Raw genomic sequence first — 141,769 nt, forward strand, 5'->3', positions numbered from 1 at the left:
ATGCTTCGATCACATTCGATTGTTTTGACAATATTTTATCGCTTCGATCTCATTCTGCTCTTCTGATCTTTTTCTAACACTGTGATAACATTTTATTTCTATGTCACCCTTTGAACTGTTTACATCTGTATTTTTGGTTGTCTCGTTAAATTTATTACTTAAAACAAAAATAAAAAAAAACTTTGCTTTTAAATTTCTGATCAGTAAAGTTTAATCTAAAAAGAAAATAACCGTTTGTTGCAAACTCCCCAACCAACAGCTCTTTCTCTGATGAGTAGATCACTCCTGACCTCTAGTGGTGATAAGAGGAACAGTTTTCCAGTGATTCATGATGAGTGACTGCTTCTACCACAGTATTAGATTCAGAGCAGGGCTACAGCTATCGAATATTTTAGTATTCGAGTATTCTACTGAACATTACATCGAGTACTCGAGTACTCGGATAAAACGCATTTTTGCGTACTTAAACAGCAATTATTTTACAAATGGAAATTTGTTTCAATCAAGTGTAAAATCAAGTCACTTTGGGTGATAAATTTTAAATTCTGACACATATAGCTCCATTACTACTTGATATTTGTACGCTTCATTGACCTGTGATCTAAATTTGACATCTGCTCAGTGAGCTCAATTATGTTTTTGTTTTTTAATCATCTTCACTCTTCAGTGCTGTGTTTTGTAGATTATCTACAACACTAAATCAGTAATCAACCAATTTGCATAACAAGTCATTTGTGTGTAACGGTTGTGGACACTGAAGGAGAGAGGGATAACATCATATGAGGGACAGAAAGAGAATAATATCACACCAGTGTGGCATCTTCATGGAGAAAGCGTTGGAGATGTTTCTTGTTATCTGAGCGCTGGCAGATAGCTCAGTGCACTGCAAAAAACTGAGATCTTATCAATTGTTTTTGTCTCATTTTAAGAAAAAATTGTCTAATCATTTCATTTATTCATTTATTTGATTAGGACAGTGCACATCAATCAACAATTTCGCTAAACACATCATTGTAAATATGCTGGAATTAGCACAATAGCTAGATTTCATCCGTTGTCCTAATCATACTTGATATGAGCCACATTCAATTGATCAGCCCAGAAAAATGTTTTGTTTCAAGTTTTTTAAAGAGAAAAATGAGGTCTGAATCGCTTGTAACAAGTTAAAAAAGTCTGCCAATGGAACAAGAATAATTTGCTCGGAAATTTGCCTAAAACTAGAATAATGTCTTAATACAAGTAACTTTTCTCTTATTCCATTGGCAGATTTTTTTCTACTAGTTGTAAGTAATTTAAACTTCATTTTTGTCTTTAAATAACTTGAAATGAGACATTTTTTCTGGACTGGTCAGGTGAAAGTGGCTCATATTAAGTCTAAAAAGGAATTTTGTTCTGAAAATAAGACAAAAACACTTGATAAGATTTCATTTTTTTCCAGTGTGGTATTGTCTGTGTGTGTATATATATATATATATATATATATATATATATATTAGGGGTGTCTCGATGTTACATTTTCACTTCCGATACGATACCGATACTGCAGCATTGAGTATTGGCTGATACCGATATTAATCCGATACGATATCAGCATTAAACATGCATACTTTTATTACTTATTTTGTAGTATGTCTGTCATGTTAGAAAAGGCTTGATTAAGTGATTTTATTCAAACAAAGAACAGTAGCCAGCAACAGAAGGTATGAGGAAAAACTGACCCATTTATTATTAACCAACGGGTAACAGAAATTTTAACATTAAACATAAAAAATACTAGTAATTGAATAAAAAAAAGAATAAATTAGAAGACCCAGAAAATAACCTAAATAAATCAAATAAAAACAGCAGGAGCGGAGTCTGGAATGGACTGATTATATCGGAGATTTTAGATGCATTCCGATACGAAACTGATATTTGGTTTTTTTTGCTGATATCGGACCGATATCCGATATTAACATCGGACTGGGACACCTCTAATATATATATATATATATATATATATACATATATATATATATACTGAATCTGAATCTTGTGGTGGTGTGGTTTATTTGTCCTCTTTAGGGAATGAACGTGTCTGTGTGTGTAAATGCGCGCATGTGTTTGTGTGTCTGTGAACACGTTGGAGCAGAACTTAGCCGTGTGCTAAAGATCACGCGCTCTTTCACGCACTGTGAAGTTCCACGAGGAGAAATATGAACCCAATGATGTAGAAACGACATCCCGTCATGAAATTAGATTAGTAACATAAGGTTTTTTTATCTGAAAGATTAAAAAACAAGGTATGGACCTGATTCATGAGAGAGGGAACTCTAAATCACTTCTGCTGTGATCTGGTGCTGTATGGGAAAAAAAATTAACTCGACATTCAGGGAGGCGGAAAGTAGGGGAAACTCTGCAACCTGATAATATGTTTAGAACTTCAAATGAACTTTGTTTGGTTGGCTCTTTTTGAGATGTTAAAATATCGATCCTCCTCCACCATTCATTCATACGCAGTCTCCTGCGGAGTCACACTAGCCAAGGTTACATGAGGAGTTTTTCGTCTTTCCGAATGACTTTTTCGAAAACACTAGTATATATGGAAAGGAATATTCCAATCTCTGGTCTACATGCGCCGCTGTAATCAAACAGAATAGTCAATGAGGCATGCGCTGAAAAACATAAACATCACATGATTTATCAAAGCTGGAGGACGACAGTTTGTTTATCATGGTGTTGCAATACTCCGTATTGCGAGTTTGTCGTCCGTCCAGTCTTGAAATTATGTTCATTTCTTTCAAAGTTTGGATCAAAAACAAACTTTCCTCCAGTGCTGATTGCTAGCTGCCATTTTTAAAGTTGAGGAACGTCTCTAGTTGTGTCTTATGTCATATCTGAGCATGCACTGAAAGAACACACCCTGACAACTTTCCGTTTGAGTGGATACATGATACCTCAATCGGTTTGGGGAAAGGAATATTCCACCCTGTGAAACCGATTAAATGTCCATTCAGATTGGCATGTTTCTTTTGGAATGAGGTGTATACAAAGGTTAAATTCTTTCCATTTGAGCAAATAAACCGAATGCAAGCGGAATATTTGGTCCATGTATACATGGCTACTGGCCAATCTAAGCCGTGCCATACTCTACACGCCTGCACAATGAGGCGCAGAGAACACTACTACAACTTCAGTGACTTTTAGGCTCATATTAAGTCGTTTAGGTGTGACACAGCCCTCTGACACCCCGGCTATTGTTTAAAATGACTGTTGAGAGAAGCGGTCGCAGCGATCGTCTGTCATTGATCATATGGAGTGTCTGCGTTTGTGCGCGCATATGAAGTGGACCGCCTGAAGCTCACCTCTCCTAAGGTGCCAAAGAGAAGTGAGTCACACTGGTCAAACAAAATGTGATGTGAAGAGTGTATGAAAACAGTTCAGCTAGCCAGTGTGACCGTGATGAGAGACTGCTGCGAGCCAGACGTCCGTCTGTGATGTGTTAGTGATTTTGGGTAGGGGAGGGGCTCAGCACGACCGGCTCGTTGACAAGCAGCTGATGCAGATTAATATATGCTTTCATATCAGTCTCCAAACTCCAGAAAAGAAGCTAGATTTGTTGTCAGTCGCTATTTGGAAAAAGAGGTAACTTGAGGAGTCTGAAAACTCTCTAAATACAGCGTCAGCTTTATTCGAAGTACCACTCTTTGATCTTTTTTAAAATTAAACGATTCCTCGAGGCGGAGAAAATCCCTCGACTATTGTTTTGTAATCGAGTACCTCAAATTATTCGAGGAATTGTTTCAGCTCTGATTCAGAGTGATGAGGAAAATCCTTTCAAAGCGTTAATTAAGGGGCTGCAGCTCACCAATGCCCGTGTTGGCGCTCACCACCAGCATGGCGAAGTCGGGGCAGTAGCTGGTGAGGCCGAAGATGGTCGTCTTCAGGTACTTGTGGTGTCCAGCCAGGTCGATGAAGGTGATCATCTTGGAGGAGCTCTCACAGATCTCCTCGGCTGTCCTGGACTCGCTGTAGTTCACCACCTGAAGACACATCATCAGTTTCTATTACAGTCTGCAAACACATTTACTTTATTTTGGAATATTCACTCAAACGGCCACTAGGGGCACTGTGCTAATCTTCCTGTATCCTCTCACCTCTCCTTTGCTGTTGAAACCCAAGATCTCGAAGCTGATGCTGGAGGTCCGTCCCGTTTGGATCTCGTGGAGATGTCTGAAGAGGTTGAGTCTGGCCCGGCCTCGACCGTTGTCCAGCTCTCCCTGCGTCAGGACGCCCAGCAGGGTCGACTTCCCAGAGTCCACATTCCCAAGAACGGCCACCCTAAGATCCAGGAACTGCCCCAAACAACAGGAAAGAGAAGTTTGATCTTTACGCTGAGGTAAACGCTGAGACGTCAGAGTTTCAGGGCGAGCAGTGTGGGTTAAAGACTGACGCTGCTTCACCTGCTGATCATCAGGAACCTTTCGAACCAGGACCTCTGCGATTTTCCGGGGGATCCTGTCCGAGTCGTGGTCGACCTCCCTCTCTCTGAGGAGCGTGATGTCAGCGCCGACTCTGAGGTGGAAGAAAAACCTGATCAGACAGGACTCACCACACGGAGCTGTCACTGCTCTCTGATCATGTGACCTACTTCTCCGCCATCCTCTTTAAGGTCTTGAGCGAGGCCCTCATGTCGGCCTCGGTCAGACCCACCAGCAGGCCGTTGTCCTCCACGCCAATCTGGTAGACGGCCTCGCCGCGGCCCTCCTGCAGACGCCACTTCAGCTGCGTGGCCAGGTGCTCGAATCGGTACTGGGTGGGGTTCACCAGCTTCAACTGCAGGGCAACAGCAGGCGAGGATGCTCGAGTTTAAACACAGAACTATCAACACAGGTTAAGGTTACGAGGAAAAATCACACTCATGTAGCTATCCCGACTGTCCCTGAAATGACAGTATTGATATTTATCTTTTTTTGATCACAGTGTGTTTCAGTGCAGCGCATATATTTACCTTATACTCAATGTTTCCTTCTTCAGCCTGAGAGGAAAGAAAAAGAAGTGGACACTTAAAGACACACCAGAGACAAAAGACTGGACTATGACTTAAAAAAAAAAAAACAAAAAAAAACAACCCAAAAACCAAAAAAAAAAAAAACAGTATTTTGTGTGTTTTTTAATGAAAAAATACAAATACTGCTAATTATAGTCAGAGTTTCTTTGAAGTATGGTGTTAAACTTCCTTATTCCTGTTTAAGGACCAACAATGCAGCTAATCAAACTGATCTCTAGCATCAAAATGCGAAATAATATTCAAACGGAAATAAATACTTTTAAAATTTTAAAAGTGATGAAATATAATATTAGACATCTCAGTGAAGGCCAAAAGGAAAAAAATCTCCAATTTTAACAAACCGGAAGCCTCTTGTCCCGCCCACTTCTCGTATAGGAAGAACACTAACCGTACCTCATTTACTATTCCTGTGATTTAAACTCCATTTTAATAAATGAAGGCATTCACCTCTATATAATGCCTTTTTTTGTCATATTTATGAATAACACCAAAATACTCCTTAACTCGGCTTTGCTTTGAAGCCCTTCACTGATATTTTCATGTCATTACTTTTGCTGTTTTCCATAGACTGTATACTTTTCACGTTAGGTCACACTTCCGGTTGTAAAGAGAGCCTGTTTATGGAAGCCAAAATAACAATATAATATACATGTTAATTAAGAGGCATATGCCGAATTATTAAGTGGACCTTCTTAATTCTGAAACGTGTCAATACAACCTTTAATTACAGTTGCTGTTCATAATTAGGACTGAATTAGTCTAAATTGTTGATTATTTGAGTGCGGTTTGGTGTGACGTATGTCCAGATGAGAGAGAGCAGAGGTTTTGGCGGTAGGGGCATAAAGAGTGTAACTCATAATGTTTCTAAATGAAGGCTAGTTTCTTAATGATTTATTAATGAGGAGTAAATTTAGTGTAGAAACGACCAAACTGGCTTAGTTTCCCTGCAGCGGCACAGCTAACTGAGCCGGCTAGTTCAGCGGGCTTGAGTGCGGTTAATCCCCGGGCTAAAGGAAGCTACCTCCGGTGGGAAATACGGCGGTGGTGTTTTGTTGCTCCGGTTGTTCTTCTTGTTCCGTCTTCTCCGGCCTCGTTTGCCTCGTTTTGTTCGGGACTTTTTCGACGCTTTCCTCCCGTTACTGCCGGAGCCCTGTCCGTGTCTGGTGTGTCCGGGGGACACTGCACCACTCCCGGATAAATCCACCATGGCTGAGCCCGGGGGGAGTCACCAGCAGCCTGAGACGGGAGATTGAACTCACGGTACCGGAATCACCTGAGGCACCGATAACGCTCTTATTCCTAACATCACATCGACCCAAACACACGGCCTAACGGGGGAGGAACCTGCCGCGGAGGATGCTCTCTCCTCAGCAACATCAGCACCGTCAGGTTACTACACACCTCAACACTTCCGGTACGATCCTTCAAAATAATTTCCCTCCGCAGGCTCCTTAACGGAAACTAAACATATATAAATTTAAAAGTCACTAACAGCACTTCAAATACAATTTTTACCACATTTATATATTTACCTGATTGTACCAGTCACGTCTTTTCGCCAGAAGGCAGTGGTGCTCATGGGAAATGGAGTCTTCATCCTGAGACACTAGTTTTTCTGGAAAGTCCTTTGCTAACACTAGCTAGCCCAAGCTTGAAGCCTTGTTTTGGTGTTTAAAGTTCTGACCCATCCTGCTTCAGGCTGATCATTCTTTAAAATCAGTTTAATCGTGTGTTTTTACCTCTTGCTTCATGTGTTTGTACTTTTATTAAAGGACCAGGTAAAAACAGAGCTACGCATGAGATCTCTGTGAGAGCCCACTGACACGTTACTCTGTCACAAGAGATTTCTATTCCATCCATTTAACATGTTACACATCTCCTAATGGACCAAAATCAACACAGAACACCTAGCTTGATGCTACATACTTGGGGAGCTGCATTAATATGCTAGCTGCTAGCATACGTCGCTATAACTTTGCCTTTACAGCACCAGGAGATTCATTTTCAGTCATTTCAACGTATTATCATGAAGTTATCATAAAGTATTTGGCCAAAATTGAAAACGTCAACATGAATATTAACATATACATACAAATATGGAAAGAATCAGAGCAAAAGTCAACAAAACAAATTGAAAGAAAATATCTAAATTAATAAAACAGGTGTTTAAAGATTCTTCGAGGTATTTTTAGATGATTTAAAGCTCAAATAAATCTCTGTTTTTCTCAAACTGGTGTTTTGGTAAACTCTTATTTCAGCCTCTGTCTGAAACACTTCGTTTTAGCTGCTGTCTCTTTAAGGCTCCTCCTTCCCTCCTGATTGGCTAGCCTCCTGGAGATTTGTAGAGGGTGGGGCTACAGGGTAGCCCTTGGTGTTTGAGGCCCTGATATTCAAACATGTAATTTTTGAAAAATAGACAAACCAAATTTTAATAATTTGAAATTTTGTGGTTTATTATTAGAAAATAAAATCTTCACAAGAACGCAGAATCAAAATGGGTCATAAGAAAATAACAAAAAAATTCTAAATAATTTCACAAAATATAAAGAATAAATTTTTAATGATTAAGTAATTGCATGAAATTTTTTTAAAAAATAAAATCTTTTCTTACCTTTTTCAAGATTTTTTTCATGATTTCTATCTTATATTCTCATTAGCTTAAACACTTTTTTAAGCTATACATTACACGGCAAATACTACATGTAGATTTAATAAGATAGGTTTTCATAAGTTCAATCAGCAGGCTAAACAGCATGGAGGATCCTTTAATACAATGCCCTGTCCTGCAATCCGGACAACAACAGCAGAGCTGGTGAAAGCATCTTTAAGCAGCTGGAACAGGAAGAGCTCTGACAGACACAGTAAAGGACACAGAAAAGCCTTTTAGAGATATGACGTAATTCATTTCTTTACGCCGGCAGCACAGATTGTCCGAGGTGATGGGACAGAGTCATGATGACCTGAGGTTTTCTCACTGTGACTCTTTTCTTTGATCACGTGTTTGAAAAAGAAACAAACTCACAGCTGACTCTGGCAGTTTAAAACTTTATTATAAAGTTATTTGTTTTTTTAAGCTAACATTTTACAGATTTCTTTGACTCTTAATGAAAAGAAAATATTTCTTTTAAACAGAAAATCAGTGTCTTTGTTTAAAAGAGGCTAAAGTAAAAACCAGTCAGCCCACACCCTGTCAGTGGATCAAATAAATGTGTTTATGATTCATTTCAGAGCAGAGAAATTGAAACAGATCAACATAAATCAATCAACATCAAACACTTTCAGAGGATTGAAAAACAACTATTTCACCTTGACAGGAGAGATGATCAGAGGAGCAGAGTTTTCACCTCCTTCGTTCAAATAGGGACAGAAGTAAGGGTGGAGTTTCTCCTTGAAGGAGCAGCCAGTGAAGGAGTAGATAAGATCTGCAGAGTCTACGTCATAGAAGGAGACCAGACCCTCCTCATAATCTACAAACACCCCCACCTTCTCAGGCTGAGACCTCAGAGACAGACAGACTCGAGGTTCATCAAGAGCTTTGTACTCATTTCCATTTCTCAACCAAATACCCCAGAGTCCAAACTTAGGACTTGCTGTGATCTCTCCCTTCCTGTTGATGGACTCTCTGGCCACTCCCAAAGTCCATTTAGTTTTTCCTTTAACCAGAACCTCGTAGTAAAATCTGCCTGAAGACAAACTCTGATTTCCTAAAACAGAGACACAAGTAGAAAACCTCTCTGGGTTGTCTGGAAGATTCTTCCTCACATCACAGTGATGAACTTGTTTACCATCATCAGACAGGATGAGACGGGGATGTGCTGTATCAGGATCCAGAGTAACGTCGGTTGCGTACTGCTGAACTCTCCTAAGCTCAGATTCTTGAAGCAGCTTCTTGGTCTCCTCTCTGAGCGTCTCCTCCAGCTGAGCAGCAGCTCTCCTCACAGCCCCCTCATATGAAGGTGGACGGACAGTAACCCCTGTCCAGTCTTTGGTTGGTGGAGGCTGCTGGATGTTCAGGGACTGGACTCTGTGGAGAAGATGGAGGTGGTCTTCGGAGCGTGAGAGCTGCTCCAGCTCAGAGCTTCTCTTCATCAGCTCAGAGATTTCCTCTTCCAGCTGCTTGATGAAGTCTTGGGCCTGTTCCTCTGAACTTTTCTGCTTCTCTTGGATGGTGTGGATGAGCTGGGCCAGGCCTCTGTCCACAGACTCCTTCAGAGCGCTGAAGACTCCAACACCTTCTGCCATCTCTCTGTCTGCGTTTGTCTGACTGAGCTGGACTGAGGCTTTGATCTGCTGGATCTTCACTCGTCTTTTCTGGATCATCTGCTGGATCTCAGCCTCTGTCTCCTCCAGCTCGGCCTTCTTTTCCCCGTATGCTTCTGTCAGAGGAACAAACTCGTGTGTCTTGTGGTCTAAGACAGAGCAGAGCACACAGACACAGGTCTGATCGCTCTTACAGAACAGCTCCAGAGGTTTATGGTGCTTGGGACACATCCTGTCCTCCAGGTTGTCCACAGGCTCCATCAGCTGATGTCTTCTCAGACGTGGAGCTGTCAGGTGAGGCTCCAGGTGAGTCTCACAGTAGGAGACCAGACAGTCCAAGCAGGACTTCAGGGCCTTCAGTCTGGTCCCAGTGCAGGCGTCACAGAGGACTTCTCCTGGTTTGGACTCTTGCTGCTGAGAGCTGCTGCTGCTGGCTTCCTGCTGAGCTTTGTCTCTGAGCTGAGACACCATCTCAGAAAGCAAAGTGTTGACCCTCAGATCTGGTCTTGAGGTAAAAACCTCTTTACACATGGGACACTGGCTCCTGTCACTGGTGTCCCAGTGCTCAGTGATGCAGGCTTTGCAGAAGTTGTGTCCACACGGTGTGCTGACAGGATGAGTGAACACATCCAGACAGATGGAGCAGAGGAACTGGTCCTCAGCACGTTGGGAGTTAGCAGCAGACATATCTGCACACACACAAGACACAGACTGAAACAGGAAGTCAACAGTCAAGTTTTTGTCACAGATGATTTTTGATTTGGTCATTCAGATCCATCTATATAGAGTTTAAACTGAGACCACCCAGAACTGTTGGTAACAGACCGTTTTAACGATAATAATAAAGAAACTAATGAAGCACTTTTAAAAACATGGGTTTAAGAAGCTTTTAGCAAGAAATAAAAAAAAAACTCTTTCAAGAAGAAAAAAGGAACCAAAGACTCAGGGGAACAGCAAAAGAAATCAGCAATGATATCCCACTCAGGACTCAAGATAAGGACTCAACAGCAGAATAACAGCAACAACAAGAAAACAACAACAACACAACAGCATAGGAACCACACAACAAAGGAACCTAACATCCAAGGAACAAAGCAACATGCTTACCAAACATACAAGGGCTGTTTCCCAAAGCCCAGGTACCTTGCCTTGCCTTGGAAGGCAGTGCCTCCGAAGCCACTTCCTAATGGACCAGCCTACAAAGGCATATTTTTTACCATCAGATTCCTTTCACAAATGTTTATGTAATTGGAGTTACATTGTCTCACATAACATGTGTTGCACTGTGGACAGTGCTTGGAAAGTTAAATACAAACCTGGGAGTAGACCATATGCTCAAGCGGCAACAAATATTGTCATGGCTTGCCACTTTTCTACGCTTTTTGCTTTTTTATTGTCACATCATTGACACTCTGCAGGGGCGGCTTCTCAGTAATTATAGTTACGTGAGTGACACACAAAAGAGTCACGTGTTGGACATGATATAAATTGTTATTTTCAGAGGTGTATTTTGTTGCTTACATTTGAATTGGAATTTACGATGCACCTCCACTGGAGCGTCTCTCTGGTGCGTCTTTTCCTTCCATTTTTTCCTTTTTTGTAGATTCACGCGTTGCATGTTGGGTATTTACAGCCATGGCAAGGCAACCAAGGATACACCAGTGTATCTTTGGTCAATTAGCCACATGCTAACCAAACGGAGGACATATGCCTCTGGAGGACATGAACATTGGAACAGCACTTAGGCAGCATCTGATGATGTGGATGCCTGCCCACGCCCACATCAGACCAAGGCAAGGCAAGGTACCTGGGCTTTGGGAAACATACAAGGCCTACACATTCAAGGAAGTACACATCAAAGCAAACCACCAAAACACAGGAACCAGTTATCAAAGGAGCCAAAAATCAAAGAAACTCAACTACATGGGAATCCAACGACAAAGCAACCAACCAGCAAACTAACATAACAACCTAGTAACCAACTATTGAAGGAACCCAACGAAAGGGGGAACCAAAATTTGAAAGAACCCAACAAAACGTGAATAAAACATAAAAGGGACCAAACATAGCGGAAGAAAATGGATGGATTGATGGGAACTAAACATGAGAACAATCAACTACTTTCTTATCAAAATTTAAAGAAATTAAGATCAAAGTAAACTGATATCAAAGAAAACAAAGACAAGAGGAACTCAGCCATATGGTTACCATACATCAAATCAAAGGTACCAAACATTAAAGAAAACCAACATCAAAGAAAACCATCTACAAGACAACTAAACTTTAAAGGAACCAAACAAATTCTAACATAAAAACACATTTCTCCCTGCTTTTTTCAAAATAAAAGCCCTGTGCTGACTTCCTCATTACAAAGCTTTTATTTTGAAACAGTCAGAGGAAGAAGAATCCACAGTGTCTGCAGAAAGTTTCCAGTCAGAGTGAAACCAGCAAACTTTCCCAGTAGAGCTGTAGTTCAGTGTGGATCTGATCAGGAGGACTCACCTCTGTTTGGCAGAGGAAATCAGAGAAATGGGACCGGCTCAGTTTGGATCTTCTTCAGAGGAAATCAGAGAAATGTCTGCTCTGCTGTGTGCCTGCTGCTGCTGCTGCTGCTGACTGTCAGACCTTTAGTTTCGTTTCTTCAGAGTGACGTAGGAGCTCCTCTCCCGCCTCACATGTTGCTCCGCCTCTGACTGACTGAACTATTGTGAAACATGCTTTTTCTCTCTGAGCTGATCTGAGCTGAGAAGAGTCTCCTCAACACCTCCAAACCAGCTCCTTCACAGGGTTTCCCAGTTTGTGTCCTAACTTTGATTTTCTGTGAGTTTCAATGTGAGGAAAGATAAACTCAGTCCAGTCCATGTGGGTCAGGAGGGTTAGCTTCCTTCTCCCCTCTTTCTGGAGCCATCTAGTGGTGACTGTGTGTCATAGCCAAGTGTCTACAGGCTATTATACAGACTTCTTAGCAACTTTTAACCTGGATCTTAAATCTTTTAATGAAACAAAGGAGCCACTTCTGTCTGAGTTTTATCCCCTGTGAAAAGAACACAGCAGGAAACCACAGATGAAAACAGTTTGTTTTGTTTTTGCTGCTTTATCACTCATAAAACTAAACCAGACCAAAAAAACAGGTTCAGCGCAATGAAGAGATAAGGGCCAAAATATATAACTGCTGAAATGTGATATATAAAAAAAATAAAATAAAATAAAATAAATAAATACATAATAATAATAATAATAATAATAATAATAATAATAATAATAATAATACATTTTATTTAAAAGCGCCTTTCAAAACACCCAAGGACACTGTACAGGATAAAACAACAATAACATCAATCGAATCATCAACAGAAAAATAATAAATATATAAATAATATCTATAATATCTTTAATGTAAATAAAATCAGCAAAATAGAACAGAATGTGATAGATAAGTGGATTATATTTTAAACATGCCTTGTTTATTTTTGCAGTGAGTATCTGCTTTTTGAATTGGTGTGTATGTGGTTCTCAATGCTTTTGCAGCCAGCCTCAAGTGGACACTGGAGGAACTGCAGTTTTTAACACTTCCTTATGGACTTCAAATATTGAAGACTGGAGGTTGCCTCTTAAATTGTGTAGCTATGACAATTTTCATGTAAACACAATATATATATATATATATATATATATATATATATATATATATATATATATATATATATATATATATATATATATATATATATATATTTTACATGTGCATCTGAAATAATATATCTTTTCAGTAAGATAGCATAAGAAACGTCAAGGTATTTCCTTCGTGATTTGTTCTTTTCGGCGCTCTTGAAAAATCTCGCCTGGTCTTGCTTTGAGTGTTGTTTTATTTTATTTTGAAATTCCAAACCGGACATTGTTATATATCGTGTCCTCTGAACTTCTGGCTGAAGGGAGATGCAAGTGACCACAAACTTCCCCAGTTATGTGCAGCTGTAAACGATGACTCTGGTTCTTTTAGGGGAGTTGGAGGTGTAGATGTCCGCGTGAGGGTGTCTGTGTGCCGGCCCTCTCGGTCAGCTTCTCCGCGCGGATCTTTACAGCCTCCGTTAGCCTGCGGATGCTAACTGGAGCTACCGTGTCTCCGCCGCTGAGGTGACAGAAGTCCTGCTGTTTCTTGGCTAATTTTAATCTGTTAGCGGTGGAGACTCCTCACATTGAGTGATGTGGAAAGTAACTCTACAAGCCTTCGCTGTTTTGCTGCTGGCCTGGCTCTTGGGGAACTTAGTCCTGGACTGGTTTCGACAAGATAACGTGAAAACTCAAACACAACACACAGAGCATCCGAGCGGAGCCTCAGACAGCCAGGACCAGAGCTGCTTCTGCCATGTAAGTCACCTCACCTCAGAGCTGGGTTAAAGACAATAAGACGATTATATGAGGAGGTTTATTATTAGTTTATTTAGATGCGTTGATTTTACATTCATACACGATTCGGGAGATCTTCTAGCACTTTCTGCTGCCTTCTTAAATTGACGTCACGACCTGTAAGTGATGCAAGTTATCAGCAACATGTTAGTTTTTTACTCTAAATTAAAAAAATATATACAACTATTTAAATTATTTCACACTTCAGGACTAAACAAATCAAAATTTTGCCTTTTATATTTGTATGGGTGTTTTATCGAATAGCGCTACCGAGTGAGTTCCTCCACGCATGCGCAGAGCCAGAACGGCGCTAGTTTCCCTATTTGAGAACGTTGCTGCTTTAAAATCCACTTTTTATCGCGTATTTTCACACCTAAACACGCTGATATTTGTGTTTCCCCGTTTTAAAATCAACAGTTATTCTACGTTCTTAATAACTAATCTAACGTGTTGCGTCATGCCATACTAGTCGATATAAAGTTGTCAATACGTCTTGCTAGGGGATGTGGGAGCATTTTCGAGAGGCAGCACAACTTGACAGAACACCATACACGGAAAAAGTGTCTTCACTTCTTGTTTTCCTGTTTCTTTCCATTCTTTTCAAATTGTTTACTGTTTTGATCATCAAGACAGGGACAGAAATTGTTGAACACACGTATTCAGGACGCATGATCCGTTTGTAACGTTGGTAAACGACTTATTAAGCACTTTTCAGCTGTTTCCTCGTTCGTGTCCGCCGTTACTTGTTGAAAATATCTCATAGTTCAAAACTTTTATTTTCCCCACGTTAAGACCTCGACTCTAAGTGAATTTGAGGTGAATAAGTAAGTTTCCACGTCTTTAAATCGGCTCCAGTCGCATGTTTTTAACCTCAAACTCCTGCTGCTTCCATTACCGGGAAGAAAAGCGTGGTGTAATCTGATTGGCTGTGACAAAGCTCCCACGCCCCTCCCACCTGTGGGATTTGTAGTCCTTTGCGCAGCAGCTGCTAACTGCTCGTCCTGGCTTCTGCTTGTGGATAAAGACTACAGAGGCGTCAGAGGGGCGGGGTTTGGGTTGACAGCAGGTTGTTTTGGGGGCGGGGCCTCGGCCAGGCATGGGACAGGAGGTCTGTATTGACAGCTCAGCCTCAGACAGAGCAGCTGTTTGGACTCATGAGCATCAAAGTCCCAGAGGAAGAGTTTTAATGTGAATTAATCAGCATGCTGAGAGGAGTCTACCTTTTCTTTCCTGTCGTGGTGCTCGGGGGACTCCTGCATTCAGAGGTCAGCTGTGGTTCAGAGTGTGTGATGAGTGTTTTTACCTGGCTGAGACCTTACAGGCGTTTCTGTTTAACAAAGAAAAAGTTGAATTAATGTAAAATATTTAACGATAGCAGAGAGGATCATGGGTTGTTTTCATGTTTTGACTCTATCTGCTCGTTTAGCATCTGGAGCTGTTACCATATGCTAGGTCATATCTCACTCTCACCTTGTTTTTTCAGCCTTGTTTAAGGTGTATTCATTATTAAAAAAAGGAAGTGCTTCATTTATTAGTTTAAAGTCTTCTTTTTATGCTGCCACAGGTAAGACTTTAACTGAGAGAGAAGTTCAGCTTGACTCAGTGTTTCTTTAACTGTCACGTAAAGTATGAGACAAAATGAAGAAGCGTTAGCGATATTAGCTTCAGCTTTACATCAGTTTAAAAAATAACATGGCGCACTAAACTGACTTTACATCCACTGCACTGGGAATCCTCGAGGTCGTGCTAATGGTCGGTGTGTGACAACACACTCAGGTATGAGAAAGAGGCCATGTTTTAACGTCGAGGTGGCAGATGTTTGTGTTTCAGGTGTGTTCATCAGACTGATAATTTGAAACTTTCAGTCAAACTCTAATATAAGACTTTTTTTGAATGCCTTCAGCATTTTTTAATTGAAACTGAAACTTTAAACATAAAAAATAAATGAAATAAATACATTTTATGGTTGGTTTGTGAAAGAAAATACTGATACAAAAACAATCCCTTTGCTGCCAGGGTTGTGAGCGACGGCCGGACTCAGCCACTTCCTCTGATATATTTTAAGAAACCAAAATTTGAGATTAATTAGCCATTAGTGAGGAGCCAAGTTAACGCATCGATTCTTTTACGATTCTTGTACGATTTGATTTAAATTGCCTGTCTTCGATTTTTGTGATTCTTAGTTTGCTCCTTTAACACCAGACCATGAGAAAAAGTCGGATGATGACGTGTTTTTTCCAAAAATGCTTGTCACACGTGAGTCACTTTTTAGAATCTATTCGGGGGATCTGACATCACGTTACAAGAGAATCAATAAAAACATTTCGCCCTCTGCTGGAGAAACGCGGTAACTTTTTTTCCAGCCCAGCTTGTAAACAAAGACTAAAATAAATGATTTAAATTTGAAAAATAAAAATGTTTATGACAAAAAATGATTTAAAAAACAAAGATCTGAATACTTTATGAATCTTTTTGTTTTGACAGCTAACACGTCATAACAACATAATAACTGATTTCATCCAATCGTGTGTGAGCGCCATGAAAACACCTGAGTAGTGTGAAGGCTTATTGAGCGTGCGCAGCTAACATTTGGCTCTGGCTTGAATCCAGCTGAAGCAGGTGTGCTCAGGTAGGTGATTACCTCCTCACTACAAACAGGCGGTGTGAGGAGCTCCACCTTTAACGCCTCCCTGTGTTTACCCAGCTCTGTGCCGCTCTCAGATTTACTCTGCAGTGGTTTATTTGCTGAGCAGGTCAAACTGATTTGTCTCGGTCTGCCGCTCAGCGCACACGGAGGATGACCTGCTGGGATCAGGTGACCACACAGGTGGATGTATTATTATTTTAGCTTCTCCTGTAAAAATCTGCTTTTTGACAGCAATAATCCAGCGTCTCCTGGGAATATTGAAATTATCGTCTGATATTAAACCATGAATTACCAAAAGGTGAGACCCTGAGTCTGAAACTCTGTGTTTCTGCTTCAGCTGACCGGAGTCCTGGACGACTGCTTCTGCGACGTCGAGAGCATCGACGTCTTCAACAACTTCAAGATTTACCCTCGCATCAAGAAGCTGACGGAGAAAGACTACTTCAGATACTACAAAGTAAGATCTGCTGCTCCTCACAAACACTACGACACTCACTGAACCTGAACCCACACTGACCTGATCCTGAGGTTTGAAAAGGTGGCAGGAGAAGCTTTCAAAAGAGACGGCATCAAGACATGCCCTCTTTGAAATATCTCTGCTTAGAAACAGCTATAAGTGTTATTTCTACCTCTGTGTTTGAAACGCTGTTCATTTTTTAAATCAGCTAACCAGGTCCAGCTTCTCCCGCCAACATCTTCATCCAAATAGCATTTTTTTCAGCCTCTCCTGCAAAGATCTTGGGCTCTAATTTCGTGGCACAGTGTTAATGTCGTGCTGCTCACCGCCGTGCGCTGCCGATTTGACAATTTGGTAGACCGTCTGCGCAGAGATGGGTGTGATGGAGCACCAGGGGGAGGTGTCGGCAGATTCATGTTGGCGCAGTGACAATTTCGTGCTAAAAACAGTGCAGAAAGTGCGCTGAAAGCTCACCAGCTCCAACCTGGTCTATTCTCGACGCAAAGCGGAGTGCACCCTCCGCAGCTGTAATTTGGTGACAGGTGCACCTGTCATCAAAGCCTCAGAGGCAGGTTTCCAGAGTGTCAGGTACATTTTAATGCAATAAACAATCACAGCAATCGCTATTTAATATAACCGTCTGAACCAGCATATACATCTATATCTATATTAACTGTCCCGTCACATCTGATGTCAGATTAAAGCCGTTTGTCATAATGGAAAGTTAACCTGACGGCAGCTGGAAGTTTGATGCACATCTTACAATTAAACAATAAACAGCCTTAACATCTGATACTGAGTATATATCTGGTTGTCTCATTTCTTTTAATTCAAAGAAAAGAGGGAGAGAAAAGACGAATAAAAAAGAGACAAAATAAATGTTTGTCACTCAGGATTTACCTGTGATTTCCCATATTTCTCTGTTTTAGTCTTTATTTTTATCCTGATCTAAAAAGATGGAGTACATTATTGTAAGGAGGATGCGGTGGAGACACCAGGAGAGTATACAGTATATCACCAAAGGTTCTGCTATTTGGCGATGACAAACCAGGAGTGCAGGTGGATCAAAAGTATTCTAAATGGATAAGCCAGCTGTGTAACTGTCCCTTCATTTTGTTCTCCTATTAATGACAAAGGAACAGATTAAATCTGTCCCGGGAGCTGGCCCACACAGTGACGCGCTTCATGTCCTCCGATGTGCCCCACTGTCCATTGACCTGCTGCAGGCACAGCGGCTCTGACCGTCTCCGCTACCAGCACTCTCTCCGTGGTGCTGTGGAGTCAGTCAGACCAATCAGACGCTGCGCCTCGGCCGCAGGGCATTTAAAGGCGAGGAGAGGCGCTCATTTGATTAGTGAAAACAGCGCTCGGCTGTGTTAAACCCACTCACGGCTTTTCTCCTTCCTCTCTGCCATTTGTGTGGAGGGAGGCGTGGACGCGCACCTCTGCGCCCCTCTGCGCCCCTCTGCGCCTTGACTGCGCCTCTCTTGGCACTGCAGGAAACTTGCAAAGTGCGCTGGTCACGCCCTGTCCGCAGGGCAGGTGCGCCTGCGCTTGCGCCTGGTCTACGAAATTAGAGCCCCTTTTCTCAAATGGTGTAACTCAAAGCTTCTCCTACAAACATCTGCGCTAAATCAACATTATTTTATGCTTCTCCCGCCAAGATCTTCCCTCAAACTGCATAATTTCTTCAGCTTCTCCTACTAAGATCTTCAAAACAGCATTTATTTTGGCTTCTCCTGCCAAGATCTATATTTAAGCGTCTTTATTTTAGCTTCTCTGACAGAGATCTCATGTTGGACAGGAAATTGTAGCTTCTCCTGTAAAAGTCTATTCCCAAACATAAAGCTCTTCTTTCATACACTAATATTTTTTCCTTTCCCACAGAGGTGTCCTTTGGAAGGACTTTTGTTTTTAGCTGTTCTGAAAAGATCTCCTCTGAGGTGGCGCTATTGCAGCTATCATTTTGAATGTGGTCTTTTTTTTGTGCTCCTCCTGCAAACACCTCCTCTTAGATGAAATGTTGTCCTCTCAGAGAGAATCATTTTCAGCTCGTCCTGCATTGGTGTCCTCAAAAATGGCAGTTTTTCCGACTTCTCCTGCCTCTTAACTTTAATTTTCCTCAACATAAGCTATAGACCGTAAATGGAACACAGTGTCAATTCAGGAGGACCACAGGGGTCTTTGCTGATGCTCCTCCTGCTTTTAGGGATGCATTATTTAAAATATTTGAATTTCACATGCAGCTTTATTTTGTATAAGGTAAGGTGTCGGAGCTCACTGCTTGTCCCAAGAGAAGGGGTGTGCTCTCTCTGCCTTGCTTTTTGTGTTTGCATATTAGAGTGAGGAGGTGTGCTCACCCAGCTTTTCTGTCTGTTTGCATATTAACATGAGCTTTGATTTTTATATTTGCATATAAGAGTGAGGTGAGCTCTCCCAGCTTTGCTTTTTATCTTTGCAAATTAGATTGAGGAGGTGTGCTCTCTCTGCCTTGTTTTTTATGTTTTCACATTGGAGTGAGGAGGTGTACTCTCCCAGCTTTGCTTTTTATCTTTGCATATTAGAGTGAGGAGGTGTGCTCACCCAGCTTTGCTTTTTGAATTTTCATATTAGAGTGAGGAGCTGTGCTCTTCCATCCTTGCTTTTTGTGTTGGTATATTAGAGTGAGAAGGTGTGCTCTCCCTGCCACATTAGTTCAGCAAAGCTGGGTGTGCTCTACCTGCCTTGCATTTATGTTTTCATATTCGAGTGAGGAGGTGTGCTCTCCCTGCCTTGCTTTTTATATTTGTATGTTAGAGTGAGGAGGTGTGCTCTCCCAGCCTTGCTTTTTAAGTTTGCATATTAGAGTGAGGAGGTGTGCTCTTCCATCCTTGCTTTTTGTGTTTGTATATTCGAGTGAGGAGGTGTGCTCCCCCAGCTCTTTCTGGTGAGGAGGTGTGCTCTGCCTTCCATATGTTTTTATGTTTTATAATGGATGAAAGGAGAGGTGTGCTCTCCTAGTCTTTCCTTTTAAAGTGTACGTGAAAGCAAAGAAAGTTGTGCTCCACCATCCTTGGATTTGCATGTGTACATCAAAGAAAGTAAATGTGCTTTCTGTGGTCTGGATTTTCACATTTGCTACCTGAGAGAGGAGAGTTGTGCTCTACCCCACTCTGTTTATTAAATGTACAAGGAAAGAGCAGGTAGAAAAGGTAGAAAAGAGACCAGATGTTTCATGTTCTGTTTTACTTTTCCAGCTTCTGTCAAACTTATATCCTCAACATCAATTTTTGTAGCTTCTTTTACAGAACTTTTTTTTTGTAGTGACATGCTTCTCCTGCACAGCCGTCCTCCAAACTTGCATTATTGTTGTAAACAGCTGTGTTTACAACTTCTCCTTCAAAACTCTTCTGTCAAACCTGATAATTTTCAGTTTCTCCTGCAATGATCTCCTCTTAAATCACAACTTTGCAGCTTCTCCTGCTAACCTTTGCTTCTGAATGTCATTTTTTGCAGTTTCTCCTCCTGAAATATCAAAGACGTCACTTTTTCTAAAATTATTTGTTAATCTTTACTGGTATCTGAAAATGGTCTCTTCCCCTCAGCCTTGTCTTTCCTAACGTCAGTTTAGAGATGTGTAACTGTCGCTGGATGTTTCTGGGTGTCGCTTCTTTCACTTTGAGGAACTCTGGTCGCGCCTGTTGGTGTTTTCTTCCTCTTTCTGTGTCTTTGGTTTTTGCACTGATCCGTTTTTCACTGTAGCAGAGACATTTCAGGAAACATCAGCTGGAGGTGGAGACTGGTCGATCAGGAAACCTCTGTGTTTCCTCTCCGGGTGCTGACACAGAGCGTCACCGCGGCAGCCTGCTGTGGGGCGGACACGCCCTGATATTACCGCTCATGCTAATTTTAAACTGAGAACCGGTCTGTGCAGATGCTTGGCTGAGCACGCTGCGTCCACCTGCTGCACCTGCTGCACCTGCAGAGAGCAGACGTCACGCTGAAGCACACACAGGTCTCATGAGCTGATCCAGTGTTTCATGTTTCCCTTCAGGTGAACTTAAAGCGGCCGTGTCCCTTCTGGCCTGACGACGGACACTGTGCCATCAAAGACTGCCATGTGGAGCCCTGTCCAGAGGTCAGAGGTCACACACACACACACACACACACACACACACACACACACACACACACACACACACACACACACACACACACACACACACACACACACCTGCTCCATGATTTATGATGAACCTTTATATTAATTGAACTCATTTCCTGACGGGAGAGTGGACTCACTCTCTTCAAAGGGATAGTTCAGTGTTTTACGTCAGTTGTTTACAGTTTACTGCACATGGTCGACCTCATCGTGGACTAATCGTTGCGGCCCTGACCTGAAGCTGAAACATGTTGTTTAATCGTGTGTCTCATGTTTGTTGTGTCCACAGAGTAAGATCCCCGTGGGCATCAAGTCTGGAAACTACAACAAGGTGAGAAATGTGAAGCTGACTCCCTTGATGCTTCAGAACTGACTTTAAGGCGGTTTGAGTTTTTGGTTCAGCTCTTGTCACAGTGTGAGGCGTGTCTTCTTCACAAAGTTGATGCAAATTTAAACTTTGGTTGTCAGAACCTCGACGAACGAATATGCAAATGTGTCATCTGACTGTTTGACGTTTGTAGGTTTCCAGAACATTCACGGCCCACTCCTCTCCCTCTCTGTTTCTCCGTCCACAGTACTCGCAGGCAGCCAACGCCATGTCGGACATGACGGAGTGCGAACAGGCCAATGAACTGGGCGCCATCAACAGCACCCTGAGGTAACGCCGCCGCCCCCGCCTCCCCTCCTCTCTTCTTTATCTGCTCATTTTCCAAATGCAAAGCAGCTCCAGAGGCTGACAGTGCCCAGGTCAAACATTTACAAACGTCTGGTTGTTTCCCAGCGTTGGGCGTCTGACCTTCACTGCAGAGCATTCTGGGAAACAGGTTTACACGGCGAGAAATCTCCAACCGTGGACCAGCTGCTCTGAGCCATGAGTCGTTTAAACGAAGATTACTTCACGTTTTAACCTCCTCAGGCTGTCATGGCTCAGTCGGCTCTCTGATGAATTTATTTCATGACGCTGTTTGTCTGTCAGTCCCTGTCCGTGATCTCTGAGCGGTTTCTCTATTTCCTGTTTCAGTAACCAGAGTAAAGAGGCCTTCGCTGATTGGGCGAGACACGACGACGCTCAGGATCACTTCTGTGAGCTGGACGGTGAGCCAGTTTTGATCCTGTTTTTCTTCACCGTTAACTTCAGACCAGAGATTTAGCACAGTGTTCAATCAGGGGGACCACAAGGGTCTTTGTTGATGCTCCTCCTGCCTTTTGGGGATGCATGGTTTATAATATTTGTATTTCACATGCAGCTTTACTTTGTATAAGGTCAGCTGTCAGAGCTCACTGCTTATCCTGAGAGAGAAGATGTGCTCTCCCAGCCTTGCTTTTTATGTTTGCATGTTAGAGTGAGAAGGTGTGTTCTCCCTGCCATATGTTTTCATGTTTGTTCATGGATGATAGAAAAGGAGTGCTGTCCTGGCTTTGGCTTTCAAAGTGTACATGTAAACAAGGAGAGGTGTGCTCCTCCATCCTTGGATTTTCACATGTGTTTTAAAAAGAGTAAAGGTGCATCCCATTCCCTGAATTTTCATGTTTGCTTGATATTAAAGTGGAAAGCTGTGCTCGCCCCACCCTGGCTTTTCTAAGATCTATATGGAAAAAGAACCAGTGTCCTCTCCCTGCCTTTTGTTTTCATGTTTGCTCACACATCAATTTGTATGTGTTAGACAGGAGAGGTGTGCCCTTCCCACCTTAGATTTTCTTGTTTGCTTAAGTTTTAGAGGAAAAGTGTGCTCTACCTGCCCTGGCTTTTCTGTATAAGTACATGAAAAGAGAGGAGGTGCATTATCCTGTCACATGTTTTCATGTTCGTTCATGAATGATAGAAGAGATGTGCTCTCCCCGCCATATGTTTTCACGTTTTTTCATGATTGATTAAAGAGGTGTGCTCTTCCTCCCTTGACTTTCAATGTGTATGAGTAAGATGGGAGAGGTGTGCTCTCCCTACCTTAGAGTTTCTTGTTTGCTTAGGTTTTAGAGGTAAAGTGTGCTCTTCCTGCCTCAGCTTTTCTATGTATTTACTTCAAAAGAGAAGAGGTGCGTTTTCTTGCCGCATGTTTTTATGTTTGTTCATGAATAATAGAAGAGATGTGCTCTCCCTGCCTACTGTTTTCATGTTTGCTCATAAATGATAAAAGAGGTGTGCTCTCCCTCCTTTGACTTTCAATGTGTCTGTGTAAGAAAGGAGAGGTGTGCCCGTCCCGCCTTAGATTTTCTTGTTTGCCTAAGTTTTAGAGGAGAGGTGTGCTCTCCCTGCCCTGGCTTTTCTGTTTATGTACATTAAAAGAGTGGAGGTGCATTATCCTGTGACATGTTTTTATGTTCGTTCATGAATGATAGAAGAGATGTGCTCTCCCTGCCCTGGCTTTTAGTGTATGTACATTTTAACGTGTGTGTGTGTGTGTGTGTGTGTGTGTGTTTGTGTAGATGAAACCTCCCCTGATGCTGAGTACGTGGATCTGCTGCTAAACCCGGAGCGTTTCACCGGCTACAAGGGTCCTTCAGCCTGGAGAGTCTGGAACAGCATCTACGAGGAAAACTGCTTCAAGTGAGACAAACACACACAGAATCAGTTTCAGCTTCATGGATCTAACTGTTGACAGTGAAACTGAGACCTACCACAGACTCATGAGCAGGGGCTGATCTGGGTTGTGATGGACTCTGTTTGTTTTTGTGGACAGGCCCAGGTCTGTGTACCGACCCCTGAACCCTCTGGCTCCCAGCAGAGGTGAGTCAGACCGAAAACCAACAAGTTCTCCGTTTACTTTCTGTTGAGACATTTCTGCTCCTGAACAGACGAACCTTTAAAGCTCTGATACTGAAACTCTTATCATCGACACAAAACAGTTTTTTTTGTCATGGGGGTCGCTTCAGGCAGAAATTTGCTCCCAGACATAAAGTCCCAGGCCTATGTTTGACAATTTAAAAATTATTCAAACTTAAGAGATCTAACCAAGCTTCTTCTCTTTCTGTTTTTCTTCTCAGGAGATGATGACGGTGAGTAAAACTGAATCCTCTTGTCATGGCTTTAATCCTGGTTTTAATAAATCTGATCCACTCTCTCATTTTATTCTTGTGTTTCTGGTTTTGTAGGAGAAGGTTTCTACAACTGGCTGGAAGGTGAGAAGCTCCCTCTGCTCTGGACAGGAAGCAGAGTCGTCTCAGAGGTTAAGAGTAGAGTTCGAGCTCGGAGCTTTCTCGCAGTGATGAAATGTTTCTGTTGAATCTCTGCAGGTCTGTGTTTGGAGAAGAGAGTCTTCTACAGGCTCATCTCAGGCCTCCACAGCAGCATCAACATCCACCTGTGTGCCGAGTACCTGCTGGATGGTAGGGCAGACTCCTCCTCTTACAGCTAGCTTAAAGTCAAGTCTGGGAAACACAAAACCTAGAGTCCTTATGACCTGACAGGACATGACATGAGATGAAAGCAATGACCAAAAATGCATTTATCTTATTTTTTAATTAATACAACAGAAAGATCACTTCCTTCCAACCAACATGACCTCCATTAGCATTAACAACGATCCACACAACAGGAAGTAGGAGTTGTTGGTCTACAGCTACACCAAAAGTTTGTTCTTTATTTGTAAATGCTACACCACGAGCTAAAGGCTAAAATACAAGCTAAATGCTAAGAAACTGGAAAAAAAACTCAAGCCAGGGCTAAAACTACAGCTCAGGGTTAATACATGAGCTAGGCACTAGAAAAGAAGCAAAGCATGGGTCAAATGCTAAAAAGGAGCTAAACATAGGCTAAAGGCTAAAAAAACAGGCTATAGGATAAAACAGGAGCTAAACATAGGGTAAGTGCTACAACTAAAACTAAACACTAAAACTTGACCTAAAGGCTCAAACATAGGCAAAAGGTCACACTAGAGATAAACACAAGCTAAATGCTAAAACGTATGCTAAAGGCTTAAACACAGGCTAAAGGCTAAAACTAGAGATAAACACAAGCTAAATGCTAAAACGTAACCTAAAGGCTTAAACACAGGCTAAAGGCTAAAACAGGAGCTAAACACAAGTTAAATGCTACAACTTGGGCTAAAGGCTTTAACTGAAGCTAAAGGCTTGAACACAGGCTAAAGGCTATAACAGGAGCTAAACACAGGCTGAAGGCTAATACTTGAGCTAAAGGCTTAAACTGGAGCTAAAGGCTAAAACAGTAGCTTAACACAAGCTAAAGGCCAAAACTTAACCTTAAGGCTAAAACTTGAGCTTAAGGCTTAAACTTGAGCTAAAGGCTAAAACACAGGCTAAGGGCAAAAATAGAAACTACACATAAGCTAAGTGCTACAACTTGAGCTAAATGCTTAAACTTGAGCTTAAGGCTTTAACACAGGCCAAAGGCTAAAACAGGGGCTAAACATGGGCTTAGTGCTACAACTTGAGCTGAATGCTAAAACATAGGCTAAAGGCTTAAACAGGAGCTTAACAGAAGCTAAAGGCTAAAACTTGAGCTAAAGGCTTAAACACAGGCCAAAGGCTTAAACAGAAGCTAAAAATAGGCTTAGTGCTACTGTTTGAGCTAAACGCTAAAACTTAAGCTAAATGTTTAAACACAGGCTAGAGGCTTTAACAGGATATAAACACAAGCTTAATGCTAAAACTTGAGGTTAAGGCCTTAACTTGAGCTAAAGGCTTTAACACGGGCTAAAGGACAAAACAGGGACTAAACATAAGCAAAAGGCTAAAACTCTAGCTAAGGGCTAAAACACAGACTAAGGGCTAATACAGGAGCTAAACATAAGGCTTAAGGCTTAAACACAGACTAAAGGCTAAAACTTGAGCTAAAGGCTTGAACACAAGCTAAAAGCTAAAACTTGAGCTTAAGGCTTAAAGAGAAGCTAAAGGCTAAAACACAGTCTAAAGGCTAAAAGAGGAGCTAAACACAAGCTAAAGGCTAAAACTTGAGGTAAAGGCTACAACATCGGGTCAAAGGCTGAAACACTGGCTAGAGGCTAAAACATGAGCTAGGTACTATGAAAAGGTGAAAATAAAAGCTAATTGCTAAAAAAACAACAAAAAGCTCAAACTTCAATTTCATCCTCCTCAGACCAGATTGTTTGATAAAGTATGAAGCAAGCAAGTCTTTGGGCTGATGAGAGTTGTTGTTCTGTCTTGGTTCCCTCAGAGGGTTGGGGTCGCTCAGTCTGGGGTCCAAACGTTCAGGAGTTTCGGCAGCGTTTCGACACAGCAGAGACGAAGGGAGAGGGCACGCGGCGGCTGAAGAACCTCTACTTCCTGTACCTGATCGAGCTGCGGGCGCTCTACAAAGTGGCGCCGTACTTTGAGCGAGCCTTCGTCAACCTGTACACGGGAAACGCCCAGGAGGACAGCGCCACCAAGGAGCTGCTGCTGCAGATCTTCAACGAGCTCAAGTAAGAGGATCTGAAGGTAGATGCCAACAATCAGGAGGTGGTAGGTTTCAGACTGACTCCTCCTCTTGTCTTCCAGAGCGTTCCCCATGCACTTTGACGAGAAGTCCATGTTCGCCGGACACAAACTGGAAGCTAAAACACTAAAGGTGAGACGTCAGAGCTCTCACTGACACACACTGATAGATTCAAACATCCAGGGAGGAAAACATCAGATCTGCTCTGGTCACAAACTTTGTGTTTTAAATGTTTCAGGAGGAATTCAGGCTTCACTTCAAAAACATCTCCAGGATCATGGACTGTGTCGGCTGCAGCAAGTGTCGCCTGTGGGGAAAACTGCAGGTGAGACGTACCAGGAACTTAAAGTTCTGAAAGGTTCTGAAAGGTTCCGAAAGTCCAGGGAAGATTCAATCATTCAAGCCTGACAACAAAGATGACGCCGTAGGATGTGATGTGCAGTAACAGCTGAGTTCAGTTTTTAAAAACATTGAGTCCCCAAATATTTCCAAAACACACTGTTCCCTCCCTTTTATTCAGGACTAAGGAGGTAGGAGTTGATGGTCTACGGCTACAACCTGAAGTTAGTTAGAAACTGAAATTCAGAGGATTTGTGTTTCCAAAGAAAATCTTACCACAAAACATAATTTTGGTGTAACTAAAATAAAAACAAATACAAACATCTTAAAGCTAGAGGTTCAAACAACAACTATTTCTATGAGGTTTAACTTCTGTTTCCTTTTGGGTTCTCGTTTTTTTTTTGGTTGAGAAGCTAAAGGCTAAAACACAGGCTAAGTGATAAAACACAAGCTAAAAGCTAAAACTTAAAGCTAAAGGCTTTAACACAGTTAAAGTCTAAAACAGGAGGTAAACACAAGTTAAGCCTAAAACACAGGCTAAAAGCTAAAACAAAAGCTAAAGGCTAAAACACCAGCTAAAGGCTGAAATACAGGCGAGGCTAAAACATAAGCTTAAGGCCAAAACAGGCTAAAGGCTAAAACACAAGCTGTAGGCTAAAACATGGGTAAAAGGCTATAACAGGAGCTCAACACAAGCTAAAGCCTTGAAACACAGGCTAAAGGCAAAAAATTAAGCTTAAGGCTAAAACACAAGCTAAAGCCTAAAACATCAGTGAAAGACTAAAACACAAGCTAAAGGCTTAAACACAGGCTAAAGGCTAAAACATGGGTAAAATGTTAAAACACAAGCTAAGGGCTTTAACACAGGCTAAAGGCCAAAACAGGAGCTAAACACAAGCTAAAGGCTAAAACACAAGCTAAGAGCTTAAACACAGGCAAAAGGTTAAGATGGGACCTAAACACAAGCTAAAGGCCAAAACATAGGCTAAAGGCTAGAACATGGGTGAAAGGCTTAAACACAAGCTGAAGGCTAAAACATAAGCTAAGGGCTCTAACACAGGGGAACGGCTAAAAAAAACATGGATGACAGGCTTTTACACAAGCTAGGGCCTAAGTCTATGCCTGCTAAAACAGAGGCTAAATGCTAAAACACAGGCTAAAGATGAGTTTTCATCCTACGGTCCTCTTTCTCGTCTGTTTGCAGACTCAGGGTCTGGGCACGGCTCTGAAGATCCTCTTCTCTGAGAAGGAGATCCAGAACCTCCCGGAGCACAGCCCGTCTAAAGGTTTCCAGCTGACGCGGCAGGAGATTGTGGCCTTACTGAACGGCTTCGGCAGGTACGCTCGCCGCTCTGTGAGCCGCTCACAGACGCCTTTGAGAGCAGCTGTCTGACCGTCTGTCTCCTCCTCAGGTTGTCCACCAGCATCCAACAGCTGCACAACTTCCGCCTGCTGCTCAAGGACAACAGGTAACAGGAAGTGATGCTTCACCTGGCCAGAAGGCGGGGCCAGCCCAGAAGAAGAACTTTTTCATGGACTCCAGGTTCAGAGTGACACAAAGCTCCCTGTAAACACTCCCTCCTCCTCTTCCTCCTCCTCCTCCTCCTCCTCCTCTTCCTCCTCTTCCTTCTCCTCCTCCTCCTTGCTCTGATCAGTCTTGAATGTTATTCCGCTGCCTCCCCTCGCCTTCGTCAGAGCCTTCAGTCTGACGTGTTTTTTCACAGCCTGGGACGAACTTTGACCTTTTTTAAACCCTGACCCTCGCTCTCAGACCCCTGGAGTGACATGATGTGACTGTGAACAACTTTTGAAAGGAAATATGAGAAAAAAAAATCACCTTTCTGTGCTGGCCCCGCCCCCTGATGACATCACAGCCACACCTGTGAAGCTAAGTGGAGCTTTTTTTTTTCTTAACGACTGCGACAGGACGGACTCGGTTAGCTGCTGCCTCTTTAGTTTCTTCTTTGGTTTTCTTCTTCTTCTTTGGGAAAGTTGGCGCTCGGAGCCTGAAGACGGGGACCAATCAGCTCGTGTTTGACCTTTCAGGCTTCATTTACGGCGACTCCCTCGAAGGCGTGTGTGTGTTTTCATTGACGGATGCTAGCTAACAGACACTGGTTCACCTTGATGTTTCTGACTCCTCTCATGTTTCACGTTAAAGAAGCTGGCTGATGTTCCTAACATAGAAATAGAAGGAGTAGATACGAGTGAATCTGGGGACAGTGATGAAGGCAGGATGTTTTGGAACATGTGCAGCTAGCAGACGCGGCTAAATGTTTATAATTACAACTTGACGCCACATTAAAGGGTAATTCCAGCCTTCTTGAGCCTGGATCCTCTGCACAGGGTCTAAGTGTCTGTCTGCAGTGAAGCAGGTTTCAGAAAGGAGCAAACAGCCCAGGAGTTGTTGATCTACTGCTGCCTAAATCAGGTCTGTTAACTCAGTGTGCTGCACAAAACCGGACCCTGACCCGTCTTAAGTCAACCTTACAGCTAAAAACAACTTAACTTAGAACTTAAACTGGAAGTTTAAGCTACATATTTTTTTAACTTGGAATTTATTTTTTTCTTTGGAATAATTTTTTGTGAAGTTACGACCGTATTGTTGCATGTAACAACTTTATCCTAAATTTACCGCCTTTTTCCTGAAAATTACACCTCTTACATCTTAAATTTAAGCTTTTCTTATAAATTCACTGATATTTTCCTTCATTACTTAATTATTTGCTTATGTTTCTCTGTAGTGTTGCGGTATATGCGAGTTGCTGGTCTACCCATCGGTTTGAGCGTTTCTGTTTTGTGTCCAAACTCTAGTTTAGATCCCTTAGCATGTAAGGAAACACACAAAGGACAAACCCAACACAGCAGAGGTAGATCAACAACTCCTGTGTTCAGTGAGCTTTAAGAAACAGCTGTTTGTGGTTAAGAATCCTCCTCCTCTGTTGCTTTCTATCAGTAATCATGAGTAACAGTCAGGGACAAAAACAGGAACTTTTCGAGATCATCAATTTTTTTTTTTTTACCCGTCAGTCGTTTCGACCCTGGTTTAAAAAATGACGGAATTCCCCTTTAAGTGATTCGATAGTTTTGACAGATTTTTGCCGTCACTCACTGACTGGTGTGTGTGTGTGTGTCCAGTTGCTGCTGATTATCTCATCAAAGGTTTCTCATTTTTTCGTCCGTGTTATCTTAAAACACGACTTCCTCTGAGTTCGTTTTATTTGAGCGTCATCCGTTTTCAGTTTTATTTCCATACTGAAGCGTTGAAAAGTGTTTTATTTTCAACCAGAAGCAGCTTTTTTTTATTACAGCCTCCAAACTCCACCAACAACAATCACTAACACGGGAGTTGTTGGTCTACTGCTGCCTGAACGGAGAGCGATGTGAGGCTGTTTCTGGTTGATTTAAAGAAAAAAAAAATGCATCATAAAACAAGCAAAACCAATTGGTGGAGTCGCCCCCTGCTGGTCGTCCTTTTAATACAGTGCATAGTGGCTGTTAAAGGAACTACACATTACGATGTTTAGTTTTTTCTTTCCCGAAAAAGGGAAACGGAGCGCCCTGACTTTGTCGTCTGGATGGAAAAAGTTTGGACCAAAGATTTCTTAGTTGCCTAATTTTTCTGTTTTTGTTGAGCCAGAATGCTTTGTTTTGTTTTAGCCACACCAAGGAAGAAATTCAGAGAAGTTAAGACAACACACAAAAAAAGATGTATACTAAACAAAAAAGAAATCTACCAAGGTAAAGTTGAACATTTCTGATGATAAGTTGTGATATTTCCAGAACGTCAGGAGTGTAAACAACCAAAGATGTAAAGAAATACGATCCTGTCCGTCTAACCGGCTGAATAAAAACTGTGTTCAGAGGTTAAAGAAAATGAAACTTTTGTAAAATTACAATAAAAAGTTTTAAACTAATCAGTGGGGTCGTAATATTCAAGACTTAAAGTCGTAAATTCTTAATCACAAATTGAAAGTTTGACACACTGAGACAAAATAATGGATTTAGAAATCCTGAGTTTGTAACTGAAATCTTTTAACTTAACAACTTTATTTTTGTTCACAACTCAAACCACAGATTGGTTGAATTTAAAGCTAAGATTTGTTTTATCTGGAATTTTACGGCCGTATTTCTGAATATTGCAGCTTTAAATTTTTTTTTAATTTATGGCCGTATTTTTGAATATTGCGGCTTTATCTTTTAAAATTTACGGCTGTATTTTTGAATATTGCAGCTTTATTTTGTTTTTATTTACGGCCATATTTTTGAATATTGCAGTTTAATTTTTTTTTTTAATTTACGGCTGTATTTTTTAATATTGCAGCTTTATTTTTTAAAATTTACGACCGTATATTTCAATATTGCAGCTTTATTTTGTGGATTTGCGGCTGTATTTTTCAATATTACAACTTAACCTCCGTAAATTAACGACTGTATTCTCGAATATGACGACTCTATCTTCTCAAATTCAGACTTCTTTCCTCATAAATGTTCGATTGTTTTCCTACAAAACTTCGTTTTTATTCATTTATGTTTTAACGAAAGTTGTGACTTCACCGGTTTGTTGACCTGTATTTTTTTTTCTTTTGTTTTGATTTATGAAAAATTTTGACTATTTTTGTAAACTTCACATTAATTTTCATTTTTCATTTTAAGATGGTTAGCGGAGCTTTTTCTGAAGGCGTCTGTTACTTTAGATGTTAAATTCTCCGTCAGTATCCTCTGGTCAAAAGCTGGAATATCTAATCAGAAAATATCGAGAAACTTTTTTCCCTTAGTTACGGTTTGAAGAGAAGTGAGCTGAGAGAGTCAGCAGGTTTATTAATGAGTGTTCAGTTGCTTCTTTAACTGAAGTGATCGTTTGATTTAAAGTTTTATTTATTTCTCCTCTTTCAGCCTCAGAAAGAAAGAGTTTGGATGAAACATAAAAAACATGTTTTCTTTTTGTTTTTTGGGTGTGAGATGAAATGAGGGAACGTGTGTGAGTGTGTGTGAGTGTGTGTGCATGCCTTCCTCTGAGCCTTGCATGTCCTCCAGCAGCTGGACGTCCTGCTCGTCCACCCATCGGCCTTAAAGCTAAAGCTAAAGCTAAAGGATGTTTATGAAAAGACAAAACCAGAGGATTCCCGCTCCTGGTGTTGGATCAGCTCGGTTGGTTAAAGGCAGCACAGGCTCCTCCTCCTTCGCTCAGAGCCCTCGGACTATAAATAGTTGCACCGTGTTGATGTGACCTTGACCTGTCGAGTATATTTATTTGAGAAGAGAAATAAATATTTCTGAACATCACTGTCTCTGAAACTGTGATTTTCCTTCACTTCCACAAACAACGCTTCACGTGTTCAGACTGAGCGCGTGCAGATCTTCAAACCTCTATGTACTCATGTCGTAGAAATCCCTGAATCTGTCTGTGAACTGATCAAACACTGTTTTAAAAATGATGAGGTCATCGTATTAGAATCTCTGGAGGCTGGCCAATCAGGGTGAAGGGGTGGAGCAAGGAGCCTTAAAGAGACAGCAGCTACAACAAAGCTTTTCAGACAAAGGCTGAAAAAAGGGTTTTCTTAAACAGCAGAGAGGAAAAACAGATTTATTTATTTCATCCTCATGTTGCTTTGATGTACGACCCTTTGAAGACATTAGAGGAAAAAATTATGACAAAAATGTCCTCTACCAAAAACTGAACAGTTTTTTTTCTAATTTATTGCTCAGATTGTTCACTCAACGTCAGTCCTAACCAAATACACAAAATATTCATTTTATCGATTATTTTAACCCTTTAAATGCCCATTTGTGTTGTTAAAGGAGTTTTTCCTGTTAAGAAATGTGGGTGTGTGTGTGTTTAGAGGAACAATGGGAAAATTGTCCTGTCTCATGTTAAACTGTAAAAATGACAAAATGGAACCCTGAGATTAGAGAAAGCTGGATTAAACTGTGCAGTGAATGAGCTGGTGATGATGAGACTGGATGGGACATATCTGTCCTCTGACGTCTTCAAAGGGTTGGAAATTTAAAATCTAACACTGCAATAAATAAATAAATAAAATATGATATTTCTAGATTAAAAATCTGACATTGCAATAAATAAATAAATAAAATAAAATATAATAATATTTGTGAATTAAAAATTTAACACTGCAATGAATATGTAAATAAAATAAAATATAATATTTGTGAATTAAAAATCTAACACTGCAATAAGTAGAATAAAATAAAATAAAATATAATAATATTTGTGAATTAAAAATATAACACTGCAATACATAAATTAATACCATAAAATATAATATTTTAAAATAAATCAAAAAATAAAATATAATGATAATTTTAAATTAAAAATCTAACACTGAAAATAAATAAATAAATCAATAAAATAAAATATAACAATATTTGTGAATTAAAAATCTAACACTGCAATACATAAATGAATAACATAAAATATAATAATTTTTGTGAATTAAAAATCTAGCACTGCAATACATAAATGAATAACATAAAATATAATAATATTTTTAAATTAAAAATTTAACATTGCAATAAATAAATGAATAAAATATAATAATATTTATGTATTAAAAATCAAACTGCAATAAATAAAAATACTTTGATAGATAAATAAAATATAATAGTAATAATAATAATAATAATAATAATAATAATAATAATAATAATAATAATAATAATGCAAAAAATAATCTGTTTGATTACAACAATCTCCAACATTAGTTTATGAAAATTTCTCTTTTTGAAATAAATGAAATATTACTTTTTTTTAATATTATCATTATTATTATTTTAATATTTGATTAGGACTGAAGTTGGTTGACAAATCTGAGCAAAAAAGGAGAAAAAAATACGAATCTGTTGTGTTTTATAGCAGACTTGGTAGAGGACATTTTTGTCCTCTGTTAACCTCACAAGGTGGTAAATTTGCTCCCAGTGTATCGCTGACCCTGAAAAAGCTTGGACTTTGAATTTTTAGATTTTCTTGTGGAAAAAAAGGTTTATATAAAATATGATTTCATGTATAGTACCTAGGGATGGGTACAGAAATAGGTCCGGAATAGGTACCAACCAAATTCTGTCAAAAGTACCAGGTACCAATTCATGTAAAATCAAAGGTTCCGTGTTTAGGTACCTAGACGCATCCTTGTGACTGGAGTGGGAGTGGAAGAGTTGGAGATTTTCTGTGCTGGACGTGAACACATTATTGCAAGGTTATGTACTGAAGAATAAATGTGTTAAATTGAAAAAAATACACATTTTGTTTTTAGACAAATTGATATTTTTTTACCACATAAACACAAAAAAGTACCAAAAATTGGTACCCTCGGATACCGATTGCCAGGTACCAGGTATTGATACCATATTGTTTCAGTTGTGAAAGGTACCCATCCTCAGTAGTAACACAACCAAAACCACGGCCCAAAATTGTACAAAAAATATATTAAATGTACAAAAAAGTCCATGACTGTTCCTTGGGGTGACGCTATAAATCAGGGCAAGATTCTATGGGGGGACCAGAGGGACAAAATACAGACAAAAAAATTAAAGAGGAGTTCTTGTGCCTTTTTTTTGTCATAGATTTTTTTTTACAGGATCATGAATATTAGAAGAATAGATTTATCTTTACTTTTTTTTGTGACATATGATCTGGTTAGCTTGAACTAGCTTAGCATAAAGACTTTTCAAACAGACAAACTCTTAGTTTCTGTTCACTGAATGAACTAAAGCTTCAGAGATCAACGTTTGAACAAATGTTTTATTGAAATGTGATTTTTGTGTGGACATACACACGGCACAACAAATCAATGAATAAATACACAATGAGTGAAACTCTGCCGCTGTACAAATACTTTACAAAACCTGTTAGAAATATAGAGTTTTCTGAACGAGTTCACTGTAAAACAAAACGCCCAACGTAACGGAAAATTCAGCCACGGTAAAATCTGAAAATCACGATCAGAATCACAAAGATTTCACTTTTTTAGAGTGGGACGTTGAAAACAGTGAAGATAAATTCACAATAAAAGCTAAAAAAAGAAAATAAGTTTTTTAAATGTACATGAAATGAAAACAGAGGTATTCTGCTGTCTGGTTTTTATATTTACAATATTTAGTTTAAGTGACGTGCTCGTATTTTACATGTCGTCATGGGTTCAGGTTCACGCAACAACTTTTTGTTTCCAACGCTCAAAAATCAGCGAGTTTTTCGAAGATCATTCAGGAGAAAAATTCTGTCAAATCTGAACTGAAACAGAATTTAATCCTTAAAATTCAGCTTGAAATGAGTTTGGAGTTGAGATTGTCTGAAAATGTGGACGTCTCTGGCGAAAGCTTCAAATTCGTCAGGTCAATAAGTGCTACATGAAATCATCTTTCTGAGTAACGTTCAGGAACATTCAGCACAACAAACTACCGCTGACAAACCGGCTGAACGTTCTCCCTAATCCTAATCCTAATCCTAACCCGTGACTTTACAAACTCCAGCGATGATAGAAACACAATAAGTAACTGATGTGAGTCAAAGTGCAGAGTGGTGCTGTACAGTGAACAGAGACAGGGCGGTGGGGGGTTATGGGTATGGGTGGAGCTCTCCGGCGGTGGCGGTCAGGCGCTGCTCATCCCCGTTGGTGTGCACGGTGAAGCTGCTGTGACGGCTGCCCCAGTCGTAGCAATCCGAAGAGAGACTGTCGGAGAAACAGGAAACGGTTCAACACAACGTTTTAAGAGGAGCAAAAAGTTTCTGGACCCTGTGGTCCAAACACAGTTTTAGTTAATTAACCGACTGATCTAAGCCACAAGAGGTACGACCCTAACTGATGCTCCGTGCAGACCAGCAACTCCCTTGTTCTATCATATAAGACAGTGGGGAAAATAAGTATTGAACATGTCAACTTTTTTCTCATCACATTTATTTCCAAAGATGCAATTCAAGCGAAATTTCTCCCAGACATTGGCATTAACTCAAATAATCCACACATGAAAAGAAATCACAACGTTCAGGTCCATAAATAATGATTATGGTGAATTAAGTACGATAACACTGGAAAAAGGTATTGAAGACGCTAACTGAGACTCATCTAATAGGATTGGATTGAAGTCAGGTGATTGACTAGGCCGTTCTAACAGATTGATTTTCTTTTTCTGAAACCATTTGAGTCAACTTTGCCGTGTGCTTTGGATGGTTGTCCTGCTGGAAGGTCCAGCCACGTCTCATCTTCATCATCCTGGTGGATGGCAGCAGATTCAGATCAAGAATTTCCCCATACATGGCTCCATTCATTGCTCCGTCAGTTATATGAAGTTTGCCAACACCATGAGATGAGAAACAACCCCATGCCATGATGCTTCACCTCCAAACTTCACTGTTGGTGTAGTGTTTTTTGGGTGATGTGCAGAGCCATTTCTCCTCCAAACATGGTCTGTAGTATGACAGCCCAAACGTTCAGTTTTGGTCTCATCTGACCAGACAACATTCTCCCAGTATTCTACAGACTTGTCAAGATGCTGTTTAGCAAACTTTAAACCAGCTTCAACATGCCTTTTCTTGAGGAATGGAGTCTTGCGGGCTGAGCGTCCATAGAGGCCATGGCGGTGGAGTGCATTGCCTATTGTTTTCTCTGTAACAATTATACCTGCTGCCTCCAAGTCTTTGTGGAGCACTTTCAGGGTGGTCCTTGGCTGGTTGAGTCCTCTTCTGACTATCTTTCTGACTCCCTGGTCAGAAATCTTCAAGGAGCTCCTGTGCGTGGCCTGTTGATGGTAAGGTGGTGCTTCTTCCACTTGTGAATAATGGCCCCAACGGTGCTGACTGGAATATTCAGGTGCTTTGATATAAGTCTGTAACCAGTTCCATTCTGATGCTGAGCAACAATCAGGTTGTGAATGTCTTCAGAGAGCTCTTTGCCTTTACCCATCATGAGGTGTGTGGTATTTAACTGCTTGGTGAAAAAAACACCTTTTTATAGGACCATCAATTTGCTCTAGCCCAGCTGATGTTGGTTTGCACTAATTGGAAGTTCAAGTAATAATTACTGACAGATTTCAGGTGGTATGGTGCATTTCCTTGCCAAAGTATACAGCCTTTCCATGGTGTGTTCTATACTTTTTTTCTGTGTTATCGTACTTAATTCCACATAATCGTTATTTATGGACCTGAACGTTGTGATTTCTTTTCATGTGTGGATTATTTGAGTTAATACCAATGTCTGGGAGAAATTTTGTTTGAACTGCAGCTTTGGAAATAAATGTAATGAGAAAAAAGTTGATGTGTTCATGTGTTGTATTTATTTTCCCCACTGTACCTCGCAGAAGTGTTGCTCTCACCTGGCTGATGCATTCTGGGGCGGGATGCTCCACGCCAGGTCATCGTCACTGTCGTACCGACGGGGGTTGTCGAAGAAGTATCCTCTGGAGGAGAGGACGTGGTTTGGTATCCCGACATTGCTCTGTAAAGAACACACACACACACACACTCATGGTTCGGTTTTCGCAGTGCAACAAAAACCAGCAGCCCTGAGAGGAACCGGGACTGGGACGAGGCGACTCACCCTTTCCTGTGGCGGCCGTCTGACCCTGAAGAAGAAGACCACCAGCGATGTGGGCAGAAGCTCCCAGACGAACAGAATCACCCCGAACACGATGTAACCGGCGTCCCCGAGTGACGACCGCAGATCGGCCTGTACGAGTTAGGGTTAGAGGGTTAGAGGGTTTAAAAACAGGAAACCTGGAGCTCACGACTTGAAGGTCACCTCACCTGGTCTGAGACGTTGTACCAGTCATAGTCGAAGGAGTTGATGGTCTCAATGTCGGTGAGGGCAAGGACCACCAGGTTGTAACAAGCCCGTGATGAGTACAGCAACACGACCATGATGCCGATCAGAGTCACCTGACACACCGAGGTCCCCTGCAGGCGAAGGTAAAAACGATTGTTTCTAGATTCTTCTTCTCTGTTACCCATCTGTAAAAAGTTTTTCGAGTCTTTCTAGAACAATCGATCGAGCCCCGTCTCTCACCTTTGACTCCAGGTAGATGTTGGCCAGCGACATCTTGGCCACCTTGTAGAGGCAGACGGACAGCGAGACGGCGCAGAGCACGAACAGGCTGTCGTTGATGGTCACCCTCACCAGGACAATGGTCTTAACGTCGGCCGCGGTCATTTTGACCAGCAGGGCGCAGACCAGATTCACCACAAGGAAGAGGAGACTGACGCCTAAGAAGACCAGGTACAGAGGAAGTCTGGGGGGACAGGGTCTCAGACAGTTAAACTTCTGTCCTCCAGTTTCATAGGGGACATGGTCTGATTTGACGAGTTGATCAGGAGTTACCTGTACTTGAGCAGGGCAGGTGAGTACTTGGACTTTGCTTTGAAGTAGACCTGTGACGGGGAGAAAACGGTCTGGTTACACCTTTCTGAAGTTTACAACTAAGATTATTTAAGTTCACTTAACAACTATTAAGCCCTGAAAGAAAATTTGCAGGTTGAAGTCAGGTGACTGTGATGGCCGCAGAGCATTTCTGCTTCAATTTTCCTGCTCCTGACATCCCGTTGATCCTGAGGCCAGAAATGTTCACCTGTTTTTTTTTTTTTTTTCTAATTCTCTTCTCATTGAAATACTGCATGATTGATTCAATACATCTTCAATACAATTTTTCCTCTTTTTTTCTCTTCTTCTGTCTATTCATTTTTAACCGTCAAAACATAGATTAGACACACACAAAAAAAAAAAAAAAAAAAAGAAATTAAATTAAATAAAATGAAATTAAATACAATAAAACTAAAAAAAAAAAAAAAAATGAAATGAAATTAAATTAAAAACAATAAAATTGAAACATAAAATAAATGAAAAAATGAAATTAAATTAAATAAAATTGAATAAAATAAAATGAAATGATGAAATAAAATAAAATAGAATAAAATAAAATAAAATAAAATAAAATAAAATAATGAAATAAAAAGATAAATAAATAATCATATATTTTATTTTTTTTCCCCTTTGTCACTTTGACTATTCATGCGGTCATGTGGTTCCTTTAGAGCCTAGACTTTCAGCTTAACATCTAAAATGAATTTCAAAGAGGGCCCAGGGGAAAAATAATAGGTACAAAAACAAGAATAAGGGAAGAAATAATGAAAAAAAGTTGTAAAACAATAGTAATTATTTTTTTGAAAATCATATATAAAAAACAACTTAAGAATCAAAAATATGTGAAATAAATGAGAAAACGTATACATTTATGTATAAAAGTTGATTGTTATGCAAAAAAAAAAAAAAACAATAAAACAATTAAAATGCCTGTAGCTCAAAATACATAGAGGGGCTGTTTTTCTCACCTAGGGGGCGCTGTGGAGCCAAAACAAATTTTAGGCTATGACTGAATTTAGTGAGTTTTATTTTTTATCATCTTTGATAATGTGGGTGAGAGGTCATTACATAATGTGAATTAATGATACATGTTTAAAGGTGAGTATTGGAGCAGATATCACTCCCCTCCAATAGGTGGCACTATTCCCTTCACCCTAAAGCATCTGTATGTGAATCCAGGGTCAGACTGTGATCACTGTGTGAAATTAAAAGCTTATTGGACCTAACATTTAGGAGCCACACAGACTTCCTGGTTCATGGCGAGACATCAGAGTTTGATGTGGCGCCAGAGACACAGCCTTTAACACCCTTTAACCCATACACTGATTTTTTTACTTAATTTAAATGGAAAACAGTTTCTGAAGTGCTGTCTAAATCCTGATAATTGTGACAATCACAATAACAGTATTAACAATAAAACATAGCAATATGAGGAAAAAGTTACAATTTGGAGTTAGCTCCTCTAATCACCAAGTAGTAGTCGTGTTTCTCCACCTGAACATTTACGGTCTGTTGTCTCGCAGCACTTTGACACCGATCCTTTCAGTCTGCGACCTTTGACCTCGAAGCCTTCGTTAAAAGCAGCCCGTCTCTGTCTCATCTCTCGTTAACAAACCCTGTGAAGAGGCTGAGTCATAATGTTCAGCTCTATTTTCTGAATCCACCGGCTGCTGAACATGACTGAGCGGCATCGAGAGAGCAGCTGCTGCATTGAAACTCTAAAAATAACTGACTTCCTGTCCAACGTCCTTCATCAGATTCATTTTGTACCACTTCCTCTCGAATGAGGACCCTCAACCTGATGGAAATCTGCGGCTCAGGTCTGTAACCGAGCAGGCAGACGGCTGGTGGTTTGATTCTGGGGGGGCGTCAACAAACAAACCTGGTGAATGATCAACAGGTAAGTCACATGACTGCGGTTAAAAAGGAGACTCTGGAGACGCTGAGTCTCTCAGGAGGAAGGATGGGAAGAGGCTCACTGCTCTGTGAGAGACTGAGTGAGCAGGTCTCTTCCTGGATTAAGGATTAGGGGGCTGGTCAGGAGTGGGTGTCTGTCTGGCACAGCATGGCTGCCCCAGGTGGTTGGAGGTAGTACCCATCAGAGGGGAGCTGGTGCCCGGCCTTGGTATGAGGCTAACTGTGCGTTCACACCAAAAGAGGCAAAAGAGACAAAAGCGGCAAGCACGCCGGAAGTTCATTTATTTTCAATGAGAGCCCGGCGTCCTGAGCATCTAAAGCGTCCTGAGCGTCTAAAGCATCCTGAGCGGCTAAAGTGTCCTGAGCTACTAAAGCGTCCTGAGCTACTAAAGCGTCCTGAGCGGCCAAAGCATCCTGAGCGGCTAAAGTGTCCTGACCGGCTAAAGCATCAAAAGCGGCTAAAGCGTCCTGAGCTACTAAAGCGTCCTGAGCTACTAAAGCGTCCTGAGCAGCTGAAGCATCCTGAGCGGCTAAAGTGTCCTGACAGCTAAAGCGTCCTTAACCGCTAAAGCATCGTGAGCTGCTAAAGCATCCTGAGCGGCTAAAGCGCCCTGAGCGGCTAAAGCGCCCTGAGCGGCTAAAGGGCCCTGAGCGGCTAAAGTGTCCTGAGCGGCCAAAGCGTTCTGAGCGGCGAAAGCATCTTGAGAGGCTAAAGCGTCCTGACAGCTAAAGCGTCCTTAGCGGCTAAAGTGTCCTGAGCGGGGCCAAAGCGTTCTGAGCGGCTAAAGCGTCGTGAGAGGCTAAAGCGTCCTGAGCGGCTAAAGCGTCCTGAGCTACTAAAGTGTCCTGAACAGCTAAAGCATCCTGAGCGGCTAAAGTGTCCTGAGCGACTAAAGCGTCGTGAGAGGCTAAAGCGACTATAGCGTCCTGAGCGGCTAAAGTGTCCTGACAGCTAAAGCGTCCTTAACCGCTAAAGCATCGTGAGCTGCTAAAGCGTCCTGAGCGGCTAAAGCGCCCTGAGCGGGTAAAGGGCCCTGAACGGCTAAAGTGTCCTGAGCGGCTAAAGCGTCGTGAGAGGCTAAAGCACCCTGAGTGGCTAAAGGGCCCTGAACGGCTAAAGCGTCGTGAGCGGTTAAAGTGTCCAGAGCGGCTAAAGTGTCCTGAGCGGCTAAAGTGGCTAAAGTGCCCTGAGCGGCTAAAGGGCCCTGAGCGGCTAAAGCGTCCTGAGCGGCTAAAGGGCCCTGAGCGGCTAAAGTGTCCTGAGTGGCCAAAGCGTTCTGAGCAGCTAAAGCGGCGTGAGAGGCTAAAGCGTCCTGAGCGGCTAAAGCGTCGTGAGAGGCTAAAGCGTCCTGAGCGGCTAAAGCGTCATGAGAGGCTAAAGCGTCCTGAGCGGCTAAAGTGGCTAAAGCGTCCTGAGCGGCTAAAGCGTCGTGAGAGGCTAAAGTGTCCTGAGCGGCTAAAGTGGCTAAAGTGTCCTGAGCAGCTAAAGCGTCACCAGATGAGAAGTTGAGCCTTGGTCAATCTTATCGTTATTAGCTATGACACAGTTCAGCGGCAAAAGGTGGCAACCAATCAGATTAGAGATGTCCTTCGACAGAGCGGGCCCTGAAGAACAACAAATGTAACTAAACTGTGTGCCTATCTGCCTTTTTAGCTTAACAACAACAAAAAAATTGTGTTACAGAGGTGGTAGATTGTTCTGGTGAGGTAAAGAAAATGTGCAGTAAAAGCGGAAAATAGTGAAGTGAAGTGTGGTCTATGGCAAAGATGTAGCCTAGCCTAGCATGCTAGCATTTCTTGCTTCATCTGAATGAGATGATACCAGGGCTCCAGACTAACTTTTTTCAGCAACAATCTGAGGTTTACGGCGGGGGTGCAGGTTACTTTTATTACCAAACAGTCTCTGCTGGATCCTGCTGGATCCTTCTGGATCCTTCCGTGGATGGCTTCGTACTGGACTGTGCGTCAGGATCTGAGCGGACGCCGATAACCTGGTTTTCTCTTGCCTGTTTTGGGCGACCTTTTTTCTTCCTTGAATATTTATCTTCCGTTTCTTGTGGATTAACGTCGTTTTGTGTTACGGACTTAAGAGGACCAGAAAAAACAGGATTAAAGGACAGCCAAGGCGGCTAAATATTTAGCTACTTTAGCAGCTGTCCGCTTTCTCGGGCGTGCTCGCCGCTTTTGCCTCTTTTGCCTCTTTCGATGTGAACGCACAGTAAGGGTGGGTGTTTGTCTGTCTGCCTCGCTGGCAAAAGCCGAAAAGGAGAAGAAACCAAGACTAGACGAGATCCTCAGACCACACCGTCATGGTACTGGTAGGCGGAAGTCCTCTGGATCAGATACACAACCCTCCTCTTTGCCCCGATGCTGGAGCTACTACGTGTCAAATTACCAAAGGCAGATTGAGCAGGACAGGAAGTCGTGCAACAACCAGTGACTTTCAAAATAAAACAAAGTGTGTCCAAACCAGATGGTTTTGAACTTGGTTACAACAACAGACCGACTTAATGAGCCGAGCTGGACCAGGACTCAACAGGTCTGAGGTTTTACAGCCCAACATGGACCAGCAGAGGATCCAGAGACCTCCTTAGTCTGAGATACACAAAACATAAAAACCACTCCAGAGTGTGGCACCCCCTCTGGTTGGTTGTTGCATAACAGGTGGGCGTGGTCAGACCTGCTCTCTAACTCCTGTAACCTTCAGCGATCTTTGACCTCACAGCAGGAGACCAATGTGGACCAGACTGAGCTGCTCCAGAACCAGAACCAGACCAGAACTCACCTGTGCGCAGTAGAGGTTCATGAGGCTGAGCGTGAAGAACTGCAGGCAGACGGGGAAGCAGTAGAGCAGCCAGAAGGCGAAGGGTCCGAGCGCGTTGGCGGTCACACAGTCCCTGAAGTAGAAGGAGAAGAGCAGGGCGCGCAGGGCGGCCCACAGCAGACACAGGAACAGGAAGGCCGTCTGGTAGCTGAAGCGCTTGTGCCGGTACCGCAGCACCAGCCAGAGCTGGGCGTAGACGAAGGCGAAGAGCAGCGAGTAGAAGATGGTGTAGGCGATGGTCAGGCCCAGCTTCACGTAGGGAGGGATGGCCGGCGTGATGGTGGGAGGGGGAGGGAGGTGGGAGCCGTTACCGGCGTGCTGCTGCTGCTGCTGCTGCTGTGCCGGGCTCCCCTCCATCACCTCCCCGTTCATCCCTCCTGTTCCCAACACGAGGGGGGAGGGAGGGAGGATGGGAGGCTTAGAGACGCCACAGAACACCTCGACGACAAAGAAAGGTGTCGGAGCGCGTTGGACGGGTCCTCCATCCACCGCCTCGCCGTCTGACGCACAGAGAGGAGAGAGCAGAGAGGAGGAGGAGGAGGAGGATGGGGAGAGACAACTCCCCTCTTTTTGCCGGTGCCTGGTGCAGCGCTATTGGAGGCTGCAGGTCACATGATCACATCCCCAGCTCGTGATTGGCCGAGCAGGAGGAGGGATGCTGCAGAGAGGAGGGGCAGGAGGAGAGAGGGATCTAGAAGGAGAGACGCAAGCAGTGTGTGGATGAGTGTGTGTGTGTGTGTGTGGTCCTACCCATCACACACACACACACACACACACACACACACACACACACACACACACTCCATCACAGCAGCATCACATGGAGGCTTCGACTGATGCTTTTTCTTATCGTCCTGACTCTGCAGGATCAGCTGGATGTGTTTAAACTCGTGTCAGGATGATTTTTGTGATAGATTTAAATTTAAAACGATTATAATTTGAGCCACTAGCGGCCATGAGTGAGCCCTCTCCCCACGTGGGCTGAGACTCTGAACACGTGTGTGCGCTTTGGTCCAGAGCCAGCGTTGTACAAGAGGGCTGTGAGGGTTTTCATCCAGTGTAAAGAATGGTCAGCTTTAGCCACGCCCACTGAGTTACAAAAAATTAGGCTAAATAAGCTGAAGATGCTGTGTTTTTCTCACCTAGGGGGCGCTGTGGGGCATTTTTTGGCACAAAAACACCTAGAACATCATTTTTGGCTGAATTTTCAGAAACATTTTGAGAGTTTTTTTTTATGATGAAGGCACGTTATTCGGGTTAAAAAGGGCGAAGGAAGTTATGAAAAAAATTGCGTTTTATGGCATGACAGTATACTAGATCACCAGTTTATGAAATTAAAAATAAATTTGTACCACTCGAATGATTCTCAACCTTTTTTATGTCATCTATCTTTCAAAGTTCAACTATCGTCTTTTCAAACAAAGTGTTTGAAAACAACAAAATTTCCCGTACACATGTTCAACTCCTCAGGTTTAAACTTTAAATACGCTCCAGTCAGAATCCACAAATCCTCCTCCTCAAAAATGTTCCTTTAAAAATTTTTTTTTGAAATCTTTGTATAAATAAATGTTGAATCTTTGGAAAGTCACAGGATAAAAAGGTGAAACTTGTTTTTGAAAAATGAAAATCCTCTTTGGATCCAAATGTTTTCAGGGTTTTATAAAAAAAAAAAAATCTGTTCCTGTTTCAGCTCAGACCTGTCTCGAAATGAGCGTCTCCAGCTTCACATCCCTCCTGGTATCAGCCTCCTCCTCCTCCTCCAGCTGCAGCCTCTCCTCTCTGCTTTCTTTACGTAACAGGCGCCTGTTAGATAATCGAGGACGCCGCTCACTTCACACGCTGACGACAGAGACACAGTGGAGCAGATCTCTTCCTCTCGTGGCTCTGCTCCTGTTTGTTCCTCCTCGCTCTGAGATCGTGAAGATGTGTCTGAGCTGCTGCAGCACAGCGTGCACCTTTAACTGACCATCAGCAGCTCACACGCCTACATATAACGCTCATCTTTAAGGAGGCTCTTAAGTAACCAACACGCTGCTCGTACTGATGGTTTTATTTCAGACAGTCCAGGAGTTTAACTTTAAACAACCTGAGAGTTTCTGGTCAGCTCCTTCTCGATTTGTTTGTCTCGTTAACGTGACGTCAGATCTGAACTTTAACTAAAAGCCACCGGACTGAACCGACAGTGAGCAGAACTTTAACCCTGCACAGCACAGAGCTGTTGGTCTACCACGGCCCGCTTTCATATTCTTGATCTGAACTCTCTGATTCACCAAAGACTCACGCTGACACCACTTATCTAAACGGCTAATCCTACATTCTGATTGGTTGTCAGGACTTTGGCCCAGTGGTTGGTACAGGAAGTGGGGTGGGATCATTGAAATGCACGCTATGTGCCCTTATTAGCTACAAACCGTGTGCTAAAGTGCCCTCTCTGGTCAGAATGCTTACTCAAGTGTCCTCTACAGAGCCAAAGCCTGTGCTAAAGTGCACTCTTGAACCAAATCGTGTGCGAAAGAGCCCTTTTCAGGAGCCCAGACTTGGCTAGAGTTTCCTCTTTGGGGGCTAATGTGTTGCTTAAGGAGCTAAAAGATATGTTCTAATAACTCTTGAGTCAAAGACGTGCTGGAGTGCACTCCTGGGTCAAACAGCGTGCGAAAGAGCCATCACAAGTTAAAACGTGGGCCAATGCGCCAGCTTGGGAGCTAAATTGCACGCTTAGTGTCCTTATTGGGGACAAACTGCGTGCTAAAGTGCACTCTTGAGTCAAAATGCATGCTCAGGTGCCTTTTTTATACGCCACAACTTGCACCAGAGTGCCTTCTCTAGAGCCAAAGCATGCTTTAGGGCACTCTTGAGTCAAAATCCCCCCCAAAGAGCCCTCTACAGAGCCAAAGCTTGCGCTAAAGTGCACTCTTTAGTTGAATTGCCTGCTCAAGCGTCCTCTATGGAGCTAAAGCGTGCGCTAAAGTGCACTCTTGAACCAAATCGTGTGCAAAAGAGCCCTTTTCAGGAGCCCAGACTTGGCTAGAGTTTCCCCTTTGGGGGCTAATGTGTTGCTTGAGGAGCCAAAAGGCGTGCGCAAATGCACTCTTGAGTCAAAAGACATGATAAAGTGCCATCACAAGTCAAAATGTGGGCCAAAGCATCTGCTTGGGAGCTAAATTGCACGCTTAGTTTCCTTGTTGGGGACAAACCGCATGCTAAAGTGCACTTTTGAATCAAAATGCATACTCAGACGTCCTTTTGAAAGCCAAAACTTGCACCAGAGTGCCCTTTAAGCACCAAAATGCATGCTTTAGGGCACTCTTGAGTCAAAATGCCCCTCAAAGAGCCCTCTACAGAGCCAAAGCTTGCGCTAAAGTGCACTCAGGAAGCAATTCCTGCACAAAAGAGCCCTTTCAGAAGCCCAAACTTTGCTAGAGTTTCCTTTATGGGGGCTAATATTTTGCTTAAGGAACCAAAAGACGTGCTAGAGCACCATCTTAAGTCAAAACATGGGCCAGAGCGCCCTCCTGGGAGCTGAAATGCACGCTTAGTGTCTTTATTGGAGACAAACTGCATGCTAAAGTGCACTCTTGAGTCAAAATGTGCACTAAATACTGCTGCACTAAGACGCGAGTGGCTTTTATAAACACTCCATGCGGCGTCCATTCTCAAACTGCAGGGGGCAGTGCATCAAAACACACGACTGCCACAGTGCTAAACTGGAGGAGAAGAAGTTGTTTACACTGTTTAAAACATTTTCTCTCATCACTGTCCATCCTCGAATGTGCAATTTCCATCAAGCCGGCTTTATCTACAGCTCCTCCGTCTATGGCTTCCAGGTCACAACGATCAGACAATTAATTAATGGAATCCAAATCAACCCGTGGCCCCAAATTCAACTTCCCTTAGTTTGATCCACACAAACTGAAGACTGGAAAATGGACAAATTTTCATTTATTTGTTTCCATTTCAAACAAGAAAAAAGGGAAAACAAGCAATTTTGAAACGTTTAATTATTATCATTTATATTATTTTATTATATTATTATTATTATTTTATTATTTATTGTTATTATTTATATTATTTATTGTATTAATTTTCATTATTGTTTATATTATTATTATTATTATCATCAGAATTAATATTAAAATTATTATTGAATTTCAATTGAAGGAATGGTACACACATTGTGGATAAACTCATTCAACTCACTGTTGTGGATCTGATCAAATCATTGGGAACTCCAAAGTCAGAGACCAAACAAACTCACCAGCAGAGGGCGTGGTAGAGCTGTGAACACACTGAGAGCCGAAATCAACTGCATGTAAAGGGAGTTTTTTGGTTACTTTAGGGTCTCAGAACAGAATATGGGGCTTAAAAAAGACACTTTGAATGTTACACTTTCACTATATGAAGCTCAAACTTCTGTACTTAAACCTTTAAAGCAAAATAAATAAACAAATAAATAAAACTGTTTAATCAAATCAGTTTGATTCAGTTCATTTCAGCTTCATTCTAAATATAAATAAATAAATAAATAATATCACTTCTAATCAAGTCTAAGATTAAATGAACAGAGCTTTGGAAATGGGGCGGGGCTTAAAATCTCTATGGCAACAAGGAAACATGGAATTGAAGCTGAACATATATTATGTTCCATCCCAGGGCAAGACTTCCGGTCCATACAAAATAAGAGCATGTGATTTTCGAGAACACTCGATGTAGGGGGTTTTTCGAGAGTTTTTTCATTAATAAAAACAAAATTAAAAATACCAACACTGGGATTTTTAATCTTGTATTGATTTTACCAAAAGTAATAAATCCCGTTTACTCTGCAGTCTGCTTCCTTTTTGGTTAATTAAAGACTTTTATTTTGAAAACCAAAGCCAGAGGTCGGTAACCCCCCATGTGGACCTCCTCCCTCCCGCTGCGACTCTATCCATTCATCCACCCCCCTCCTCTCAGTCTCCTTCACTCCTCCGCCGCGCACCGCTGCATCAGCTCCCCGCGTGCCCGCTGCTCTCGCCTCCTCCCCGGCTTCGTTCGCTGGGGTTCCCCGCTGCTGCTGGTGCTGCTGCTGGTGTCTGTGGAGCGTGACCGAGAAGATGATGATGATGAGTCCCAGGTCTCGGAGCTGGACCTGGTTCTGGTTGGGCTTGCTGAGCCTGGGTACCCTGACCCGGGCTCTGGAGCTGGAGGAGCTGTTCGAGTTTGGAGAAGAAGCCGGAGACCAGCAGCTGCCGCCCGGATCGGACTCCAGCGCCGAGCTGCCCCTGAACGGAACCCTGTTCTTCTTCAGCCAGACCTTCGACAAAGTTTATGTGAGTTTGACTTCAAGTTATGAGATTCATGAGTGGGAGAAAAAAAGGAATTTGAGCAGGATGTTCATTCATAAAAGTTAGAAAACAGTGAAAGAATCAGAGAGGGAGAAAACAAGAAGAGGAGTCAAACGAAACAGCTTTAAGCTTTAAAGTTTCAAGAGTTTTTAGACTCATGAGTTAATCTTAAACCAGGAGACACTTTAGTTTGGATCCTCAGAGTTTTAATAAAAATAAATCACTGGAGGATAAAGTTGGTTATTATTTTACATCACAAACCATCAAGTTTAAAATAAGTTTAACAATTATTAAAGTTTATTTTTCAGACTTTGTGTGGTGGCATTTTGGCATTAACTCAATCTAAAAGGGAAACAACGACTGGTGGGTAGACAATCTGTTTTAAAGACAGGGTATTTTATTTATGTTAATCTTTATTTTGTCCCTTTAGTATCTTTACATGATCTTTTTTTCTCTACCTGGTGTTTTATGAAACCTTATTTCAGTCTCTGTCAGAAACTTGTAGTTTTAGCTGCTGTACCCCGCTCCGCTAACCCCCTTCGCTCTGATTGGCCAGCCCTCTGGAGGCCTGGTGGGGATGGGGCTTAGATCCAGTGAAGATCTTGTGCTATTTTATGTAGAGTTTTGAAAATCTGCACATGCTCAGTCTTAGTTCCTCATGTTTCAAATGTGGGAAAGCAGGATACCCCCTCTTTAAGTTTGTACCCCCTCTTTAAGGTCTTGGTCCAGGTGTCTTGATTGATCTATCTGTTCAGTGAGCCGTTGTTCGAGGCGTCACATTGTGAGGAAGAGTCAAACTCATCAGGAGTCATCAGACACAGATAAGATAAAGTGACACTGATATTCAGACTTCTTTATTTGAGGCGTGATGAGATAAAACTTTAAACCCTGAGCTGGAGCCTGCTGCCCACAGCATGAGCTCAGAGGATTTTTATCAGACTGAAGAAAATCCTCAAAGAAAGCTTCAGATGAGGTACAGCATGAAGGTAAAACCATCAGAAGTCTCTAATCCTTTCAGTATGTCTGTTTGTTTGTTGACGCCTGATAAGGTTTTCATCAGCTCTCAGTCACCGCTCACACTTTCTTCAGAATAAGAGTCCTCGGTCTCTCTCTGTTTATGGAGTTTGCTGCTGTGGGGTTTTTTTAAGAGTATTTTTGGGGCAAGAGTGGGGACTGACATGAGGAAATCAGGCGGCAGGCTGGCTTCAAACCTGGGCCTAAATCACATCATATCATATCATATCATATCATATCATATCATATCATATCATATCATATCATTTCATATCATATCATATCATATCATATCATTTGTTTTATATCATATCACATCATATCATATGTTTTATATCACATCATATCATATCATATCACACCATATCATATCATGTTTTATATCGTATCATATCATATCATATCATATCATATCATATCATATCATATCATATCATATGATATCATGTTTTACATCATATCATATCATATCATATCATATCATTTGTTTTATATCATATCATATCACATCACATCACATCACATCATATCATATAATATTATACCATATCATATCATGTTTAATATCATATCATATCATATCATATCATATCATATCATATCATATCATATCATATCATATCATATCATATCATATCATATCATATTATATCATATCATATCACATCATATCATATCTTTTAATATCATTTCATATAATATATCATATTATGTCATATCATGTCATTTCATGTCATATCATATCATATCATATACAATTTATCATATCATATCACATCATATCATATTTTTTCATATATAATATCATGACAGATCATTTTGTATCATATCACATCAAATCGTATCACATCGTATTACATCATACACCATTTCAAATCACATTGAATCACATAATTTATAATTTCACATCATATCATATCATATCATATCATATCATATCATATCATATATAATATCATATTGTATTATATCATATCGTATATAATGTCATATCACATATTATACCATATCATATTATGTCATATCATATTACACCACACATCATTTCAAATCACATCTAATCATATCACTTCATATTATATGAAATCATATCACATCATATCATATCATATCATATCATATCATATCATATCATATCATATCATATCATATCATATCATATCATACTGAAATACATTGCATTTAATCATATTTTATTATATGAACCTGTTTTGTATTTGAATGTTTCCTTTCCAAAATATCAAAGGTTTTTTTTTTCTTTGAATCACTTTAGAATGGTTTTAATTTCTGACCGATGATTAAATCTCATATTTTTTCATATTACTCCATGACCCTCACCCTTCCTTCCTGTTTAACTGTGACCTTATTTTGAGATCCAGGATGGTCCCTCTAATTTGTCCTTCATAACTCCGTCTTTAGTCAAACAATACCAATATTCAAGCTGTGAAAAACTAACTTTTACTATGTTTTATCAGACTATATAACAACTCGTAACCATAGAATAGAATAAGATAAAGTAGAATGTACTTTATTGGTCCCTGAAGGGAAATTCAGAATCAAGCAGCAAGACAGGAAAGAATTAAATTCAAAACATTCAATAATATATAGACAGAAAAAAATATCAGGTGTCAAATGTGAGCTCAGAACATAGGGTGAAGCTGCTCAGAGCCTCAGAATAAACAACACACAGTTTCAGCTACTTCTTCTTGATGAGAGATGCTCAGATAAAGAGAAGCATCTAAAACAAGGATCCAATGAAATCTGTCACTGAGCATGCTCAAAACACCGCTCCGTGATTGGTCAACAGGCAGGCTGAGCTGCTGGTTTGTTGTTTGCTCAGAGGTGAATGAGTGAACAGAGGCTGGAATGTGAGTCAATTAAAAGCCAACGCAGATAAGCCCTTCATCAGGCCGACACACACTCACACACTCTCACACACACTCTGGATGCATTCCTCAGGTCATGTGACAGCTAATCCAGATTGGTGCGTCCACACTGTGGTTTAAACTCAGGTTAACTCCTGATTCTGTTAACGTTGTTCTGTTTTATTGAGGTTGTGTTTGGTTCTCCATCGCTCAGGGACACGTTGTGTAACTGGATTACAAAACAGGTCTCCCCCAGGCTTTATGGGCCCCCCAAGACCCCAGGGGTTAGATTATCTCCTGAGGCGGGTCCTTCATTAGTACCTCATGTTTGGAAGTGGTTCCTGTTTCCTAATCCAGATTAAGAAACACTCAGAGACCTGAAACACTCAGAGACCTGAATCACACAGAGACCTGAAACCCTGGAGGAGCACTCAGGTGCGGGGTCAGGGGTTTGGGGGGCGGGGTGCCATGTTTCGCAGACAATAGAGGTCTAACAAAGTGTGTCCTGTGGCCCCTGAGACTAATCTCACCTCGTCTTTGTGGAGTTTCCCTCCAGAGTCTGCCACCGGTGTTCTGGAGTAAAGAGTGACCGAGCTAAATGGAGAGCCTGAGATACTGGATCATGATTACTCTGGTGGATTTGGAGCAGGTCTCTGTCTGGATGCAGTTTTCTGGATCCTTCATGATGACCTAGATCTAGGACTGAGCGCTTTGTGTGCTGGTCTGTGGTTTATTTCACCGTCTGAACAGAACCACAGGTCCTTAACACCCTGTTTCCACCAAGTGGTCCGGTACGGATCAGTACGGTTTGGTACGGGTTGGATCAGTAAAGCCTGGTCCTGTTTGTGTTTCAACAGCCAACCGTGCCCTGCTTGGTAGGCGGCGTGTTAGCTGGATGCTGATAGCTGCGTCAGTTACGTAATAGCGTGACAAAAACTGGGACGGCACGGGTGATTTGGGGACCTGTCCTGGTTTTAGTCAAAGGAAACGCCCTGCACTGAAACGAAGCTGAGACGAAGCTGAGACGAGGGGCTTTAGTCAGAAACCTAACTTATACCCTGATGTCGTCACTGATTCGTCGGGAGTCGTTTACGTCCATCAGACTGATGCTCCTCACAGAAAAGTTGTGTTTTTTGGGGTGGACTCCTCCATCAAACTGACTCCAGGTCAGACCTGAGCGGGGACTTCCTGTCTCTCTCTAAGAATGATTAGCCCAAGCTGCTGAACCTCGTCCACGCGGTGATACATCCACGCCTCCAGTGTTTCCTCCCCCCTGTCTCAGTCACCTCACCATTTGCCCCCCCCCTGGTTAAAACAACAGGCCTCAGACCACACAGAGCTCTCGAGCACGTGGGGTCTCTGCAGGAAGCTGCCGCGACATGATGAACGTCTCGCTCCGGTCACCTCCGTGCTTCAGACGCCGCAGGCGGGGCTTGTGTAACTCTGAGCGGACGTGTACGTTAGAGTTTGTTGTTTGAGGATAAATCAGTTAGAGAGTGTTGACTCGGGGTTGTTTTCACAAACAGGACAGGAAATATATGGAGGCTCGCCGTCCTGTTGCTTCTACCCCACAGGCTGCAGCGCCGTGTCTGACAGTTTGACCACGGAGAGACCTCGACTTCCTGCCATACTTTTTAAAAACATATTTTTTAATGCTGCAAATGTGAATAAAAGCAAAACACATTTCAAATCTGCTGGTCAAATGACCTTTATTTGTGGCGTCCTGTTCTGGTTTACTTTATTTAAAGAGGGGGTATCCTGCTTTCTCATGTCCTAAACCTGGATCTAAAGCACCAACTCTGGATGTTTAGACTGAGCATGTGCAGACTTTCAAACCTCTTCATATTCATATGTTGAAGAAATCCTTAAATCTGTGAGTAAACTGATCAAAACAAGCTGGCCAATCAGAGTGAAGGGGGTTTGTGGAGCAGGGAGCCTTAAAGAGACAGCAGCTAAAACAAAGTGTTTCAGACGGAGGCTGAAATAAGTGTTTTTTTTTTTAAACATTTAGAGAAAAAGGAACTTTTTGAGCTGATGGAAGTACCAGAGGGACAGAATAAAGACAAAAAAATAAAACCATGACAGCCTCTCTTTAAACAGATTATCTGTCTGTTGTCGTGTTTATTACGTTTAAATTTAATGTGATCAAGTGAAACTACGGTTTAAAAACCTAAAAGTAAAAACAAACAATCAAAAAACCTACAATCCAGGTAGAGGTGGACCACCAACTCCCATGTCCTGCTGTTAGTCGGAAGGTTAAGCCTAAAATAAAAACAGGCTTTTGACTTTAAGTCAAGACGCAAAGGTCCCCGTGGTAAGGAAATACCTCAGGGTCAAAGAAATAAATTTCTAGTTTCTTTGTGGCTCTTTGACTCATTCACAGTGGCTCCTTGTAGCTTTAAAAAATTATTAAAATAAAGAATTTTTATTTTTAAAGTATTGGTATTGGTGATTAAAGAAATTGACACTAAATAAAATCATGCATAAACATTTTGTTAATCTAAATATTCATCATATCTTGCGATAAAACCTTCAGATTTTGGGGAATTTTTGTTACATTTTGTCCAAGTTTAAAAAACTAAATTTTTCAAGGTTTTGCAAATTTTTGAAATTTTCAAATTTTTCCAAATTTTGCTTATTATTTAAATTCCACTTAAAAAATAGAAAAATTTTAGAATTTTATTTAATTTTTTTCCCTTTTTTTAAATTTGCAAATTTGTGAAATTTTGGCAAATTTGGGGAATTTTAAAAATGTTGGGAATTTCTGCAATTTTTTTTTTAATTTTTTTATTTTGCAACTTATTGAAATTCATAAATTTTGCAAACTTGTGAAATACACAACCTTTCAATTTTTTTATTTAATTTATATTTTTATTTATATTATTATGTATATAATCATCATATATTGTTATATTTATATTATTTTATTTCTAAAATATATATATTATATTATATTTATTTTATATTATATCATTTATATTATAAAATATTTTTTTGGTCTTTATTGTGAAAATAAAGTAGATTTTGTGGTTTCTGTTAAAAAAAATGGCTCCTCTGAAAGCAAAGGTTGCAGACCCCTGCCTTGGACAAAGTAGTTAAAAATTTGCTGCATTTTTTTATGTGAGATGTGGACATTTAACCCCCAGATGAAATGGTCAGGGGGAAACTGTCATTTTTTTAAACTGGAATCCTGTTTTATTTGATTCCTTGACCCCAAAATGTACAATTTGACACCAAATTTCTCATTGTAGCAACAACAGTAGCAATGGTATGAGCTTAAGGGTATTTTTGGTGGATCAGCCATTTCGAAAAAACAAGTCTATTTCTGATACAAAGAGTGATCTCACGTGTGTCTCAGGATAAATTTATTTCTATGGCCCTGAGGAGCTTCCAAACCAAAGGGTTAAAAAGTCATTAAGTCCCCTTTGCATCGTGACTTAGAGTCAAAGGTCACTGAACCTCCTGCTGCATGTCGAGTTACTGGTTTAGTCAATGTTTGCTGAGGTGTTATGAAGCTCAGGTTGTTCTTCAGCTCATCTGTGTGACTGGGTCTGGGTCTCTAATCTTCCTCTTGATGATACTCCACAGATCCTCTGAGCCCAGTAACATCAGGGTCATTTTAACAGTTTTTGGGACTTTTGGCGTTGTCGGCAGGAGCCAGGACCTGCTGGAAGATGAAACCGACTAAGCAAACACTCAGAAAACAGTCAAATTTTACAGCTAAACAGAACATTTTCCTGCCTAAGACTCCTTGATGAGTTTGGGGATAAAGTTTTGGAGTGATGGGGCCTAAGCTGCCTCAGATCATCCCTGATCTTTGCTCAAATTGCAGCTGTGTTGGTGCGAACACTGCAGTTTGTAATAATGCAGTCGTTCAGACTGACAGCTGTCATCTCTGAGTCTCCTCTGCAGGATTTTCCCACAGTGTGAAGCTCTAATTGGTCCCCTTCAGTCTTCTGTCCATAAAGGACCTGCCCCCCTTCTTTAAAGAGTCTCCAGCCCCCCCCCGTCCTGAGAGTAAGTGGCATCCTGTTCCTCCCCAGTAATTATCAGTCCCTCAGCAACACTCAGAGCTTTCTTCATACACATCCAACGTGACGTCAGGTTTGGAGGATCGTAAAGTCCTCTGGCTGGACTCCAGCTCCTACTGCTGCTGCTGCAGAGGATTTTCCGGTCGTACTCGGAGTCCTCGACGGGGAGCGGAGCGTCCTCGCAGGGTTGGCACATCTGGAACGTATAGATTCGAGACATCTGTCCTCCAAAACCAGATGGCAGCGCTCAGGGTGTTTCCTCCCCGCTCTGTTCTCACACTGATAACGATGATCTCAGGGGTCGGACATGTGTGATGTAAGAGCCTCTCTGCTGCGGGTCCTCAGACAGAACATATATTATTACACAAGTATGCAGCCGGGAACATGTAGACCTGACAAAACCTCCTGTGTGTTTGTGCTGCTGCTCAGAGGAGGATCAGGAATGCAGTCCACACTCAGGGGGACCACCTCAAAAACTGCAGTCACACTTCATCCTGTTGCTCTGAGGTGTTGCTATAATTCAGAGGCTGCAGGGGTTGCAGGTTCGACTCCCTGCTGCATGACCTCCACGCCCCACATCAGGCTCTTAGACCAGGGGGATCTGGGACCCCAAACTTGTGGTTCGTGTTGTTTTCCTTGTTTACTGTGTTGCGCACTTGTGTTGGCGGGGCTATCATGTCTACCCACCAAGAAGGGCATGGTTGGCTGTGGAAATGCTAACAGGATCAGGGTTTACTGATCCGACCCGTACTAAACTGATCCGTACCGGACCATTTGGTTGAAACGACAGGCTTTGGACAGTATAGAGTCTGTTGATTGGTTGAAAGAATCGTCACTTCCTGAAGACAACTTTCTCCTTTGGCGTCAGTAACGGTGTGAAACTGCTGCCTCTTTTTCCAAATTACTGACCCGTACCGTACCGTACCGTACCGTACCGTACCGTACCACATTTTGTCACGCTATCATATAGCTGACGCAGCTATCAGCATCCAGCTTACACGCTGCTTAACACGAATGGCACGGTTGGCTGTGGAAACACTAACAGGATCAGGGTTTACTGATCCGACTCGTACCAAACTGATCCGTACTGGACCATTTGGTTGAAACAACAGGCTTTGGACAGGTCCTCAAACTACCTTTCTGTACCATTCCACTTTTTGGTTCCATTCTGATGGGGTTGCAAACCTTCTGATCTGGCTTCAGGAGGTGGAGCTGGAGTCTGTTGATTGGTTGAAAGAATCGTCACTTCCTGTGTGACAGCAGTAATAAAGAACAACACACAATCCTGCCCTGTTTTAATCTCCAGTCTACTTCCTGAAGACAACTTTCTATTTTGGCGTCAGTAATGGCGTGAAACCACTGCCTCTTTTTCCAAATTACTGACCCGTACCGTACCATACTGTACCGTACTTTTTGTCACACTACTATGTAGCTGATGCAGCTATCAGCATCCAGCTTACACGGTACCTACCATGAAGGGCACGGTTGGCTGTGGGTATGTAAACAGGATCAGTCTTTACTGATCCGACCCGTACCAAACTGATCCGTACTGGACCATTTGGTTGAAACATCAGGCTTTGGACAGGTCCCTAAATTGGCCTACTGTACCGTCCCACTTATTGGTTCCTTTCTATTTGGGTGCCAGACCTTCTAATCTGGCTTCAGGAGGTGGAGCTAGAGTCTGCTGATTGGTTGAAAGAATCATCACTTCCTGTGTCAGCAGTTAGAAGAACAACACACAGTCCTGCCGTGTTTCAATCTCCAGTCCAATTCCTGAAGACATCTTTCTATTTTGGCGTCAGTAACGGCGTGAAACTGCTGCCTCTTTTCCACATTACTGACCTGTACTGTACCACATTGTACCGTACCATACCGTACCGTACCGTACAGTACTTTTTGTCACAGTAATGGCGTGAAACTGCTGCTTCTTTTCCCAAATCACCGACCAGTACCGTACCATACCGTACCGTACTTTTTGTCACGCTATTATGTAGCTGACGCAGCAATCAACATCCAGCTTACATGCTGCCTACCACAAAGGGCACGGTTGGCTGTGGGAACTTTAACAGGATCAGGATTTACTGATCTGTACCTGACCACTTGGTGGAAAAGGAGCCTATGGGAACCAATCAGGTCTCGAGGATGTTGTGGAGAACAATAGTTCAATAAGAAAGGAACCAAGGTGGACCTCCTGAAGAGCTGAAGCTCTGCTGCATTAACCAGGAGTCCCTGGACGTCAGAGAGTCGACAGAATGAAGGACGTTTCTGTTCATTCATTTGATTTCCGAAGTAAGACGGTGGAAAGAATAGATGTACAATGTAGTTGATATTGTCTGGTATTTGACTATCACTGAGTTCCTGCTCCTTTTAGGCAGAAACAGGCCGAGCCCCCTGAGCCTGTCGTCGCCCTGCTGCTCCTGCTGCTCCTGCTGCTCCGTGGCTTTTTGGAGGAGTCGTTAGCCGCAGTCACAGTCAGACAATAGACATCCTGTGTGCTCTCTCTGATGAATCTGGAGTGTCTCGGGCTCTGCAGGCGTCTCCTCTAAAGTCAGGGACCTGCTGCGAGCGTCCGGCCTCTCGCCCACATGCTGCCGCTGTCATTCAAGCGTTTCCCTGAAGGAAGTCTTTGGGCTCAGACCCTGCAGACTTTTTTTTTCAGAGTCATTGGAGCGGGACGCCTCCCCTCCTCTGATTTCATCTGCTCTCATCTCGCTCTTAGATAATTCTTTCTCTTCCTGTTTTCAGCCTCTGACCTTTGGCATCTCCTCTCTTTTGGTGGCAGGTTTGCTCAGAAACAAAGCCGAGGAAGTACTCGACAGATAAAGCCAGTCCTGATCCTTTAAAGAGACCAGTTTCTTAATCATTCCAACTTAAAGATGGTTATGCTCCTCTATCATGTGCTGGTTCCTCATGTTTCCAGCTGACTGTGACTGTTTACATCCAGGTAGTAGAGCTTTAGAGCATTATCACAGCAGATTTTAACCAGCGCTACAGCTCCAGCAACATTTCAGGTCTAAACATACAATAAAAAGTTGGTACAGGCCATAAATCTATGAGCAGCTTCACTGGATTTATGTCTGTAATCCACAAAATCAAGCAGAAATGTGAAGCTTCTGTGTTAAAAACTGCAGTTCCCCAAGTGTCCACTTGGGAGCAGAAAACGCATAGGAGGCTTCAAGTTTCTAGTTAAACTTTTCCAGGAACTAAATCTGCATTTCAACCGTCTGAACTAGGGTCTAAATCTAGTTGAAGGTGATAAATTTATCCCTAAAAACAGCCCTACCTGGGGAGTAGTACCTTCCATAGATCCAGGAACTTTGTGGGGCTTTAGTCCTGCTTCCTTTAAAGCGGTACAGAGTGTCCTTTGACTAAAACCGGGACAGATCCTCAAATTACCAACCTGTACCGTCCCACTTTCTGGTCCCCATCTGTCAGGGGTACCAGACTAAACCGATCCAATCCCAGAAGGTGGAGCTAGAAACTCTGCAGTCTGCTGATTGGTGGAAAGATTAGCCACTTCCTGTGTGACAGCAGCTGCTGTATTTCTCCTTTCTTTTTCTTTTTTTTTTTCTTTTTTTCTTTTTTTTTTTTCTTTTTTTTTCTTTTTTTTTCTTTTCTTTTTTTAAAATTTATTTTTAATTTTTTAATTTATTTAATTTTTTTTTTTTCCATTTTATTTCATTTTAGCAGTCACAATCAAGAACAAGGGAGATAACATCAATAAAAATAAAAAACAAAGAAAACATAATATGAACATTTATAAAGAAAAAAATATGCACACAAGACAAGAGAAAAGAAAAGAAAAACACAAAAGAAGAAGAAAAAAAAAATAAAAAAAAAAAAGTCTCCTTTCTGACAGGAGCTGAAAGTTCCTGGGCCCTCTGGTCGACAGTTTACAGCAGGATGCAGATTTATCACAGCGAGCAAAATTAGGATCTACGTCTCTGTTTCATACAGGAAGTGGTTTACACAGACCTTTGGTTCATAATAAAAATCAACTTAATGACTGTCCAAACAAAGAAGCTGGAGCCACTGAGGGAAACATTTGAGTGAAGTGTCCCTTTAAATCTTACGTTAATGTGTCTGAGGCTCGTTTTTGCTTTCTAAGAGGTTTGCTTTGAAACACGAAGATGTTTGAAGGAAAGCGGGGACGTCTCTGAACATAGCAGCTGGTCTCTGTCTGTGCGCTGACAGCTGAGTACTCAGAGAAGATACACACTTCCTGTCCGCGGCCAGGGATGTGTTCAGGACTCTGTTCTTTTCTCTGTGGTCTCAACAAAGACCTCTACATGTTCAGAGGATCAGTTAGTGAAAGGTCTCTGGTGTCATCCAGACCAGTTTGAGACAAAATGAGACCAGAAAGTTAATGAGTGTACAGATAAAGGTTTAAGCTGCTTTTCCACTGCAGGAACCAGGCTCTAAATTGAGTTCCTGGGTAGCTTACATTTCCTGCTGGGATGTGTTGGGGGGTCACAAAGGATTTTGGTTCCAGCTGTTGAAAAGTCTCTCAAAAAGTCCCTAGGTCCTTAGGAAAGTTCCTGCTGTCATAATGCAGCGTTATTCCTTGAAGAGAAGTTCCTGGAGCTAAAAGTTCCCTGTAGTTCTCGTTGAAAGGTACCCAAACAGCTTGTATGAAAGAGTCCTGAGGAACTTTGGTTTACTCTGTTGTATCATCGTCATGAAACTTCAGGCTTCAGTAGAAAGCAGTCATAGGAACCAAAGGTCTGAAGAGCTTAGTCCCAGGAACTAAAAAGTACCTTTCGATGAAGCTCCACACACTCACATCAAAAGTTACAGTTGACTCTTGTTTGTACTGTGTCCGTCATAATGGGTCTCTTTGTTTGGGTTGAAAAGTCTCTAGTTCCTGAGGAAAGTTCCTGCTGTCAAAAAGAACCTTTAGTTCCTTGAAGAAAAGATTCTGAAGCTGAAAGTTTCTGGATCTGGTTAAAGGCACCCATAGATTTTGTGTCAAAGAGGGTCGGGTTTGGAGCCCTGAGGAACTTCAGGCTTTAGTGGGATTACAGATGACAAACAGCCGTAAGAACCATAGTTTCTTGAAGAGTTCCTGGTACTAAAAGTTTCAGGTTCTGTAGTATGAAAAGCCCATTTTGGGTAAACCCCGAAATGCAGAATGGACTCAGTTGGACCTTGTTAGCTCTGGATTTCCTTGGACGGGTTAAAAGGTAGTTCCTGAGGGGGAAAAAAAGTTCCTGTTGTCAAAAAGAACCTTTAGTTTCCCATAGAGAAGAGTCTGGAGCTGAAAGTGTCTGAGGTTTTTGTCGAGTTGAAAAGCACTTATAGGTCTTGTTTGAAAGAGGCCCGAGGAAAGCGCCCTGAGGAACTCCTCATACGCTTCTTTTCTGACACTCAGGTGTTTTCTCAGAGCCTTGTCTGTGGTGAACTGGACTGAACCACATCAGCTCTGAGGAAACCACCTTCTCTTTATGTCAGGTGACACACACCAACGTCCCGGCGCTGCTCAGCGGTCAGAAAACCTCTGAATCGCTCCCAAACTGCAGCTGTTGGCCTCCTTTCCCACTCTTCATGGTGCTCTGGGCTCAAACTGTCGCTGTGGCATTCGCTGCCATTCGCTGTGAGGAGGATTTGAGTTAATGAGGTTAAAAAGATCCTTTTCTTCGGACTGAATGGGAAGTTATTGTGAGGAATTCCTGTGGGCTGACAAAGCGAGCAGAGAGTCTGTGAGCTGGAGCTGGACCTCCTTATCCTCGCTTAGATACTCAGATCCAAACTAATCATCAGTTTCCTCCTTATTCTTCTTTCTGTCCACCCTGGAGTGAGTCCAGGAAGCTCAGACTGACCAAAATAAACCTGATTCCCAGTTTGTTTCCCCTCTAGTGTCTTAAAATAATCCACCGGTCTGATCTACCAAATAATCTTTTATTAATATCAAACCCCAGGAGGACCAGGACCATGAGCTGAGGCAGACCCTGATCCTTTCTAAGCCTCTGAAACTTCAGATTAGTCCAGATAATCCTGCTTTAATTAATCTGGAATGACTCAAACATTTATGCTTTCTGCAGCGTTGAGATGAGACTGTACCGACCTTCTGTTTCAGATAAACACAAATGGCTTCGTGTCCATGGAGCAGCCGCCGCCGGAGGAGGAGTACCTGGGGAAGATGCCCTCCGGTTTCAGAATGATCGCCCCCCTGCTGGGAGACCTGGACACCAGGGGCGGGCAGGGGAAGGTGTACTACAGGACGGACAGCAGCCCCCAGGTGCTGAGCCGGGCCACCCAGCACATCAGCCAGGCCTTCCCCAGAGACGCCGGGGTGGACCCCACCAGCACCTTCATCGTCACCTGGGAGAACATGGCCGCCAGGGGGACGTCCGGGCGAGGAGACGGGCTGGACACTAAGGTACGCGACAATGACGGTCTGATCCCAGATCTCAGATCTCAGGGTTTTACTTCTTAGACTCAGTAATCCAGTTCACTTTAGACCTGAGCCAGACTCCCACATGTTACAGGAATGAGAGGTTTGAAACAGTGTTTACACGGCAACGGTGGCCGCGGCGTTTCAGAAAAATTCCACTCTGCAGGTCGGTTTCAAAGGTTACCATTTAAGGTCGGCTAAAACGCAGTTTCTGTGTAAATGAGAGGCCAAAACGCAACAACTCCTCTGTGTGTGTCATCCTAAAACTGTTGTCGTGTGAACGGCCCCTTTGTCTCCAGAGCTCGTCTCCTGAAGAGTCAACAACAAATCCATCTGCAGTGAAAAAAGCTCCATCAGAAACAGCACGGGCTGAAATCAGCAACTCAGACCCAAGCTGTTTATTATGAACCAGGCTGTAAATATGTTTTTAACGCTGTGAAATTCTGTTTTTATGGTTTGATGTGTACATGATGTCCAGTCTTTCTGCAGCCAGACTCAAGCAGATTCTCAATGAACAGAAACTTTCTGCACTTCCACAGAGGTTGCATTTTCTAAACTGGATGTTGCTCCTTGATTGTCACATGTAAAGTGAGTGAACCCCAGGACGAAAAAACTGCTGCCGCAAAAACCAACAGGGACCTGAAATAACTTAAGTAAACACATCTTATCAAAACTTAACTAGACTAAAATAAACTAAGCAAAACTACGACAAACTAAGCTGAACTAAACTTAATTGATAATTTAACTTGACCACACTGATCTTAACTGAACTATTACAAAGTAAACTAAACTAAAATTAATCTTATCTGAACTTAAATAAAATGAAGTAAACCATAACAAATAAAACCAAAGTTCAGCAAACTTAACATGTCTAAACTAAACCTACTTTAAATAAAATCAAATAAAATAAACTACAACAAACTAAACTGAACTAAAACTAATTTAACTAAACTAAACTAAACTTAACCAAACTAAACTAAACTGAAATAAAGTAAACTGAACTAAACTAAACTCGATTTACTAGTTTAACTTAACCAAACCAAACTTTACTAAACTTAACTAAAATAAAATAAACTAAACTAAACTTAAGTAAACTTAACTTGATTAACTAATTTAACTTAACCGAACTCAACTAAAACAAACTAAACTAAACTAAACTTAAGTAAACTTCACTAAACTTAACTTAATTGACTAACCAAACTTAACCAAACTAAACTCAACTTAACTGAACTAAACTAAACTACAACAAACTTAACTTATCTTAAACTAATTTATCTATGCTAAACTAAATTCAAACTGAAGTAATCTAAAACAAATCAAACTCAACTTAAGCAAACTGAACTAAACTAAAATAAACTTAATTAAACTAAACTTAAGTAAACTTCACTAAACTTAACTTAATTGACTTACTAAACTTAACCAAACTTAACCAAACTTAACCAAACAAAACTTAAGTAAACTTCACTGAACTTAACTTAATTAACTAATTAAACTTAACCAAACTAAACTAAACTAAACTAAACTAAACTAAACTAAACTAAACTAAACTACAACAAACTTAACTTAACTTAAACTAATTTATCGTTGCCAAACTAAATTTAAACTGAAGTTATCTAAAACAAATCAAACTCAACTCAAGCAAACTGAACTAAACTCAACTTAAGCAAACTGAACTAAACTCAACTAAACCGAGCTAAACTGAACCACAACAAACTAAAGTAAACTTTACTAAACCTAACCTTTCTAATTAAATTCAGCCTAACTAAACTAAACTAAACTTAAGTAAACTTCACTAAACTTAACTTTGATGACTAATTAAACTTTACCAAACTAAACTGAACCACTAAAAACTAAAGTGAAATTAACTGAACCTAACCTTTCTTATTAAATTTAGCTAAACTAAACCATACTGCCCTCTGTTGGTCTGGTGCTGTTTTGCGTTATCTTCCTGAGTCCTCAGCCTCACGGTCAGACAAACGATGGGAACTGTTCAGTCTCTGGTGAATGTTTGGTCCACGTTCAGCTCTGGATGTTTCCAGAGAAGAGGAGCTCTTTAACCAGAGGCTCGACCTCCCGTACTAATTTTACAGTTTGTAGGTATGAGGAGCAGACCTACAGCAGATTAAGGAACATTCACGCTCTGTCCCGTGTCTGAGTCCTTTGTTTGAGGGAACAGAAGGTCAGAAGTGCAGAAGAAGTGAAGCTGTTGTTCCCTAACCACAGGCTGCACCTTAACGTCTAATTAGCTCTGCTGAGCGCTAAAAACGTCCCTACAGTCAGCGTCTGCTCCTGATAAGAACAAAACAAAGAGGTTAAACTGAAGCAGGAGGCTTTGGGGGACTTTAAAGGACTGCTGGAGCAGGGGGTTTTATTTCTCCCCGGTGCTGAGTTTGATTCCTTTGAACAAATAATCTGTGGTTCGATCTCCTCTGAGTGTGTGGAGCAGCTTTAACACGCTGATTGAAAATGTGTCGGTGTGATTGCATCAGTTTAAAAGTCTCCTTCTGTTTGTGTTGGAGGCTCATTACGTCCACATCAATCCTTCTACCGTTTAGGGAACAGGAGTGGATGTTCTTCAGGATAAGGGACTGTGTGTTTAGACCGTTGGACGGGGTTATGTAATGAGGAGAAAGAACACCGTGGTGCTGTGCCGGTTTTCAGCCTGATGTATGGATTCTGCAGCTGCTCCGCTGGCCGTACCTCCTCCCCGTAGCTCACATCGCTCTGATCTTTGTCCGTCACTGATCTCTGCAGCTGCTCCCACACAGCCCCCATAGAGCTCAGAGTCTGCCAAACTCTGCTCCGTCAGTTAAATGTCCCACAGCAGAATACTGAGGGAGCCTCTTGCTCTGTACGAGCTCATGATGCTTCCTGCTCCACTGAGGAACCATCCTTGCTTTGGCTATCCTGCAAAGCATCAGTCCAAGCACCAAAGAGTGGTTTTTAGAGTTTTAAGGACCCTCTGCTGGTCTATCCGAAGCCGGCGGCACCGACTAACCCCAGACGCTCTGCTCTCTCCACCCTCAGAGGAACACCTTCCAGCTGGTGGTGGCGTCCATGGGGTCGTCCTCCTGCGCCATCCTCCTGTACCCCAGAGACCACCTGCAGTTTCTGCACACCCCAGTAGGAGGCGAGAGTACGCTCCTAGAGGCCGGCTTCAATGAAGGTCTCGTGCCTGGATGGATCTGGAAGACCACACAGGGGACGTACTACCAGATCACTGACCAAGACGAGACCTCCGTCAGAGACCTGACAGAGTATGACCCTGAAGTCCTCAATGAATCCTGAATCTTCTGTTTTATGGCAGAGACTTGGTGGGCTTTGTTAGTCCCTGGTTCTGACCTCTCTTCTTCTTTTATCGACCTAGAAAAACCACTTCAGGACAGTATGGCGTCTTGGTGTACGAGATCGGCTCCTCTCCGATCTTTCTCTCCATCACACCTGGAATGGTCCCTGAGGAGGAGGGCACCACCACGCCTCCTGTGACCATGTCCACGACGTACCCCACTGAGACCCCGTCTGAGAACCAACCCAGGTACCCCGGATCAGAAACCACCACGCCTGGATACACCGAACCAGAGACTGAGGATTACGAAGACCAGTATGGGCCAGAGTACCCTGAACCTGAATCTGCCACACCAGCGTACGTCACTCCTGAGAGGTTGCAACCAAGGTATCCAGACCGGTACCCAGACCAAATCAGAGAAGAATACCCTGATCCCAGATACACTCCAGTCCAGCCAAGATACCCTGAACCAGTCCAACCAGTGCCACCCTATTCCAGACCACATCAGCCGCAGATCGTGGTGGTGGATGAGGACGAGGATCTGAACGTGAACGGTAAATCCAGAACCGTTTTCTGTTGATCCTGAAGGTTTGGGTTTTAGTTCCTTTGACCTGATTGGTTCTTTCTTTGGTGGTTTGTTCGCAGTGTTTGCGTACAATCTGGAGACGTGTGCAAACAACCGACACAAGTGCTCGGCTTTCGCTGACTGTCGGGATTACAGCGACGGGTACTGCTGCCACTGTCGGGCCGGTTTCTATGGCAACGGGAGGGACTGCGTCGCAGAAGGTGAGAGCCGTTCATGGTTCAGTAAACTGATTAGTTTCCTGTCAGCTGATGAAACGACACATTGAGTGAAAGAGAAACGTTTTTCCTCTGAGCAGGATTATCTTTAACCCCGAGGACTGGTTTGATGAGAATCTTTCACTGATTGAGTTTTTGCTGTTTTTCAGGAAAACCTCAGAGAATGAACGGAAAGGTGAACGGGCGAGTGTTTGTTGGAAACTCCCCAACACCCATTGAGCTTCGTAACAACGACTTGCACTCGTACGTAGTCGCCAATGACGGACGGGCCTACGTGGCCATCAGCAACATCCCCAAGAGCCTGGGCCCGTCCCTGCAGCTGCTGTCCTCGCTGGGCGGAGTCATCGGCTGGGCCTTCGCTCTGGAGCAGCCCGGCTACCAGAACGGCTTCAGTCTCATCGGTGAGCAAAAACTGATCCATGTTTTGATTTGAAAGCGTTTCCACATCATGAAACCTTTATGGGATCCCAACATGTTTGACGCTCTCCTGCAGGTGGCGTGTTCTCCCGACAGGCCGAGGTGATCTTCTACCCCGGTAATGAGCGCCTGAGCATCAAGCAGCAGTTCAAAGGGATTGACGAACACGACCACCTGGTGGTGAGCACCGAGCTGGAGGGACGGCTGCCTCCCATCCCCCTGGGATCCACCATCCAGATCAACCCGTACAAGGAGATCTACCAGTACGACAGGAACTGTAAGAACCAGATTCAACTAAAACCGTTTGTAGTTCCCCAGGGATCTGTTCTTAGACCTGTTACATACAGGAGCTTTAATTTTTCTTAAGGCACTTGAGTTAGTCTTTTGATGGTAAAACCTCTCCTCAGGAACTGGGAACCTTTAGAGGAACCATTGTTTCAACTTAGTTCCTGAAAAGTTCCTGCTCAGAGGACTGTGCTGTCTAATGGCTCTTGTAGAGACCTGGTCCTGGTTTTGTTGTTCTTTAGATGCTGAATTCATTTTTCCTCTTCCCCCTCGCTCAGTGATCACCTCCTCCTCAAACCGGGACTACACCATCTCCTCCCCTGACGGCTCCGCCCAAACTAAGAGCTACCAGTGGCGTCAGACTGTCACCTTCCAGAGCTGCCCACACGACGAGACCATCAGGGAGACGCCGTCCGCTCAGCAGCTCAGCGTGGACCAGATCTTTGTGATGTTTGACTCTGAAAACGACCTGATCCGCTACGCCATGAGCAACAAGATCGGCTCTGTCCACAGTGAGTTCAGACGGACCTGAGTTATCAGCATTTATTTCATGCATAGCTGAGAGGTGTGCTCTCCCTGCCAGGGCTTTTCATGGAAAAAAAAAAGATGAACTTTGCTGTCGCCTAGATGAGCTTTTCTATAATGAAGGACAAAGTAGGTATGCTCTACCTGCTTTTGCTCTTTATGTATATCAAGAAGTGGTGGTGTGCTCTCCCTGCCTTGGATTTTTATGAATAAGAGGAGTGGAGGTTTTATCTCCCCTACCTAAGCTTTTGTTTCATGAAAGAAAGAAATAGTGTGCTCTTTCTGCCTTTACTATTTATGTGAATAAAGGGGGGAGGTGTGCTCTCCCTGACTTGGCTTTTTTATGAATAAAATGAGAGGAGGTTTGCTCTTCCCTACCTAAGCCTTTCTTTTGGCAATGGCAAAACAGGTGTGCTCTACCTGCCTTGGCTTTTCATGAATAAAAGAAGAGGAAGTTTGCTCTTCCCTACCTAAGCCTTTCTTTTGGCAATGGCAAAACAGGTGTGCTCAACCTGCCTTTTCGCTTCATGTGTATAAAAAGGGAGTGGTGTGCTCTACCTGCCTTGGCTTTTCATGAATAAAAGAAGAGGAAGGTTGCTCCCTCTACCTTAGCTTTTCTTTAATGAAAGAGAGAGTATATGTGATCTACCTGCCTTGGGTTTCTTATGGACAAACAGAGGGGAAATGTTCTCTACCTGCCTTTGCTATTAATGTTAATTAAGGGTGGAAGTGTGCTCTTCCTGGCTTTTCGCTTTATGTGTTTAAATAGGGGAGGTGAGCTGTCCCTGCCTTTGCTTTTTATATGCTTAAAGTAGAAGGGTGTGCTCCACCCGTCCTGGGTTTTTATAAATAAACAGAGGGGATATGTTCGATACTTGCCTTTGTTAATGAAGAAGAGACGTGTGCTCTCCCTGGCTTTGCCTCTTTTTGTGTGTTAGGGAGGTGCTCTCCCTGTCTTAACTGTCCATGTAAATTAAGGGGGGAGTTGTGCTCTCCCTGGTTTTGCTCTTTTTGTGTATAAAGGGAGGATGTGTGCTCTGCCTGCCATTTCTTTGTATGTGTATAAAGGGGGATGTGTGCTGGATGAGGATGGATGGAGACATACATCAACTAGAAGTTACAGCTTGGTTCTTTTGCAGAGAGCGGTGCTGACTGAGTCAGAAAAGTGGCGGTCACATGTCTGTCACGGGTCGTGTTGTCCTTAAAGAGTGGTCAGTGTCTGCCGGTCGTCTGTCAGGGCCGCTCAGAGTGAAGAGACATGTGTTATTAAGCAAAGGAATGCACTCAAACACGCCCCCAACACTTCAGTGTTTGCAGGGGGACATCAGAGGAAGGCAAACAGTAATCTGAGCCCGGCTGTATTTCCTCAGCTGCAATCAGAGAGGGCTAAGGCGCGATGGCAGGCAGGGGGTGAAGGTCAAGAGATACCAACATCCAGAGCACAGCAAGGGGGAGCAGGGCAGGGGGAGGGGCGTCAGGAGGAGCCTGTCTGTCCCCTGAAAGAGGGGTGAGAGGTAAAAGGGCCGGTGGGGGCTGCTGATGGGATGTTGAGGGGTTTAGAGTTACACAAACAAACACGACTCAGCTGCAGAAAACGGAACATCTGGGTCGTGTTTCCTGTGAGGTGAAGGTCTGCAGGAAGCTCCAGACGCGGAGCTCCGACACTCAGCTGCATGATGGGAAAAGAGGAGAACAGGGTTTTATAATGAGGAACAGCGTGTCTCTGACTCTAACCTGAGGTGTCCCGTGTCTCTGACAGGCAGTCTCCCGGAGCAGAACCCGTGTTTCACCGGCAGACACGGCTGTGACATCAACGCGGCGTGCAGACCAGGCGAAGGCCTCCAGTTCACCTGTGAATGCACCAACGGCTTCTCTGGAGACGGACGCTACTGCCAAGGTAACATCACCTGTGCATGCTCAAAGATCAGACCTGACCCTGACACGCTGAGTTAAACTCTGTGGGGTGCGTTCCATGTCTGGGGTTTGTTTGCAGATATCGACGAGTGCAGAGAGACGTATAATATCTGTGGGTCAAACGCCGTCTGCAGTAACCAGCCTGGAACTTTCCGCTGTGAGTGCCTGACCGGCTTCGTGTTTGCGAGTGATGGAAGGACCTGCATTGGTATGTCTGTGTGTCTCTGTGTGTCTCTGTGTGTCCCTGTGTGTGTTAGTGAGTGTGTGTTGTCAGCTGTGTGGGCGGGCGGGTGGAGTGTTCAGGACTTTATGTGAAGAGTCGCTCGTTGAATGTGCAGATGTTTTATTTCCAGCCAAAGCCCCTCCCACTGATGACAAACTGTTAGCTACTGTTGTTGTTCCTCATGAAGCATTGACATTTTTAAAACTTTATTGATATCATTGACTGTGAACACTGACTCCAAATAACTATAACAGAGATGAATGTGAACAAATTGAGCTGTTAAGTCATTTTCCTGTCTAATTTTACATCCCTTTGACCTCAGTCCAAGACTTTATCTGTCGCTTTGACCTCAGTCTTTTCTAGTCTTTTCCTGTACCTGTGACCTCAACCCAAGACGTTAGCTTGCCCTCTTGACCTTCCTGCCTTGACTTTCTCTGTCTCTTGAGTTTGTTTCCTAACTTATACCGTTCCCCTTGACCTCAATTACAGGCTTTTGCCTCCATGTTGACTTCCATCCTAAGATTACCTGACCCGTTAAGTTCATCCTAAATTTATCTGTCCCCTTGACCTCATTACAAAACAATGTCCCCTTGACCTCCTAACAAGTCTTTCCTGTATCCTACTCTCCATCATAGAATTTGTCCCCTTTTGAGCTCAATCCAAGGCTTCTGCTGCCTCCTTGACCTCATTCCTTATTCTTCTCAGTCTTCCGCACTGTCCCCTTGACCTCCAAATAAGTTTTTTGCTGTATCCTTACTCTCCATCATAGAATTTTGTGTTTTTTTGACCTCAATCCAATAATGCTACCTCCTTCACCCCAATCCTAGGCTTTTTCTGCCTCCTTGACCTCAATTCTAAATTTTTGCTACCTCATTGACCTCCATCTTTGAATTTTGTTGCCCCTCTGACCTAAATCCAAGACTTCTGCTGCCTCCCTGACCTCAATTCCTAAACTTTTGCTGTCCCCTCGACCTCTATCTTTGACATTTTTTGCCCTCTGACCTCATTCCTTCCTCTTCTCAATCTTCTGCACTGTCCCCTTGACCTCCAAGTTAGTCTTTTTCTGTATCCTTACTCTCAATCATATAATTTTTTGCCCTTTTGACCTCAATCCGATAATGCTGCTGGCTTCTTCACCTTAATCCTACGCTTTTTCTGTCTCTTTGACCTCAAACCTAAATTTTTGCTACCTCTTTGCTGCCATCTTTAAATTTTGTTGCCCTTCTGACCTCATTACAAGACTTCTGCTGCCTCCTTGACCTCAATCCTAAACTTTTTCTGCCTCCTTGACCTCTATCTTTAACTTTTGCTGCCCCTCTGACCTCATTCCTTAACTTATGCTGTACTCTTCTCAATATTCGGCACTGTCCCCTTGACCTCCAGTCAGTCTTTTTCTGTATCTTTACTCTCCATCATAGAATTTTGTGCCCTTTTGACCTCAATCCAATAATGCTGCTGCCTCCTTCATCCAAATCCTGGGCTTTTTCTGTCTCTTTGACCTCAATCCCAAATTTTCGCTGCCTCATTGACGTCCATCTTTGAATTTTGTTGCAACTCTGACCTCAGTCCAAGACTTTTGCTGTACCCTTGACCTCAATTTTTTTAATAACTTTTTCTGCTTCCTTGACCTCATTCCTAAATGTTGGCCGTCTCATTGACCTCCATCTTTGAATTTTACTGCAACTCTGACCTCAGTCTTTGACTTATTGCATCATTTTGACCTCAATGCAAGACTTTTGCAGTCCCCTTGACCTCCATCCTATCCCTATAGCACACTGTTGACCTCAGCCCTAGACTTTTGCTCTGCCTTTTATGTCAATCCTTAATCCTTTCCTGCCCCACTTGACCTCAGTCCTGAATTTTTCTGCTCTTTGACCTCATCCCTAACTTTTCCTTTCCTCCTCCTTGACCTCATTCCTGGACTTTTGCTTGCCCTCTTCACCTCGATCCCAGACTATTGCTGCCCTCTTGACATCCTTCCTAAACCATTGCTTTCTCCCCTGACCTCACTCTTGGACTTTTGCCCGTCCAGTCGCCCTCTGTCCCCACAGCGGCTCTAACATGTCCTCTGTCTCGTCCTGCAGAGCATAGTGGTCCCGTAGATCACTGCCGCAGAGGAAGTCATGACTGTGACGACGCCAGGAGAGCTCAGTGCAGCTACACCGGAGGCTCCGCCTACATCTGCTCCTGCCTGCCCGGGTTTGTGGGTGATGGTCGGGTGTGTCAGGGTGAGTGTTTTTTAGCAGGCCTCTGAGTGGCTCTGGAGGTTTTGGTCTTAAAGGGCTGTGGTCTCAGTCTCCTCTGACTTTCAGTGAAATGTAGGACCTGCTGCTGAAGCCGGAGCAGCAGCCTGACTTAACGTAGAGGGAGCGGGGTAATGGCTTTTGGAGCTGCATGCGATCACATAAATCTCAAACAGCAGCAGTGAACAGCTGACTTCACCCGTCTTCACTGTAACTCTGTAAGTCAGCACCGTGGGCCTCAGAGACAGGAAACGTCCCCACCTGGACAGGAAGTACAGATCCCTGCCTCACAGCTGTGCAGCTCATCTCCAGCTCATCCAGTCTGGAGCATCTAAAGCTCAGCTCAATCATCTGAGAGCAGGATCACAGCAGCTGATGAGCTTCTCACTTTAAAAGTTTTGATCCAGACTTTTTCTGTCCCCAAAGAGCCGATCTCAGACCACCACAGAATTATTCAGGGAAAAACAACAGGATCTAAAAAAAAACCAAAGTCTTTTTCTGTCCATTTGACCTGAGCATTTCTGTGTCCCTTTGCCCTTAATCCCAGATTATTTTCCCCTAATTTTCTGTCAATTACTTATTTTCTGTCCCTTCAACCTCTTTCATGGTCCTTTCTTTTTTTTATTTACCTCCATCACAGACTTTTTCTGCTCTCTTAATTTCACCCTTGCCTTTTACTGTTCTCTTGACCTCAGCTCTAGTCTGAGGCTGCCCCCCTTTCCCTTCATCATAGACTTTTTCTGCCTCCTTGACCTCAATCTCAAACTTCCATTGTCGCTTGACCTTAATCCTTAACTTTTTCTGCCCCATGGACCCTATTCCTTGACTTTTGCTGCCTCCTTGCCCCCAACCTGAGGCTCCAAGTATCCACTTTACCCCAATACTTAACTTTTTTGCTGTTGCTTCCCTTTAACCTCATTCAAGAGTTTTGCTACCTCTTGACCTCAAACCTTAATTTTTCTTTTCTTCCCCCTTGTGTTTTTCTGTCCCTTTGCTCTTAATCCAAGATTTTTTTCCTCTCAGCTTCTAAATCTTCATTTTTCTAACCCTTTTACCTCGTACATGGTCCTTTTTCTTTCTTTCCTTTTTTTTTTTACCTCCATCTTGGACTTTGCTGTCCTCCTAATTTCAATCCCAGCTCTTTACTGTTCTCTTGACCTCAGCTCTAGTCTGATGCTGCCCCCTTCTCTTCCTCATACACTTTTGCTGCCCCCTTGACCTCAATCTTAAACTTCCATCGTCGGCTTGACCTTAATCCGTAACTTTTAATGTTGTTTTTACCTCAATTTTAGACTTTTCTGCCCCATGGACCCCAATCCTTGACTTTTGCTGCCTTTTGACCTCAAACTTCAGCTTTTGCTGCCTCCTTGCTCTCAATCTTAGGCTCCAAGTGTCCACCTTACCCCAATACTTAACTTTTTGCTGTTGTTTCCCTTTGACCTCATTCTAGAGTTTTGCTACCTCTTGACCTCAAACCTAAACTTTTTTTCTTCCCCCTTGTGTTTTTCTGTCCCTTTGCTCTTAATCCAAGATTTTTTCCTCTCAGTTTCTAAAACTTCATTTTTCTGACCCTTTGACCTCATTCATGGTCTCTTTTTTTTCCCTTTTTTTTTTACCTCCATCTTGGACTTTGCTGTCTCCTTAATTTTAATCCTAGCTCTGCTGTTCTTTGACCTCCGTGCTGCCCCTCTTCTCTTCATCATAGACTTTTACTGCCTCTTTGGTCTCAATCTTAAACTTCCATTGTTGCTTGACCTCAATCCTTAACTTTTAATGTTTTTACCTCAATGTTAGACTTTTTTGCCCAATGGACCTCAGTCCTTGTCTTTTGCTGCCCCCTTGCCCTCAATCTTCGGCTCCAAGTGTCCACTTTACCCCAAACCTCAAACTTTTGGTTCCCCCTTGACTTTTTCTGTCCATTTGACCTCAATCCTAGAATTGTTTTCCCCTCGGTTTCCAAAAATTACTTTTTCTGACCCTTTGACTTCATTCATGGTCCTTTTACTTTTTCTTTTTCTTTTCCTTTTTTTAACCTCCATTTTGGACTTTACTGTCCTCTTAATTTCAGTCCCAGCTCTTTGCTGTTCTCTTGACCTCAGCTCCAGTCTGATGCTGCCCCCCTTCCCTTCATCATTGACTTTTGCTGCCCCCTTGACCTCAGTCCTGGACTTGACCTGCTCCCTTGGATTTAAACGAATACTTTGTGAGTGAGCAGGCCGGGATGATGATGTGTGTTTTATGCGACCCTGCTGTGATCCTGTGGTGAAAACAAGCGTCTGAGGTTGATGAAGAGTCATGATGGAACCAGTCACCTGTTTGTCCATGAACTTTTTTTTTTCTGGTTTTTGAAAATGAAAGTCCTCCCAGCTCGTTTGGCTTTTGTTTCATCTGATCCCTGCTCTGTTTCCTCTTCTCAGACGTGGACGAGTGTTCACACGACCGCTGCCATCGTGACGCCTCCTGCACCAACACCGAGGGCTCCTTCAGCTGCCAGTGCCATCCTGGTTTCCACGGCGACGGGTTTCAGTGCAGCCCCGCATCCTCAGGTACGCTCTCTGACACCTGTTCTCCTCAGGTAGGGACGAGTCCTCGGCCTGACCGAGCTGCAGATCGGTCTCTGAATCAACGCTCCGACAGGATCTCCTCCTGAAAACCTCCTTATACAGGAAAAGGCTTCAAAAGAGGAGCGCTTGGTTTGTTTTGGTTCGCATGTCAGACATTTCAGGGACAAATGGAGTCTGTGTAAACTCTGCAGAGTGTAAATATTAGTGTGAGGAGCATAAATCAGCTGAAGGACTAGTTTGTGTGTGTGTGTGTGTGTGTGTGTGTGTGTGTGTGTGTGTGTGTGTGTGTGTGTGTGTGTGTGTGTGTGTGTGTGTGTGTGTGTGTGTGCAGAGAGGGGACAGCACAGCTCTGAAGGATGTTGGTGAGGAGATGAGAGTGTAAACAGATCTCATGTCAGACTCTGCGCTCACAGGATGACGCACAGCGGGGGGTCATGTCAGAGGCATGTCTCGGCGCCACGTCAGATCAGTTCAGGGTTAAAACACGGAGACGCAGCGTCTGTGGCGTGGAGATAAGAAGGACACTCCACCTCCTACTGTCGTACAAAAGTGAAGCCAAATTCACAGCTCACACTGGATTTCCAGTGACCACGTTTAAAGAAACAGTGACACTAAAACTCAGAGAGAGGAGCTATCAGATATCGTTTTGACTTCGTTCTACTGTTTTCACCTTTTTTTTGGAGTTTCTTCTGTTTGATCTCGTTTCATTGTTTCTAATACATTCTACTGTTTTTATTAGGGCTGCAGCGATTAGTGGACATAATCCACTAGTCAACGATAAAAATTCATCGACACAAATTTTAATAGTCGACGCATTGTATTTTGTTTGTATTGTCATTGTCACATGGTGGAATCAAATACCAGGCGGTAATACTGATTTGTAACTTCAGTTCACAGCATGAGGTGCTGTGTTATTGGATACTTTTATGGGAAAAGATCACTAAGTTCATACGTGAGGAATATTGATGAGGAGAAATCTCCATTCCCAGAGAGCGCTGTGCGCTGACGGAGGCTCTGCATCTCCAGCTTGGACAGCCTGACAGCTCCCGGAGTTTAGCGTCTGATAACGTGATTTAGAGAGTCTCCTTCACTCTCTGTTACAGACAGTTTTTCAGGATCTGAGCCACAAACTAGTGTCAAAACTCCCCTAACTTTAGAAAAGAGAGGACATTTATCTGAAGGGGCTCTCACTCTCGAGCTCACACTGCACCGGTAACACTCAGCGGGAGGAGGAGGGGCGGAGTGCGCATGAGTGAAATAGCTCATGTAGAGAAACAAAACTAAACGTGTTGTCATGGAGAGCTGGGAGAGAGTCAGGCGGGATCATACAGAGAGCAAAGCCCCAATAAACAAATAAACATTAGAAAAAAAACACAAAGTCACTAATAAGCGTCTGTCCAACACTGCATACAACAACTTCATTTCCCTGTTACCTGCTTCATTCATTTTGAGATTTAGCCAATTTTTTTTTTTGTATAGTACTTATATTTTCTATGTCATCATGAATGAAATAAAGACAAACAAACAAACAGACATGACACAGGGCTGACCAATCAGAGGTGAGAACCTAACTCTGTGTAAATGCAGTGAAAATGAAACACACTGGTTGAATTATAAAGGTCTGCACATTTTAAAGGTTGAAACACAAAATAATCGTGATTAATCGACTAATCGAAAAATAATCGATGGATTAGTCGACTTTAAAAATAATCGTTAGTTGCAGCCCTATTGGACTGTAAGAGTAAACAGACTGGCCTTTTTATTTTTAAAATTTTATTCTATTTTTTGCATTTTGCCGTGCAAAACGGTGATGTTTTTTTTTTTTTTTTTTTTGATGATTTGATTGATGTTATTGTTGTTTTATCCTGTACAGTGTCCTTGGGTGTTTTGAAAGGCGCTTTTTAATAAAATGTATTATTATTATTATTATGTTTAATGAGCTCTGTTATGAGAGAGATCGTTTCGGCATTTATTTGGGATACATTATGGTTTTGAAATAATTAAACAACAGAAAAATAATCGTGAGACTAATCGTCCAATTAATCATTAGATTAGTCGATTAATCGATAAAATAATCGCCCGATTAATTGTTTTAAAAATAATTGTTTACCCCCAGCTCTAGTCTTTATCCTGTTCCATTGTTTGAAATACATTCTATTCCTTCTAATAAATTCTTTTCTATCATTCTATTGTTTGATCTAATTCTATTGTTTTGATGTCACTCCCTTGTTTCTGATACATTCTATTCTTCTCTGCTTTGATCTCATTTCATTGTTTTTTTATACAATCTATTGATTCTAATACGTTCTATCGTTGTGATCACATTCTATCTCTTTGATCTCATAATTTTCTAGTTGTTTTTTATTTAAAGGAGCGCTCTCTGTGTTTTCCTGAAGCCTGAGGTTATATTTCTCTTCCTCCTGATTTGATTGGTCGAATGTTTCAGGCTCGCTCCTGATTGGCGAACAGCAGGTGTGACCTGGAGTCCCCTCCCTGTTTGTTGCTGTTGTTGTTGTTGTGCTGGTGGTCTAGTGGTCTGGAGGCCTGGTGGTCTGGCCTGGTCTCAGAGCTGCAGACTGTTCTTCCAGGTGTGAGGAGCTGAGCAGTAATTACCGCTGGCTGCTGCACTCTGAAGTTTTGCTCATATTTTGGTGTTTTTATGAGCTGCTGGCTCTGAGGGCCCTAATCTTCCTGTCCCCTGTCAGGACCTGTCACAGCGCCTGTCTTTTGTCTGCGTGCCGTCTCTTTGATCCTCTCTGTGTGTCACTCGGGGGTCTCTGGGCGGTCTGTAGTTTATCGTGGCGTGGTGTTGTGGCTGCGCTGTGGATCGTCTCTCTGATAGCCTTGAGGATAAGGGTGAGAAGAGGCTCCTCCAGATGTCACCGCGGCCCCTGGATGTGACCGCAGAGATGAAGAGGCTGCTGCTCGTCTTTAATCTGTGGTTTTCTCCACGGCTCACACGCGTCTGTCTGCAGCTGCCACGTGCAAAAATATGCTCGCTGACGACAGAGACGTCACCAAGGTTGACCGCAGCGTGAGCGAGCGTGCAAAGGCTGCTGGGTAAATACATTTAGTCTAAACTGAAAAAGAAGGTCACACAAACTGGAGTGATATGAATTTCCAGTTAATGCTGTCGAGTTAGATCTAACTCTGGGACTACATTGGTTGATTGATTTATAAGTTGGAGACAGTTTCATAAGAATAGAATAAAACTTTATTGTCATTGGAACAAGTACAATGAAATTGAAGTCACAGCAGCAATTAAGAAAACAAAAGTAAGAAAGTGTATAGAAAGTGTAAAAAGCTCCGTAGGAAAATAGATGCTGACAGCTTGTCCATCATTGTCCAGTCAGCCAGCCTCCACCTCCACAGGGTCCAGGACTGAGCTTCTTCAGCAGTCTGTTCAGTCTCTGTCTCCTGGATCCTGTCTGCTCACAGCAGGTGAAGCTCTTCACATGTGCCGTTGGTGTCTGCTGTTTGCTCTGTTAGCCATGTCTGTGAATAGCATGATACTACTCTGCCCTCTGGTATTCCCTCTGTTGCTGGGTTAGCACAGCTAGCTCGTCCATCTCATTGGAGATAGATCTTACCTTCCCAATAACGATGGATGGAAGGACAGGTCCATGTTGTCACTTCTTACCTCACACCTGAGAACCAGCACGTCGTCCTCACCTCCTTCTCCTCACCTTGTGGGGAAACATCCGGCCTAGCACCAGTTAGCATTGACATGCTACAGGCTGCCAACAGCTGATTTCACATGTAAACAATGCAGCCATGGTTACATGTAGGATCTCCAGACAAACACAGGAGCAAAAGTTTAAAAAGTTCGGTGTCCATGACCAACAAATGAGCCATACAAAGTGATGATCCACTCCAAATACAAAGATGACGAAAAAGAGACGATTAGTGGATTAGTTGATTGTTTTTTTTAGTTTGTTGGTTGTTTTTTGGTCGAGTGGTTGGACTTGGTTGGTCTGACTTCTTACTCCTGCAGACTTTATCCACATCTCGCTCTTTTTTAGACCTCTGTTCTTCTGAGGAACCTACTGTGAAGCTGAGACCTTCCAGGAGCAGATAGATGGGATGTTTTGAGCTGTAGAAAGCAGAGATTAGCACGACAGGAAGTAGAGAGTCTCGGCACGGATTTGTTCAACAATAAGTGCTGCTTAAACTTGGATTACAAAGAAGTCTGTGTAACTTTCCTGAAGCATAAACCGTTAACTTATGATTGATTCCAAGAAAGGACCTGCACACTGTCGCTACATTTATTTACTGCTCTTCACCTGATGTCCAGCTTGAATGCTAAGCTAGGCTAACCAGGGGTTTAGTTTAACATTTGGTGAAATAATGTCTCCAGCTCAAATTTCACCCGGATGATATGAATGTGCACGCTGTGGATGTCTCACTCTGACTCTTCTTTTGTGTCCAGAGCGGGAGAAGACGCCGTGCGAGCGCCACAGAGAGAGCACCCAGACCGCCTCCTCCTCTGGGATCTTCTCCTTCTTCCGCCCTCGGCCCGCCGTCGGTCAGTACGTCCCTCAGTGCGACCAACACGGAGCCTACGAGCCCACGCAGTGTCACACCAGCATCCAGCAGTGCTGGTGCGTGGACGCCAACGGCAACGAGATCCCCAACACCCGCACGGGCCCCGGCAGCACCCCCCTCTGTGAGTCAGCACCAGGTCCACGGGGTCACAGGGTCCAGTCCCTCTCCTTAAAGTGAGCACTAACCTTCCTCTCCTGATCAGGTATCAACCAGGCCGTAACTCCGGCTCCTGTGGGTCCGACTCCACGCCCCGACGTCCACCCCGTCGCTCCAGGAACGCACATCCTGTTCGCTCAGAGCGGGAGGATCGAGCACATCCCTCTGGACGGGTACAGCTTCAGAGAGGAGGAGGCCAAACCTCTGCTGCACGTCCCCGTAAGACCCTCAGTTCACACGCCACACGCTCGATCTGTTGTCAGCGGAGGTAGACCCAAAGCTCCCGACATCCTGACTGACTGGGAGACCAGAAACTTAGGACATGTGGTCCTCATGTGTAGAAACAACCAAACACTCAGCGTCAGAGTCTGTCAGCGTAGATAAATCTCACTGAGCGTCTCTGGAACAATCCGCTGATTGTTCAGGAACAGATTCCAGCCTCAGAGGCGTCTTTTCTCCTCCGCTGTGAAGTCGTTTAGCAGCGTCGTACAAAAGACTCTTTCTAAACGCCTCCAGATGGATAAAAAGCGTCTGTCTCTCCCGTGTCTCCTCTCAGGACCGCGTGGTGATCGCTGTGGCGTACGACTGCGTGGAGAAGATGGTCTACTGGACCGACATCACAGCGCCGGCCATCAGCAGGGCCATGATGAGCGGAGGAGACATCAGCCCGGTGATCGCTACAGGTACATCAGACACCTTCAGGGGTTAAAGCAGTCGGTCCAGTTTACTGTGGATAAAATCAAAGCGTTAGAAATACTTTCCTTCATCCCTCGCCGCGTTGACACTCCCCTCTCTGTCCCCAGATCTGCAGAGTCCTGAGGGCATCGCTGTCGACCACGTGGCTCGTCTCCTCTTCTGGACCGACTCCATGAAAGACACCGTGGAGGTTTCCAAACTGGACGGCACCCAGCGACGAGTCCTCTTCGACACAGACCTGGTCAACCCTCGGCCTATCGTCACCAACACGGCGTACGGGTGAGTGTCTCAGAGAGCAGCGGCGCCCATGGTCATTAGGGTCTGAGGGTTTCAGTCTGACTGGTTCTGTCCTGATCCTGCAGACGGATCTTCTGGGCAGACTGGAACAGGGACGGGCCAAAGATCGAGATGTCCAACATGGATGGGACGGATAGGACTGTCCTGGTCAAAGACGACCTGGGGCTTCCAAACGGTCTGACCTTTAACCCTGACAACCAGGAGCTGTGCTGGGCTGATGCAGGTGAGACAGACCGACCAGAACCAGGACTCAGGATTCATGAGGAGCTGGATGGATGGATGGATGGTTGGTTGGATGGATGGAAGGATGGATGGATGGATGGATGGATGGATGGATGGATGGATGATGGAAGGATGGATGGATGGATGGATGATGGATGAATGGATGGATGGATGAATGGAGGGATGGATGGATGATGGATGGATGGATGGATGGATGGATGGATGAATGGATGGATGAATGGAGGGATGGATGGATGGATGGATGGATGGATGGATGGATGGATGGATGAATGGAGGGTTGGATGGATGGATGGATGGATGGATGGATGGATGGATGGATGGATGGATGGATGGATGGATGGATGAATGGAGGGATGGATGGATGATGGATGGATGGATGGATGGATGGATGAATGGAGGGATGGATGAAGGATGGATGAATGACCATTGGCGAAATACATTGATTGGTTGGATGAATGCATAAATGGATGGATGACTGGATGAGGATGGATGAAGGACAATTGAATGGTTGGGCCCTAGGATGGATGAAAATATAAATGGATAAATGGATGGATGGATGGATGAATGAATGGGTGGATGGATGGAGGTAAAGATGGATGGAATTAAAGATGGTTGGATGAAGGATCATTGTATGAATGCATGAATGGGTTGGACGAATGGATAAATGGATGGAAAGATGAATGAAGGATGGATGAACAATGGATATAGGGATGAATGAAGGTTAAAGGATAGTTGGATGGTCGGGCGGTTGGATGGTTGAAGGATTGATGGATGGATGGATGGAATAAAAGATGAATAAATGAATGGACTGTTGGGGGATGGAAGTAAAGATGGATGGATGGATGAATGAAGAATTGATGAAGGATGGATGAACAATGGATATAGGGATGAATGAAGGTTAAAGGATAGTTGGATGGTCGGGCGGTTGGATGGTTGAAGGATTGATGGATGGATGGATGGAATAAAAGATGAATAAATGAATGGACTGTTGGGGGATGGAAGTAAAGATGGATGGATGGATGAATGAAGAATTGATGAAGGATGTTTGGATTAATGCATGGTTGGATGGAAGGAATAAAAAATGGATGGATGGATGGATGGATGGGATTTAAAGATGGATGGATGAAAGATAGTTTGATGGATGAATTGGTGGATTTAATGTTGGATGGATGGACAGATGAAGGATTGTTGGATAAAGGCATGGATTGGTTGGATGAATGCATAGATGGATGGATTGTTGGATGCTGATTGGTTGTTGGTTCTGCAGGAACCCGTAAGGTGGAGTGTATGGATCCTCATCGCCGGCTGAGGAGGCAGATCGTCGAAGGGGTCCAGTACCCTTTCGCTCTGGTCTCCTTTGGGAAGAACCTTTACTACACCGACTGGAGGAGGTAACACACACTCACACACACACACTCCCTCTGTAACACACACTCTCCTTCACTAAACCTCTTGAAGTGTTCCCCAGCAGACAGACCGCTCCTGGTTCAGTGCGGTAGATTCCACTTCCTGTGGCTGATCTCGCTGCAGGCGTTTGCTCCTCCTCGCTGTGAGCGCCGTTGCCTCTGTGCGCTCTTAGGTCGATGTTTCATTGTTGCTGTTTTGTTTCAGGGAGGCGGTGATCGCTGTGGACCGTCAGTCAGCCAGAGAGACGGAGGAGTTCCTGCCCCAGAGACGCTCCCGGCTGTACGGCATCACCGCCACGCCCACTCAGTGTCCACAAGGTACGCCTCAGTCAGAGCAGAGGAAACACGGTTTCTTTTCAGCTGCACTTTGATCAAAGAGGGGTTTGTTGGGCTTCTCATGTTTCATGATTGGACCTGGCTGCAGATCACATTTCCTGAAACCACTCAGGGCTTAAGGTCCCAGGTCCCAGGTCCTGGAGCCGGTCTGTGGAGTCAGCAGAGCTCTGTGTTGCACTCAGTGACCGCAGTAATTGGTTCCAGGCACGTATAGCATGTAGAGGGATATAAGCGTGGGAACTGCAGGGGAAGTGACCTCAGGGGAGCCAGCTGTGGAGCCCCGCATCTGGCTCTGAGCCCCAAACTGTACAGCAGACGGTCTGAGTCCACCTGTTGGCTCCTGGTGATGGACAGATCGGTTTCTTCCTGAAGCTGCAGACTCAAATCAATTTTCCTGTTTTTTTTTTTTTTTACGTAGATAGATTTCTGTGACATGTTAAGGGTTCAGGTCTTAAAATGGGGTTTTTGTCCAGGTCTGATCTGAGAACAAACACATTTCACCATGAACTAGAGCGGTTTCCAGTCTTCAGATGTTTGTTTCTGAGACTAAAACCACTTTACATCCAAAGAGTCTGTTGAAGCTGCTCTAAGATTGTCCTAAAGTTCAGAAACCTGAGCCACGAAAAACTGCGGACGAACATAAACCTGTGTGTGACTGCACATGAATTTTGCATATGTACTGCTTATTTATTTGTGTTTTGGGTCAAGTAAAATATGGCAGACAGGGCAGACGAGCAGGGAGGGGGTGTTTGGTGCGAGCGCTCTGGGCTTCTGCTGCACAAAAACACTGCTGTAGGGTCATGTGTGTCCCAAATCGATTACGTTTATCCGAACAGATCACGGATCAATCATGATCCGTTGCACCACTACTAATAAGGTGCAGTCTGATTCTGTTTCTTTTACAAAAATCAGTTTTCAAGAGTCAGCTGTCAGTTGTGAGCTCAGCGTTTGTATGTGTGTTCTGTAACTACGACCGTGGAATGAAAAAAACAAAACAAAAGAAATTGACTGCGGCTCGTAGGCTGCGCCGAGTAACTTACCATACCCCCGGCGTTTATTTGGAACCCGGCGTTTATTTGGTATTTTACGGTAATCATTACATTTTTAGTACTTTTTATAAACTCTAAACTACTTGTCATACAAACCACGTGGTGTAGCAAACCTCAAACCCAACTTACCCAGGCGGAGACATTCACAAGCTGCACAGAAGCGGTGTGCAGCATCGTGGTTGTTAGCTTCTGCCCAAACTTTTCAAAATAAAACAAAGCTAAAACAAAAAGTGTCTGCTTCCCAAATTTAACAGGAATTGAAACATGAAATATTTACACTGTTACATTTATACTACAGCACATGAAGAAATGGAACTTCTATTTTGCACATGAAAATAGTTGTATAAAAAAAGTTGAGCAAATTATTGTCTTCATTGAGAAATTATTGTTGCACATAAAACTTTTGCAGTTGAATAACATTAAAAAAATAAGAAAATAGTTGAAACTTCTGATATTTAACATTGCATTGAATGCATTTTTATGAAATTATTGCACATGAGTATTTTGCACGTATATCAAAATTTTGTGAACATTGCAACACCTGTTATTAAATATGATGCATTCACGTAACATGCACATGAGATTTTGTGCATTTGTTTTTGCATCCACTGTGTATTATGGCACATGAAATCATGCCTTTGTTCACTAAGAGAAAACTTTTGGATATATTTGGACATGAAAATCATGTGCCTGTATTACTGCACATTTTAAAAAGGAGCATTTCTGAGGCGTACCTCAGGTGTTTCAATATCCCCCTCACAGTTTTCTCTCTCCTCCCATCAGCCTATAACTACTGCTCCAACAACGGCGGCTGTTCCCACCTGTGCCTGCCGCGGCTCGGCGGTTTCACCTGCCGCTGCCCGGACGGCTCCGCCGGCAGCTGTGAGGAGAGGAACCTGTGAGGTCTGCAGAGTGACGAGGACGCTGCTGCCAGGAGAGGAAAACAAAACAAAACACACTTAACTGAATTTATGTGTTTTTCTACTTTTCTTACTTGAACTGAACGATTCCGTGATCATTTCTAGAGTTTTACGAGTTTTTGGCCCTTGGAAGCTGTTCAGACCTCACTGTGTGACCACACTTATCCTGTTACTGTTGAATTCATGGAGCTTGTGGTGTTTTTTATTATCCGAGCGACAAATGACGCTCATACAGGGACTAACAACAGCAGGTAACGATGTTCTGAAAAGGTACTAAACAATTTTTGATTTGTTTTTGTTTTGCTTTTTTTAATTTTGAAAGATAACCGCGAAAAACAATCACATCTTTTGCAAACCAGATCTGTTGGGACAGGTTCCTGGGGCCCCTGAGTGCCTTTAGGAGTCCCTTCAAATAATCCATCTGTTTCTGTACGTCCAGAAGCGTGTGTATGTTGACTGCTTTGAAAACCACTTCCTGTTTATCATCAGGTGATATAAAGACAGACCAAAGAAGCTAAAAAGGGCTGAAAAGTATAACCAGACTATATTTAACTTTTTAAAGAATATGTTATAAATGAAGTTTTCATTTGAAATTATTATTGCTCTAGTGATTTTATGATTAAGTTTAAATTCTTGTTTTCCACCGCCTCTATACTCAGTGTTTTGGTAGTTGAACCACTAATAGAACCACGAAGAACCGGTGACTGATCCTGGTCTTAGAGTTTTAAAAAGGGCTTAAAATAAGATTTATTCAGTTTGGTCGTGCTACGACTCACAGTGTATTTTTATGTAAACGTGTATATAATTACCTTCTATGCAGACGATATTCTGGTGTTTTAATTCTGCTGATGTCAGCCTGAGATCTACCTGATGATGAAGATGATGAAGATGATAACTGTGAAAGTGTTACAGTTCCACGAAAAACTTTTCCGATGCTTGGCTCCAGGAATTCGTAATTTAGCTACTTTAGCTAAATTTGGTAATAACCGTTTTCTACAAAAAGACTGTTTTTGTAAATTCACTAATTTCATAATTTATAAAAAACAAGAAAATAAATATGATCCAAAGGTCAAAATCGGAACCGATCTTTGCGTTCTAAAAACTGGATGTCACCTTTTAAAAACTGCAAAATTACATTCAAATATATCGCTAGGCTAACATAGCTATGCTACAATTGTTTGAGCTAACTTTTTAACTACAAGGTGTTAAATCGAAGTAAAGCAGTCAAAAAAGGGAAACTGCAACATGAGGGAACATATGGATTACATTTACCCTGCAATTACCACACATCACCACGTGTGGCGCCAAAGAGACAGAAAGTCATATTTCCCGTAAGGAGATCAGGTAGGTCGCTGTAACTTTAGCAGAATCAGCTCAGGTTTTTCCGTTACTTAAACCTCATCAGGGAGGACGTCAATCAGTCCATCAGGACAGCTTGACGGTAGCACGTCGCTCACTGTGAAGGATGCTAAATGCATGAGGAAGAGGAGTCAACAGGTGCTTTAATGAGTTAACGAGCTGGTGTGCTGCTCTGTGGGCTGGTTTGATCACATTCGGTCTGTGAACATAAGGTACTGTATGTCTGTACTGACCATCAACCAAAGAGGGAACACGAACTGTACAGCCTCAATAAAACTTTTTTACAAACACTCTCTGCTTCCTGTTTCCTCTTTGATGACAGTTGACTGTTCCGTGTCGATTGCTGGAGTAAAGATGTGACTCTTTGAAATTAAAAGGTTTTTCTTAATGAGCGTTATGTGAGAAGACCAACAAACAGGGCTTGACATTAAAAAAATGACTGTTGTAAATTAATACTTAAGCAGACAGTGTTTCTAGCTATTTTTTCTGTTTAGTTTTTATCTTTTCAATTAATCTTTAACCTTCACAACTTTCTTTAAATGGTATGATAAACTCCTCCTTTTATTACTTTGTCTCAATGGACTTAATATTTTCATATTAAAGGAGCACAATCTTCCACACAACCGTTTCAAAACTAAATACCTGATGATGACCTGCGGTGTCAAACATTTATGTAGTCTTTATTTCAGTGTGCACAGGGGTTATTTGCATTTAAAAAGGTTGTAAATCTAGTTTAAGTAAACTTTAGCATGTCATCGTCGGCTTTAATCATATTAAACGTAATTATCCAACAACAAAATTGTGGCTAGTAAAAATGCTGAGTGGCTAGTAAATCTGTGAAACCACAAGCCACAGTGGCTGGTGTGCAAAAAAGTTAATGTCAAGCCCTGCCAACAATATATGCACATCTATTGAAGGGATAGTTCAGTTTTTTTGAAGTGGGGTTGTATGAGCTCTATGTGACCACTAAGGACATTAGATACAGTAGAAAGTTGTCTCCTCTCCCTCAGTAAGACACAAACTGTAATCGATGGTGACGAGGAAATAGACGCTAACAGGGACAGACGGTACCAAATTCAAAGGCTATTTTCTCTGCCTACAAGAACTAAAATCAAAAAGTAATACCACAGTTTAAGAGTACGCTACATAAAGTATTTTTTAAGTGCATTAAGTCTTCGGAAATATAAACATTTATCTGGACCTAACTAACTGGTCATGTGTTCTTCTGCGCAGTGCTAGTGCGCTCCGTCCCCCCTCCTCCTCCACGGACACTGGACATCGAGATGCTGAGTGTTACTGCTGCCACGACTGTTGTTGTTGTTGTTGTTGTTGTTGTTGTTACAGGACACACCAGAATTTAGAAGAGCAGGGAAATCTGTGTGATGAGTTTTACAGACGGCTTGAGAGCCAGCAGTGTCCTCAGACAAATCCTGAAGAGTGTCTGTAACCAAGTTCCACTCGTGACAGCAGTAACACTCAGCATCCGTGGGCATTGAGTCACAGCTCAGACATTTACACCACTGAGTATTTCTGACTCTGTCTTGATGTCCAGTGTCCGTGGATGTTTCCTCTGTATTCCTTTCAGTCGCCATCTGTAGCAGCTCTTCTTCTGTGTGCTCCGGTTCATACAGGTATCCTTTTGGTTCCAAAGTGAATGGAACTTCATCGTCGCTGTCATAGTCACTCATTTTGAATTTCCTACGCTGCCTCACAATCCTTAGAGTACAAACAAAAGAATTATGATACTTGATCAAACTTACACGAGGCTACAACTGGCGCCCGAAGCATAGCTTGTTTACATTCCCTACAGCTGAAAGGAGGAGGGGGGACGGAGCGCACTAGCGCTGCGCGTAAGGACACATGACCAGTTAGTTAGGTCCAGATAAATGTATATATTCCTGAAGACTTAATGCACTTAAAAAATAGTTTATGTAGCGTACTCTTAAACTGTGGTATTACTTTTTGATTTTAGTTCTTGTAGGCAGAGAAATTAGCCTTTGAATTTGGTACGGTCTGTCCCAGTTAGCGTCTATTTCCTCGTCACCATCGATTAAAGTTTGTGTCTTGCTGAGGGAGAGGAGACAACTTTCTACTGTATCTAATGTCCTTAGTGGTCACATAGAGCTCATACAACCCCACTTCAAAAAAACTGAACTGTCCCTTTAACCCCTGAGCATGTAGGGTGCAAAGTGTCCCCACTCGGAAGATTAAAAATGTGCAACGGTCCCCACATAGGCCTAAATACAAGAACACACACACGCACACATTCTCTCTAAAATGGAGAAACTTTAGTTTGTGGCTCTATAGATCACATTTTTACCTCAACAAAACAAACCACCAGTGTGTGTGTGTGTGTGTGTGTGTGTGTGTGTGTGTGTGTGTGTGTGTGTGTGTGTGTGTGTGTGTGTGTGTGTGTGACTGTGTGACTGTGTGACTGTGTCTGTTTGCGGGGCTCTGTCGCCCTCTGGTGGTCAGTGTGATACAACATGACTCAGCTGCTCGTCATGGCTCTTGTTGAACTGCTGAAAACTTCCATTGAAGCCACTTTTTGTGATCAGCTGCAGGATTCCTGATGAGATATTAATTAATTCATAAAGTTTATCGTTTTCTTTCTATAACTAAGAGGAAGAGTAAGGTTTTAAACTCCTTCATCGTGTTTTTCTCTATGAGCTCTGGCGTCGTCAGAGTTTAATACTGAAGCTCACATCAAACCGCCACTTTGACCTCGTCATCGTTCTGCGCTCAGGTTAAACTTTATGAAACGTCACTCAGCGCTTCACGCTCATGACCTGAAGTAAAGACAGGAGGCGACAGCAGGGGGGGTGTGAGAGCTTTATTTATTGAATCATTCGTCTCCGTAGTTTCTCTGAGGCCGCCCTGAAGAACGTTTCATCCCACAGGTCGCCGTCGCCGCCGCCACTGACAGAGTTTTTTTATACACAGATCCAGACTGAGTTTTTGTGAAGTGGGTCTGGTCCTGGTCTCCCACAGGCTGTCTCTGGATCTGTGAGGACTGGACCTGAGCTTCTGCTGTCTCTAAATCCAGGAGGCGATGTGATGAGACCTCAGGACCAGCGGACCAAGACCTGGTCTCCGTCCTCGATGGAGTAAAACTGGAGAGACTTCAGGTCGTTGTCGATGTCAAACTCCGTCCCCTCCATCTGAGAGAAACAGGAGTTAAAGTTCAGAGCTGCTGAGAGTCGACAAACGGAGAGAACAGCTAACGAGACAAACTTTACGAGCATAAATCTCCATCGACTGTTTCTCCGACAAAGTCTTTATTGTGATAAAACTAAGATTTTCTCCTCATCCTTACATCATGTCTGAATTTTTCTAGCACAGTTGTTTCAGTGGTCGTGACGAGTCGTTACCTTTGGGCTGGTGTAGGTGAGCCTCAGATCCAGAGCAGGAACCTTCAGCAGTCTATGGAGGAGCCCCTTCACCTTCTGGACCACCATGGAGGCTGCGAGGACAGAAACCCGGCTTTAAGAAAAAACGCTCTCTTTGATTGGTTCAGACCAAATGACATCACACCCTCTGGTGCTCTGACCTGGAAGCTTCTTCTCGATTGGCTCCCGCTCGGCGTCGTCAGGGAACACAAACTTCACCTCTGTTCACAGGAGACCAGGAGCCAGTGAGACCAGGAGATCAGGGAGATGGGAAGACCAGGGAGATGGGAAGACCAGGGGACCAGGAGACCAGGAGACCAGGAGCCAGGGAGACCAGGAGACAGGGAGAACAGAAGACAAGGAGACAATAAGACCAGGACACAAAGAGACCGAGAGACAAGGAGTCAGGAAGTCCACAAGACCCGGAGACCAGGACACCAGGAGACAAGGAGACAAGGAGACAAGGAGACATAGAGACGAGAGACCAGGGGAACACGAGGAAAGGAGGCAAAGAGACAGAGAGACCAGGAGGAAGGGCGACCACGGACAGGGGACCAGGAGACAGGAAGACCAGCAAACCAGGGGGACCAAGGAAAACAGGAGACAAGAAGACCAGGAGACGGGATGACCAGGCCAAAAGGAAACAATAAGACCAGGATACAAAGAGACCAAGAGACAAGGAGTCAGGAAGACAACAAGACCGGGAAACCAGAACACCAGGAGACAAGGAGACAAAGGGACGAGAGACCAGGAGACCAAGAGGAAAGGAGACCAGGGGACAGGGGGACCAGGAGACAAAGAAATGAGAGACCAGAAGACCAAGAGACAAGGAGCAAGGAGACAGGAAGACCAGAAGGCAAGGAGACCAAGGCACAGGGAGACCAGGAGACCAGAAGACAAGGACACAAGGAGACAAGGGGACAAGGACACAAGGCAATCAAGAGACCAGGAGACAAAGAGACAAAAAGACAGGGAGACAACAAGACGATCAGAGTTTCACTTTCAGTCTCTGGTAATGTTCAAACAGCCTTATTTATCAGCCAATCAGAGAGCAGGAAGCAGAAGGGGGCGGGACTTACTCAGCAGCTGATTCTTCAGAGCGAAGGACTCGGGTTTCTTCAGCTCACCCTCCTCTGGAGCGCCGTACTCTGAAAGACCGAACCACCTCTTCATCATCATTATCATCATCTTCATCACTCTGACATCATCACTGTGTGTGTGTGTGTGTGTGGGGGACTCACTCTGGATGAGGCTCAGGTATCGGGGGTGCTCACAGGTGAACTGACCCTCCAGCTGAGCGTCTCCTCTGACCTTTAGCCACTCCCCCCCAAACATCTTCAGGTAGTCAAGCTCCGCCCCCCTCCTCTCATCAGGGAGGATCTGAGGGAGACCAGGAGACGGGTCAGAGTGCACACACTCTTACACACACACACACGCACACACACACACACACACACACACACACACACACACACACACACACACACACACACACACACACACACACCTTGCAGCGGTTGAGGAAGGAGACTCGTCCCAGTTTGGCGATCAGGAGCTGCGTTGCTGTTTTGGGGTTTCCATCTTCGCTCTCAAGGCGGTTCCCGAGACACGACAACTTCTCCAAACTTGGCAACTTGGCTAACTCGTCCACCACACGCCACTGAGCGCCAGGAGAGAGAGAGAGAGTCAGTTAGAGCTGCTCTACCTTAGTGTGTGTGTCTGTGTGTGTGTATCAGAGCAGGAACACACGCTGACCTCTGAGACGGCGTTATTGTCCAGGTAGAGATTCTTCAGGGCGGGGAACATGGCGCTCACAGCTCCTGCAGAAGAAGAACACTGATGTCACACACACTTGTATACACACACACACTCACAAACACACACTCCCTTAGATTCAGAGGGAGGCGACTGTTTCTGATGGTCTCACCTGGAGCGGCGTCATCGAAGCGCAGGTCTGACAGACCGGTTCTGGACAAGTTCAGCTCCTCCAGGCTAAAACCACACACACACACACACACACACACACTCACACACACACACACACACACACACACACACACACACACACACACACACACACACACACACATGAGTTTGATACAGGAGCTTCACTCTGAGTTGCAGACACACTCTCAGGTGTGTTTACCTGGGCAGGGTGGAGATGGCGAGCACGCTGAGCTGCTTCAGGGGGTTCTCAGACAGACTCAGGTTCTTCAGGCACTGCAGGACTCCCTCTGGCCTTTAAACACACACACACACACACACACACTTATATGACACACTCTATACTCTGAACATCCCCCACACACACACACACACCGAGTGGCCTCACCTCTGTATCTCGGTGATGTGGTTTCCCTCCACACTCAGGACCTCCAGCTGTGGCCACATGGGGGCGCACTCCAAGACCTGAGCAGAGAGAAACCAACAGAAACCCATGAGGACAAAAAGTATTTACGTGTGCGTGTGTGTGTGTGTGTGTGTGTGTGTGTGTGTGAGGCCTACCTGAGGCCAGGTGAGCTCACAGCTGTTAAGGGCGAGTGTTTTCAGTCTGCTGAAGGCCTCGCAGTGAGCCGAGGGCTCAGACAGGAACTGGAGCCTGTTGGAGCTGAAAGACAGGAAGTGGAGCGTTCAGAGGGTCCACACAGGTCACACACTCTCTCAGGTGATCAGTAGGCGTACCTGAGCTGCAGTCCCTCCAGCTGATCCAGCTGCCGGGTGATGGACGACACGTCGTCCCAGGAGGACATCAGACTCTTAGACAGGTCCAACCATCGCACCTCTGATCAGCCGGTCAAGGTTCACCCTGACCAGTGTTGCCACAGTTACTTTGAAAAAGTAATCTGATTACCTGTTACTGATTACTCCTTTAAAAAGTAACTTAGTTACTTTACTGACTACTTGATTTTAAAAGTAACTCAATCAGATCACAAGTTACTTTGTTAGTTACTTTCAGCAGCTGCCGGCAACACCTGCAGCTGCATAATTTGGCAAAAAATGTACAATGTAATTAAAATGAATATTAATATGAGTCAATATGTCATAGTCAATGTTTTGTTTTAAAGTAACATGCAGACATTGGTAGTTTTAAAATGTGTATTTTACATTTAAAAACAAAAATATTCATTTTACACATTTTGAATTTCAAATTACAACTAACGAATGCTTTTACAGAACCATTTTGGTGCACTGCGCAATTTTTTATTTAAATTATTTTCTTTTTAAATTCTTTTTATTTTGGTCTAGTTTGGTTTTTATCAGTTTCATTTTTCTCAAAGCTGTAGTCTATTGAACCTGTGTTTGTAAAACAACAAGCAAAAATAAATGTTGCTGGAGTGCAGGCTCACAAAATCCTCAGTACCCTGCTCGGGGCACCTCAGTCTAAAAAGTCTGGGCACGCCCCTGCTTGCCACCAGGTGTATCGTTGTAGCCTACGTTAGGTTGCTCTGCTCCTCAGTGGATGGATTTGTGCTAAACAGAGGGTTCAGCTCTTGGAATAGAGGGAGTTACAATGAAAGACGGGACTCACCTTTCCCCAGGTAAAAATCAAACAACAACTCAAGCGTTTATGCCCGCAGTGCGCGAATCTCTCTCTGATTGATTCCTAAATGTTTGAGTCAAATATCTTAAGCAAACTGCCAGTGCAGAGTGAACAACAAACCATATTATTATCATCTTTATCTGACACAAACTCCAAACAGCTAGTTTCCAGCTAGAAAACCAACATCTCTCCTCTCCTCCTCTGTTTACCTTTGTGTCGCTGGCTGCTAACACACATGAGTTGTCCTCATGCTGAAAACGTGATGAACACGCGACTCTCGTCAATCCCCGAGACACAAGAAAAAAGCATTTAGATTTTTTTACATGAAAAATGAAAAGAAAAGTAACGCACGGTGAGTTGAATAAGTAACTTTAATCTGATTACTGGTTTTGTAATAGTTACGCGTTAGATTACTCGTTACTGAAAAAGGTGGTGAAATCAGAGTAGCGCGTTACGGGCATCACTGACCCTCACATCACAACCTAATGACTGTGACTCACTGACCTGCTCCCACACTGACCAAACATCGTAGCTGTAAACACTGCTGCCCTCTGGTGGATGCTAAGACCCCTGACCTCCAGACAGGATTAAGGAACAGTTTTTAACCGACTGCTGTAAACAGCCTGAACTTCATTCCTCAACTTCATTCTATTCTCTAAATTCTATTTGACTAAACTAGTTTTAATTTTGTTCTATTTCAATCCAGTTCATGCTTTGTTTTAAACAAACAAGTCTCGCCCTGCAGGCTGAAGGATACGAGGTGTTGTTTTTCGGATTTCTCCGTCTGGTCCCGCTCCGTTTACGTCACGGCCGCACAGCAGCACCGACGTGAGCATCTCAAAGCTGCAGAGACAAAGAAGAGTTACAGGAAAACATCTTCACCTCCACACGTCTTTAAACCTGAGCTGAAGTTTTTTCTGTCTCTAAATCTCTATGAGGTGAAAACTGGTTTTGTCAGACGTCGTCTTACCTCAGCTTCTTGCTCGGCCTCTCCCAGTCGCTGTAGCTTTTTTCTGATGTGATGTCGTAGTCGTACTGCTGCCCCACCGCCGTCAGGTAGTCCACCCCGAAGCTCGCCTTCCCCGGACGAACAAAGGAGCCTCCTTTAGGGTGTCTGACAGGACAGGGGTTTTACCGTACAGCAGAAACTGTTTTTTTTAAATATATACACCCCAAAAAATGACTCAAACAGAAACAGTTTTCACAGGAAACAGACATAAACACTGACAGAATTACCTGCAGGTAAAATACTGGACTCCATCATGGCTGCCGTCATGTTTGCCCCTCTCTGGGTTATCCCACTCCACGCCGAGCCACAGCCCTGAACACAGATCCAACACAGTTCATACATGTACTTTGCCACAGTTAGACTCTTTTTTCCAACTAAGAAGCTTTAACAAAGGTGTATTCAACTCAAGTTCAGTTTTTCTATCATACTCTGTGAGATCCGTTCTCTTCAAGCTCGACCCTCTTCACTGATCTCAGACTGTTGCCTTTGAAACACTCAGTCCAGCTACTGTCTCTTTAAGACACTCCACAACAACATGGAACTGATTCTATAAGAACATGAAAGAACAACGAAAATATCTCTATAATCTTTAAAACTCTGCTTTAGAAACAGATGGGTGACGTCACGGAGGCATTGTATCAAACCGCCTATGGTGTATTCAAAGGTAAAGACAAACAGTGCACTTATGCTCTTCTTGCTCGCTGGGACTACATCAAATAAAACCTCTTACCTGCTGTGGGCGGTACCGGGCCCACGTACCGCACCGTGGCCCGCTCCCCGTCACAGGATACCCGCCTGCCCACTGCGTCCAACGGGACCTCCGGCTCTGTGAGGTCCACTCCCATCACTGCAACATAAAGCAAACTGCGTTTTATCCCTTAAACCTCCAAATGGCAGAAAACTGACACCACAGAGACACAAAGAGAAATTAACATTAACTGAAATGTGAAAATAATGTACATTTATTAATCTCTGGGTGTTTAATTACCTGTTAATGAAGATATTTAACTATCAAATGGGGAAGTAAACGACCAAAACATTTCACTCCTTCGGTTCACCGGAACGGACGTATTTCGATGTTACACACCACTGTCTGTATCGTGCATTTTCAAAGTAAAACTGATTTTGAATATTAAAAAATGTGTCAATTATAGATTCTTATAGAGAATAACATAATTTCACGCCCTTTCATTTGTAATTCATTTTTTTTTACTTTCAAGTCCAAATTTGAGCTCTTGTTTTCAGGCTTTGTAATTAACGTTATGACCGGAAGTTGGGGGGAACCTTTGAGCCGCTCGGCCCGTGTTTCCGTGGGAGCTACTTTGCCACTGGTCGTGTTTAGCTGTGGGGAAAACGTGTGTTTTAGGGATCACGAAATGGATTGAAAGTTTGTTAAATCTGTTCAGTTTATCTTAACGAATATTTTTTTGAAAACCGGAAGTGTGTTTTTGTTTGCCGTCGTAGTGATCTAAATCATGAAGAAGAAACAGAAACAGAGGTTTGTTTACATGTTTTGGATTATTATTACACAGTTGACGCACTCAGTGTTAAACTGCTTTGTTTTTAAGCTTCGAGTTTATCGGTTGATTTTGGCGGGAGCCGTTCAGACTCAGGAGAAAGCGACATATTTAGCATTAGCAGCTAGCTTTTATTGGTTTAGCTCTCATATCGTGTTTTCTGACGCTGTCTTCACTTCAGTGTGTCTGTGCTCGATGGAGAGACGTCCCCGCAGCAGCAGTCCGCGGACTACGTGGTCGGCCAGGTGTCCGGGAGCCTGTTCCAGAAAAACTCTGCAGCTTCTGGATCCTCACTGTCGGCTTTATTCAGCTCAGCCGCCCCGGCTACACAGCTCCTGTTCCAGCCTGCACCAAAGGTACACACACACACACACACACACACACACACACACCTCATCTCATAGGAGGCAGGACTACTTTCTGCAGCGGATGAATCCACAGTAGATACTTCAGAGTGTATTTGTTGTCCTCATTGCAGCCTGTTCAGAAGAGCACAGAAGTAAACGAGGAAGCTCCAGAGGTCAAAGGTCAGCTGGAGACAAAGAAGAAGAAGAAGCCTCAGAAGGAGAAATCAGAGGGCGAGGAGAGGCTGGAGGACAGGTGAGGACACACTCAGCTTCTTCTTCTCCTCCTCTTCTTGCTCCTATCTTGGAGTTATGAGTTAGTGACGTCCCTTCACTTCTCTGCTCTTTCTGTGCGCTGTCTTCAGAGAGAGTGGTCTGACAAACGCAGACGAGGAGGAGCAGGGACAGACGGCAGCCAGAAAGAAGAAGAGAACAGCTCCTGAGAACGATGTGGAGCAGTGGGTGCTGAAGAGACAGAAGATGAGGGAGAGGAAGAAGGAGGAAGCCACCAAGAAAACCAGGACGGTGTTTGTGGGTAACCTGCCCAGCGGCTGCACCAAGAAGGTACAGAGAGAGTTCTCCGACTGTTTCAGCTTCTTTTCTTATTAACTGAGAGACTTTGTAGGTCTTTTGTTTGGCTCTGCACATTTTTGTCCTTTATACCACCGTTATAAAGATCTGTACGCCGTCTCTCAGCAGTTGAAGGAGTTAAAATAAAACCATATAAGCTGCGTTTCTGTCCCGCCTCGATCTCAGCCGTCCTCTTTGTCTTCCAGACCCTGCACGGCCTCTTCAGAGAGAAAGGATCCATCGAGTCCATCCGGTTTCGCTCTGTGGTAAAAACACTCTTTTATGAAGCGGTTTGTGCTGACCTCTAATAACCTCTGAGGGTCACGTGGTGTGTTTGTCCCTGCAGGTCAGAGAAGATCCCTCCATGTCCCGGAAAGTGGCAGTGATCCAGTAAGTGTCCACAGAGTCTCTCTGTCTTAGACCGGACCCTGCTGCAGAGGTCTCACTCCTCCTTCTTCCTCCTCCACAGGCGCAAAGTCCACCCCAAGAAGCAGAGCATCAACGCGTATGTGGTCTTCAAAGACGAGGAGGGAGCGACCAGGGCGTTGGAGAGGTCAGATACCGGTTCAGCGGTGAGACAAACACACCCTGAACGTTGAAGCGTCATCCAGCGTCTCCTCTGTTTGTCTCCAACAGGAACGGCATGGAGATCCAGCAGGACTTCCACATCCGGGTGGACCGGGTGACGGGCGGGTCAGAGGTGAGTCTGCAGCTTCTTCTCCCCCTCATGCCGTCTGAATCTGTGGAGTTAACTTTTGACCTTTGACCTTTGGTTTCCTCCTGCAGCACGATCACAAGCGCTCCGTGTTCGTGGGAAATCTCTCGTTTGGTGAGTCGCACAATGATGATGATGATGATAGTGACACATGACACATAACATGATGAATATGAAAATGATAATGAAGTAGATGGTGATAAAGATGATGAAGTTGATGATGACATGAAAGACCATGATGATTGATGAGGAGGAGGAGGATGTGGTGATGCTGTTGATAAAGGTGATGATAATTGAGGTGATGATAATTATAATGAGGATAAAGATAATGATGATGCTGATGATGACAATGATAATGATGATGACAGTGAGGAAGGTTATGTTAATGATAATGATGAGTATAAGGGTAATAATGACAATGATGATTATGATATGATGATAAAGATGATGACAATGATGAAGATTATGTGAATGATAATGATGAGGATAAGGGTATTAATGATAATGATGATTATGAAATAATGATAAAGATGATGACAGTGATGAAGATTATGTGAATGATGACTATGACAATAATGATAATGTGGTGATAATGATGGTGATGATGATGAAAACTATCATATGATGATAATAATGATAATGATGATAATGGTGATGATGAGAGTGATGAAGATTTTTAAATTAGTAACGTTGATGAAGATGACAATGAAAATTATATATGATGACAATGATAAAGATTATGCAAATGATGATGATGATGACACACAACACATGACAATAACTGTGATGAATATGAAAATGATAATGATGTAGAAGATGATGAAGGATGATGATGGTGATGATGATCAGAATGAGGATAAGGATAATGAAGATGATGACAGTGAGAAAGGTTATGTTAATGATAACGATGAAGATAAGAATAATGACAATGAAAAGGGTGATTATGAAAATGATAATGAAGATGATGACAGTGATGAGGTTTCGTTAATGATGATTATGACATTAATGATAATGTGGTGATGATGATGATAGTGATTACGATGAAAATGGTGATGATGAGAGTGATGAAGATTTTGTAAAAAGTAGCGTTGATGAAGATGACAATGAAAATGATGATATGATGCCAGTGATGAAGATCATGTTAATGACAACTATGACAGTGATGATGATGAAAACTATAATAATGATGATAATGGAAATGATAATGATAACGATGATAATGGTGATGATGATGATGATGATGATGAGAGTGATGAAGATATTTTTAAAAGTAACGTCCATGAAGATGACAAAGAAAATGATGATATGATGACAATGATGAAGATTATGTAAATAATGAGGATGATGAATGTGATGGTTATTATGTGGTGTTGATGATGATTATAAAAAAAGGATGAAGATAATGATAACCTGCTCTGTGTGTGTGTGTGTGTGTTTGTGTGTGCAGAGGTGACTGAGATTTCTTTTCGGCGTCACTTTGAGGCGTGTGGAGCTGTGGAGGGTGTGCGGCTGGTACGAGACAAGAACTCTGGACTGGGGAAAGGATTTGGATATGTGCTCTTTGAGGTACCAGGACCATGAGTCACTCCTCCTTTATTCATTCTATCAATTCATCAATCTTTAATTACGTAACGACCCTTTACTGACTGAACTGATTCTAGCTGAACATTAGTCAGACAGTTTTAGCAAATCATCGTTTACAGCAAAATCTGAACCTTTAGGGTGAGCAGAGGATTCTGTGACAACCACAACAACATTTGACAAACAGGAGCCGGACCTCATGGTTTCACTCTGGTTTTATACAACTGAGTCCTTCAGACTGAAAACCAGGTCTTTGTGTGGTCCCCCTTCACTAAACCAGGAACATTAAAGTGGGAGAAACTGACATTTTAGTTTAAGACCAGGGTTCCCGCGGATCCTTGAAAAGGTTTAAAAGGCATTGAATAATTCTAAAAATAAGGCCTTAATTGGCATTAAAATGTCTTAAATCCAGTATTCAAAAGTCTTAAAAATTTAAACACATTAATAAGATTTATGTTGGATTGAACTAAAAAAATATTTAGTAACATTTATCTATTTTTCAAAAATAATTCACCGGTTTACTCTCACGGCAACATCGTGTAATCACAAAAGCAGAACTAACAAAGCGGTGATGTGGCTGCACCAGGATCTTTCAGAGCAGACGCATGTCTCGGTTTTAACTACAGTGCCTGGAGAGGGAAAAAAAAAGGTGAAAAATTGGCAAAAAAAAAAAATTCCAAAAGTGGCTTAGGAAAATTGATTATGGCAGCAAACTTGGAAATTAAATTTGAAATTAAATGTCAGAAAACATGTAAAAATTCCAAAAATGTTTCTGACAGTGGTAAAAAAAAAATAGGAATAAAGGTATAAAAACGGGCTTAAAAAGATAAAAATGGTCCAAAAGTGGGACAAAGTGTATAAATAAAGGTCAAAAAAGGGATAAGAATTGCAAAAACTGGGCAAAAAATGTTATGAAAGTGGAAAAAGGATAATAACTAGGTGCAAAATAGGTATGAAATTGCAAAAAAAAAAGGGGGGAAAAATTTGCAAAAAAATCCAAAAGTAGCTTAGGAAATTGTTTTTGGAGGCAAAATTGGGAATAAAATTCGATATTAAAATTCAAAAAACATGTAAAAATTACAAAAATGTTTCTGACAGTGGCCAAAAAATGATGAATGGGGGCCAAAATAGGCATAAAGCTGTAAAAATGGGGTTAAAAAGAAGACAAAAAGTGATGTTTATTTAAAATAACCATTGGGTTAAAATGGCCTCTCACCCAGGTAAATCATGTGGTGCTTTTATTTTGTTTTTTTGTTTGTTTCAATTGTGGTTCGTTGTCAACTTGGTCTTAAATTTGATTTCAAACGGCCTCAAAAAAGTCTTAAATAGTCTTAAATTTAACTTGGCTTGAGCTGTAGGAACCCTGAAGACATTGGACAGAAGATCATGTAAAGTAACGTTTGAGTTGTTTTGTTTAACTTCCTGTTTCCTGTCGTAGAGCGCTGACTCGGTGCAGCTGGCGTTGGAGCTGGACGGCTCCAAACTGGAGGGCCGGCCCGTCCGGGTGAAGAGGTCGGTGAAGAAGGAGAAGGTGAAGAAGGAGAAGGTGAAGAAGACAGAAGGTAAAGGGACTCCAGGGAGGGCCTGGAAGGGCCCCCCTAAGGGCCCGATGAGGGGCACGGGGAGGGAGCGAGGAGGCGGTCCAGGAGGCTTCAAGTCTGCAAAGAATTTCTCCAGGAACCAGCAGAGGGCGCCCAAGAGCTCGAGCTCGTTCAAAGGAGAGATGACGAACCCAATCAAAAAGACTAAAAAGAAAGGCCAGAAGAAGAAAGGGGGGCCAAACAAGACTGTTCATATCTGACTTGAGGAGGGACTCACCTGAGTCCACGTTTGGGACTATGAGACGGTTTAGAGTCAGTAGGATTTCCTGTTTTCTATCAAATGTGAGCTCAATAAACAGCTAAAAACCACCAGACTGAGTCCTCGCTCCTGACCCTGATCCTGTTGTGCCGGGGTTTGGCTTCGTTTTCTTGCTGTTGGATATTGAACCTTTTCTTAAAAAGTTTTCATGGTTTTAATCTGAGTTTATGCTTTAATCCTAGAGGCCAGAGAGTCAGAGGCCAAAGAGTTTTTAGACTTTCGTTTTTCTTATTGATAAATAGAAACAACATCAGGATGTGAAATAAACTCAAAGACACAGTCGTCAGTTTTCCCATTTTTATTTTTTCTCTTAGCGAGTTTTTTTTTCTTGTCACGATGAACAGAACATTTCATTAGGTCTTAAAAAGTGTTTCTGAGTCTACAACCAAGCATATGGACGACTGATAACAAAAACAATAAATACTCTGACGCCTCGGAGCAGCGAGACCACGCCTGCTCCGTCCCAACTCTGATATGGTTAAGAAACATGGCCGACAGTAAACCTGGCACGTGACGCTGTCAGGGCGACGCTACCCTGAAGGAAGAAAGTGTTTTCAACGACAACCAGTCCACTTGGTGAGATCGGACCAGTGACAGAGGGTTTGGAGCCCACAGACAGGGTCTCTGGTGGCTCTGGAGCCCACAGACAGGGTCTCGGTGGCTCTGGAGCCCACAGACAGGGTCTCTGGTGGCTCTGGAGCCCACAGACGGGGTCTCGGTGGCTCTGCAGCCCACAGACAGGGTCTCTGGTGGCTCTGGAGCCCACAGACGGGGTCTCTGGTGGCTCTGGAGCCCACAGACGGGGTCTCTGGTGGCTCTGGAGCCCACAGAGGGGGTCTCTGGTGGCTCTGGAGCCCACAGAGGGGGTCTCTGGTGGCTCTGGAGCCCACAGACGGGCAGCTGAAGTAAAAAAACAAAGACTACAGTCAAACAAACAAACCAGGAGGAAAACATGAAGCTCCTTTAGGGCGCCTTGACGGGGAGTGACAGACGCCAGCGGGAGTGATGGAGGCCGAGGCGTCGGCGGGTCGTGATGGAGGAGGACTCCTGGTGAGAATGAGGAAGAGGAGGAAGAGGACGAAGCTTGGGGACAGGTTCCTCTTCATCTTCTTATTCTATATCATCCTCACTGAGACTCTGTGCACTCACGATACGCTGCAGAGGGATAAAAGAGACCAGGGTTAGAGACCAGGACCAAGAACCACAGAGAGTCAGAGACCAGAGAGTCAAAGACCAAATGGAGTCAGAGACCAGAGAGAGTCAGAGAGAGAGTCAGAAACCACGAAGTCAGAGACTACAGAGGGTCAGAGACCAGAGAATCTGAGACCACAGAGAGTCAGAGACCAAAGAGTCAGAGACCACAGAGAGTCAGAGACCAAAAGGTCAGAGACCACAGAGAGTCAGAGAGAGAGTCAAAAACCAGAGAGAGTCAGAAACCATGGAGTCAGAGTTTACAGAGGGTCAGAGACAAGAGAGTCAGAGACCAGAGAGTCAGAGACCAGAGAGTCAGAGACGAAAGAGAGTCAGAGACCAGAGAGTCAGAGACCAGAAAAAGTAAGAGACCAGAGAGTCAGAGACCACAGAGGGTCAGAGACCAAAAGGTCAGAGACCACAGAGAGTCAGAGACCACAGAGAGTCAGAGACCACAGAGAGTCAGAGACCACAGAGAGTCAGAGAGAGAGTCAAAAACCAGAGAGAGTCAGAAACCATGGAGTCAGAGTTTACAGAGGGTCAGAGACAAGAGAGTCAGAGACCAGAGAGTCAGAGACCAGAGAGTCAGAGACCAAAGAGAGTCAGAGACCAGAGAGTCAGAGACCAGAAAAAGTAAGAGACCAGAGAGTCAGAGACCACAAAGTCAGAGACCAGAGAGTCAGAGAGTGAGTCAGGGACTACAAAGGGTCATAGACCAGACAGAGTCAGAGACCAGAGAGTCAGAGACCAAAGAGAGTCAGAGACCAAAGAGAGTCAGAGACCAAAGAGAATCAGAGACCAAAGAGAATCAGAGACCAAAGAGAGTCAGAGTCCACAGTAAGTCAGAGACCAGAGAGAGAGAGTCAGAAACCATGGAGTCAGAGACTACAGAGGGTCAGAGACAAGAGAGACAGAGACCACAGAGGGTCAGAGACCAGAGAGAGTCAGAGACCACAGAGAGTCAGAAACCAGAGAGAGTCAGAGATTAGAGAGACAGAGACTACAGAGAGTCAGAGACCAGAGAGAGTCAGAAACCACGGAGTCAGAGACTACAGAGGGTCATAGACCACAGAGAGTCAGAGACCAGAGAGTCAGAGACCACAGAGAGTCAGAAACCAGTGAGAGTCAGAGACCAAAAAGAGTCAGAGACCAGTGAGAGTCAGAGACCAGTGAGAGTCAGAGACCAGAGAGAGTCAGAGACCAGAGAGAGTTAGAGACCAGATGGTCAGAGACCAGAGAGTCAGAGACCAGATAGAGTCAGAGACCAGAGAGAGTCAGAGACCAGAGAGTCAGAGACCAGATAGAGTCAGAGACCAGAGAGAGTCAGAGACCAGATGGTCAGAGACCAGAGAGTCAGAGATCAAATGGTCAGAGACCAGAGAGCCTCACCTGGCTGATGGTCGGCAGTTTGGTGAGCAGCATCTGGAAGACAGGCGGCGGCAGAGTCTGTTGCAGCACCTGCAGCAGTTGCTGAGGCTGACCGCACACAGCGATGGCGTTGGTCAGGTGGTCCACACCTTTCTCATAGTCTCCTGTCAAGAGAGACAGAGATGTTACGATTCAAACTGTTGGAGGGCTTCATCAACCATCACATCATTTCAGACAGAGTTAAAGCAGCTGAAGGTGTGAGGAGGTGTTACCCTGAGCCAGAAGCTCCTCCCCCAGCTGGATCTCCTCCAGGAAGAACTTCTGCACGGCCTCGGCGTCCTTCAGGTCTGGAAGCTGCAGGAGGAGAAACGATCAGATACAGAAACACGGTTTGAGTCTCATATTAATCAACCATCATCGGGTGCAGAGACGCGGCGCTTACCTTAGCGAGACCTGCCCTCTCTTTGGCTACCTTCTGCTTTCTCCTTCCTGCAACAACAACACAAAAAAACCCCCATTAAAATCAGGAGTTCATCCCTGGTGTTTCATCATGACCTTTTTGGGCTTCCGTACAGGCTGTCTGCCCAGAAAGAGGAGGTCTGCAGCAACAACAGGCTGATCTGTCACACCTCCACAGCCCCCTCACAGGTGTCAGTGTCATGGCACCTATCTGTGAATGAGCCCAGGGGGTGGAGGGAGCCTCCCCCAGCCCCTCAAAACAAACACTGCTGTGGGTTTGAATGACCTTACTGAAACTAGCAAGGTCGATTCCAGGTAACGACTGACTCTGGACTCTGCAGCAGGCAGACAGTGCACGAATTCAACCACAGGAGAGACTTAACATCCTGAATAATGAGAGGTCAGGTAGGCATACACTGGTGTCAGTGAAACTGAGTAATTATCTAATCATTTTTAATTTCCTCTCTGAGATATTTCCATAAGCTCATAAAATGTAATGTGAAATTAATGTTTCCAACTTGAAACTTTACATTACAGACCAAACCTCATGTTAAAAGGATCAAAGATTAGCTGTGTTTAAAGTTACGGAGCGCACACACAAACGGATTTATATCCTGTCTCTGTCCTCACATGGTGGCTGATTACTTGATTTACTTAAAGCCGAATTAACCCGAAGACCTCATGAACTCTTATTAAGGTCTGAAGTAAACACAGTTAATCATGTTAGGCAGCTGTTTTCAGATAAACCCATAATATGATAAAATCCGCAGGGAGTTTGGTGAGGGGGATTCATCAACCAGCTAGCACGGGTCGCACCGGCATCGCAGGGTGTTAAGAACCGTCTGTCACAGCGTTAACAGGGAGGTGACGTCAGTCTGAGAAGAACCGAGCCGAACCGGACTGGACTGGGCCGGATCAGAGCCTGAAGGCCTGATGAAGGTGGGAAAGAGGAGGTCAACACTCACGCTCCCGCAGCCTGTTCTTGAAGTTGGGGTCACTCCGTCTCTTCCTGTCGAAGTAGATGCAGTAACCGACGAACAGAGCCCCGCACACCCCCGCGGCCAACGCGCTGGTCTTTCCGCCCATCATAGCTCCGGGGATCCGGATCCTCCGAGCAGGATTTACGGAGAGTTTGAGGTTTTTACGAACAGGTGTTCTGTTTAAGATGGAGACTAACGGAGAAGAGCTGGGCTGAAGGACCCAAAGGCCCCCAGCGTTTGACAGATAGGAGGCGTCTGTGGAGCGCCTGACTACAACTAAAAGCCTGATTAAAAATAAATAAAATAATACTCAATAATTAGAATAATAAATGAACAAAATAAAATATTAAATTAACTATTTAAAACAGATTTAAAAATCAAGGATGAACAAACATGCATCTTAAATCTTTCACGATACAATATTAGATATTGACCTTAATAAATGTTGCAAAATGATATTTCTTCTTAATGCATAACAAAAAAAAAGAGTGAAGAAAGGAAAAAAATTGGACAAAAGTTAATAAAAAACAATGAAATAATAAATAAATAAAAACAATAATAAATCAATCAATACATTAATAAATAAATTGGCCCATTACACCAAAAAATACATGAAAAGAAAATAGATTTAAAAAAAAATAATTTAAGATTAATTTTACCATATTTAATGTCAGATTTTGTTTGGAAAAATAAAATAATAAAAATCAAAACATTTAATTATAAAAGAAAACTAGAAAAGAAAAGCAATAAACAAACAACAATAAAAACAGAAAAATAATTTGTAACTTTACAGCATTAAAGAAATTATTGTAGGGGTGGGTTGGCTTTTCAACAAGACTATAATATATGTTTAAATGTATATATGTATATATATATATATATGTTTCTTACACCCTCATACTGAAACAATGTCCTGCTGGAAACACATGTACTTACCTTAGTCTATCAGTAGGGGTAGCTGTTGGTCCATCACCACATCCCCAAAACACACACAGACACACTCTGTCTCACAGAGATTACACACTGTCTGCTGCTGTAACACACATTAACACATGCTCAGTTGTGTATCTGTGTGTTCTTCCAGTGTGTCTGGACTGTGTTATGTAGAATTTTGGAGGTTTTGACGCTTTAAGGATTCAAATATAGAAAGAAGAGGAATTCAGATGCTCATTCAGGTTTATGAATGAAAAACAAAAACACACTTAGCCTGCAAGAGTGACGCAACATCCAGAGAAATCCTTTTGCTCATATTCCACATAAAATCATAGAATCTGTTTGTTGTCTGAGTCGTATCAACCAATCAGGAGTCAGCAGGAGAAACAGTCTGTATGGAGAGCAACAGCAGGAGGTCTCGAATTGATATCAGTTATTTTTTAATATCTGCTCTACGTCTAACATGTTGTTTGTTTGCACTGAAGTATCTTGCAGCCTGTTGTGGTGTGTGAGTATTTGTGTGTGTTTGTTCATGTGTGTGTGTGTGTGTGTGTGTTTGCATTGGCAGCATCCTGCTCTCCACAGATGGCTCTCTGTGTGAAGCCTCCTCTGAGGGCCGTCAGCACGGCTGAAGCTGCAGAAACAAAGAGGAGCAGAGCTGGATGAACCCACAAAAATGGGGCGAGTCACAGAGATCAACAACAACAACAGGTAATACGCGGGAAAGATCGTGGAATGTGTGTGTTCTCAGGCCTGACACACACCTACACACCTGTGCAACCAATTTACCTGGTTGAAACACAGGGCGAGGATTGTTTAATATGTTAGACTGTTTTATTCAGAAGGTGGTTTTCAAAGATGCTGGTGCTGGTTTGGTTTGGTAAAATTTTCAATTTAAACACCTGACCACTAGGGTAAACATTAAGATAGTCTCTGTGACATCAGCCATGTGTTTCTGAAGCAAGCGTTTTGAAGCCTGCCGTCGGCGGTCGCTATATCGGAAATGCTAGCTCAACCTAACTTCTACTGAGCTTAAAGGAGGTGTGCTTTTAGCCTCTTTGCTAACAGCTAACAACGCAAGTATTCTAATTTTAAAGTGATCCTCCGGGATGGAACAAGGTTTAGGGCAGAAATTACCCCTACAGCAGTGTTTTTGTGCAGCAGAAGCCCAGAGCGCTCGCACCAAACACCCCCTCCCTGCTCGTCTGCAGGTTTCCTCTGCACTCAGACGGGGCCATATTTTACTTGACCAAAAACACAAATAAACGGACTCCCACCAAAAAAATCTGATATCGGTCTGCATTCACGCTTTATTTAGAGAATTTTCAGCGCGTTACTTTCACACAAAAACACCGCTAAAAAAGGCTCTAGTTCTCATCGCGTCGTAAAACGGCGCTACCTCCGCTGCAGAGCCACAGCTGGCTACGAGGTGCTCGCCGCTTAGTGTATCAGTCTGCGCGCGGCGTGCCAGATATAAACAAAGGTAGTCTGCCAGGACAAAGAGACACGATGAGAACTAGAGCCTTATTTAGCGGTGTTTTTGTGTGAAAGTAACGCGCTGAAAATTCTCTAAATAAAGCATGAATGCAGAACAATATCAGATTTTTTTTTAGTGGGAGTCCGTTTATTTGTGTTTTTGGTCAAGTAAAATATGGCCCCGTCTGAGTGCAGAGGAAACCGGCAGAGGAGCAGGGAGGGGGTGTTTGGTGCGAGCGCCCTGGGCTTCTGCTGCACAAAATCACTGCTGTAGGGGTAATTTCTGCCCTAAACCTTGTGACCGGACCCAACTTGTTCCATCCTAATCAGGTCGGCTTTTTGAATTGGTGTGTTTGGGGTTTGTGGTGCTTTTGGAGCCGGCCTCATGTGGACACTCAAGGAACTGCAGTTTTTTTTTTGTAATACTTTGGGGGCTTTTTTATGCCTTTATTAAAGGGGATAGGACAGTTGATGGAGCAGAAAACAGGCCAAGGGGCAGGAGTGACATATGAGCAATGAGACCACCCATTCAAGGGCTAACTTCCTGTAGTGTCAGATGGCTACACATTTGCATGGAAACTGCACATTGCTGAACGCAAAATTAGCTTTTATGCAGAAACACAGTTCAAACTTTCTTCCTAAACACATTTGAAACACCAAAACCAACAACCGCCCTAAAATCTTGATGTTAAAGTCCGACTGGGTGTTTAGAAATGTGGTCATGTGTCACTTCTGGGCTGAAGGAACCTTTCAGAACCTCAGCAGTAGTTCCTGGGACAACAAGTTTACCCCTGATTATGACCCTTACTGGTCGTATTCAGTCAGCGCTAACAGGTTAGCACAGGTTAGCACAGGTCCATTTTTAATTCATTTGAGGATAAACTTTTAAAAATGTAAGGAACCAGCTGCGTTATGGGAAATGTAGGCTGCTCACAGAACGAGCTGAGTCATGTGATTGGTGGGTCATGTCTGGGTGAGAAAGAGGAGGGATTTTCTTTCAGGGGGGCGCAGAGCAGCCGAGCCGAGCAGGAACTCATGGAATATGGGTGGGCTTACACACACACATACACCCACACACACACACACACACACACACACACACACTCCTGAGCTGTGGGAGATTTTGGTGGATTAGCAAGGGTTAGATGAGCTTCGTTGGAGTTTCCCACACACACACAGAAATGTAGGGGGTAGCAGGAAGTGATGGAGCTCCCCTCAAACAAGCGCTTGTTTGAATTTTTGGCCATGTTTGTTTGATCCTCTTCAGTGTGTGTGTGTGTGTGTGTGTAGTTTTTGGCTCATGTTTTCTATTGAATAACTTGATCTCATAAGCAGCTGTGTACTCCATTTGTCTAATTTGACTAAAATTTTTTTAAATTCATAGTTGTTGTTTTTTGCCACAGTGTCAACAGGAAGTGGAATCCTCTCTATGGATTAGTTTGATGTAAAGAACTTGTTGCTGTAGTGATGAAGTTTTTCAGCCAATCAGGAACAAGCGTGTGACACAGCCGTGGTATGAGACACAGGAACATCCAGAGGGTCTCAAAGGGTCTATTTTTAGAGTCCATGATTGGAGGGATGGAGGTCACAATTAGATGCATCACTGACCAATGTGTGTGTGCGTGTGTGTGTGAGTGTGTGTGTGTGTGAACCACTCACTGATGCTGAGGAATGCAGAGTTTAACCTCCTAACCTCGTAACCCCTCACCTAGATCCACCTCGAGAACAGGCTTTACATGTGTGTGTGTGTGTGTGTGTGTGTGTGTGTGTATGTGTGTGTGTGTGTGTGTGTGTGTCCTGTCCAATAGTGGTCCCAAGCTTCATTATACATTAGCTAAGAGTGAACAGCCCAGACCTTATTAACAGTCCCCTGTTGGCACCAGAAGACAGTACATGTGTTTGTCCCAACATGGTCCACTTTGATTAATGGTCCCCTGATAGTATCATAAAACAGAATGTGTGTGAGGGTGTTTGTTCATAAAAGCCTGGCTCACACTACAGCAGGGTTCCCGCGGATCCTTGAAAAGTCTTAAAAGACATTAAATTCATTATTCTAAAAATAAGGCCTTAACTGGCATTAATATGTCTTAAATCCAATTTTCAAAAGTCTTAAAAATTTGAACACATCAGTAAGATTTATGTTGGATTAAACTAAAAAAATATTTAGCAACATTTATCTATTTTTCAAAAATAATTCACCGGTTTACTCTCAAGGCAACATTGCATAATCACAATAGCAGAACTAACAAAACAGTGAAGTGGTTGCACCAGGATCTTTTAGAGCAGACGCATGTATTGGTTCTACCTACAGTGCCAGGAGAGAGAAATAAATTGGGAAAAATTGGCAAAAAAATCCAAAAGTGGCCTAGGAAAATTGATTGTGGCAGCAGGCTTACTAATGAACCAATCAGAGCGAGCTGTAGGTGGCGTCTTGGTTTGTTTATCTCCCTCCCCTTTGGACAGCATGGCTGCCAACCAAAGTGAAAGTGACGAGTTGTTCCCCAGAAGAACCCGTATCCACTTATCAAGGAGCTGGTTTGGGTTCTCACAAAGCGACTCAACAACAGTCATTTTCAAAGTTTGCAACAAGAAAGTTCGAACTCCTGACGGAAACGCAACAAACCCTTTAACCACCCGAAGAGACGGCACGCTGAAAGTCAGAAGGAGAGGAGAGCGGCAGCTTCTCCGTCATCCACGCAGACAAAACAAGTTGAAGTCACTTAACTGATACACCGCCTTGATAAGCTAGCTGTTATGTAGCAAGTGTGCTCTTTACTTGAATGCTGTGTTCAACTTTATTTTAATTTTGAGTTAAAACAAAAAGACTTTGACTGAAAACAAAGCACATCAACATTTTTGTTTGATTTTGATTTTACTTGGCATAGTTTGCCAAATTGTTTACCAAAATAAGATAAAAAATCTTGGAACAATACCATCTGAAATTATATTTATCCTTTTTTCCATTTAGAAATTTGGTTTTTAATACATTAAAAAAACATTTATACTGTTCAACGATGTGCAAAATAGTCTGAATAAGCTTATGAAAAAATGACGTGATAAAATCGTGATTGTGATTTTGCAGTAATAATGTTGTCCAATAGAGGGCTCCACATGGTCTTTGTTTTAAACTGTGGTCCCCTGAAGGCACCATGAGCCAGAATGTATGTGTGTGTGTGTGTGTGTGTGTGTGTGTGTGTGTGTGTGTGTGTGTGTGTGTGTGTGTGTTGATGGATGGACACGGATCAGGGTGTTACAGGATGAGGCCGACCCACCTTGTGACCTTTGACCTTCTATGAGAAACTTTCTGTGGAACTTAACTCTGTCCACTCTCTGACAGCTTTGTCTGACTGTTTCTCCTTCTTACCCACAATCCTTTGGGATAAAACAGACCCCCCCCTCTCTCCATCACGTCTGGGCTGACCTCTCCTGCTAATCAGAACCTGAAGGAATAGCGTGCTAAAAACTCTGTGACCTCTGACCTCTGTGTAGCACATGGCAGTGATTAAAGAGGGAGGCCTCTCTGTGATTGAAGTCCCTCGTTTGGAACTTGCCTCTAGTGGACACTCCAGGAACTGCAGTTTCGGAGACTTGATAGTTGCCTGATCCTTTGTTGCGGCTGATTTAAGCGTCTGTTTCCATCTTTCTCTCTTGGATCATAATTCATGTGTGATGGATCTCCTCTCAGCCTAAACAGGAAGTGAGTAATCCCCTTCCCCCCTTCAGTTTAGTCTGACATATTATCGACTAGTATTGGGTCGTAGCCTGCAATTGACAGTAATATTAGCATCACATGAGTATCCAGTATATTGAGTAATAGTATTAGTATAACGAGTATTAATATTAATAAGAAGTATTAATTTTAGTTTTAATATTTTAATTACTTTAATCATATTAATTGTAATTATTGTTAACTTTTTATAAATGTATGCATAATAATTAACAAATATATTTTTTTTAGTTTTTTATTATTAACCATTAATTATAATTATGTTTATTATTTAATCATATTTTTTAACAATATTTTTATTAAAGTTTTAGATACATATCAAACTTTGTGTCAAATGTATAATCATTTTCATTTTCATTTATGTCCCCTCAAACAAGTGCTCATTCATACATACACACACACACACACACACACACACACACACACACACACACAAAAATAATAATAATAATAATAAATAAATAAATTATAATAATAAAATTATTATTATTATTATTATTATTATTAATAATAATAATAATAATAATAATAATAATAATAATAATAATAATAATAAATAATGACAATACACAAGAAATAAAATAATAATAAAAATAATTACAATGATAAAATTAATAATAATAATTTAATTATTTAATCATATTAATTAATTTAATTGTACTTTTAGTATTTAGAGTATTAATATTAACTGGTATTAATATTGAGTATTAGTATGAGGAGTATCCAGCCCTATAGAAGAAGACAGACAAGTAGTTAGCCTGTTAGCCTGTTAGCATGGGGGATATTCAGCCTGTGCTAGTTTTGGCACTCAAGTATCCTCTTGGTAGCTAAAACATGCTAGTCAAAATGCATGCTAACGTGCTCTCTTTGGGAACTTTAACACGTGCAGAGTCCGTTTTGAAGCCACAGTGCCCCCTGTGGAGCGAAACTGTGTATCACAGTGTCCTCCTGATTGGCAAACACACTAAACTGCCCCCTCCCCCTTTTAAAAGTCTGTGCTAGCTAGCTGACGGTCATCCCCATCAGAAAAAAATGGAAAATTTAACTCTCTAAGTTTCCTGTTCTGTCCACTCCGTACAGGCGCTAAAGCTCCAAACGTTAGCTTAGCAGGAGCTGAATCAACCTGAAAAGGTTTTGTCAAGTTTTGAGTCATGGTTAAATGATGACAGACGAGCTGGTCTGGGTTGGTCTCTTCAGGGTCCCTCTCCTCCTGAAGGCAGCGGCTCTGTGAACCCCGGGCTCAGGATCATCACCCCGTCCTCTGAAATCTGCTCACATTCTTCATCTCATCGCGGTCTGGACTCACTTTAACGTGTTGTTCTCCTGCAGAGGTCAGGAGGACAGGATGGGAAAAGTTTTGCTCTGGTTTCTGAAGTTTGGGGGTCTGGATTCTGTCCAGCGCACATTTGGTCTCCCAGATGAACAACAGATTGCTCAATGGCGTAAAGGATTCTGCAGGAAAACGGAACAAACATGAGAAACCTGTCAGCCGTTTGGCTTCAGCACCGTGTGGATCAGAAACAATGAAACTCGACCCTTTCACACAAAACTCCAGACAGGTTCAGGACAGGAAGATCCTGAGATCCTTGGAAAGCCTTCAGGAAGAAGACGTGATGCAGACGAGCGGGTATAAATCACTGCTGCAGACTGAAACAATGAAACTGGAAGCATCCCAACACTTTCAGACCCTTTAGAGTCTTTGGACTCCATCAAACCAGGACCTGGGATTAAAACCCTAGATTTAGCCTTTAATGACTTGGACATCCGCCCCCCCCCCGCTCGCTCGGACACTTCCCTTGTTGTGAAGAGCGGCCTAATGGCTTCCTTCTGTCAGGAGCAGCTTAGCCAAACGTCTGAATGGATGCTGAGCTATGAATAGAGCCCAGAGGAACTTAAGTACATTTACGTGTTTGTTTACCCGCCTGCTGTCGAGGGATTCCTGTCTTTAAAGGTCACAGCCAGGGAAGACTCTTAGCGAGAGTACAAAGACTTTGTGTTCCCTCATCGCCTTAAACAGCGGCTGAAGTAGGTCGGGTAATCTGGGGTGACGGAAACACCGTGGCACCACCTGAGAGTCCGGCATCATCCCTGCACTCCTCCTTCCTCTGATCTCCGATAAACGAGGACATTAAGCCGTGATGGTCCTTCCAGACAGCCGGGTGTGGACTCTGGACTGTGTCGTGGCGTCTGCAAGTCTTTCATTCAGCCGTCAGAGTCGAGTCTGTCACATCATTTTCCAGCTCCTGGATGACTTCACGCTGACGAAGGGAAAGCTAAGAGTCTTCAAATCCTCTCCTGCACGTCGTAATCTGTCTGTCGGCGGAGTCACACGCCTCTCACGGCGGCATGACACAGTGACCCCCGACCCTTTGAGATCCGCCAGACGGTACCTGCGGGCCTCGCAAATCAGCTTTCCTCCTCGGCCTGCCAGCAGGGGCTCCGTAATCAGCCCTGTGATTGTCTGAGCTGATCGGCTCAGGGAACCAAATTCAGCCCAGATTCCACCACCGTTCACGGCCTGGCCTCCAAATCCAGAAGCAGGGACTATTTCAGGTCCTGGTTCCAGAAATCGACTAACTCCAGTTTCTGAAGGTCCAAAGTTTGAGTCCACTAAAGAAAAACAGTCACATCTCTCAAACCGTGCTGTGGATCATTCCTAAAACATTTTAACTCTTCAACAGACCTACTGGAAATGAACTCCGATATTTTTATACCGTTGTTTAATACTGGACTTCCACTAGATCCAGGTCCAGGTCTGAGACAGGGAGAGCACACCTCCCCTCTCACTTTTCCTTTATCAAAATCTCAATTAGTTGCCACTATTTTGGAAGATACGCTTTCATTTACACACACTAATGTCAGTGCTGGTAGAGCACACCTACTCCACCTGTCAGACATGGAAAACTAAGGCAGGTAGTGCACAGCTTTTACTGTGCTTTATACATTTGAAAGAAAGGAAGGTAGAGCACAACCCCTCTTCCATATACGATAATTCACAGGTAAAGCAAACCTTTCTTTTGTCACTGAAGATAAGCTAAGGCAGGTTGAGCACACCTCCTCTATTTGTTATGATTTTGAAAATAAGAAAGAAAGAGCACACCCTTTTTCTCTTTCATTGTATTCTAAAGGCAGGTGGAGCACAACTTCATTTTGCCATTGAAGAAAAGTATAAGCAGGGAGAGCACATTTCCCTTTTTCTGACATTTTAAACTAAGGAAGGGAGAGAACACCTCGTCTCTTATTTATACATGGTAATCCAAAGGCAGATAGAGCACATCTTTCTTCTGTAATTTAAGAAAAGCCAAGGCAGATAGAGCACACCTCCTCTCTCTTTTACATATTTTAAACTCAGCATGGGAAGCACACCTGAACCCCTTCTTTTTTAGATTATTATCTATAGAAGGGAAAGCACACCCTCCCTCTTTGTTATGCATTTTAAACCAAGGAATGGAGAGCACACCTTTTTTTGTCATTTTAGAGAAGCTAAGGCAGATAGAGCCCATGTTTCTTTTATGAATTTAAAACCAAGAAGGGAAGAGCACAAACTTTTTTTCTTATATACATTGTACCTTAAAGGCAGGTAGAGCACAACTTTCTTTTGTCATTCAAGAAAAGCTTAAGCAGGAAGGGCACATTTCCTCTTTCTCTCATTTTAGAATAAGTGGACGCACACTTCTTCTCTTATTCATACATGCTAATCCAAAGGCAGGCAGAGCACATCTTACGTCTGTATTTTGAGAAAAACTAAAGCAGGTAGAGCACACCTCCTTTCTCTTATACATTTTAGATTACAAACATAGGAAGGGAAAGCCCCCCCCCCCCCCCCCCCCCCCCCCTTTGTAATGCATTTTGAACTACGGAAGGGAGAGCACACCTCTCCCATCTTTCATACATGGTTTTCTGAAGGCAGATAGAGCACACCTTTCATTTGTCACTTAAGAAAAGCTTAGGCAGGTAGAGCACACCTCTTTTTTTTGTTATGAATTTAAAATTAAGAAAGGAAGAGCACACTCCTTTTCTCTCTCATACATGGTAATGCAAAGGCAGATAGAGCACACCTTTTAATTTGTCATTTAAGAGAAGCTAAGACAGGGAGAGAACACCTCTTTCTGTCATAGAAAGTATTCCAAACACAGACTCTGTTTTTCAGAACGGACCTCCTGTTTTGTCGTGGGCTAGCCTGAACCCTCTGAGAAGGGTTTAGGATCTTAGGGTCTTGTCTGTATTGGTGTGCTCTCCTCTTTGGGCTGATGCAGGTTTCCTCCGTCGTGGGGGGAGCAGACGTCGGCCTCCAGAGGACAAAGAGTCCAGGATGAGAGCCAGCAGTGACGGCGAACAGAGGAGGCGTTTGTTTCTGATTTCAGCCTCATGGACGAGCTTCAATGACCACAAACTCTTTTTTTTCTCGGGTTTCACAGCTCCGTCCTGTTCTCATTACGCGCCAGGGAGAGGACACTTTGAGTTCTCACACAGAAAAAGTCGAAGCCCGGGAGTTAACTGTTCATTAAGCGGGGGGAGGATCTGAGATCTGGATGATTTGGGAGGTCTGTCAGAATGACTAAAAGCCCCTGCTTTACAGCTGAAAGCCGTCCAGCCCGTCTCCAAAGCGCCAAGTGTAATTCTTGGACTGTGCTCGGTCTGCAGAGATCTATTAAAGAAAAGACAGAAAGAGGAATCGGAGTCCTGCGTCCACTGGTAGTTGAGGTTTCTGGCACAGAGGACTCTCAGATTTTGACTTCATCTCTCGGACGTTCGCCAACCCCCTGTTTCTGGCGATGGTTGAAACTCAGAGAAATGTGAACGCATGCTGATCCCGGGCGGGCTAATGAGGACGGCACATCACGCTAACGACCCGCCTGCAGGTTCGTCAGAGAAGACAGGAAGAAGGGTGTGAATCAGAGGACTCTGAGTTTTCACTCACAGAGCTTTGGTTCTCTTTGCTTCGTCTGAAACGTCCACCTGAACCCCAAAGAGTCAAATCTGCAGCGTAGCTCCAACTTCTGACCAAACAAACAGCTGATCCATGAGTGTATGAGATAATTCATCAACGGTTATCAATTATTACAAGTCACTTCCTTTAACGAACAGCTGGGAAGAACATAAATACAGATTGACATCAACAGGTTACATGAGCATCGCACCAAACCAACCTGTTGGACCACAGATGTTTAAAGCTGGAGTTTTGACTTTTTTAACACATTGTAAAAAGTTAACCGCCTTCTTGTGATGAAAAGTTAGATTAAGTTACTGATTTTATCTCCTATAATCTATTTGTGCTTTTTTTTTACATCCTAGTCAAACCTAGAACGTCGTGTTTGAAATGTAAAATTCATCGTTACGCTGATGATACCCTCCTTTATTAAGATAAACTAACGCTGCTCTTGAGGACGCTAAACCCTGGGACAAACGAGAACACGATGATCAGGAGACTTCAGACAACACGATAACACAGCCCAGACACAGGCTCTGGTGTATCTCTGTCAGTTTCTCTGATGTATTTTATCGTCGGTGTCAATCAGCTGTTACGTAACACATCCTGTGTGTGAGTTGGAAGCTCTCAGCTTTCGAAGAACACTGAGGTCCTCGTCCCCCGTTCGTTATAAAACACTGAAACCACTTTTTCATCGGGGCTGAATTGAATAACTGAGGAGGAACCGCCAACAGCGCCAAACATCTGACTTCAATCAGGAGCTGGAAGACGCCAGCGCCGGGTTCACCGTGATGTCTGCCAGGCGGAAAAAACCCTTCGCCATCCGCTGCGCTCCCAGAGCAACAAGAGGTTGAAATGTAAACCACAGGCCTCTGTGCTGGAAGAGGACGGAGTCATGTGTCCTCCTCCTCTTCCTCCTCCCTCCTCCTCCTCCTGGGCTATTTTTATCTTGTGCTCTCTGATCCGCTCTGTATTCTCCAGGTGCAGCACCCCCTTTATTCTCATCCACCCTCCGACTGAGAGAGACAGAGAATGAAATTATGGCTCTCCACCGGCAGTAATTGTATAAGAGGCTCCCCGGTCAACTTTAGAGGACGGAGAGGAGGAAGAGGAGGAAGAGGAGGATTTGACACAAAACCTGTTTGAGCAAAAGAACTCCTTAGCCAACGTGAATTGTTTAAAGCACAGACGTGACGTTAAAGTTACGCTTCTGTCACTGACACGTCTCTTTGGACGTTTCTGCGCAGGTCCCACCTGAAGAATTCCAGTTTCTCATGTTTCAGTCCATCTGTGAAGAAGTGCACTTCCCCATTTAGACACTAGGGGCACCATTTATTTATCTACAGAGCTATGAACAGCTGTGAAACTCATTAGGCTTAAATTACCTGATCAAGGATCATTTTCTCACAGACCTCTGAACAATCAGACTGTGACGGTCGCCCCCTGGTGGACATTCAGATTTAAACACGGATTAAAGTTGGATAGATAGGAAATAGGCTCTATGCACGGATCACTTTGCACTAGCCTGCAGTGGCGTGGGCATTTCCTGTTAGCGAAAGAAGCAGTAGAAAGTGACAGTAGACGGTGTTATGAAGCAGAATTTAAAGGGGACATATCATGCTGATCCCTGATTTAATACTTACATATAATGTAATAAATCTGAAAACAAGACCTTTCACCCCCTGAATTAAAAAAAATGAGATATTGTATTTTTTCTGATATCCTAGAACGAGATTTGATGCCTCTGAAAATAGGTCATTGACATTTGGCCACGAGATTTCGACCTTTGTGACGACACGAGGATCTTTTCTTTTTATTGGAGTAATCTGATAACGCAGCTCCTCCTCTGTGATGTCAGTTAGTCACACAACCGCCACCCAGGGATACACCCACCAAGAGCTGAGTATAAATACAGCTCCCTACCAGCTCTGGCTAACTTGACTGAGTGCTGGATGCAGGGACTCTGCTCTGCTAAGCAGCTCAGCTTTACATGGTGAATTAGCAGTTAAAACACTGTAGTTTTAGCAGACGTGGTAATACTTGTGAGACTGTGATATTTGCATGCTTGTTCTGACATGCACTGTGAACCTGGACCACAATAATGCTGCGGTAATAACATAGTGAGGAACTGACGGTAGAGGCGATCTTTAGACGACACTTTCAGCATGATGGATAAAACAGACAGAGAAAAGTGAAGGAGCAGGATGGAGCCCTGTTATAGAAATAGTTTATTGGTGAAGTCTGCCTATATTTCCACGTATAAACTATATATGTTACAGTACCAGTTTAACTCACCACACTGAAGCGTCCTGAGATGATCTGTGTCCAGGTGGATTTTCTTCCTCCTGAGCTGCAGAACCGTCCGGGTCTGACTCGGGGTCCAATACAAAAGGACGTGTCCTACACTCTGCCATTTTATTAGTGCTATCAATGCCTTACGGTGAAGTTTTGGCAAACAGCAAACTCGCTCAGTCTGCTCCATTCAATGTGGCGATTTTGGTCAGGATTTACATTCACAAGCTCTACTAAGAACAGGTTTGGTCATTAAATATCACATTTTGTGGGCTGGGAGGAAAGACAAAGACCCACAAATTTAACTAAAAGAAAGTGATTTTTGCGTAATATGGGACCTTTAAAATTGTCCTTTTCCCCTCCTGTACACTGAGCAGTATGACTGTCGGAGCGACGACTTCCAGCTGTGTCGTCTCAATCAGAGCCAGCTCCTCTGCTCTCAGTTTGTAGCCGCTGGATGAACGTGAGAAAAGGACCAATCAGGTGTTTCCGTGTGACCTCATGTCTCAGCTCTGCGGTATCATCATCTTCAGGATGAAGAGTGTGTGTGGGTTGTTTCAAAGCTTCTCCTCAATGAGCCAGAACACTGCGGCGTTATGTAACACGATGACCAGCTCGCCGCTCGCCGTCTGACAGAAGAAACCCTCACACACCTCCAGCTGCAGCTCTCCACCAATCACAGCGCAGGGAGGCTTTTCCATGACGACGGGTTACCGAGCAGAATCTCCTCACCTGCTGCCTCCAGACGCAGGAAACCCCACAGAGACGCTGTCTGCTGGGAGGAGACACACACACACACACACACACACACACATACAGATACAGATACAGAGACTCCATTACAGCCTGTTCACTGACTAGAGGAGGCGATGGCGCTCTAAAAAGAACATTACCTCTCGTGTGTGTGTGTGTGTGTGTGTGTGTGTGTGTGTGTGTGTGTGTGTGTGTGTGTGTTTGCAGTCTGCAGAACCAACCCAGTCTAGTGTTCTAACAAATCTTACAGCTGCTGAAACCTCTGATGTTAAAAATACTGAAGTTTAGGGCCTGCAGTTCCCTGAGTGTCCACTAGAGCTCGTCTCTAGCAGTAAGTCAGACCCCATAAAACTCCATGTTAACAGATGATTAAATCTAAACCTCCTCCCGCTCTGCAAACAGGCTCTCATTGTGCTTTGACCTTTGACCTCTGACCTTTGACCCTCCTTCCACCAACACTGAGTCTGTGTTCTCACCACGCCGCTGTCTCCACGCGCTCTGACTCTCACCTGAGAGGACTTTTCATGCCCGTGTTTACAGAAACACGGCGCTGCAGCGTGCTGATTGATCACTGGGTCTCTCCTGTGTGTTGATGGTGGCAGTGTGGGTCATGTGACCTGTCAGGGTCAGCGGGGACACTGGAGGAGGAGCCTGTTAACCCCTCTGACCTCAATCATTCTCTATAAGTGATATTAACGTGTGTTTTCCACAGCTACGGTGTCTCCCAGGGAAGTTTCTGTGGTTGGTGAACCGTTTAACCTCTGACCAGCGCCATCATCTGCAGCGGAGACGATCTGATGGTCACACCTCTCAGGTAAACTGAGGAACATAAAGGTGACGGCTCCTCTCTGAGCTAAAGCACAAACACTGATCTGAGCTGATTTCATCCAGGTTAAAGTTTCTGTGAGGAGTTTCTGAGTGATCCAGAAAAAGTCTCCTTCTAGATATCTGCCTGATACTAATCCACACTTTAACATGAGATTATCAACAACAACACAGGTTATTCCTTAAAGCTGCTTCTCAGCTTCCTGATCGGGTCGAGCTGAACCAGATTGATTTACAGCACATCTGAGTCTCCATGACAACACAACACCACGCTGGCTGAAGAAGTTTATCAGAGAGAAGAGAGATCTGTGTTTTTCTCTGCTGAAAATGGTTTCTGTGATTAATTTTGTAGTGATGGTGGACACTGGAGCCTAACTGTCAGACAGAAAAAGGACAGAAGAGCAGAAGAAAGAGAAACAGGAGAGAGATAGAGCACATGCTAAAGGCTAAAACACGAGCTTAAGGCTAAAAACACGGGCCAAGGCTAAAATACAGGTTGAAGGCTAGAACACAGGTCCACGGTTAAAACGTTAGGTAAAGGCTAAAACACAAGCTAAAGGCTAAAGCATGAGCTAAAGGTTACCACACAAGCTAAAGGCTAAAACATAAGCTATGAGCTAAAGGCTAAAAGACAAACTATGAGCTAAAGGCACAAACACAAGCTATGAGCATGGCTAAAACATAAGCTAAGGGCTAAAACACCAGCTAAAGGCTAAAACACAAGCTATAATTAAAGGCTTTAACATGAGCTAAAGGAAAAAACACAAGCTTAAGGCTAAAAAAACACAAGCTAATAGCCAAAAAAGTCTAAAGGCTTAAACAGAAGCTGAAGGCTAAAACACAATCTAAAGGAAAAACACAGGCTAAAGGCTGAAGCACAGACCAAAGGCTTAAATGCTAGCTTTAGGCTGAAACATAGGCCAAAGCTTTGAACTAAAGGCCAAACATAAGCTAAATCTGAAAACACAAACTGATAGCCAAAACATGAGCTAAAGGCTTACACACAAGCTATGAGCCAATGGCTATAACATGAGCTAAACGCTAAAACACAAGCTAAACACTAAATCACAAGCTTATAGCCTAAAAAAGAGCTAAAGGCTAAAACACAAGCTAAAGGCTTAGACACAAGCAAATGGCTGTAACATAGGCTAAAGGCTTAAACGTGACCTGATGGCTTAAAAAAACAGACTGAAGGCAAAAGCACAAGCTAGAGGCTAAAAACATAGGCTACAGGTATAAACACAAGCCAAGGGCTGAAAAACAGGCTCAAGGCTTAAACACCAGCTTGACGCTCAAATACAGAGCTATAGTTTATCTATGAGCTTAAAACTTAAAGTTTTGTGTTTATGTTTTTAACCTCAGTTTAATCTCAGTATCTCATTCTTATATTTTTGTTGATAACTTTCAGTTTTATTTTAGTATTCTGACTCACGTCCTCATCAGTTTCACTGTTTTATCTCATGATTCATTCACATTCAGTTTTCCCTCAGTCCCAGCCTAACGTTTCTTTCTTTTTTAACCTGGTGCTGAAATCCAGGTTCTTTCAGACGTGACTTGTTGGTGAAGTGAAACCAAAATCAGAGAAATGAGGTCCTGAGTGTGGGAGCTGGACCTGAACTTTCTGATTTATGAACATTTGTTTTCTGAACTGATTTATCGTTGATGAATGAATCTTCAGTTTCCTCACATGCTGCAGCACAAGTTAGAGTTTGTTCCAGAAAGTTCTGATCGCTCACAGCGTCCCCTCTCTTCTCCTTCTGTTTCCTCCTGAAAAGTCTGAGAAAAGTTTCCTCCTCCTCCTCCTCCTCCTCCTCCTCCTCCTCCTCCTCCTCACTGACCGCTGGCTGGCAGCTCACTGGAGGTCGTGTGTTCTGTCTGAACTGAACTTATCATCTCTGTGGCAACACTGAGGAATGATGTTCCCCTGATACACACACACACACACACACACACACACACACACACACACACACACACACACACACACACACACACACACACACACACACACACACACATAAACAGAAAGTCACCACAGTGACTGGACTGAAGCTCCCACAGAAACATCAGAGACAGGAATCGTTTCTTTCCAACAGGAGAGTCAGAGCCCATCTGGTGTCTCTGTGTGAGCGTAACAGGAGCGCTGAGTGACCATCAGGAGACCAGAGACCCAGAGGGGACAGGACGGGACTCCTGACCTCCACAGGTCACAGACTGAGGGGCTATAGGTCCTCCAAAAAGACAGGACTGTGTTGTTTTAGTGTTTTTCTACCACATAACTCCAACTTCTTATTTCATAGTTCTTACTTTTTATTAGATTCATAATTCATAATTCATTATCCCAAGATCTTATGTCATAATTTGATCTTTCAATCACATAACTCTGACTTTATAAAAATGTCAGCGTTCTAGCTCATCATTCCAACTTCTTATTTCACATGTAAAGCTGTCACTTTTATAATATTTGTTGAGACTTTCTCTGCCAAAAACGATTTCTGTGATTAATTTTGTAGTGATAGTGGACACTGGAGCCTAACTGTCAGACAGAAAAAGGACAGAAGAGCAGAAGAAAGATAAACAGGACAGAGATAGAGCACCAGCTAAAAGCTAACAGACGAGCTAATGTCTAACACAGGCTAAAGGCTAACACACAAGCTAAAAGATGAAACACTGATAAAGGCTAAAAACATGAGGTAAAGGCTAAAACATAAGCTAAAGGCAAAAACACACGCTAAGCACTTAAACAAGTGCTAAAGGCCTAGAGGCTAATACTCAAGCTAAAAGCTAAAAAAAAACACAACAAGAGGCTAAAACACAAGCTAAAGGCTAAAACACAAGCTATAGGTGAAAAAAAGAGCTAAAGGCTAAAACAAAAGCTAAAGGCTAATACAAAAGCTAAGTGCTAAAACATGTGCTAGAGACAAATACACACGCTAAAGAATAAAAAACATGGCAGCTAAAGGCTAAAACACAAGCTGAAGGGTAAAACACAAGCTGAAGGGTAAAACACAAGCTAAAGGCAAAATTACGGCTAGGGCAAAAATACAAGCCAAAGACTAAATCACAAGCTAAAGGCTAAAACACAAGCTGTGGGCTAAAACACAAGCTAAAGGCAAAATTCAGCTAAGGCAAAACAAAAGCTAGAGGTTTAAACCAAACTAAAGGCTAAAACAAGAACTAAAGGCTGAAACATAAGCTAAAAGCTAAAAATTAGAGCTTAAGGTCAAAACATGAGCTAAAGGATAAAACATAAGCTAAAGGCTGATTCACAAGCTAAGCACTAAAACACGTGCTAAAGGCTAATACTCAAGCTAAAAACTAAAAAATTAACACAACAAAAGGCTAAAACACAAGCTATAGGTGAAAACAAGAGCTAAAGGCTAAAACAAAAACTAAAGGCTAACACAAAAGCTAAGTGCTAAAACATGTGCTAGAGACAAATATACAAGCTAAAGGCTTAAAAACACGCCAGCTAAAGGCTAAAACACAAGCTGAAGGGTAAAACACAAGCTAAAGGCAAAATTACGGCTAAGGTGAAAATACAAGCTAAAGACTAAAACACAAGCTATGGGCTAAAACACAAGCTATAGACTAAAACAAGAGTAAGGCTAAAACAAACGCTAAAGGCTATCACAAAAGCTAAGTGCTAAAACAAGAACTAAAGGCAGAAACATAAGCTAAAAGCTAAAAATACGAGCTTTTGGTCAAAACATTAGCTAAAGGATAAAACATAAGCTAAAGGCTAATACACAGGTCAAAGACTTAAGCACAAGCCAAAGGCTAAAACAAAAGCAATTGGCTAAAAGAAAAGCTAAAGGCTAAAACACAAGCTATAGATGAAAACAAGAGCTCAAAGCTGAAACACAAGCTAAAGGCTAAAATGAGCTTAAAGCTTATATCAACTTTGAACTGCAATTTATTTTTATTTTTTTTTACATTTTTATGACTTCTTATTTTACAATTCAGACTTTTTTTGATCAGATTTTAAATTTTCTATCTCATTACTCTGACCTTTCTGATTATTTTGATTTCTCTTGTCATAACTTGAACAATTTTCTGTTCATTTTTTTGACTTTTTGTCTCATTGTTCTGACAACTCACTTCACAATTCCAACTTTTTATCTAATGATACTGACTTAGTATGATCCTTTTTTAATCTCACAGTATTCTTTATGAAAACGACCTTCTGATAAATGATCTTTAATCATCTGTCAGAAAAAATCTGAAAGCGTCAGTTTGTTTTAATAAACTTAAACTCTCAAATGTTTGATCGTAGTGTGTAAAGCGTTGGAGCTCCAGAAGTTTGTAGAACATGGCGTGGTTAAAGTCACCGTCTTTGTTTCATTAGAAAAAAACATATATTTATATTTTTTGGTCGTGTAGAATTCAGTGAAGTCATATTTCACTGACTTCAGGCGTGTTTGCACAGCTGATGACCACATGGCGAGCACGGATCCGTCTGGTCTGCAGCGGAGCGTTGGTGAAACGTGGGTGGTTCAGTCTGTGATTTATAAAAGCTGCTATAATCAAATAAGTCAAACACCGGAGCGTTCCTGAGGCCACGGTTAATGTGTATACACGCCACTGATCAACACACGGCGGGGACGCATCAAAGAGCGGCGCCCGTTTTTCAGCGGCTGTAAACAAACAGAGCAGGAAGGAGCGGATCCAGATGTGAGCGGAGAGGCCGGCATCAACACAGAGTCAGAGCCAGGCACGAAACAAGACACAGCTCCACAGACTCATGGCTCCTTACGTTAAAGGGCCAGTTCACTCAAAAACAGGTCCTCTCCTCAGCTCTACACGTCTGACTCCAGCGCTCAGTGACGTCTCCTCGTATCGGTTTAAACTCTGAGTGATTTCACTCCTCTTGAGTTCCTGCAGCAGCTCTTTCTTCTCCTCGCTTCTTAAGGAGATTAATCTGAAGCACCAAAGAGCTTTTAACTCCTTTTCATCTTCTCTCTGTCGGCTGCCACACATCAGCGCTGAGGACGGTTCATCTCCACGAGTCTCAGCGCCGAGCTGTTCGTGAGGAGACGTTTGTCCTTGAGTTTTTAAATGATGTGTCTGCACGCCAGAGCTGGAAGCTACAGCAAAGACCCCCCCCCCCAGTCTGGTCCAGTCCTTTAAAACCTCAGCAACAGGTTTGGATCGTTGGGGAGTCAGTCCAGTAGAATTGTCCAGTTTAGGCCAGCAGACGTGTGGCGTCCACGATGGATCACAGAACGTCCACGAAAAGTTTTTTTTTGTCCCCACAGGCAGTGACGTGCACAGACTTTTTAATAGTGAAGAGGAAAGAAAAGACACATCCGGCGTGTTCTTATCCCTGAGCAGATCACTACATGACGTGGTTTCAAGGGCACCTTAGCGCACATAGTGGCTCCCGAAGAGAACACGCTAGCACACATTTAGCTCTTAAAAAGGCACTGTAGCACGCATTTTGACTCAAGGGAGCTCGACAACTTTTTGGCCCCCAAAGAGCTCAATCAAGCGCAAGTTTTGGCTCTCAAGAGTACACTTTAGCATATATTTGGCTTATAGCAGTATTTTAGCAAGTTTTGACTCAAGGATGTATTCGAAGGCACATTTTGACTCCCAAGAGGGAACTTAAGCGCAGGTATTGGCTCCTGGGGAGTGCACTCAAAAGGATGTTTTGGCTTCCAAAAGGACACATTAATGTTGTATTTGAATCAAGAGTGCAGTTTAGTGTGCATTACGGCTCAAAAGAGGCACATTAGTGCTCATTTTGGCTCCCAAAAGACCACTTAGCATGCACTTTGACTACCAAGAGGGCACTATAGTGTGGATTTTGACTGTAGTATTCACTTAAACATACTTTTTGGGCCCCTACGTGATCCCTTTAGTGCAAGTTTTTGGCTTTCAAGAGTACACTTTAGCATATATTTGGCTTATATCAGCACTTTAGCAAGTTTTGACTCGAGGATGTACTTGAAGGCTCATTTTGACTCCCAAGAGGGAACTGCAGCGCAGATATTGGCTCCTGTTGAGTGCCCCCAAGTGCATGTTTTGACTACCTAAAGGGCACTTTAATGGTCTTTTTGAATCAAGAGTGCACTTTAGTGTGCATTATGGCTGGAAAAAGGCACGTTAGCGTTCATTTTGGCTCCCAAAAGACCAGTTAGCATGCACTTTGACTACTAAGAGGGCACTATAGTGTGGATTTTGACTCTAGGATGCACATAAAGAAACTACGTGATCCCTCTTGTGCAAGTTTTTGGCTCTAAAGGGTGCACTTTAGCACATGTTTGGCTCATAACAGCACTTCAACACATTTTGGCTCAAGCATGTACTTAAGGGTGCAATTTGACTCCGAAGAAGGCACTTTAGAATGAGTTTTTTTTACTTATGAGTGCACTATAGCACAGATTTTTGCCCCTAAAAAGTGCACCCAAGAGCATGTTTTGGCTCCCAAGAGGGCACTATAGAGGCTGTTTTGACTCTAGAGAGCCCTTCAGTACACATTTTGTCTCCACAAAGGGCACTTTTATCGTCTTTTTGAATCAAGAGTACACCTAGTGTGCATTATGACTAAAAAAAAAACATGTTAGTGCGCATTTTGACTCTCAAGAGAGCACCTTGGCGTATATTTTGACCTAAGCAGATTTTTCAACCCTCAAAAAGCTCACTCCAGTGCAAGTTTTGGCTCTCAAGAGAGCACCTTAGTGCACAGTTGACTCATAACGGCACTTCAGGGCGTTTTGACTCAAGGCTGTACTTGAGTGTGCAGTTTGTCTCCTAGAGGGCACTCTGGCCCACAGGCTGGCCCTGACAGCGACAGAAATGAGAACTTTCAGTGGATGGACGTGATGAATAAAAGGTTAAACCTGATCGTCTTCTGCAGGTTGAAAAAAGCATCGACAAACCAAAACCTGCGGTTGACGTGAAAGAGTAAGAAAGGTTGAGCTGGGCTTGCCTCAGAGACAGGAAGTGGATATCTTTGGGAAACTGAAGCTTACCCTGAAGGCTGTGTCTGTGTTTGATCTGAGTAACAGGATGATACAGTGGCTCAGACACGCCCCCTGCTGACAGCGTTTGCATCGACCCTGAGGGGTTCCAGTCAAAGAGCGACCACACAAACCATGAAACCAAACCTTCCTCAGTGCCGACACAAAAGGTCAAAGACGTGAACGCCACACCCCACAGCCTGGCCTCTTTTCCCACACTGAGCGCTCTGCTCTGAAACCAGCCTGGACAGGTGAGACAAGTGAGACAGGAGGGAGGAAGTGAACACCTGATCCCCGACAGGTGTGGACAGGCTGTGAGGGCTTCCACGTCGCCCCCAGAGTCTCCTCTGACATCACTGAGGCTCAGCTCCTCACTTATTCATCACACGTCCCCGTGTTCAGCGGGTAGGTTTACCCGTTAAAGATTCATCTGTGACGTGATGACGGCGAGTGTTCCTGTGGGCGCTCTGTAGGTGCTACACCGCTAACTGACACTCGCCTTCACCTTTTTATGAAGACTCCGAATTCCAATCTAGTCTTTGATTTTCCAGAATTCCATAAAATTCCAGAACACTGCAGCTCTGCTTTGATGTCCTGAAGTTCTGGAAAATTCCAAAGGTTTCTGCTTCAGCTCTGATCTCCCAAAATTCTGGAAGTCTCCGCCTTGACATCCCCTCATTAAGTCCCCAAATTCCAGAACACTCCGTCTACACCTTGATGTCCCAAAATTCTGGCAAATTTCGGAATTCCCTGCTTCTTAAACTCTGTTTTTTTTTTTTTTTGGTTGTCATCAAAAATTTTGAAATCTGTAATTCTCCAACTGTCTGCCTCTGCTTTGATGTCCAAGATGCCCAAACTCCAGAAAAATTCAATAAACAAAAATCCAGAAATCAACACCTCTGCCTGGGTGTCCCAAAAAATTCCAGAAAGCTGAGTTTGCCTTCATGTTTTAAAAATCTAGAAGTCTCTAAATTTTCTGTCCTGTCCCAAAATTCCAGAGCACTATGTCTCTGCCTTGATCTCCAAAAAGTACTTGAATTCTGCACTTCTCATCTAATGTCCCTGAATCCCAGAACTCTCTGCTCCTGCCTTAATGTCATGAAAACTCTGGAATCTGTGATTCTGTAACTGTCTTCCTCTGCATTGATGTCCTGAAGTTCTGGAAAATTCCAAAGGTTTCTGCTTCAGCTCCGATTTCCCCCAAAATTTTGGAAATCTCCACCTTGATGTCCTCTTATTCTGGAACTCTCTTTGTCTTCTTGAACCCCAAAAATTCCAGAACACTCCGTCTACACCTTGATGTCCCAAAATTCTGGAAAATTTCAGGATTCCCTGCTTCAGCTCTGATCTCCCATCGTTTTTAAACTTTTGTTGTCATCAAAAATCTTGGAATCTGTAATTCTCCAACTGACTGCCTCTGCTTTGATGTCCAAGATGCCCAAACTCCAGAAAAATTCAATGAACACAACTCCAGAAATCAACACCTCTGCCTGGGTGTCTCAAAATTCCAGAAAATTGATTTTCCCTTCATGTTTTAGAAATCTAGATGTCTCTGAATTTTCTGTCCTGTCCCAAAATTCTCAAGCACTCTGTCTCTGCCTTGATCTCCAAAAAATTCTTGAACTCTGAACTTCTGATCTAATGTCCCACAATCCCAGAACTCTCTGCTCCCGCCCTAATGTCAAGAAAACTCTGGAATCCTTAATTCTGTGTCTGCCTGCCTCTGCATTGATGTCCAGAACTTCCAGAACAACAAATGTACAGAATTCCAGAACTCATCACCTCTGCCTGGGCGTCCCAGTATTCCGGAACTCTCTGCATAAGCCTTGAAGTCACACAATTCTAGAACTTGCTCCCAGACTTCTGGAACTCTCCACCTCTGCTCTAACGTCCTCAAAGATCCCAAACTCTCTGCTTCTGCTTTGATGTCGTGAAAATTTCTGAAACCTAATTTTCCAAAACTGTCTGCCTCTACTACTTTGATGTCCTCAAGTTCTAGAAAAATCTAAATTTGTTGTCCTGTCCCAAAACTCTGGAAAATTCCAGAACTCTCTGCTTCCTTTCTGATCACCAAACATTCATGAAACCTCAGAATTTGCTTTAATGTCCTGATATTCCTGAACTGTCAGCTTCTGGATGTTGGGACAGCGCTCTTGAAAGTTTCTTGAAGTAAACGAAAACCCTCCTCAAATCTGGATTTAGCTCAGAGAGATGAAAGGTGTGAAAAATGAGATTAATCTTTTAATTCACGAGTGGTTTTTATTAGAGGTAGACCGATATATCGGCCGGCCGATATATTGGGCCGATATTTGGACATTTGTCTCTATCGGCCATCGGCCGTATTTTCTTTTAAAAAGCCGATTTTTGATCTGTTGTACAAAATGACGCAATTTTGATCAGGCACAAAAAAGATGAGCACCTCAAACTTGTGGAACCACTTGGATACATTACATACTTTTGTTCAGATTATATCGATAAGTTTAAATTTCTTTTTTGACATTTTAAGAAGAGTGTGAATGTTTACTACTGCTTGTTACATTGTGTGTTTACTCAGACAAAATATTTCATTGTTTTGAAAGCTGAATAAATGTTCAGAGGACTGGACACGACTTGTTGTAATAGGTTTCTTTTAGTTGCTCAGAAATTGCTGCGTTTCACAAAAATGTGATAAATATATATTTGTTTAACAATTGGCCTGAATATCAAATTGGAAAAATCGGCTATGCATATCGGCATCAGCTGCCCAAACTTGGAAAGCATCGGCATCGGCATTGGCCCCCAAAAAACCCATATCGGTCGACCTCTAGTTTTTTTTGAATCTTGAAAATATCTGTGAAGTGAGGTGTAGAAATGTTTTCATATAAACATGGTCAAACATAAAGCTCTGAGGATAAACTGGTTTTCTCTTCAGCTCTTCTGGATTAAATCCTGAGGCATGGTGGAGCAGGATTCACCCTGAACGAACACTGATCCTGGAGATGAACCCGTGGTTTGAGATGCAGGACGGACGCCGTGAGTCTGATGCTGTCAGAGGATGTCTGCTCTGATATGGTCGCTGAGTGTCAAACGCCGGCTCCCAGAGTTTGAAATCAGGGATTAGCATGCCGCCGCCGTCCGCCCACTTCAAAGAAAACTCGATCGTCACACATCGACCCGAGCTGCCACGAGCCTTCGCCCAGGCTGACGTGTCCCGTCGCACAGACTGATTTTTATCAAATTAAGACCTCGCTGCATCGACGGCTGCTCGTCAGGACGTTAATCTCTGAGGACGTCACAGACGCTCTGTCAAAAGACTGACACCGTGCTGCTGGAAAAAAGACTTAAAGAGACAGACAGGTTTCTGGGAAATTACATCTACTCAAATGTTTTTGTCTTCATTTCAGTAAAAAATGTCTTATTTTGTTTGAAGTGATAAAAAGACAAAAATGAGGTAAACAAAAAAAATCAGCCAATGGGATTAAAGAACGGTTTCTTATGCGACGACGTTTATGGGAGTTTAGAGAAACTCGGCGAGCCCATCCTCCTCGTCCCATTGGCTGAGTTTGTTTACTTTCTGAAGCGCTCAGAGCCGTAGACACAGAAGCTGGCGTCGGCGTGGAGCGCACACAGCTGTGTCACGTGTTGTTTTCTGCGGTTTATAAAAACGCTTGGTCACGCTGCAGCTCGCCGCTCCCTTCCTGTTTTGGTCGTTCTGAGCAGACGACCGTTTTACTACAGGAAGTGAGACGAGAGGCCGTTTGTGGGCTCCTCTCTCTGTAACCACGGCGTGACAGAAGGCTGAGTTCACCGCCGCCGAGGAGGAAGCAGCCGTTGAGTTTGTTTTCATCGCCGTGTCAGCTGACGTCGCTCAGAGCAGAGACACACATACTTCTTCTTCTTCTTCTTCTTCTTCTTCTTCTTCTTCTTCTCCTGTCAGGAGGACAGATGTTTCACATGTCGCTCAGAATCCGCTGAAGTTCAGTTTGACCATAAATTTATTTTGTCTCAAACGTTTATCAGAGAAATATTTGAGGGTGAAGCGTTAAAGATTTGGACTCAGAGGAAGCGAGAGTCATGGCGAAGAAGTGAGAGTGTTTCTGAGGTCACTTGATGACATCACATATGGTTCGACAGTTACAGGGTTTTCCCGCCCTCCTCTGGTCACATGACGGCCCTGACCCCGTCCTGAGGTTGTTGTGTTGATCTGTTGCAGAAAACTGGGCTGGTAACGCCTCCGCTGTCTGTGGGGAACATGTTACACACTCTGTACAGTCTGACCGCAGAGCACACACACACACACACACACACACACACACACACACACACTTACACAACATCTGCACAACGGCGTGGAGCTGTGTGTATCGGCTTTAATGGCGTAAAAAGAGGAAGTTTATCGTCTCTGTACGGCTGAAAGCTCTGACTGTTCACTGACACTAAGCTGAAAATAAAAAGGTCATCATATGTTTTATGTTTGTTTGTTATGATGGAAAACAAACACAGGAAGTTCAAACTGTCTGTAAAATATTTTAAACTGTGAAGAAACCATATGAGCAGCTTGTTCAACGACAACAAGAGAGAAAATAAAAGAACCTGAAAGAGACAAAAACAAGAAACACACTGACACAACTACAGGAGACTGATCCTGCTCAAAAATCACTGAACAACCACAAAATGACAGAAAAATCCCTTCTAAAGAAATTTGAATGAACACAATAAGACAATCACAGAGACACAAACAACAGAGAGACCCATGACAGCAACAAGGAGACAGAAAAACTACAGTCACCAAACTGCCACAAAAAGAGCCAAAAACAACCACAAAGAGACAGAAAATCTTTACAACGGGTAGATCATTCACCCCAAAAAGACAAATCAGAGAGACAAAACAACTACAGCAAGACTAAAAGATAAAGAGAAGAAACAACTACAAAGAATCACTAAACGACCAGGAGGAAACAACTACAAAGAGACAGAAAACCTCTGTGACAGGAAGGTAATTGACCACAGAATGACCAGAGACGCACTACAATACTGAAACAGCAACAAAGAAACCAAACAGCTACAAAGACACAAAACATCAACAGAAAGTAACAACCATAGAAAGATAAACAACAAAAAAACTCACACAGACAGAAAAATCTCCAGAAAAGGAAAGTTATGAACCTCAAAAAGAACAGGTGGTAACAACTACAAAACAACAACAGAGAGGGAAAAAACTACAGAGACATGAACAACGGAATCAAAACTTCCAAAGCACAGAGATGAAACAGCTGCAAAAACAAATACATAGAAAAAACAACCAAAAAAACATAAAACAGCTACAGAAACAAAAAAGGTGTAAGACAAAACAGCTACCAGAACATAAAACAGCTACAGAGAGGCAAAACAACTAAAGAGACCCAAAACACCTAAAAAAAAGCAAAAAAAAAAAAAAAAACTACTAAGAGGCAAAACAGCTTCAAAGAGACAAAACAGCTACAGAGAGGCAAAACAGCTACAAAGAGGCAAAAGAGCTACAAGACAAAACAGCAACTAGACATAAACAGCTACCAAGAAATAAAACAGCTACAAGACAAAAACAGCTACAAAGAAACAATTCAGCTACAAAGAGACGAAACAGCTAAAAGGACAAAAAAAAGCTACAAAGACGCAAAACAGCTTAAAGGACAAAAAACAGCTACAAAGAGACAAAACAGCTACAGAAACACAAAACAGCTACAAAGAGACAAAACAGCTACAGAAACACAAAACAGCTACAAAGAGGCAAAACAACTACAAGACAAAAACAGCTACAAAGAGGCAAAACAGCTACAAAGAGACAAAACAGCTACTAGACATAAACAGCTACCAAGAGATAAAACAGCTACAAAGAAACAATTCAGCTACAAAGAGGCAAAACAGCTACAAAGAGACAAAACAGCTACAAGACAAAAACAGCTACAAAGAGACAAAACAGCTTCAAGACAAAAACAGCTACAAAGAGACAAAACAGCTAAAAGGACAAAAAACAGCTACAAAGAGACAAAACAGCTTCAAGACAAAAACAGCTACAAAGAGACAAAACAGCTAAAAGGACAAAAAACAGCTACAAAGAGACAAAACAGCTACAAGACAAAAACAGCTACAAAGAGGCAAAACAGCTTAAAGGACAAAAAACAGCTACAAAGAGACAAAACAGCTACAGAAACACAAAACAGCTACAAAGAGGCAAAACAACTACAAATAGGCAAAACAGCTACAAAGAGACAAAACAGCTACTAGACAAAAACAGCTTCAAAGAGACAAAATAGCTACAGAGAGGCAAAACAGCTACAAAGAGGCAAAAGAGCTACAAGACAAAACAGCAACTAGACATAAACAGCTACCAAGAAATAAAACAGCTACAAGACAAAAACAGCTACAAAGAAACAATTCAGCTACAAAGAGACAAAACAGCTAAAAGGACAAAAAAAAGCTACAAAGAGGCAAAACAGCTTAAGGGACAAAAAACAGCTACAAAGAGACAAAACAGCTACAGAAACACAAAACAGCTACAAAGAGGCAAAACAACTACAAGACAAAAACAGCTACAAAGAGGCAAAACAGCTACAAAGAGACAAAACAGCTACTAGACATAAACAGCTACCAAGAGATAAAACAGCTACAAAGAAACAATTCAGCTACAAAGAGGCAAAACAGCTACAAAGAGACAAAACAGCTACAAGACAAAAACAGCTACAAAGAGACAAAACAGCTTCAAGACAAAAACAGCTACAAAGAGACAAAACAGCTAAAAGGACAAAAAACAGCTACAAAGAGACAAAACAGCTTCAAGACAAAAACAGCTACAAAGAGACAAAACAGCTAAAAGGACAAAAAACAGCTACAAAGAGACAAAACAGCTACAAGACAAAAACAGCTACAAAGAGGCAAAACAGCTTAAAGGACAAAAAACAGCTACAAAGAGACAAAACAGCTACAGAAACACAAAACAGCTACAAAGAGGCAAAACAACTACAAATAGGCAAAACAGCTACAAAGAGACAAAACAGCTACTAGACAAAAACAGCTTCAAAGAGACAAAATAGCTACAGAGAGGCAAAACAGCTACAAAGAGGCAAAAGAGCTACAAGACAAAACAGCAACTAGACATAAACAGCTACCAAGAAATAAAACAGCTACAAGACAAAAACAGCTACAAAGAAACAATTCAGCTACAAAGAGACAAAACAGCTAAAAGGACAAAAAAAAGCTACAAAGAGGCAAAACAGCTTAAGGGACAAAAAACAGCTACAAAGAGACAAAACAGCTACAGAAACACAAAACAGCTACAAAGAGGCAAAACAACTACAAGACAAAAACAGCTACAAAGAGGCAAAACAGCTACAAAGAGACAAAACAGCTACTAGACATAAACAGCTACCAAGAGATAAAACAGCTACAAAGAAACAATTCAGCTACAAAGAGGCAAAACAGCTACAAAGAGACAAAACAGCTACAAGACAAAAACAGCTACAAAGAGACAAAACAGCTTCAAGACAAAAACAGCTACAAAGAGACAAAACAGCTAAAAGGACAAAAAACAGCTACAAAGAGACAAAACAGCTTCAAGACAAAAACAGCTACAAAGAGACAAAACAGCTAAAAGGACAAAAAACAGCTACAAAGAGACAAAACAGCTACAAGACAAAAACAGCTACAAAGAGGCAAAACAGCTTAAAGGACAAAAAACAGCTACAAAGAGACAAAACAGCTACTAGACATAAACAGCTACCAAGAGATAAAACAGCTACAAAGAAACAATTCAGCTACAAAGAGGCAAAACAGCTACAAAGAGACAAAACAGCTTCAAGACAAAAACAGCTACAAAGAGACAAAACAGCGAAAAGGACAAAAACAGCTACAAAGAGACAAAACAGCTACAAGACAAAAACAGCTACAAAGAGGCAAAACAGCTTAAAGGACAAAAAACAGCTACAAAGAGACAAAACAGCTACAGAAACACAAAACAGCTACAAAGAGGCAAAACAACTACAAATAGGCAAAACAGCTACAAAGAGACAAAACAGCTACTAGACAAAAACAGCTACAAAGAGACAAAACAGCTTCAAGACAAAAACAGCTACAAAGAGACAAAACATAAATCACAAAGATAGAAAAATTTTACACAAATTGAAAATTAAGAGTCATATTTTTGGGGAAAAAGAATCTTTTGCAGAGTAAAAAGAGTAAAAACGTTGTTTGTTGTTGTTTTTGTCCTGAAGGTGAGAAGAATCAGCTGAACCTGATCTGATCTGAAGTTTAATGTTTGACTTTAAAGAATCCATGAGATGAAGTAAAAACCAGAGCCCTGTGTGCTCCTGAGTGTGTTTCTTCATGTTGTTATTGATCCTCTCTGTCTGATGATGACCCCCCCCCCTGTAGCCCCACAGCGCCCCCCTGCTGCAGGCCGGCACATGTTTGTGGATAGTGTGTGTTTTGCGCTCAGATTTCTGCTGCTTTGGAAACACCTGATGAAACTCTGATGCAAAGCGAGCTGAACGCTCTGCTCTCTCTGCTGGAGGCTGTTCTGGCAGAGCTACACAGCCGCTGACACGTCTCGCCAAAATAAAAGCCTTTTGATGCCGACACGCTTGGCAGGATGAATCCGGCGTGACTCTGGTGTTTTCTCATTTGATGTTTTTTCATCTCTTTAATGTTTATTCTGACTACAGATCATTTTAATCACTTTAGTCAGAGCTCTCTGCTCGTTCGCGCTCCGTCTGTGAAACAACGTGAGAAAACAGGCGGCAGAGACACGTCCGGATCTCACCGTCAGGATGTTTGAGGGTCTGACGGACCAGAGCCGCTGCAGGAGTCAGTCTTTAACCTGAGTGACCAGCGCTGATGGGAAACGTAGTGAAATACAGATTTAAGATCTAAGCACCTCGGACGTGAGGAGCGACAGAGAGGGTCATTTTGTGGATGACGGGGTGAAGGCGTCCCCGCAGAGAGCAGCAGGTTCACAGCCTGGACGCCGCAGGACGCCACAGGACGCCGCTGCAGAATGTTTTTCCTGGAGGAGTCGATCACAGGAAGACGTGACCGTCCTCTAACATCCCAATCAGTGTTTGCTTTTTCTCTGCAGAAGAACACGAGGTTTACCCCAGACCCAGAGTCCCTGCAGGGAGAGGGCAGAGGAGGAGGTTACACTGACTCCTCTTCTCTGTGCTTCACGGCGCAACGATCTCTGAACTTTCTGCATCTAAAGAAACAAAAAGAACAAAAATTACTTTTAAAAAAACATAAATCTTCAGTCATAACTTCAAACTAAAGCTGCTGTAAGCAAGAGGAAGAAGCAGAGCGTGATCCGCACAGAGGATCAGTGACGTGTGCGTGCACGACTGATGAATTCAAAACAGTGAAACAAACAAAAATCATGTTTATGTTATTGTTTACAGTCTACACAACATAAAAGACGCTGAAACCTCCGTAAAAACTCCCAGAGAGGTGTCAGACTTTGTTTCTCTGCAGCTGATTTTGAGCTTCCTCTGACCTGCTGAGTGTGACTCTGCTCCACCCTCCGTCACAGCCACCACAACCTGCGCTGACTCTCCACATTTCAGGGTCAACACAGAGTCCCTCGTTTATCAAACGTGTGTACGCCTGAAAAATGTGTGTACGCTCTTTTCCTCGCACAGATCAACATTTATCAATCTGAACGTGGGCGTCAGGTACGCTCAAATCCCACGACAGGTCTGAGTTTGTTCACGCAAGTTTCATGTCAGTGTAGAGCGGGGTGCGGCGAGGGAAATCCGTCTGTGGAGGAGAATTATTGGATCATATTAGAGCAAAACATTTTCAGCAGGGGCGTCACGAGGATTTAGGGATGGGGGGGCTTCAGCCCCAGGAGATGCAAATGATCAAATGTGTAACAAACAAAAAACAACACATAGAGTTATTAACTGCTCAACATAGAGGCTAATGCCATGACTTTCACAGACAACACAATTGTAGTTTTGTATTTTGAAGTCAAATTGATAAAATTTTGGCACATAAGTAACTAGAAAAGATTTAGAATAGAATTTATTTTTCTTTTATTAGTCTAAAAATCTCTTAAAGGTCTTTCTCCTTTATATTTATCAGATTTGCTTTTATCATTTGAGCCAAGTAGGGCTCTCAGGTTGTCAGGTAGTCGACTTTAATGGTACCTGAAGTTAGAACTAAAACACTTGGGGAAGCCTCTTTCTATTATTATGTCCCCCATCTGTGGAGCAGCCTACCTAAAGACCTGAGGGTAGCTCCTACTGTTCATATTTTTAAAAGTAAACCCCAGACCTACCTTTTTAGTCTGGCTTTCAGCTGATTGTGTTTAGTATAATTTATTGTTATTATTTTATTTATTAAAATCCTCTTAACCTGTTTTATTTCTCCTTTTTAGACCAGATCTATCACTTCTAATTTTGTGACCTGCTCTGCTTTAGCTGTTTTTATTACCCACCGAGTTAGGCTATCTCATTTTTACCATATTACTAATTCAAATTTTATTTTATTTATTTTCAGTGTCCTACAGACAAATGACTCTATCTTTAGACTCACCTTTCCAGTGGAGGTCTCTCCCCTCTCATTCCCTGTGCTCCTCTGCCCTGACTCCCACAGATCAATAGGGGTGGCGGAGCCTCTATTATCATCGTTATAGAATAGAATAGAAAATACTTTATTTATCCTCGAGGGGAAATTCAGGAGTCACCGCAGCATTTAAGAAAACAAAAGTAAGCAAGTGTAAAAATGTCCATAAGAAATTAGATGACAACATCCCGTCCACCACTCGTCCACCACTCTCCAGCCCAGCCAGTCTCCACCTCCACAGGGTCCAGGACTGAGCCTCCCCAGCAGTCTCTTCAGTTTCTGCCTTCTGCATCCTGTCTGCTCACAGCAGGCGAAGCTCCTCCAATGTGGGGCCGGCGTCCGATGTCAGCTCCGTCAGCCACGTCCGTGAACAGCACGATGCCGCTGGGTTAGCACAGCTAGCTCGTCCATCCCCTGGGGCTAGATCCCACGTTCCCAACAACGATGGATGGAAGAACAGGTCCACGTCGTCACCTCCCAGCTCACATCCGAGAACCAGCACGTCGTCCTCACCTCCTCCTCCTCAGCTCGAGGAAAATCATCAAGCCCTACACTAGTTAGCATTGACATGCTACAGGCTGCTAACAGCTAATTTCACATGTAAACAATGCAGCCATGGTTACATGTAGGATCTCCAGACAAACACAGGAGAAAAGTAGTAAAAAATATCGCCGAAGCCACAAAAAGTTTGGTGTCTGTGACCGACAATGAACCATACAAAGTGATGATCTACTCCAAATACAAAGATGACGAAAAAGAGACGAAGAAATTACAAGAAACGGACAAAGACGAGAGAGCTGCAGCAACAGGCAGCTACTTGGGCAGCGCCATATATATTATATTATATTCATCATTGTAATAGTTACTAGTTACTGCAATTCAAAAGCAACTCAGTTACTAACTCAGTTATAAAAACCAAAAAGTAAAGCATTACTATGAAAAGTAACTATTTAGTTACAAAAAAGTTAAAAACTGTCAACACTGCAAGCTCTGTACTACTTGACATGCATTGTCAACTGCACTCTGCTAAGCAATATGGTGTATATTTATACAAACACAAACACTAAGATGTTTCAAAGTGCAGATTTATTTCTGGCCACAACAAATAGACTGAAAACTTGCTCCCCTACAGCTCAGTTGACCTCTACAGCCAGGTCAGCATTGACATCTACAGGTCAGAGTAGGGTATAGTCTGTCACAATAGCTAGAAAAAAATAATAGCTGCACATATACTGTAACACACAACATTAGTTAGTCGAGATACAGCTTAAGCCCTCAAAAGTTTTCTTTAGCTCACTTTCCATTTTTGTATATTCACTCTCCAGGTAATTCGAAAAGGTTTTCCGTCCCATTTGCCGGGTGGCGCCAGGTATCAAATTAATTATCCGCCAGAAAGTGGGCGCTGTTGCTTAGGTGCACAGGGTGAGGTGACATCTCGTCCGCAGAGAGGCTCTTCGTTCATAAGTTGCATTTAACATGAACATTTTTCCTCTTCTGCTCAACGAAGGAGAAGTAGTGAGCGTACTTCCACAAGAAGAAACTTGCCCTGGGTTCCGCCATGTTGTAAACAAAGCACGCCCCCACAGCGCAGCGCACTCTCCTCCTCCTCGCTCTTTCTCTTCCCCCAAGTGTTTTTTGTGCATCCCGCTGCAACCAAATTTGCCCTCTGGGGACACTAATAAAATTGAATCTTGAATCTTGAAGCCCCCTCTGACACAGGAAGTAAACAGCGGCTCAGCCGAAATAGTAAAATAACGTAAAATAAACTGATAAACGGATCATTTAGTAACTATAACTGAGTTATTGGATTTTAAAAATAATGCGTTTGATTATTCGTTACTGCCAAAGTTACTTTTTTGGCAGTAACGAATAACGCAATAACGCGTTAGTCCCAACACTGATGATAATAATAATCAATAATCATAAACTACTGTTAGCAGGGGGCTGGAGTCAATTGTTAACTACCATCAGTGATAAATACTTACTTTTTGGAAAAACTCCGTGATATCCATTCTTTATTCATGGTTTAAATAAAGACTTCTTGTGTCTTGCTTTACTCCTGAGTCCATGACAAGAAGATAGACTCCATCCTTTTGACTGTTCGTCCAGTAACAAGGAAGAAGAGACGGAGTCGATATGAAAGTTTAGCCTGTCTCTGCCTCATCACATAAACTCTTCAGCCCTCCAAACGGTCTTGTGTGCCCTTTGTGAGTCCTTTTTACCTCATTAGTTAAGCTAGCTTCTACTATCAAAGTGTTATCTCCTTCCACTACTAAAAAGAGCCTTTGTTTCGTAACTTTAGTTGTCCTTGTACCGCGATGGTTTCTGCGAGAGATGGGACGTTCTCAAACGAGTCGACTCTTTTGAACAGCGCTTTTCAGTGAACAAAAATAACTGATTCTGTGTCTTTGTTTGGAAGTCAGCACTGAATACAAATTGCCTGCACGATTCAGAACGAACAGCTCACTCATAACTGTGAATCAATTCTCACCGTTCATTTGAAAAAGCTATTCAAAAGACTCGACTCGTTCGTGATTTCACATCTCCTGCGGAAACCACAGTGGTTGTAAGTAGTACGCTGAAATTACCTCAAGGTCTACAGGAGTCTGGGTCTCATGAGGTCAGGCCAGTGTGACGGGACAGGCAGATCCGATGTGGGTAGAGGCTGCTGTGTTTGTCTGAGGCCCGAGCAGCTGTTCACCTTCACTGACCGCTCGTTCATTAACTCACGCGCCGAGCGTCTGTCTCCCGTCCTCTGGGAGCCACATCTCTCATCTTTACGGCCCCACGCGGCAAGAAGCTGCAGATCACTCGCTGGGAACGATCACGACTCCATCACAGCCGCTCCGTGCCCGCCTTTCAAACGTCTCCGCACAGGAAGCTGCTCGCTGCAGGAGGAGCGGAGGATGACGAGAGGCGTCCAGCTTCCTCACTACCTGACTCAGTATGAAGTCCAGCTCTGCCAGGTCTGATCCCTGAACGCCCGGACCCCGAACACCAGAACATGAAGGAACTTTGCCCTTTGTGACCCACATACCACCTGCTGTTTCACACACACACACACACGTTTATCTGTGTTTAGAGCCGCCATGCCAACAGAAAGTGGTCGTCTTGCTGTTGGTCAGAGTCGTTGGTAGTCGTAGCACAGTCCGGTGTGTGTCGACGGGTTCGTGGCGTCCTCTGGCCGTCCCGCTCTTCATCAGAACCAAACAAGCTCATAAATCCGGCGGACAGAAAGTGGCTCTGAGGCCCAAACAGCTTTGAGTTTAAACGGCGAAGGATTTAAACACGGTGATGTGTCGGCGCCGTGGGAGCGCTGGGCTGCTGGCAGGTTTACGACCCGGCTGCTGCAGCCTTCTGTTGGAGGTCTGGACGGACGGACAGGCGGGGAGCGAGGCCGTGGTCAGACTGATTGATGCCTCAGGAGCTCTGACAGGCGGAGCTGATGGTCACCTCCACTTCAGGGGCGATGCAGGGACGGCGCCACTTCCTGTGTCCCCAAAGCGTGACTGTAAACGCCACGGGAGCTCAGTCACTGTGAGAGATCATCTGTAACATGAAATAAACAGCAGAGAGGTTCAGTGACCTTTGACCTAAGTCATGGAGCAAAGGTTCCCTTAGGTACGGAAGCCCCTCAGGGCCATGGGAATAAATTTATCCTGAGACATGGATGAGGTCACTCTCTGTATCTGATACAGTTTGTGGCCCCTGATTCGCCAAAATACTTGCTCATGTTTTAGCTTAAGCCTGTGTGTTAGCTTTTAGCTTTGGTTTTAGTCTTTAGCCTTAAGCCCGTGTTTTAGCCCTGAGCTCATGTTTTAGGGCACTATGATTCCAGCCTTTAGCCTGTGTTTGAGCTTTTAGTTGGTGCTTAAGTCTTTAGCCCATGAGTTGTGGATGATAGTGATATAAAATATTAGCTAAAGGCTAACAAGTTCGCTGAAGGCTAAAACACAAGCTAAAGGCTAAAATAGGGAATACAAGGCTAAAATAAGAGTTAAAGGCTAATGCACAAGTTAAGTGCAAAAACAAAAGCTAAAGACTAAACTACAGACTAGAAGGCTAAAACACAAGCTAAAGGCTTTGCGCAAGCTAAAGGCTAAGACACACGCTAAATACTAAAAATAAAACAAAAGGCAAAATCATGTGCTAAAGGCTTAAAAAAATTCCAAGGGCTAAAACACAAGCTAAAGGTTGAAACACAAGCTAGGGTCAAAACATGTGCTAAAGGCTAAAACGTGCTAAGGGCTAGAATAACCATTAAATGTAAAACACAAGCTAAGGTTTAAAAATGAGCTTAAGGCCGAAATAAAGACTCAAAGGCTAAAACACAAGCTAATGGCTAAAGCACATGCTAAATGCTTAAACACAGGCTTAAGGCAAAACACAAGTTGAATGCTAAAACACAAGTTAAATGCTAAAACACAAGCTAATTGCTAAAGCACAAGCTAAGGCTTAAAAATGAGCTTAAGGTAAAAATGAAGACTCAAAGGCTTAAACACAAGCTAATGGCTTAAACATGAGCTTAAGGCTAAAAAAACAGACTAAAAGGCTAAAATGCAAGTTGAATGCTTAAACACAAGCTAAAGGCTAAAAGACAAGCTAGGGTCAAAACATGTGCTAAAGGCTAAAATGTGCTAAAGGCTAGAATAATCATTAAATGTAAAACACAAGCTAAGGATTAAAAATGTGCTTGAGGCTAAAATAAAGACTCAAAGGCTTAAATACAAGCTAACGGCTTAAGCACATGCTAAATGCTTAAACACAGGCTTAAGGCCGAAACACAAGTTAAATGCTAAAACACAAGCTGAAGGCTTAAACACAAGCTAAATGCTAAAACACATGCAAAGGCCATAACATGTGCTAAAGCTGAAAACAAGTGCTAAAGGCAAAAAACAAGCTAAATGCTTATACACACGTTAAATGCTAAAACACAAGCTAAGGCTTAAATAAGAGCTAAAGGCTAAAACACAAGCTTAAGGCTCTAATATTGACTTAAAGGCTAAAACACAAGCTAAAGCCTAAAACACAAGCTAAAGGCTAAAACACAAGCTAAAGGCTCTAATATTGACTTAAAGGCTAAAGCACAAGCTAAAGCCTGAAACACAAGCTAAAGGCTAAAACACAAGCTAAAGGCTAAAAAATAGCTACAGGCTAAAACAGAAGCAAGAGGTTGGATTCACAGGAACCCAAAGGGCTCAAAGGTTTTTCCAAACTCTGGGGATCTGGCATCATGACGTGAAGTCCCTATTTAAAGTCTTATCTGTCTGGATCCACTGATTGATTCGTGACTCTGGCAGAAGCAAATGCTCATGGGAGATCTTCCGCTAACTGAGCCAAGAGCACGTTTAGATGTTTAGACGTTTGGACCTGAACCCAGCCGCTCGGCAGAGAGATGTTTTCACTCTGCAGGAGGCGTGGGTCGTTCAGGAACACAGCACAGCTGCTGTTTGGTTTTTGTTTCCTGCAGAGACAGCGAGAAGCATCCAGTTTACAGAGGTCAAAGGTCAGTCAGGCAGAGAACACACCAACACATCACGGATGGAGGTTAACTCTTCTTCTTCTGGGAGCGTCTGAGCTCGACAGAGAGGCTGTAGACATGATCAGATTGAGTTCCCATGTGAGGAGACATGGAGGAAAAAATGTTCGGTCACCCAGAACTGAGAAAAAAAAATTCATATTCTACGGAAGGGCCCTTTAACAGGGTAGAAATGGATGAGAGGGGTCAGACTTGGCCCTGTCTCTGTTTCTTGTTGCAAGGGTGACAGATCATGAGACTCATACTTCAAAAACACTGAACTGTCCCTTTAATACAGTCATAAATGATGTTTCTGAGCGTTGTCGTGTCAGGTTTAAATAAAGTTGGGTTGAAACTGGTCTCCTGTCTGATAATCTGACACTTTACCCTCGCTCCTGCAGCCGCCAACGATCACAGACAGCCGCTCAGCGTCAGGTCGATACAGACTCAGCCGGTCAGCCAGGGACGAGCTGGAAGACAGCGTTTACAGCCGCGTTGCCATGGAGACCGCATCGATTTCCACGTGGAGGTGGCCGCTTCTTGATCTGACGAGATCTGGAACATGAC

At 43.0% G+C, this 141,769-nt stretch overlaps 8 protein-coding genes across 8 annotated transcripts in view; 3 read left to right on the top strand and 5 right to left on the bottom strand.

The window, feature by feature from the left end:
- Positions 1 to 6,453, bottom strand: part of LOC141809236 (GTP-binding protein 2-like) — a 10,743-nt gene extending 4,290 nt beyond the window's left edge. The window contains exons 1-6 of the mRNA XM_074696150.1: positions 6,072 to 6,453; positions 4,991 to 5,017; positions 4,631 to 4,815; positions 4,443 to 4,554; positions 4,137 to 4,334; positions 3,848 to 4,022 (exon numbers count right to left, since the gene is read on the bottom strand). Of these exons, the coding sequence (XP_074552251.1) occupies positions 3,848 to 4,022; positions 4,137 to 4,334; positions 4,443 to 4,554; positions 4,631 to 4,815; positions 4,991 to 5,017; positions 6,072 to 6,257 (883 nt within the window). The 5' untranslated portion in view covers positions 6,258 to 6,453. The remainder of the gene's footprint in view (positions 1 to 3,847; positions 4,023 to 4,136; positions 4,335 to 4,442; positions 4,555 to 4,630; positions 4,816 to 4,990; positions 5,018 to 6,071) is intronic.
- A 1,308-nt stretch (positions 6,454 to 7,761) lies between these two features.
- Positions 7,762 to 11,998, bottom strand: LOC141809242 (E3 ubiquitin-protein ligase TRIM21-like). The gene is made up of 2 exons (XM_074696163.1): positions 11,813 to 11,998; positions 7,762 to 9,999 (listed from the first exon to the last, which is right to left on the bottom strand). Exon 2 carries the CDS (start codon positions 9,995 to 9,997, stop codon positions 8,348 to 8,350), a length of 1,650 nt encoding a protein of 549 aa, XP_074552264.1. The 5' UTR covers positions 9,998 to 9,999; positions 11,813 to 11,998; the 3' UTR covers positions 7,762 to 8,347.
- A 1,217-nt stretch (positions 11,999 to 13,215) lies between these two features.
- On the top strand, positions 13,216 to 29,248 carry ero1b (endoplasmic reticulum oxidoreductase 1 beta). The gene is made up of 16 exons (XM_074696220.1): positions 13,216 to 13,678; positions 16,702 to 16,821; positions 20,855 to 20,938; positions 21,252 to 21,293; positions 21,538 to 21,620; positions 21,984 to 22,057; positions 23,387 to 23,507; positions 23,641 to 23,687; positions 23,945 to 23,956; positions 24,053 to 24,079; positions 24,194 to 24,286; positions 26,094 to 26,340; positions 26,417 to 26,486; positions 26,593 to 26,679; positions 27,898 to 28,031; positions 28,106 to 29,248. The coding sequence occupies exons 1-16, from the start codon at positions 13,514 to 13,516 to the stop codon at positions 28,164 to 28,166; spliced, it is 1,467 nt and encodes a 488-aa protein (XP_074552321.1). The 5' UTR covers positions 13,216 to 13,513; the 3' UTR covers positions 28,167 to 29,248.
- Positions 29,249 to 34,440: 5,192 nt separating this feature from the next.
- Positions 34,441 to 43,342, bottom strand: gpr137bb (G protein-coupled receptor 137Bb). The gene is made up of 7 exons (XM_074696348.1): positions 42,762 to 43,342; positions 38,021 to 38,070; positions 37,709 to 37,931; positions 37,450 to 37,599; positions 37,244 to 37,372; positions 37,020 to 37,141; positions 34,441 to 35,380 (listed from the first exon to the last, which is right to left on the bottom strand). The coding sequence occupies exons 1-7, from the start codon at positions 43,170 to 43,172 to the stop codon at positions 35,266 to 35,268; spliced, it is 1,200 nt and encodes a 399-aa protein (XP_074552449.1). The 5' UTR covers positions 43,173 to 43,342; the 3' UTR covers positions 34,441 to 35,265.
- A 4,439-nt stretch (positions 43,343 to 47,781) lies between these two features.
- LOC141809161 (nidogen-1-like) lies at positions 47,782 to 84,973 on the top strand. The gene is made up of 20 exons (XM_074696032.1): positions 47,782 to 48,106; positions 61,108 to 61,410; positions 64,453 to 64,682; positions 64,793 to 65,265; positions 65,357 to 65,497; positions 65,662 to 65,913; positions 66,006 to 66,206; positions 66,493 to 66,726; positions 68,499 to 68,636; positions 68,733 to 68,861; positions 70,961 to 71,104; positions 73,537 to 73,665; positions 78,113 to 78,349; positions 78,431 to 78,603; positions 78,941 to 79,067; positions 79,188 to 79,359; positions 79,443 to 79,600; positions 80,888 to 81,011; positions 81,232 to 81,344; positions 83,195 to 84,973. Exons 1-20 carry the CDS (start codon positions 47,891 to 47,893, stop codon positions 83,311 to 83,313), a joined length of 3,813 nt encoding a protein of 1,270 aa, XP_074552133.1. The 5' UTR covers positions 47,782 to 47,890; the 3' UTR covers positions 83,314 to 84,973.
- Positions 84,974 to 87,509: 2,536 nt separating this feature from the next.
- Positions 87,510 to 93,762, bottom strand: tbce (tubulin folding cofactor E). The gene is made up of 17 exons (XM_074696177.1): positions 93,618 to 93,762; positions 93,360 to 93,476; positions 92,857 to 92,941; positions 92,591 to 92,734; positions 92,378 to 92,463; positions 90,762 to 90,861; positions 90,585 to 90,687; positions 90,412 to 90,488; positions 90,226 to 90,318; positions 90,007 to 90,071; positions 89,835 to 89,899; positions 89,587 to 89,739; positions 89,321 to 89,459; positions 89,159 to 89,227; positions 88,241 to 88,300; positions 88,062 to 88,153; positions 87,510 to 87,851 (listed from the first exon to the last, which is right to left on the bottom strand). The coding sequence occupies exons 2-17, from the start codon at positions 93,472 to 93,474 to the stop codon at positions 87,756 to 87,758; spliced, it is 1,542 nt and encodes a 513-aa protein (XP_074552278.1). The 5' UTR covers positions 93,475 to 93,476; positions 93,618 to 93,762; the 3' UTR covers positions 87,510 to 87,755.
- A 173-nt stretch (positions 93,763 to 93,935) lies between these two features.
- rbm34 (RNA binding motif protein 34) lies at positions 93,936 to 99,288 on the top strand. Its single transcript, XM_074696295.1, has 11 exons — positions 93,936 to 94,127; positions 94,328 to 94,502; positions 94,625 to 94,746; positions 94,856 to 95,054; positions 95,267 to 95,326; positions 95,407 to 95,450; positions 95,530 to 95,613; positions 95,697 to 95,760; positions 95,847 to 95,889; positions 97,223 to 97,341; positions 98,795 to 99,288. The coding sequence occupies exons 1-11, from the start codon at positions 94,105 to 94,107 to the stop codon at positions 99,155 to 99,157; spliced, it is 1,296 nt and encodes a 431-aa protein (XP_074552396.1). The 5' UTR covers positions 93,936 to 94,104; the 3' UTR covers positions 99,158 to 99,288.
- A 220-nt stretch (positions 99,289 to 99,508) lies between these two features.
- On the bottom strand, positions 99,509 to 103,444 carry tomm20b (translocase of outer mitochondrial membrane 20b). Its single transcript, XM_074696522.1, has 5 exons — positions 103,200 to 103,444; positions 102,218 to 102,264; positions 102,048 to 102,129; positions 101,797 to 101,939; positions 99,509 to 100,371 (listed from the first exon to the last, which is right to left on the bottom strand). Exons 1-5 carry the CDS (start codon positions 103,321 to 103,323, stop codon positions 100,327 to 100,329), a joined length of 441 nt encoding a protein of 146 aa, XP_074552623.1. The 5' UTR covers positions 103,324 to 103,444; the 3' UTR covers positions 99,509 to 100,326.
- Between the last annotated feature and the right edge of the window lie 38,325 nt (positions 103,445 to 141,769).

Source organism: Halichoeres trimaculatus, unplaced genomic scaffold (genome assembly GCF_033239565.1).
Source record: "Halichoeres trimaculatus isolate MK-OKI-2021-1 unplaced genomic scaffold, fHalTri1.1 fHalTri1_scaffold_2, whole genome shotgun sequence".
In the NCBI taxonomy this organism is placed as follows: Eukaryota; Metazoa; Chordata; class Actinopteri; order Labriformes; family Labridae; genus Halichoeres; species Halichoeres trimaculatus.

Coding starts and splice junctions, on each gene's coding strand:
- LOC141809242 (XM_074696163.1), bottom strand. CDS start 9,997: ATGTCTGCTGCTAACTCCCAACGTGCTGAGGACCAGTTCCTCTGCTCC.
- ero1b (XM_074696220.1), top strand. CDS start 13,514: ATGTGGAAAGTAACTCTACAAGCCTTCGCTGTTTTGCTGCTGGCCTGG. Junction 20,939..21,251: donor ATGTGGAGCCCTGTCCAGAG/GTCAGAGGTCAC, acceptor TTGTGTCCACAG/AGTAAGATCCCCGTGGGCAT. Junction 21,621..21,983: donor GCCATCAACAGCACCCTGAG/GTAACGCCGCCG, acceptor TTCCTGTTTCAG/TAACCAGAGTAAAGAGGCCT.
- gpr137bb (XM_074696348.1), bottom strand. CDS start 43,172: ATGAACGGGGAGGTGATGGAGGGGAGCCCGGCACAGCAGCAGCAGCAG. Junction 38,071..42,761: donor TGAACCTCTACTGCGCACAG/GTGAGTTCTGGT, acceptor TCCCCGTCACAG/GTCTACTTCAAAGCAAAGTC. Junction 35,381..37,019: donor CCCCAGAATGCATCAGCCAG/GTGAGAGCAACA, acceptor TTTCTCCGACAG/TCTCTCTTCGGATTGCTACG.
- LOC141809161 (XM_074696032.1), top strand. CDS start 47,891: ATGATGATGATGAGTCCCAGGTCTCGGAGCTGGACCTGGTTCTGGTTG. Junction 68,637..68,732: donor AGACGGACGCTACTGCCAAG/GTAACATCACCT, acceptor GTTTGTTTGCAG/ATATCGACGAGTGCAGAGAG. Junction 79,068..79,187: donor CAGCCCGGTGATCGCTACAG/GTACATCAGACA, acceptor CTCTGTCCCCAG/ATCTGCAGAGTCCTGAGGGC.
- tbce (XM_074696177.1), bottom strand. CDS start 93,474: ATGGGAGTGGACCTCACAGAGCCGGAGGTCCCGTTGGACGCAGTGGGC. Junction 92,735..92,856: donor GTCCAGTATTTTACCTGCAG/GTAATTCTGTCA, acceptor CTGTCCTGTCAG/ACACCCTAAAGGAGGCTCCT. Junction 90,319..90,411: donor CACATCACCGAGATACAGAG/GTGAGGCCACTC, acceptor GTGTGTTTAAAG/GCCAGAGGGAGTCCTGCAGT.
- rbm34 (XM_074696295.1), top strand. CDS start 94,105: ATGAAGAAGAAACAGAAACAGAG. Junction 95,614..95,696: donor GCGACCAGGGCGTTGGAGAG/GTCAGATACCGG, acceptor TGTCTCCAACAG/GAACGGCATGGAGATCCAGC. Junction 95,761..95,846: donor GGGTGACGGGCGGGTCAGAG/GTGAGTCTGCAG, acceptor TTCCTCCTGCAG/CACGATCACAAGCGCTCCGT.
- tomm20b (XM_074696522.1), bottom strand. CDS start 103,323: ATGATGGGCGGAAAGACCAGCGCGTTGGCCGCGGGGGTGTGCGGGGCT. Junction 101,940..102,047: donor GGAGGAGCTTCTGGCTCAGG/GTAACACCTCCT, acceptor CTCTCTTGACAG/GAGACTATGAGAAAGGTGTG. Junction 100,372..101,796: donor AACTGCCGACCATCAGCCAG/GTGAGGCTCTCT, acceptor ATCCCTCTGCAG/CGTATCGTGAGTGCACAGAG.